The following is a 102,037-nucleotide window of genomic DNA, read 5'->3' as shown; positions in this document are numbered from 1 at the left end:
TGAGACACGTGCCGAGTCCTCGAGTGTGGAAATTTTCAAGCCGTCGCAAATGTGGCCTCGGCGAGTATCATCTATAGTGTAGCAGGTAAAATAGGCATACTCAGCCTATCCACTGAACCTCTCAGGCTGAAACATCATGAACATTTCTGGCAAATTTTTCCTGTCTTTCAGCCTCAGGAGGACCACACAAAGCTTATGTTGTGCCGCACAGTGATTTGGCATACCAAAAGTGCCTCTACCTGTACAAATTGACCCTGAGAACCTCCTCACACCTGACACTGGGGCGCAGATTCAATTCCTGCTTCGAGAGTATGACGTTGTCTTTGACCCTCACTTCAAGGGCTATAACGGTGCTGCCAGGCCCTTCAAGGCCAAGGTCAATATGGGGCCTGTTGAACTCCTGCAATGCAAAGGCGGAGTCCCTCTTTATGCAAGGGCCAAGCTTGTGGAGCTTCAATATACGTTTGACCAGCTGGAGGTTCTTGGTGTGTTTAGGAGCCCTGAAAAGGTGGACATTGTGGTAGAATACCTCAACCCTTCCTTCTTGGTAAAGAAGTCCAATGGAGGGTCACATTTAGTTACCACTTTTGCCGATGTTTGCTGTTAAAGGAAAACCCAGCCCTCATTGCTACGTAACGTTGAGTCAACATTACATCTCATCACGCAGTGGAAACACATTATTGTCACTGACCTGACTAGTGCATTCTACCAGATACCCCTGGCACATGAGTCCATGAAGTATTGTGGAGGTGTGACCCCTTCAAGGAAGTGCGGGGTTTACACAGGATCCGCTATGGGCATGCCGGGGTCTGAGACGGCCCTTGAAGAGCTCATGTGTTGTGTTAAGTCACCTGTTGCAGGAAGGCTTTGTGGCCAAGCTTGCTGATCATCTCTTTTGTGGGGGCAATACACCATATGAGTTACTACTCAACTGGAAGAAGCTCCTGCAAGCTCTTTGTAAGTGTTATCTTCACCTGTCCGCTTCAAAAACAGTCATCGACCTCTATTCTCTGGTGTGCAGGCACTATCACAGCCAGTCCCCATCGTGTCAATAACTTTGCCTCTTGCCATGCTTCAGACACCGTCTGCCATATGTGATCTTTAATTTGGGCTTACAAAGTCCTATCTCTGTTAGTCCCAAGGTGTTCGGCACACGTCGCCCCACTGGAGGAATTAATTGATGGGTGTCAGTCTCGGGAGACAATTGTGTGGACTGATGGATTGATGGAGGCATTTCAGAGCACCCAATGTGCTCTCATCTGTCCGTGTCATCATTCTACCAAGGCCAGGTGACTAGCTGTGGTTTGTGACGGATGGTACAGTCAGGAAGCCCAGTGTTAGTGCAAACCTTTCTGTGACTCAGGTTGAAAAGTTGCATCTTGCTGGCTTCTTTAGCACTAAGTTATTGGGTTCACAGACTACCTGGCTACCATGTGAGGTGAAAGCCCTTTCTAGTATTGATGCTGCCACTAAACACTTTAGCACTTTGCCAGTTGCAACGCTCCATCCACATTGTTTATTTGGCTCCTATTTACAGATCTGCATTGAAAAGGGACAAAAATAGTGAAAAGACTAGTTCTGGTGTGGTTAGAAGATGCCGTTCAAAGCCTGAAAGGTTGTTGTGAATGTACTAATTGGGATACGTTCAAGAATGTTTGTACAGCGTAGGGTCTTACAGAGACAATCTACTTGTATTACATTTTGCGACGAGATTTGTCATTCCACGGAAAATGTCTACAGCATTTTTGAATAACAAACCATGGATCACTAAATCAGTCAAAAAAGGTTTTTAACTTAAGAAATGTATATTTGAATCAGGGGGATACCATTTGGTATAGACAAGCTCAAAAACGAGAAATAAATTAAAGAAATAAAGTTAGCCAAACTATGTTAAAGTATGCTTGGAATAAAAAAAAAGTCATGAATTTTTGAATTAGGAGGGAAATCAAGCTCTGAATTAGCCAGTGATTTGAATTGACTTTACACACGATTTCATGATTTTAGTTCAGTTCTTTCTGCTTGTATGAAATGGGGATATTAGATACTAATGGCAAGTTTCAAGTCAACATCGCTGATGTATGCACATTTTTTTGTCAGGTTAAGAGCTCTGGCCCTGATCTTATTGGAGGTGGAGTGCTGAGAAACTGTGCCGAGCAGTTCTCAGACATTTTTTCATTTATTTTAAATAAATCACTCCAGCTTTATAAGGTACCACGTCTTTGGAAAGATTCTGTATTTGTCCCACTATAAGAAAGGGTCTCCACAGTCTCTTATATGATTACAGGCCGATGGCACTCACTTCACTGGTGATGTGAAAAAATTGTTTAGGAGGACATTTTTAACATTGACACAATCAGTACTTGATCCACTCCAGTTTGATTACAGGACTGGAAATGTTGGTCTTAATTTTTTCAGTCAGTTGCATAAAAACTTAGATCAGTCTAATTAAAGACCAAAATGTAAGACAGCACACCTCAGGCTAACTTTTGTTTACATTCCATTTTGCCATTGAAAATAACTGTCAGCTGAGCCAGTGGGGGCTGAAAGGGGCTTGAGTTGAGATTTGGTTGAAGACTTTGACTTCAAAAATGGTAACAAAATGTTGTGTTTTTAATTATTTGGGTTAAATCACTAAATGTGTTCATTAAAATACATTTTGAAGCATTGTAGTCCTCTAATAAGCAAATATTCTCAGCGAATAAAAAAATGTATTGAGCGTCCACTGTCGGACATTTTTTTTTAAGCTGTTCGGTGTCTTATTTTTCCCACAATGCAATGCAAATTAGACTGTCTAACTAAAGACAACTGTGAGCTTGTTTTATGCAACAGGCTTTCTATGGCGTCTTTAGCTAGTCAAACTAATTGTTAGATGCAGTCTTAAGTTAGTGGCTATGTTTAAGCAACCGGCCCCTGGAGGGATCTAAAATTCATGAAAGATTGTTTTTTATTGAATTCAGCCCCATATTTTAGCTAGATAACTTATCATTTGGATTTTAAAACTGTCTTGGATAGTTGACTTTTTAAGAAATAGATCCCAAAGGGTACGGGTCAATGGCATGCTGTCCAGCAAACTATTGTTCTCTACTGGTTCACCACGGAGTATGTGTTTTGTCTCCACTTTTATTGTCTTTACATACAAATGACTTTCAGAGTACCTGAGATACATAGTTAAATTTGCTAATAATTTAGTTATTGTATCACTCCTCAGTGATTCAGAAAGTGACCAGTCCAGTGATGTATATGTTTACTCAATGTTGTGATCATTCTTTTTTAAATATTAATGTAATCAAAACAAAAGGGATGTCCATTGATTTCCGTAGGAATTCTTTGCCCACCATGCTTGTCATCAAGGGACAATCTGTAGAGGTTGTCAAGCAAAATAAGTACTTCGGAACTGTACTTTAGAACATAATAACTTTAGAGGCCAATACTGACAAGGGAAAACTCTCCAGCGTATGTATTATGCAGATTTAACATGAATGTCTCTTTTATGAATTTCTATTCTTACATCATTGAGTCTGTTTAAACCTGATCCTTGGTTTGCTGGTATAACCTTAATTTAAGAATGAATACCTTACTGAGTAATGTTGTTAAAATGTGTTTTAATATAGTTGGCACTGATCTTAATAATATGACACATGTGTATGAGACTAGAGCAACTAGGAATGCTTGGCTAGTCCTCTCGAACTATAGTCATCCCTTGTCCACTGAGTTCTGGTTGCTTCCCTCTGGTCAGATGCAAACATCCCCAGTGGAAGACCAACAAAAAAAAAGAACTCCTTTATCCCTATAGTTATCAATTTTATAAATAACTCATTGTAATAATGATGTGTGTGTGTACGTACTGCTGCCTACATAAATTGCCTCTTGAGGACCACAATAAAGACTGAACCTTGAAGCATCACTAAAATAATTTGTACGTAAAGGGTTTGTGGTTTGTTCTAAACCCTAAGTATTACTCTTTGAATTGTGTGGCTTTTTGAGGAGAGGTGTACTACTTTTGTAAGTGGTTGGATTTTCAGCAGGCAAACAATAAAATAAATAAATAATAATAACAAAAATGTTTAACTCTGTTGACTTGTATTGAAGGACAGACCCAAGTCATATCTACAGGCCAGAATATCATATTCCTACTGTTAGAGGCTGCCTTATACAAAGGCTTTCTCACTTGTTACAATCCTGACAAGGACTTGCATTCTGATGTCTATTTGCTTTATAATTATTTTGTAATAAACAAAAAAAATTGCTCTTTCATATAGTAAACTAATTGAAATAAAATAGACTACAACAAATGGCATGACAGACTTTGCATTAACAGCACTTTATTTAAAAGAATAGCATGCAGTAACTCAAAGAGCTTGTTACAGAATCTTGCTCTGTTTTTTTGTTTCTGTTTTTCTTCAAAGAGTTGGCAAATTTAACATTGATTTTTAGGTATGTCTGACTTGCATCTTCCCTCCAAAATGCACATCTTTATTTATCCCAAGAGTTTTCATTTGTTGCATTGCACATTCACATTTCTGTAGTTCACTGAATGATCACAGAAATCCTCTTAGATGATTCATGGATGTGAAAAGGCTTCTTTGAAACATTAATTTTCCAGTGGAAAAACAAATGGCAAAACGAGTCATTGAACAAATTTGTGGCACAAGTTAACATGAAGTCAAAATTGACTATTTGCTTCCTTAATACGTTCCTGGTCCTATTGTGAATTTGCCAGTATATGTTATTCAAAATAAAATTATAGTTGTCTTCATAGTAATCTTTAATCAAAATGTAATAACTTATTCTGCTTATTCTGTGTTTGAGAAGTTCCATCCTAGCCCCCTCTTAGACATTTTGACTCTCTATACTTATGTTTAGGTGTAGATGTAGGGATGGGATTTAGGGCTAGAGACCAATGAGGTTAGGGCTGGGTTTAGTGGTGGCCTTTAGGATAAGGACCAATCAGGTAGTGGGGAGTCCGACTCTGGCAGGCAATACGATTTCGGCACAACACCGCCCATGATCCAGTCACAAAGTTGCACTTCATATGTTTTTGTACAGTATGCTCTCTGGCTGCAGAGATGGTCACAGTACCACGCTCGCTGTTCCGCAGTGGTCGGCAGGTATCCCGATGCGACGATGGCATGTGAACATCTTGCGCAACTCCGCGCGGAAACGATCATGCAGCCACGCGTACAGGAATGGGTTGCAGCAGGATGAACTCATTGCGCACAGATGACATAACAACTGAATCAAAAGAAAGTGCCGCTTGTTGATAAGGCGGATATCAATGTCACGTAGTATGTTAAAAACGTGGATGGGCAGCCAGCAGACACCAAACGCTGCCACAATCAGAGAAACCAGCCTGAATATCTTGCGTTTGCGAGTGCGCTGGGCCTCGGCTTGGTCTCGCGTGTGGTGTCCCGGGGCGACACAGTTGCGGAGTTTCACAGAGATACAAAGGTAAGAGACACAGACCGCGGATAAAGGCAGGATGTAGGTGAGTAGAAGCGTGCTGTAGGCATAGACCAGTCGCTGGGTTTCCTGACCTAACCAAAACTCTTCACATATGGTCAAACCCTCTTCTCTGAACTCTACATGATATGTGTGGGCCACAGCAGGAGCTACTAGCACGCAGGAAAGCAACCAGATTCCAGAGAGCACATAGGCGCAAGCCGCCATTGAGGTCCGCTTCTTCAAAGGGTGAACTGTGGCGTAGTACCTGTAGAAACACCCAAGGGAAGATGTTGCATTTGTTAGAGATACATGCACAAAATTATTCTCTTTGGTTGGTAAAAAGTATTCCGACAGATATAATGTGACATAGCCTGAATCATATTTATTTTTTTACAATTAAATTATCATGAAGACAATAAATACCCAATAATCACTCAGTACTATGATGTATAAATACTTAACAATTTAAACAACATATTCTCTTTTCACATTACCAGGAATGTTCATGAAAACAGTCATTAAAACCATTAGCAATTTTATGTTTGTTAATGCTAGTGGCACAGACTTCACAAGTACAATCTTCACTTTTAAGAAAAATATAATTTATATTTCTTTCTTTTGCTTAGGTCAAGAAATATGACCTGGAGGTGTTCTTGACAGATTTTGGGTTCAATATAAGTTAAGCTCAATCGACAGCTTTTGTTGCATAATGTTGATTACTACAAATATTTATTTAGACTCTTAAAAAAGAAAAAGAAGAAGCAAAATTCTGGGTTACAGTGAGGCACTTACAATGGAAGTGAATGGGGCAATCCATAAATGTTAAAATACTCACTGTTTCGAAAGTACAGTCACAAGATGTTGACAATATGCGTCAACATAGTGTATTAAAATTGCTCTACTAACTTTTAATTGTGAAGTTATATAAAATTTTACAACTTTGTTGCTATAGCAACGGCATAAACAGTAGAACCCTAGAACTACCGATAAAAAAAAAAAATGTAATGACTGTATGGCTGAAATATTACACAAGTTTTAATGGAGGAATTAATGTAAGAGCTTTTTTAAATTAATAAGCTTAACATTTCTGCTTTTAAACCCTCCAAAATTTGGCCCCATTCACTCACTGTACTCACTGCAACCTTGATTTTTATTTATTTTTTAAAAGGAGTGACGAATCAAAATAATTAGCTTTTGCCTTCAATTATTAAAGCTGTGAAAGGAAATTATTACGAAAGTGACCCTTTTCTGATTGGCATCCTCACATCCCGTGCCAGTCCTCTAATTATTGCATAGACTCCCAACATATAATAAGCACTTCTTGCACAAAACAGACTATCAAAGGCACCATTCATGTATCATACAGCGCAAGTAGGTGCTTCTGAAGGTCTTTTCATCTGCAGTGACATGACCCACTTTAAACACACTTAGCTTTGATGTCTGCTCAATTTAAAGGCATATTATCTGCTGAGCCATTAGAGAGATCATTAGGAAGGGCAGGTTAATTTACTCACCTGTCGACAGCAATTGCTGTGAGGGTGAAAACAGACACGTATACAGTGACGGGTTGGATCAGAAACACCAGGTAGCACATAAAGCGTCCAAACGTCCACCCGTGAGGGCTGAAGGCATAGGCCAGTGTGAACGGCACACAAGTCACACACATCAACATGTCTGAGAAGGCTAGGTTGCCGATGAAGAAGTTGGTAACATTGTGCATCTTTTTGGTGCGACAGATGACGTAGATCAGAAGATAGTTGCCAAAGACGCCCACCAGCACCACAAGAACATAACATGGGATGATGAGCGGTTTGAAGGTCTGCAAGAGGGCGACGTCTGCAAAAGGGTAGTTGTGAGGAGCTGTGGTGTTCTGGACCACCATCACCTCATAGGCGTGGGCACCAGGGGCCTCTTCTCCACTCAGCCAGCCTGAGGCCTCCATACCTTGTTCAAAACTCTGCTGTCTCCCCCTGCTGGAGTTTTAAAAAAAGAGAGATCATCACTGGCTCAACAACAACTGGCTGCTTTTTGGATGTTCACTACATATCAAAACTATGGGCATTAAAGGAATAGTTAACCAAAAATTGAGGGGGGGAAAAAGAAGAAAAAAATAACCATAAAAGTGGTCCATAAGACTTTTCATTACATCCCAAGTCTTATAAAGCCATATAATGCTTTGCTGAGGAACAGACAGAAATGTATTCATGACATCTGTTTTGTCTCTCTTTGCATGTTCATGAAAGAAGTAGCAATGTCCAATTTGTCATGACTCATTGGTCTTATTATTGGGTTAACTGCCCACTTTAAGAAAGATTATCAGTGAATAAATACTCGGACAAGCAATCATATGACTCCATATATAAATATAGTGCACAAGTCGTATGGAACATGATCACTCAGGGAATCAATATGTGCCTTCCAAAACTTAATGTACCCTGAAATCAACCCCATTCAGATGAATTACTGATGGGCGTCATTCTCCATCAGACATTTTTACATCAGGTTAGGTGTGAACACATTTCACTCTAGCGCTACTGTGCTATTAGAGTGTTATGAAATCAACATACAAGAAACTGTAACGATCGTTGCTGTGTGTTCATGTTTGTCACATTATGGGGCAGTGTGCCCTTTAAGAGAGATGGTTACGTCACTCATGACGTGTACTATGCGGGATGACATAGTTGGAGATGAGATGAGGACATTGTAGATGCTAGACGTGCTCTACCCTTTTTTTCTGTATATTTTATAAGTTTTGTGACGCTAAGGAAGAGTAGCTCTCATGTATGAGAGGATTGCATTGCCTGTGCACTTATCATTAAATGTGCGTGATACAGCCTTTCAGCCTTCAAGCTCTTTCTTCCCTCGATTTCTCTCGAGTTATCCGGTCCAAGCGTTACAATTGGCGCCCGAACAACTTGAAGCTGGATCCGTCATCTACGTGGAACCTGGTATTTCTACATCTCCGGTCGTTGGAACGATCCGACTGGTACGACAGAGACTGGTGAGATTAGCTCGCTAATGATGGACGACACGTGCACGGATCGCGTGCTATGCTGTGTGAGCGGAAAATTTTACACTTCAGTCTGATTGTTTTTGGTTTTTTTCCCTCGTCGAAATAACCGTGTGCTACGTTTTTTTTTTCTCTTCCTAACTGTTCCCAAACGCGGATTGACATTTTTGCTCGTAATTTTTGTGGAAATTTCAGCAGAAATATATATATATATATATATATATATATATATATATATATTTTTGCATCTTTTTGCTTTGGGTGTGGGGACATTGAATATGTTTCGTGCACAAACGGACAGTGCGGCCTGTTCGCTTTCATCTGAACTGTATTTGTGAGCAAGGAACAAACGGACAATTGTTGAACTGTTTTCTTGTTTTTCTGTTTTCTCCAAATCCATCGTGAACTGAACTTTATGATGTGAACAGGCTGATTTCTAACTTTTTGAACTCAATTGCGAGGTCGAGTGACTTTGAGAACTTTCTATTCACTCTGAGGCAGCGTGTTCTTGCCCTGAATACACTGAAGGACAATATAATAACTGAAAAAAGGTTAATCTGTATGGTTTTGGTGACATTATTTTTTTTTCTCTCTACACAGTTTGCTAAATTTTGTTTGAGATTCTATTGATGCTGTGTATTTTAATGTTAATTTACATTTTCTGGGTTACATTGTGAATGTTACGGGTTGTACTGTTGTTTATGCGAATGCACATTTACTGTGATGGCTTACTGCCCAGACTTTAAGACTGACTTAACCTACTCATTACCAGATTCTGTTCCCAGACAAAGACACAAGTCAGCTCGGCATGCTGTCGTGGGTCTGGAGACTCAAGTGGAACTTCTACAGGCTGAAGTATCTGTGTTGCAGAAATGTCTAAATGACTCTCTCGAGTTACAGCAGAGCATATTAAGACAGTGGGGACCACCAGATGTGAACACCCTTGCAGCGCCACATGATCAGCTACCTCCGATGGCTAGTTCTATGCCACATATCCGTATCACAGGCCAAGTGCCATCACAAGGTACGACTACTGCAAATGTTTCCCATAGACACTTGACATGCTCACCACAGGCAAATTGTTGCGATGTGAGTAATACCAGTAGAATCCTTGCATCTGTACAGCACCAGTCAAGGCTCGAGCCACCTGTATTCACTGGTGATGGACATGTAAGCCCAGAGGACTGGCTCCAATCAGTAAATGTTTACAGAACCTCGCTTGACTTAACTGATGCCCAGATTCTTCTAGAGCTGCCACGATTCTTGTCGAAGGAACCAAAGAAATGGTTCACTGTCCTTGACTCACATGTTGTCACATGGTCACAGTTCTCTGATTTCTTCAGGACAGTCTTTCTTCCTTCCAACAGTCAGGAGCAGATATTAAGAGGCATCTTAGATCGCATACAGAGCCCTGAAGAGCCCCTACCTACCTTTGTTGCCCACATGCTAAGTGAGTTCAAGAAGCTAAAAACACCCCCGCCAGAGCGAGAACAAATTGACCTCATTACTAAACATGCCCTTGAAAAATACAGAGTTGCACTCTATGGAACTTCTGTCTCCTCAGTCATGGACCTCCTTCTGAGAGCTCATGAGCTCCATGTAGTCATTGGACCAAATGGTTGTTCCCCAACTTCAGCGCAGAGTAAAGCTAAGCTTGTTAAAGACACTTACTGTTACAAGTGCTCACGTCCTGGCTTCACTTCACGCACATGTCCAGACTGCAACCTACTTCCAGGAAAGAGCTCACGACGACGAAGTGAGTCTCCTGATGTGCGTTCAGGACCTTTTCCTGATACAAGAGACAGAGACCGATTTGACAGCTGTGATACAGGTGAAAATACCCCTTTTGTCACGCATCAGGGAAACTACAAAGGGGGGAGGATGATTCGCGGAGGCAATCCTCCCTCCAGCAAATAAATTCGCCTCAATTGACTTACTGCAGTGTTCCTGCACAACCTGTTCTTTGTCATGTGGAGGATCCCACATCCTCTTCCTATTGGAGCAACCCATTTACTGTTAAAGTTAACCTACGTGGCCAGGTGCTGGATGCTACAATTGACACTGGCGCATCACTTTCTGCAGTGCAGGCAGAATCATGGCGGATTGAAGGGTAGAGTTCAGCCATGGACTTCTCCCTCTATACAACTGGCAGATGGTGGAGCATGCCAGCCAGTGGGGCTTACATGGTTGGCTTTTGGCTTCATGGGTCAGCGGTTTTATCATCGGTTTGCTATTGTGCCACGCCTTTCCTCTACATTGGTCCTAGGGATGGACTTCATGTTGCGTGCTTCCATTTCCATTCACGTCCCATCTAGAACTGTTGTAATGGGCGATAATCCTTTGTTCATGGAGAATTTGGATAGCGGAGCAGACCATGAGTCGGATGACAGTTTAATGTTCATGGAAGGTCCTTCGTCAGCACTTCATGATAAAATTGAGGAAGCGTGTCTGTGTACTGCTGAAAAAAAACAGTTGGCTGACCTAATTGGAAGCTTTCCAGATCTCTTCGACGGTCATCTAGGCCACACCACTCTAGCTGAGCACTCCATTGACACGGGAAATGATAAACCTGTTCACCTTCCTCCTTATCGTACTTCGCCAGCTAAAAAGCGATTGATCGAGGACCAGATAAAGAAAATGTTACATGAAGGCATTATTGAACCGGCTACGGGTCCTTGGGCTGCTCCTGTGGTGCTGGTACAAAAACCTTGTGGCGAACCACGGTTTTGTGTGGATTATCGTGGGTTAAACCAGCTCACTACTAAAGACTCTTACCCATTACCAAGAGTTGACGAGTCCCTTGACTTCCTATCAAGTGGGAAATTCTTGACGACAATTGACCTCGCTCGGGGTTACTGGCAAGTCTCCATGGCAGAAGACTCGAGACAGAAGACTACTTTTGTTTCTCACTGTGGACTGTTTCAGTTCCGAGTGCTTCCATTTGGTTTGTGCAATGCACCGGCGACCTTTCAAAGGCTTATGAACAGCGTTTTGGCGGGACTCATCTATAAGTCCTGTGCGGTTTACCTGGACGACATTGTTGTGGCGTCGCCCACTTTCAAGCAGCATCTTGTGGATCTGAGGAAGTGTTTTCGAGGCTCCAGTCAGCCGGATTGTCCATTAAACTAGCCAAATGCCAGTTCTGTCGCAGTGAACTTACCTTTTTGGGGTATCGGGTCTGTCTGAGTGGCATCTTACCGGAAGAAGGCAAAGTGAAGGCCGTAACAGATTTTAAACTACCTGTAAATGTGAAGCAAGTGAGACAGTTCCTAGGCTTGACTGGTTACTACCGCAGATTTATGCAAGACTACGCCCGCCTTGCCGAACCACTCTTCAACCTCACAAAAGCCGACGTACCTTTCATCTGGGACAGTGCTTGTCAGGATGCTATGGACACTCTAAAAGGAAAGTTAACTTCAGCACCTGTGTTAAGTTTTCCCGATTTCAATCTCCCATTTTTCATCCACGCGGATGCCTGTGATGCGGGCCTGGGAGCTGCGTTGATGCAGAAAGATGAAAATGGTAGAGATGTTGCTGTGGCCTACGTGAGTCGAGCCTTGTATAAAGCCGAGAAGCCTTATTCCACACCTGAAAAGGAGTGCCTTGCTGTTATTTGGGCCCTTGAGCACTTTAGACCTTATGTTGAGGGCCTCTACGTCACTATCTTCGCTGACCACAGTGGACTTCAGTGGTTAATGTCCCGTCCGAATCCCACTGGACGTCTCGCTCGTTGGTCTCTCCGCCTTCAGGATTTCGATTTCGACATTGTTCACAAGCCTGGTGATCGAAACAAAGTGCCTGATGGCTTGTCTAGAAACCCACTAGATGTTGAGGAGTCGCCGATGGATATACTCCCTGATTACGCTGTGATTGGTGGTCTTGATCTCCGAACGCTCTCTTCTGTGACTCTTACAGATCGTTCTCATATCAGACAGCTCCAACTGGATGATCCAGTCACAGGTGAAATCCTCCGTAAAATGGAGGCTGCGCTTGAAAAAGATGACACTGATATATGCTCCGAGTACTCCATTCAGGATGGTCTGTTATACTTCAATGATAAAAAAAATGCTTGCGGTATCCACCCTTTGAAAGAGTTGAAGTTGTACGCTCCAGAGTCGCTCAAAGGTACCTTGCTAAAGTATTATCATGATCAACCTACCGCAGGTCATCTGGGAATTACTAAAACTTTAGCCCGACTGAGAATGAGATTCTTCTGGCCCAAAATGGCATCAGAAGTAAAAAAATATGTGACATCCTGTACAGTTTGCCAACTGACGAAACCAAGCCAAAGAAAGCCTTCCGGTCTGATGGTTCCGATTCGGCCTCAGAAGCCTTGGGAGTATGTGGGTGTTGATTTTGTTGGCCCTCTACCTCGTACATCCAGAGGGAATGCTCACATCTTGGTGTTTGTTGACTACTTTTCAAAGTGGGTCGAGATAGTTGCTGTACGAGAAGCCACGGCTCAAGTAGCTGCCAGCAAACTACTGAGTGAAGTTTTCTCCCGTCACGGGGCCCCCACTTACTTGATTTCGGATAGAGGTTCCTCTTTTGTGAGTGAACTGTTTGAACAGATGCTTACTGCCTTGGGAACTGAACATCGACTGACTACTGCGTATCACCCGCAGACTAATGCAACAGAGAGGGTGAACCGTACTCTCAAAACAGCCATTAGAGCATACGTGGATGAGAAACACACCTCCTGGGACAGATATATCCCACAAATTTGCTTTGCACTAAGGACTGCACCTCATGAAAGCACGGGTGAAACTCCGGCCATGATGTTATATGGGAGAGAGTTGGACACTTCACTAGATCTGGTCACTCAACCAGCCTGGGTTGGGATGGAGGAGACTGAAATCCCATACTCTGAACGCTTGAGGTTGTCGCTGAAAGAAGTGCATGATCATGCCAAGTTGGCTCTGGACGCTGGTCACGAAAAAAGAAAGCTGCACTATGATAAGAGGCGCAGATCAGCTTCTTATAACGTTGGTGACCTTGTCAGAGTGAGAACTCACCCCAAATCAGACGCTTTAGCCAACTTTACCGCTAAACTAGCGCCCTTGTATTCTGGTCCATACCATGTCACTAAAGTTTTGTCTGACGTGAACTATAGGCTTACAAAGTTGAACACTGGTGAGGATGCTGGAGTCTTTCATGTTGTAAATATGCAGCCTTTCCACACTTGAAACTTGGGTGACAATAACGTGATGAATGTGCCTCAGTTTGCATCTGAAACGCCCTTTGATGCATCTGATGAATGTCAGCAAACAACTCACTTGAATGGGGACATATCTCAAGAGTCATACACTGCTCTACCCGATGAGAAATTTGATTGTGACGACTTCACTGACACTGTTCATGACAATGACGTTAGTGAGTCTATAGGTAGTACATACCTCCCTGACTTTAACCTTGCTCCAGAGAATCCTTGTTACAACCTCAGACCTAGGTTAGCCCCTAGAATTACTTCTGGTTGGTCAAACAGTGGATGGACTAATGACTATCATACTGACAGATTGGACTTTAAGTACTATTGAGTTTGATGGTTTGAAATGTATCTTCTGAAATGTTTTGTACAAGGAGGAAATATAAACATGTACATTTGAAGGTGGTTCCTAAGTTCATGTTATGTTCAAAAGAAAAAGGAAAATTGTATTTTGCACATATGGTATATTGTCATAGGTTTTTTTTGTTTTATATGAGCATGCTTTTGGAGGGTATACTGTGTAATGTGTTGCTCATGCTGACATGTATGTCAGTTATGTGCTTATGTTGTTCGGCTGGGGACAGCCTTTTCTTGCTGGGGGGAAACTGTAACGATCGTTGCTGTGTGTTCATGTTTGTCACATTATGGGGCAGTGTGCCCTTTAAGAGAGATGGTTATGTCACTCATGACGTGTACTATGCGGGATGACATAGTTGGAGATGAGATGAGGACATTGTAGATGCTAGACGTGCTCTACCCTTTTTTTCTGTATATTTTATAAGTTTTGTGACGCTAAGGAAGAGTAGCTCTCATGTATGAGAGGATTGCATTGCCTGTGCACTTATCATTAAATGTGCGTGATACAGCCTTTCAGCCTTCAAGCTCTTTCTTCCCTCAATTTCTCTCGAGTTATCCGGTCCAAGCGTTACAAAACGGGTTGTGTTTCTGTGGGAACCAGGAAGTGAACGGGTTCACATAAACAAAGGTGAGTGTGATTTTTACTCCACTGACAGTTAATATTGGGGTTTAGGTTAGGGAGTATGGTGAATAAAATATGCATTCCTGTTGACTATATTACATAATTTATAACAAAAATTCAACATACATTTGGCACCATTCTGTGGACATTTCAGCTGTAAACCGGTGCTCATACTAGCCAATACATTGGACAACACTTCCAGCTTAAGCCACTGGGGGCAGTGATTTTGATTTCGGTAAGCACAGACTGATTTCAGCTGCAGAACTTTCGACCTACTGTTGTCGAATTCACAGTGTGATCAAACTTTTAAGGTCTTTATGATTATTTTTTATTACTTTTTGGACCCATGAAAACAGTAATAATCTTGTTCACATAAATAATGGTAAGTGGAATTTGGAGGTTACATTTCACTCTAAAATTACCTTTTTACAACACAGATGGTTAGGTTTTAAGTTGGAGTTTAGGTTAGAGTTTATGGTTAATAAAATATGCATTCCTGTTGACTCTATTACATCATTTACAACAAAAAATTCAACTCACTTCTGTGCCACTCTGTGGACATTTCAGCCAGAAACTGGTGCTTGTGTTTGCCAATAAGTATAACAACACTTCCGGCATCGGCCACTGGGGGCAGTGATTCGAATTTCAGTAAGCACAGAACTATTAAGCAGCAGAAGTTTTGACCTACTGTTGTCAATTTCACAGTGTGAGTAGTCTGATTTTTACGGCATTTTTTTTCTTTTTAGAACTTGACAGCCCTAGTCCTAAGTCACTTTAATTATATGGATTTGGAATGACACGAAGGTGAGTAAAAATGATAAATTGCCTGCACTTATATAGCAACTTTTTTAAGCTTAGAGGTTAGCAAAGCGCTTTACACTGTGTCCCGTTCACTCACACACACACACACACACACACACACACACACACACACACACACACACACACACACACACACACACACACACACACACACACCAATGGCGGCAGAGCTGCTATGTAATGCACTAGCCTGCCATTGGGAGGAACTTGGGGCTCAGGACACTTCGGCATGTGGAATCATGTGGGCCAGGAATCGAACCGCCAACCCTGCGATTAGTGGCCGACCCGCTCTACCACCTGAGCCACAGCCGACCCTGCCAGAGTTAAAAGATGCCAGAGTGTTCCTTTTGGGGCAAACTATTCCTTGTATAAGAAGTTTGTAATTCGTTTGCTGCTAAGACAGCTTGTACTCTTCTAAAAATGCTTTCAAATAGATATAGGAACATGGCTGTAAGGATTTGCTCCCATTCAGACACAAGAGCATCAGTGAGGTCAGGCACTGATGTTAGGTGATGTGGCATGGCTTGCAGTTGACATTTCAATTCATCCAAAAGGTGTCAAATGGGGTTCCAGTCCAGGCTTTGTGTAGGCTGTCAAAGTCTTCCACACTAAAGTTACTGAAACATTTTACTGTGGCAGCCTTTGACAATTCCACATTGAAAGTCACTGAACTCTTTGGTACGCCCCATTCTACAGAAAATATTTGGACTAAGAGATTGCATGACTTTATGCTTGATTTATGCATCTGTAGTCTGTGATGTCCACATTTAGCCATGTGTATGCTCTTCCTGGAAGGTTTTTTTGTTTTGTTTGTTAATTTGTACCATCACTAAATTCAGCATCCAACAATAATACATTTCCATTAGGCTGCCTTAAGATGTGCTGAGAGTTTTTTTTTAAAGTACCGAGCATTTGTCATAGATGTTTTCTTCCGTCGTTATAACATTAATGCACTTTTACTGTCAGACAAACAGAAATGATGAATGACAAAGCTTGGAAGGTACATGCTGCTCAAGCATACATTCACTCATCTAGTTTAAAGGCTAAATAAAGAAATGTTATTTAATGTAAGGAGGATGTTCACCCAAAATACTCTGTAATAATTGGAAGTAAGCATCATTGCATGATCAAGCATGACTTTCTTCTGTGGAACAAATAAAAAAGATGTTATACTTTTAAGATGTGTTTACCTTGGGCTCCTCAATAGATCATATTGAATTATGGATACTGTAATTGCAGGGGATGAAATTAATCAATTAAAGTACTTATACAAAATGTAGGCAAAACTGATTACGAGGTTGATAAATGAGAACTTGACCTATGTGTAATTATTTCAAGTAGATGAGATCATAAATTCCCCACCTCCCAGCTGTTATAGTAAACATAACTCTAATAAAGTGTATGTTTTAAACTCTGTGCCTATTTGGAGTACATGTATTTTGTTGTTACACTAAATTAAGTAAATGCAATATTTGATGCTATAATATGCATTCATCATGTGCTGCTATAATATGTATCTGAATGTATTTTTCCTCTTTGATTAAATATGAGTTCATTGACATCATAATTGTTTCCGTCAGGGGATCATCTTACCACACATTTCCAGTTTACAGTGACATAAAATGAAAGGTCTCTTGACTACATCCACGTAAATAAAAGTTCAGCGCTATACATCTATGAGGTCTGAAACAATCTGTTCTTGATGGGATATAGTCATGTTCTTCATTGAGGAGATTCTGGCACCACAAATGAATCATTTATTCTCTACCTGTCTTTGTTAATTAACCTCTGAAGCCAACAGCAGAATGATGTGCTGATAAATGTAACTTTCTCCTGTAGTCAGTCACAACTCCTGATTGTATATCCCATGACAGTGATTGTAATAATGATTATTAGATCACTTTGTATTGATCGTCAGTCAATAACATATCTGAAAGGTTATTTCTATTTAATAGTTTAATCATATGTATGCACATATTTTACATTTTTTAGTGCACCTGGGTGACTAGGAACATGCAATTGTTCAGCTATGACTTCCTGTTTCACAGGGGTATAAATATGAGATCACACAAAGGCCATCTCCCTTCATCATCAATCACAGTAGGTTAGACTAAAGTTCTGATCTGCGACAAAAGGTTGTTGAGCTTCAAAAAATGGGAAGTGGCTAATAGAAAATAGCCAAAGCATTGAAAATGCCTATTTCCACAATCAGGGCAATAATTAACAAAGTTCCAATCAACTGGAGATCTTAAGAATTGGCCTGGAAAAGGAAATGTCTGATAGATTTTTTTTTTTCAGAACTTCTTAAAGTACTTAATTAAACTACTTAATGGTCACTCTTACCATAGAGATGGTCACTCTGACAGAGTTCTCATCAAAAAATCCTCCACATACAGCAATGGCAGATTTGCAGATTCTTGTCAGATTATCTAGATACTCAGGTGACATTTCACCCCACACTTCCTGTAGCAGTTGCCATTTATGTGGCTGTCCTGTCAGGCACTTCTCACAAACCTTACAGTTTAGCTGATCCCACAAAAGCTCTCAAGATCCTATAGCGGCATGGGCGCGGTCTAGCGTTTGTCCAGAGAGAGAGAAAGCAGTGGGTGCACACACTTGAGCGCTATAATGTCGAACACCTGTCTATTGCATCCTGTAGCAACTCAAAAATGAGCACAAAGACAATGCTAAGCTTCATTTAGCAAACCAAATAGCTTTCAACTGTAATAAAATGGCAAGTGATTCTCTAGTACCAAATTAGCAATTTAGCATGATTACTCAAGGATAAGGCTTCGGTGTGATGGCTGCTTGAAATGGGGTGTGGCAGCGGGGGCGTGGGCGAGCGCCGTCCAAAGAGAAAGCGGTAAGGGCGCTTGCCCCCTGAGCTAAATTATGTCTAACACCTGTCTCTAAATCCAGTGAGCATGGGGAAAGTGGCATATAAACGGCCACGTCACCGCCAGACGGGAGAGAACGACACAAGTGACCAGTGAATGCCGTGTCTTACTGAGTGTTTTATTTTATTGTGAAGCTGAGGACTCAGTTTATGTTGACAAAGTTTGTGAAGTTTATGTTGACAAAGTTTGTGTTACACTGATCTGATTCAACTGAGAAAAGCACAGAGAAGAGTGCAAGCAGAGTATCAAAGGCAGAGAAATAAAGAGCATTACTTGACTGCATCACTGCTCTCCGTCTCCTCCCTTCCATCTCCGAGCTTGAACTCGTTACATGGGGCCTGTCTAGATTTTATCAAATATTACATTTGATCAAATAGTGATAGTGCTGTCAGTAATGTCCTGACTATACTTTGGGATCAGTTGAATGACACTTTGGTGAATAAAAGGAACAATTTACTTCCAAAACAACAAAGTCTGTAAATTATTCCAAACTTTTGGCAGCCAGTGTGTATGTATGCGTGTGTACATACACACCAATTAGCCACAATATTAAAACCACCTGCCTGCCTAATATTGTGTAGGTCCCCCATCATGCCGCCAAAACTGCACCAACACATTCTGAGATGCTATTCTTCTCACCACAATTGTACAGAGCGGTTATCTGAGTTACAGTAGACTTTGTCAATTCGAACCAGCCTGGCCATTCTCTGTTGACCTCTCTCATCAGCAAGGCATTTCCATATGCAGAACTGCCCCTCACTGGATGTTTTCTGTTTTTTGTTTTTGGCACCATTTAGAGTGAATTCTAGAGACTGCTGTGTGTGAAAATCCCAGGAGATCAGCAGTTACAGAAATAATAAAACCAGCCCATCTGGCACCAAATATCATGCCATGCCCCAAATTACTGAGATCACATTTTTTTTGCCCAATCTGATGGTTGATGTGAACATTAACTGAATCTCCTGACCCGTATCTACAGGATTTTATGCACTACCCTGCTGCCACACGAATGGCTGATTAGATAATTGCATGGATGATAGTTGGCGCCCAAGGCTCATTGATGCGCGTGGGGAGTGAAGGCTAGCCCATCTGGTCCGATCCCACAGAAGAGCTACTGTAGCACAAACTGCTGATAAACTTAATGCTGGCCATGATAGAAAGGTGTCAGAACACACAGCAGATCGGTCAGAGTGCCCATGCTGACCCCTGTTCACTGCCGAAAGTGCCTACAATGGGCACGTTAAATTCAGAGCTGGACCATGGAGCAATCGAAGAAGGTGGCCTGGTCTGATGAATCACGTTTTCTTTTAGATCATGTGGACGGCCAGGTGCGTGTGCGTCGTTTACCTGGGGAAAAGATGGCAGCAGGATGCAGCCTGGCAGAAGCAGTGTGATGCTCTGGACAATGTTCTGCTTGGAAAACTTGGGTCCTGGCATTCATGTGGATGTTACTTTGACACATACCACCTACCTAAAGATTGTTGCAGGCCATGTACACCACTTCATGACAACTGTATTTCCTGATGGCAGTGGCCTCTTTCAGCAGGATAATAAGCCCTGCCATACTGCAAAAATTGTTCAGGAACGGTTTGAGAAACAAAGAGTTCAAGGTGTTGACTTGGCCTCCAAACTCCCCAGATCTCAATCCGATTGAGCATCTATGGGATTTGCTGGAACGTTCCATGGAGGCCCCCATGGGTGGATCTACCAGGGTGGCAAACAGTGGCCACCCTAAGAAAAGGCATTACCACCCCATCTGCCACCCCAGTATAAGTGTACAAATGTATCAAATATAAATATAAGATGTTGACTTTGTGTAGGGGTTTATTCATGTCGAACTGCCTCAACTTTCACCTGACGCACAAATGACAACACAGACTGGTCATGTGATTGATTACAGTGGCAGCCAATCAAGTGAAAGTATATCACTAATCAATTGCATGATAGGTTAAGAAGTGACCAATGGCATGATGGGTTACAGCAGCAGCCAAACGTGTACTTGCTGCTGCAGCACATGTGCAGTGTTTGGGTATTCAGGGTTTGTTTGTTTTTTTAGCTTATTTCCTCAACAACAATATGACAAAATGGACAAATACATGGGAGGAAAAAAAGAGGTAAGAGATTAATATCTGTTTTTTCCCCCAAGTCTTCACTGAACGATTATTCAATGCATTGCTGTCAGTTGAGACATGTCCTCAGCACATTCTGAAATAGCTTCTGTCAGGTATGTGTATAATCCAGATGAAACATCTCCAATCCTTGAGTGGAAGATTCTATTTCATCTGATCTGTGTTTTGATTGCTGATCCGGCGCTGGAATGTGTTATTTTGAATTCTATGATAAATGTTTGTTGTGGCTGTTATCAGTGTTGTTTAGTGTCCGCAGTTTTTTGTGCAGCTCATGCTCTTTCTCAAAGAAAATATGTCCCTGATCAGGATGGCCTTCTCGTCCGTATTGTAGTGTATGTAGAGCATGTGTTTTGTTTTTATCTCTCTCACTCTTACTCGCTCTTAGGCGTGCGGTAACTAGGTGAGCTGATTGTTAATGGGGAGCACCAACATGCAGTGTGTTTCCTTCCTATACACCTTTTTCAAAGGCAGCAAAATTACCCATTATGCTTAGTGCGTATGCCATAGGTGAGGCACACTGTAACAAGACCATATAACGGCTTAAAATCCCCCTCTAACAATTGTATCTGATCAAATTAAAAAGCCTAGAAGATCAACAAAATTTTCATGTCAATAAACGCTATTTATGAACTTTGTCATATATAATATAGCAATCATTTTGACACTTGACAATAAACACACAACAAAGCCACATCATTGACTGAAATAATGCATAGATTGATGACAACACGCATGCATTAAGGAGAATTATGTAAATTGCATATCTGACTGGATGGTTGCATAGATTTTTGTAATTGTTGCACATTGTAACGTAGTGTTACAACGTGCCCTGTCGGCGCATCTGGGATTTAAACCTGGCTGGTCACTTCTGTCTATCTGAGAGTTAAAAGACTATGTAAAATGCTAGCTAAAAGATTGGAGATTAAAATGATACCAAGTTTGCCTCCTGAGCTAAAAATTTACTTTCATGTGAACTTTACTTTTGCTACTTTAAAATGACGTTTTGGCGATATCTTCCGAAGTTTTATTATTTTTATTTTTGTATCTACACAGTGTGATATGGCAACAAGTAAACAAATGAAGTTTCGTCTTACCAGCGTTGTGTGGAAACGTTTAAATCACGTGTTACAACTAGCCCCGCGTTAGTTTGTGCCCCGCGCTCCGCTGCTCTGGAGATTTATTTATTTATTTTTATGTTGGCAAATCAGTAGCAAAATGGTTCCTATGCGGTTCCTGTGGAAATGCAGTTGTATTACAAATTCGTAGATATTTATCATTTGATAGTGACTAGTTAAATGACAGCCTAGAGATAGTTCAATATTATGATAAAGTGTTTAATTGAGTAGGCATTTTTCATTATTATTCTGTTCACACATACACTGCTACTACAAAAACATGACGATAACATATTCCAATTTTAGTGGATGATAAATTCAAGTTATGTTACTTTAAGAGATTTTGAAACCAACATGCAAAATTGCTATTTGAGAAAACAAGCATTTGCGTAAATTGACTTTTGTCTCAACTTGACATAGGCTATAGCCCTGTGAAAAAACTTCACGGGTGACAACAAGCCCCGGTCTCCCCTAAACACTATGTGCACACCATGCAGTATATTACTATTGTACATTTTAGAAATATAAAATGTATTTCGAGCAATAGCAAAAACGCCCACAAAAATTACTAATGTTTTCTTGTATAAAAATAACAGCTACATTACCTCAAATAAAGAGATAATCTTGCTTCTGAATCAAATCGCTCGAATGCACCTTTTCTCCGTCTCCAAACGGCGTGTCGGTGGCGCGCAGCGGTTTCCTCTCAAGTGTTTTATCCCCGGCAGCCGCTCGTGCACATCAGAGCCCACCTGATGAGCTACTGAGACAATGAAGTCAATGAAGACCTGTGAAATACCATTTTGTTCGCATGGAGGAATGCGGCGCCAATCAAAAAGTCCTCTTCATCTTCTTGGTATTGTATCCCGAAGTTTGTTTACACCTCCGTTTGCAGAAACGCTTTGTCTATAGTCTTATCATCTGACGATTATGGAACTGCAGTCAGATATAGGCTATACAGTCTACACATACATGAAACTCTCTTGTCAGTTTCAACACTAAATTATTAGTGAGAAATCTAGTTAGAAGACCACCACTAACCTGTCCTGCACCATTAGTAATTGCATGTTGTTCTGTACTAGATAGATAAATTAAATTCAAACATCAATTGGTGGCACTGTTTATTTTTTGGCAAGTATGTGTAGCTTCACTGTGACACAAAATTGTTGAAAAAAGTTGAAAGGTGTTTCCTATTACTTGAAAGTGTGTATGTACTTCACTGTCTGTTTTTGATAGATGTGGGTGTGAATTAATGACTTTCACGGTGATGACCTTAAAATAAATTTCTATTGGTAAGTTTTGAGCCTCAGTTTGTTGAGGTTTGACTCGTATAACCTGAAATGTCAATTTGCCCTGAGCACAGTGAGCCAACAGTCAACTATATTTCTTGCTTTTTAACTGAACAGAAAACGCTTGCGACAAAGCAACAAGAAACAATAATTTCCTCCTGTTCCTTTTTAAAGACGTAAATGACCCACTGCTGCATGCTGGGATTGAAGACATTAAACCATAAGCAAAACACTTGAAAGTGAGCTGCACATGGCTTGAGGGGAGAGCATCATATGGGCATGGCGTCACCAGCGAGTACCATTATTGCAAACTAAATGAATATGAAATTGGTCTGCACATTATCAGAATAACACAGCATGTACTTTTGCAAGAATGCCTTAAATTAATAGCACAACATTTACAAGTCCATTCACAGAGGCACAGTCTCCAATTTACATTAGGATTTGCATTATTACGTTATTAGAGATACGAATCTCTGGTACTTGGATGCGAAATTGACTATTAAAACCTCTCTTCTTTTCACATCTTATTGTCTCTCTTTTTTATATACAGCATATATGCATGTATTAATCTGTAGCATTTTCCATATGCCTCATTCTAATGCAATTACTGTGTTTAGCACTACTGAGCTCTCTGGCTTTTTAATTGTAAAAAAAAAAAAAAAAGCTAATTTGATGATAGTTTGGGTTTTATCTATATCCAAATTATTCATGAGCTTCTAACAAAGTTTTTAAATGAATTTGATTAGCATGTATTTCAACCCTGTTCCCAGAAGACAGGCAGTGGTGTTTTGGGTGGATTATGATCTATTTACTGCCATGTGAATTGCAGAGATGTATTGCACAGACTGACAAGCAGACAGTCATGCAGACAGGGATGGATGATAGATAGATAGATAGAATACAGACACTTTGTGAAAAAGCAGATTGTTAACAAATGCACTCTTGGGTCTGGGCTGGTGGATAACTCATCATGATTATTTCTACCATTTAAATTAAAAAATATGCAGTATAAATTGACATTTATCATTGCTACTGAATAAATGTGACTGTGGCCTTTAATTTAGATTTATATGATCTTGTTCCAGTGGCTTCCACATGTTCAAGCCAATTACAGTCCTGCTGTCCTATAACTGTTTGGCTGGCAACAGCAGATATGTGTTTTCTGGTTGTTAATAGCATTTGTCTTTCCTGTTAGAAGAGGAACACTTTGTATTATGCTTTATTTTCTGGCAGGTCATTCCTTTGGAGATGTTGAAGGGTGATGGATCATTCTGTATAAAGTGAAACCATATTAGAAATGGCATCTTCCCTTTGATAGATGCACTTTGATCTCTCCTCATTACAAAGCCCTATCAATTTTGCTCTTTTGTGTGACCATAGCTGCCAGGTATCCTTATCCTTTTTGTGTGTGTGTGTGTGTGTGTGTGTGTGGAAAAAGTATGTTTTATTTCTTTGTCTGTCTTCGTCTGTCTATCTCTTTAGCTCTCTGTGTATAAGATTGGATGCTTCTTACCAAAATGCATCTAAAAGATTTCTCTGGATTACTGAAATCCTTTTTTATGATATACATTAATCCTTCCTTTTGTGTATTGTTATGGCATATGATCACATTCTTGTATAAGCATAGAATGAATTTAATGTCCTTGTTGTCTGAATGCCACATGGGTTTTATTAAGCACGTATGTCATGCGCTTTATAGCCCGCAAGGAAATGACAACAAAACGGATGCATTATTTGGCAATTCTTTCCAGAGACAAAGGCTTAAGGGCTGATTTTCCGTTCTCCTCCTCCATTGAGGCTCTTTCAGCGTATGTGATATTCATCACACTGAAAAGCCTTATGTTTGTCAAGATCTGCAAGACTTGATATTTTACCCCACACAATATTGTGCATTAAAGCATGAGGTGGATGCAAGTGAGTGAGTGTACGTGCATTCATGCTCGTCTTTAAATGCTATTGACATGCCAAATGTGAAATACTCATTATTGAAAGAGCTCCAAATGTCCTATTCAAAAAGGGTTTTCGTTTGCTTTTAAAAGGCAAACTGTTCTAAAATCAGTCTATGTGAGGTTGTGACTCATGGTTGATGATCTTTTAGCCATTGTAATGTGTTCAGGACAGGGACAGGAAACATTAACAGAGGTTATGCACACTGCTGCAATGTATGATTCATTAATGATTCATGTCACTATGACATAAAAATTGACCCTTTTTACTTTCTTAATACTCATATTATTTTGAATGTTTCATGGGTGCATGTTAAAAGAAAACAATGCTTGTTTTTGGTAATCAAAATGTGAGCATTTGCTTTGCTGAAGAAAATAGGGGTTATATGGAGACCACTTTCTTTCATTAGTTTTCTCTCGTTGAATGTCCTGCGTCACTCTGACACCCTACGTCACACTATAACATGCGACTTTCTTCCACTGTCTCTCACATATAAAACAGATTCATATTATATGTTCTCATTCCCAAGATCTGATGTCTTAAGGGTAGGGATTGTAAAGGATTCACAAGTTGGAGGGTGAAATATTGATGGTATGATCCTGTACTGTAGGCCCTTTCATGAAATCGCAATCTGGCGCTGAGGGAATGATCTTTAATGCCATAGAACTCTCCCCTGCCTGAGTCATAGACGTTCACACTTCAACCTATAATCTGCTATTATTATAGGACCAGGGTGGGGTCTCAAATATCAGCAATGCATTAAAGCTCTGAATTATGGAGAGAAAAACACTACTTTCTGCACTATGGCTGCCGTTGCATCATCGGTGGTTGCTGCACACTGGTGGTGGTTGAGGAGAGTCCCTGTTCACTGTGTAAAGTGCTTTGAGTTAAGTGTAAGAAAAGTACTTCATAAATGTAACATTCAATCATACTTTCACTGTAAAGCAGCAGGTAAAACTGATGTGTGTTTATGAAGCTTTTGCAACCCATATATAGATTACACTGTTTACATTGCTTCAAAAGCCTTAGATTTCCTAAAAAAAATGGGGTCCTTGTTTTGCGATTTAGTTTGGACTTGCATACAATGAATTTATTTTATCCCGTAAAGGTTTTATTCCTTTAAGCATAAACCTCCAGAGTTTTGTTAGAATAATGTGTAACACAATAAAAAATAACTGTTTTCCAACGGAGTAAGGAAAATTTACAGATCTTACCGTTCTCAATTAAATGTATCTTGTTTTTAAAAAATTTAAATATTTGTATGATGTGTATATGTTTATATATGAAAAATAGGACAAAGATACTTGAAATAAAATAATTTATTGCATTTATTTCAAACTAAATTCTCAGTACTTTTTTTTATTAGTTTTTTAACCCTATTATTTTACTGATTGACTCTTTCCATAAGCAGCATTACTCACAGATGGACATGCAAATGAAATAGGAATGAGTAGGAATGGCACATTGCTGTATGTAAGATAACCCATACAACAGATGCTCCCTGGGTGGCAGAAAGTGAGAATCTATAGCTATCATTCTACTAATTCCGCTCCTGCTCTGTTTATTCCTTATTCCAGAGGAATCTGAATGGATGATCATAAAGTTTGTGCATTGAAGTGGCAATAAAAGCAGTCTTTTGAAATACTGTAATGGCTCTTCATTTCAACACTTATCATCTATTTCCTTTATGAACCTGCTGGTCTTGTGCTGCAGCTTTGCTTGTTATCCACTTATGTGAAAGTATGACATCTGCAGGCATGTGTTGTTTGAAGAGCGAGCACATGTATCCGTAGTACAGGGGAAATGGCCAAATGTGTGCAAAAATAGCAGATTAAATTACTTTTTTCATTTTTTTTTTTTTACACTAACTGAGGAGTTGCGGGGGGTGTTAAGTACCATAAAATTACTTTTCTGAAGCAATTCAATAGTTTAGTATGAGGAACATTTACATAGTTTATTATTATTATTCGCTGAAATTAGCCACAAAATGTAATTCATTATGTATTATTGGCATGTTCTAGCACCTTTATATTAGGTGTAAACCAGTTAATGATTGATATGCTTGTAGTTAAACTTGACATATATTTAATAAATTGCACAAATTGTTAAAATGCATTTGAATCCTTGTTATCTGGAGTGTTAACCAAACTGGACTTTGTTATTTTGATGAGACACATATGCTGTAATTCACCACAAGTGAATGCAATTGAAGAACAAATTGTTTTATATGTCTTATATACAGCATGTGGATGAACTTGCTGTAGTTGGCTTAGAACACGTGGAACTGGAGTTAACCATCAAGATAATCAGGAGACTATTATAGCCGGAAAGGGGCATTCATAAACCATGAATGTATTAAACAAAATGATTCATTTTAAATGAAGAAATATACCAGTCATCTGGGCTGCAGCCAAACTACGTTTTTGGGATTGGTTTCTCTCTATATATAATATAGTTCTGCTCTATATAATATAGTTCTGCTCTAATGTCTTTAGTACTTTCATAAGCTGACAGTAAGAGTATTATGTGCAGGTGTATGGCAGCTCTATGTGCAGTTACATCAGGGGTATGAATCAACAAAAAGACTCTGCTCTGATGAGGGAACATTGTGCCTGAATGACCGGGTTGATTTTCCATGAGCAATCAGACCTTTGGCTTATACAAGCTTTTAGGCCTGGACTATATATTTATAAAGCATATATACAGTACATTGAAAGGGGGGTGGTGGATGGGGACAATTCATAACAAATGTAAGGCAGAGAAAAGGGGAGGAAGAATTTCTTTTTCAAGAATACTCTTCAAAATTTAGAAGCTAACTGTCCATCATATGTGTGGCTGTGAAACCACTAAAACGTAGATTGTAAGGAAACGGGTGGAAAATCATTTCTGAGATTTAAACTTTCACGAGCTGTATTTATGAAGAAGCACAGCCATGTTGGAGAAGCTACAAGCTCAGAATTCAGCTTTCAAGGAGCCTTTATTTACAAGTAGCTATAAGCAAAAATAAAGAAAGAAATGGATGGATGGGTGGGTGATGGACATTTTTTTTAATTGTTATGTTCTCATTTTGATTGGCAGTATTGAAAGAAAGCTTCAAAATTGGCAGATTTTATACCTCATTCTGAAATGAACAAATCTATCCTTGGTATGCATATTTCAGACCGAGGAACACCGATGCGACAAAACAACAGCCTTTAAAAGATCAGGATTTGATGCAGTTCTGACCTTTTGTGAGATTGCAATTAATTACGTTTCTTCTGTCACTGTAATAGTTGTGGAGCTTCATCAAACTAATGGATTTTACAGTCTGGCTGTCTCTGTACGTGCACATGACAATGACATCGCATCGAGAAAAGACCAATTAAAATGACTCATCGCCTTTGTGATGCCATTTAATTTGACTTTATAAAAAGTTGCATTAACTGAATGAATGTGAAGATACAGCCTGCTCTGTTTTATGCTTGTTTAGTTACTCTGAATCAAATGTTTTGTATTGCCCTGCAATTCGACAAAGTGTTTAAATGTTTACACTTTTGTCAAAATTAATTCAACCATGGACAGTGGTTGCGCATGTTTCAAATGAGTTTTCTTAAATTAAAATTATGTAATTTTCAACTTTAATACTTAAGTAGAGGGATCATAACTGAATTACAGTAAGTAAACCCAACAATTTCTTTCTAAATCTCAGCATACAAAAAAATGAAACACTAACAAGTCTTTATATTCCCATATTACCATCTTCAAGTTCAAGATTTATTTACAAAGCACTTTAAAAACTGCAGTCTTGCACAAAGATACATAAATAACACCTACATTTAACATTTCATTTCCTTGTCGAGTCCTATGCTAATCATGTATGGAACCAGAAATCCTCCAATTTAAGTTAAACAAATGTGTTATCCCAACACAAATGGATTAAGTAAAGCTGACAAGACATTTTTTTTTGTGGTTAGTTTATACAGCTCAGTTCATTTAAGTTCCCTAGGTTAAATTATATATATATTTTTTTAGTAATATGAACGTGGGAGGATTAAGTAAAACTGACGTGTGTGTGTGTGTGTGTGTGTGTGTGTGTGACAGACTTTCACTTGTATACAATAATATATTACATGCATTTACAATAAATATATTGTTGAATACATGCATTCATTGTTTTATACATGTTTATAACAAGTATTTTTATATCAGTTTTCTGTAAAACATTTATTCATGACTGTCAGGATGAAAGAGGAGAGATAAAGCAAACTCAAAGAGAAATTTGCCACACTAGAGATACTTTAATGCATTAAAAATACATTTAAACACCAATATTTCAAACCAAACACTCAACCTAGACTTCATTGACTTGCTTGACCTCATTTGCATGTTTACAATGCAAAATAATTAAAATTGTGCTCTCTTAGCTTGTTGTTTAAGTGATAAAAGGTAACCAACGCTCTGATGTGTGGTACAAGACTGCCAGTGGAATGTCTGTTTTTGTGCATTCCACTCAAGCTGATCCACTCCAGAATGTGCATGTTTAAACTCCGGGTAGAGCTCGGAAATGTATCAAGCCAAGGTTAAACCATACATTTTATATTATTATTAAATTAGAATTAAATATATTGTTTGTATGCTGCTATGCCTTTAAGACTCCTGTGTAAACAACCTGTTTGCATGTGAAATGAGTCCGTGCTTAATCTTCAACTGCGGATTAACTGTTTGGTCCAATATACTGTTGATTTTAAATGCCCCATTATACAGTCTCTTTGCAAAAAATAAATAAAATAAAATATATATATATATATATATATATATATATATATATATATATATATATATATATATATATATATATATATATATATATATAATATTTATTTATTTGCCTTTGTTAAGATTAAATTGAAATGATCAGGGATCTTGTTAAAAAAAATTATGACGTTAAATAAAAACGAACTTAGTTTTTAATATTTAGAAGGATATACAGAGTTGCAGGTGCTACACATAGACAGAGCAGTGCAAGGTTGTTCCTCATTTCACTGGTATGGTGCGTTCATGTCATGTTGAAATGACTAATTAAGTCCTCGGGCTGAGAACTTTTCTTGAAAGTTTCTTTGCCAGAAATCATAACAATGAAATATATAAAATATTTAATAACTCCAATAATTCACCTCTATATGTTTTTACAAAATCATAAATAACAAAGAAAGTAACCAGGTAACACTATATTATAAAATGGCATATCAAACAGAAATATGCTAATATTTCTGCCATTTGGTTCTTTTTGCCATTTTGGTTCTTTTTACATGATGTCACAATGGTCAAGTCTGAGCTTTCATAGAATTCTGAGTTTACAATTTAAGATTACGAGTTCTACAAAGATATTTTTTTCCAAGTCGGAATGTCGTAACCATGGAAATTTTAATGTTACATGAATTCACCATTATCATTAATTATTTTGGTTTTAGTAATAATAACATGTCAAGTCAAGTGGTTTTTATTGTCGTTTCAACCATATACAGTTAGTACAGTACACAGCAATCTATTCTACTTCCTCCATATTATCTCACCATGACCGGGCAGCATGCAATATGGAAAAGGCATTATTAATGTGCAAATGTAGCCAGTCCTGTGTTCAAATCTCTTCATCTGTCCAAATTGTGCAGTTTAGTCCGATTAATAAAAATTTTTTATTAATGGGTAGTCAGTATTGAATTCTAAAAGTTAAATTTTTCAAAGTATAATGAACTCTTATCTCCAAATAAATTATTCTTCATGCTAGATTAAAATGCAGGAGAAGTACAGTATGTTGCAGCCAGGTCCAAACAAGAGATTGTTTTATGTTTTTGAGTGGATGGAAAGGCATTTTTGGTGTTTTTACATCTTCACACCTTGATTTTTATGGCTGTCATTTTGCCTGAAGTTCCGAACTCTGTTCCTGCATAACAATCTTTACCGTCACCGTCACCTTCAGAATGTAATGAAGTCAGGGTCCACTGGTTAATGGTAGGGTACAGTTAAGTCCTTTTGAAAACCATAGATGCTGTTTTCTGTCATTACTGGCTCTGTGGGAGGAGAATAATTATTATCTGATTAGACATTTGAACTGGGAAAGAATGTACAGTGATTATGTATACCCTAGTACAGGTCTATGTACTACAGTGCACGTCACAACGTTCGCACACAAAATGCACATCTTCAGCATTTGAGGGATTTGTGAAATAACTTTTCTCAGATGTGTTTGTATCTGCCGTGTCTCAAAATATTCTCTGCAATCAGCATCATTACTTGATGCACGCACATTAGAAAGATGTCTAATCCCCTCCGGCATATGAGGCATGTTTTTGATTAAAGCAACCACAAACTGAACCAGATTTCTGAGCCAGACCAGACCAATCAAATAATTGTGCTCTATGTGTCTTGTTTTGCTCACGTAATGTTTTCCACCCATTTACTAGTGTGATTTAATTATTTATTAGTGGTACTCTTGATAAGGCAAGTATCACTTTCTCACATATTTATGATTTTAAAAAAAAAAACATAAGCGTAGAAGTCATTGTATAACTTGTCCAGCACCATTGTGCTATATAAATGATTCCTCAAATTGTGTCGCTTGTTAGAGTTTGCTATTACTTTTCTAAGCTATCACTTACTATTGCACCTGATGGACTATAAAACAGATTGAAAACAATTACAGACTTGCATCGAAGGTAGGACTCGAGCCATATTTAGGGACCACAAATTATAGAGATCGGCTGTGGGCTATTTTGACCAATATGTAACCCTCTAAAATGCCTAAAAATCACTCAGAACCATCTAACAATGCCCTAGCAACCACATAGCTACATGCTAATGAGCTAATAACTATTAAGAACACCTTAGCAACACTGTATCGTTGTGGGAACTTGCATGCAAAAATGAATAAAGAAGAAATATGCAGTGGGCATTTTGAATACTTTGAGTGGAAAATCAAAAACTGAAAAGTGTTTTAGAAATTAACTTAAAGGTGCAATTTCTCCAAAATAAAGTGTAATTTTGAAATGTACTCAAATAAAATCATGAGCACTCACATGAGATGAAGACTTATTAACTTTATAAAAGCTGTTTAAAGCTACATGGAGAGGGTCCCCTCAAAGGGGCTGCCATGTTGAGATCACATGACCAGCCGAATATTACTAGCCTGTAATAAGACACTTTCACTCATTTATTCAGCCATGAATCATGGCTGACTGAGAATAGAACATTTCTACAATGGCATCAGTGACTGAAATCTATTGATTTTGAATGATGCTGCATCCATGCCTCTAGGTGTCAGTGTAAGTCCAAAATGACATAGACAAAAAGTTACTTTGTGCACTTTTAAAATTAAAGTATTACGTAATGTGATTACTTTTCGTAAAGTAATTAGTTAAGTAATCTGATTAAAATTTTAGAGAAGTATTCAGTAATTTGTTTTGGATTAATCACAAACCGCTGATTACTGAGCACCGTCGGCTTCAATCTTCTATTCTTTTCTTTACACACTAATGAGATAATGATCTAATTCTAACTCATTTCAGCTACTCGAGAAACATGTTGAACTGATTTATTCTGTTAATCAGTTTTGAGTCTGACATCGCTTAAGAATTTAAAAATGACTCTCCTCACTCTAGTGTTGCTCTGAGGTACTAAACGTTTTCATACAGCACACAAGAGGTTTAATTTAGCCTCTTTGCTTGTCACCTCAATCAAGAAATAAATGAAATGCAAAGTGGGGAAAATCTTGAGAAAATTGTGGTCTAATTCAATATTCATGTGGCAAGATTTCCTTCAAGGTTCTCTTCTGGAAATGAGGAGGTGAGGTTATGCCTTACTTTGTAAAATGATCACCCCTTTTACTCAGAAAATGATGTGGCATGTTGCGACCCATGCAGTTGCTCACCTCACAACAAACTGCTGATTCTGGAAACCATTGCCACAAGTCTCCACCTTCTTTTTTTTTTTTTTTTTTTTTGCTTGTTTGTTTCCTCAGCTTGAATTTTTTTTCTTTTTTTGGTTGCTCATTTTTATAAACCTGAAATAAAATTGTAACGAATGAGTCAGAACTTTTAATATTGAGGACTCTGATCTCATTTGTTGAGTCAATGACAGATGTAAGTTTTGTTTTGTGTTCATGTCATTCATTCAAGAGGAAATTGATGCTTCAGTGTTCAAAAATGAACTGCGAAACCATGTCCAGGGTGGGGAATGTGGTCAGTTAAGCGTGAGAACCTTTCTGAAGTGAACTGCTCAAAAAACCATCTCAAACATGGTTGAACGTTCAGCATTTCAAAGTATGTGAAAGTACTCTTTTTGACCTTGAGGCAATATGGACATTTTCGATGTATACACATTATGACTGCTTTGTGATACTCTTTTAGATGCCGATTATTTTTGTCACGCACGCTGTGCACATTGTGTACCAGCACTTGAAGACCAAAGTATACGTTGGCCTTAAGTATGAACAATAGTACTATGATGCTTCCTTAGAAATAAAACAGGCTTTCAAACCAAAATGGACAATTTAGTTTTTGCTCTTACCTTTAAACAGTCTCTGTAACACTGAACCTTGTCACAGTTGAGCCATTGTGAGGCAGAGTTTCTAAATACACTTCCTCTTTGAAAACTGTACATGTATTAGAACTCATGTTCCTAATCTGCACCACTGTTGGGTCTTCATGACCTAAGCAATCCATTCTCACACAACCATTGGTTTGGATGCACGAGGCAAGCATCCGTAGGTGTTTTTGCAAGGCATTGCGATTCAGTCTCTTGTGTTTTTTCAAGCCTAGAAGATTCTGGAAGGCAGTACGGTACTCTGTGCTGTGGCAGTAGATGAATGGGTTCAGGGCTGAATTAGCATAGCCAAGCCAATTCAACAGAAGGAACATATACTGTGGGGGAAACTCACGCTTGAAGACCTTGATGATATTGAAGAGGAAAAAGGGCAACCAACAAAGAATGAATATTCCCATAATAATTCCCAGCGTCTTGAGTGCCTTGTGTTCCTTGAGAACATGTCTTAATGGTCTACGGCTAGAACTCTGAACTGTTTCAGCTTCTGGATGTGGACTTTGACAAGACTGAACAATTTTTTTTTGTGCTTCAGAGTCATCTTCACTTTTACTCTGAAAACGCACTCTATCCTTATCGATGAGTCTCAGCTGTCTGGTCGCAATGGCAAATACCTTCCCATACACAAAGACCATGATAATCAAGGGCACATAGAAGGACACCATGGAGGAAAAGATGGCATAGGTTTTGCTGGTAATGAAGTCACAGCAGTGTGGGTCTAAGTAGCATGCTTTTGTCTCGTTGTCACCATTTTCGTGAGAATGATGGTTCATGATTGGCACAAAGGAAACCAGGGATGACACCATCCACACCATGCATACGATGAACCCAGCTCTACGCTTGCTCAGGAGAACCTGATGCTTGAGTGGCCTTGTCACTGCAATGTAACGTTCCACAGCAATGGCACATAGCGTTTCGATGCTGGCTGTTACACAGAGCACATCCACGGATGTCCACAGATCGCAAACAGTCTTACCCAGCAGCCATTTTCCGGTCACCACCATACTGACGCCCAAGGGCTGGACCACACAGCCCATGATTAGATCTGCACAGGCCAGAGAGGTGATGAAGACATTGGTGGTGTGGAGCTGAGGAGTGCGAGCAATAGCCAGGATTACCAGCAGGTTTCCCATTACCGTGAAAAAGATGACCAGTGCAAGAGGAAGAACGAGCAGCAGCTTTGCATTTGACATCAGGCTGGTGCTGTTGGTGCTCATCCACAGTATAGGAGCTTGAACTGAAAGACCAGCGAAAAAGAGACCTGAATCCAGGCTTGTTCAAACCAAAGCTGCAAATGGAGAATTCAGAAGTCTTTTGCATGCTGGATAAATGTCCCAGCTGGAATGATACTACCTACAATAGATAGTTCACATCAAAGAACAAAGCTCAAACATGGATCAAACCTTCAAAAAAAAATTATGTATTGATGACCTACTCATTTCCAATATTAAGTTGACATAACCTTTGCAAATATGAGACCTCATTGCTTGACAACTCACAGACTAGTCTACTTGCTCGGCAAGACTTTATTTGTCCTCATGCAGTAGGAGGAGGAGCATTTGTTAGGTAAGAGAACAAGTTTGTTGATATTCAATGAAGCCTACGAGTCAAAGTTTTGGAGACACTTGACTAAATTGTCTTTCGTGATCTTAGAAACCTTTTGATGCAGTGGCTTGTGCTTAAATGTTTGAAATTGGATTTACAGACCAAAACAATAAAAATAATAAAAATGCTTACTTATTAGTTTTAATTTACAAATTAGGTGAATTGGACTGGATAGTGAAGAAAAAGCAACCAACAAGTGTCCAGAATTCATTGGAACACCTTCAATACTGTAGAAGGAAACTTCAGATTGTGCAGAGCCGTAACCTAGGCAAATGGTGGCTACTTTGAAGTAAAAATATAAGAAAGTTCTGAAGTAACTTTTGGTCACTGCATGATGCATGTGCTATTAAATAGTTTTGATGACTTTACTATTATTATTAAATTAATAGAGAGTAGGTGTGTATAGCTATGAGAAAGTATTTCATTTAATTTTGTATCTCTTGTGACATTATTGAAGAAAAACACTCTTTGAACAAGCACTTTGCACAGCGTATTTGATACTTCATTAATTTGTACTCCTGATATTTATAGCTATTTACATTATTCTTGCTGTTATGTTGTAGGCACTACAAATATTCTATCAGGGTTGTTTCAATGTCATCATACTGTAACTCTTATGTAGTTTAACTTCACAAAAAACAATGCTGCAGCTACTTGCTCATTAATAACTCAATGAAAATGCAACAGCCTTAACCGTGCAGTTTCACGCCTTTATGATGTAATAAAACAATTTTAGCAAGCTTACCCAGAAAGATACTTCCTCTCCTTTTTCAAATATTTTTCAATAATTTGTTTGATGTTGTTTTGACATTTAGTTCCTTATCTTCCTTTATCATGCGTGAATGCTTTGAACCGTCTGTGCAACAATTTGTTGCACCTTCCCACGCTTGTAAATAGCTGTGTGAACAGAGTGTTCAAAAGGATGCAGGACAAAGCATGTGGTCTGCAGTGGCACATGTGCTTTCAGTGAACTGGCAGAACTTCTGGTTGTGGTTAACGAAGGCATGGTGAATAAGAACAGCCCTTTTCAAAACTACTGTATAAAATGAACATATGCACATAAACGTTTTGCATAATTGTTTTATTAAATAAGTAGGCCCATATATACATTGGCGCCCAAAAGTCTGAAACCATTAGTAAAAAATAGGTCCTGTTTGTTGCTTCTAATTTACATATGCAGTGTATATATACACTGACAGCTAAAAGTTTTGAATAATGTACAGATTTTGCTCTTATGGAAAGAAATTGGTACTTTTATTCACCAAAGTGGCATTCAACTGATCACAATGTATAGTCAGGACATTAATAATGTGAAAAATTACTTCTGTTGTTCTATGGCTATTCTATGTGCTACAGTCTTGAAAGAAGAAATGAAATTAGATTTAACCAGGATAGAGAGGGAAGTGGATGGCCCAGAGGCACAACAACAAGAAGACAAGCACACCAATCAGACCCCTCACATGTCCTAAACAAAAAGCTTCAATGACCAGTAAATGGACTGTAAACCCTAATGTTGTCATTACTGGAAAAATCAATTTGACTTAATTAAACATTACATGAAATGAATCAAATTTCAAATATCTAAGTACCTTGGAACGTATTTATCTTAAAAATCTATAGACATAAGATTTTAATAGTTAAGAAGTCAAATTGAGGCTATGAGGAATACCCATAATTTAATAATTGAATAAATGGTTGAGTTAATTCTATATAAACACCAAGGTAACTTAATTATACAAGTTTTGGAGATTACTCAATTCAACTGAGGAAACAAGTTTACTCAATCAGTTAAGGAAAAGTCAACTTATTAGTGCTTTCAGTGTACCAAACACCAGCTGCAACAGTGAAAAGACTCTGGGATGTTGACGTTTAAGGCAGAGTTATAAAGAAAAAAACACACCTGAAACTGAAAAATAAGAAACTTTTGAAATGTTGTACTGTATATATCCATTGCAGAACTTTATAAAACTCCTGTAATTATTGATGCATGTCAGTTTTGATTTTATTAACATTATATCTTCAGCATCTGCCAGCACAAACAGGCAGCTGAAACCATATCTCTGTTTGTCAGACTTATTACTCAACATTCTAGCCAATGTTGCTCAATTATTGCAGCTCTCTGGCCGTACGAGTAAATGCTGTGCTGGTTCACAATGTTTCGTAATGTTCAGTTTACAACTGTTACATCTCAACAGTGCGCTTTGGTGTGCCGTGAAGCTCGGAGACTCGGTGAATATGTAACCAGCCCAAACTATATTGACAGTCTTTTTAATAGGAGCAGGTTATGGGAAAATCTCACAGCATGGCTTTATCAGGCTGACATTTTCATAAATGCCTAAAGATATATTTAATTGAAAAATGACAATTCTGTTATCATTTATTTACTCATGTTGTTTCAAACCCCAATGACCTTCTTTTTCCAATTAAAATAAAAAGAGATATTAGGCCATTCACTTACATTTGCATCTTTGTCATTGCATCTTTCCTCATTTGTTGCATATTTACGTCTACGTTTCTTGTGACTCTGAAGAAAGTATTAAAGAGCACCTATTACGCAAAATTCACTTTTACATGGTGTTTGAACATAAATGTGTGTTGGCAGTGTGTGTACACAACCACCCTATAATGATAAAAATCCATCCAGTCCTTTTTTTTTAATCCCCATTAATCATAAACACACTGCTTCAGAAAATGCCATTTGCAGATTTTGTACAATGTGACGTCACATTGTACTGGCCCTGCCCACAACTGCTGACGGACACTGCCGTTTTGGCATAGTACCGCCCTGAGCGAGTTGTACACAGAGTTCGCCATTGTTTCGATGCCGGAGCAGCTGTAGACAAGAATGTCTCCTAAGCTATTGAGGTGTTTTGTTGATGGATGTAAGAAGGAAGATGTTTTGAAGGAAATGCACCATCCAATCTACCTAAATGTGTTTTATGTTTGCACGAATCATTTTACACCAGACTGCATTGTAACAGTATTTGTGTGTGTGTTGCTCATCCATCGCTGCAAAACTGCTGAAACTCTACAACAAATAAATAAATTGATCAAATAACCATTCAGAAACTTCCTTATGATGTCTAGTTATCCGAAGCAGAGATGTCAAAACTCCGCCCTATTCTGTATGTGCACCAGCTCATTTGCATTTAAAGACACAAAACAGCTAATTTTATTCCCACCCAAAAATTGCCATTTTCAACATGGTATAATAAATGATCTCTAGGGTGTTTTGAGCTGAAACTTCACAGACACATTCTGGGGACACCAAAGATTTAAATTACATCTTGTGAAAAGGGGCATAATAGGTGCCCTTTAAGAGTTTGGAATGACATGAGAGTGAGTAAATGATGACAGAATAATTTTCTTTCGTGTGTGTGAACTATCCCCATAAGGAAAACCTAAACCATTAAATCACACCGAAAACTGACTGTAGGCAGGATATGTGTTTGAAGATATGGTTTTGGAGAGTAGCATTTGCTATACATTTTTGGTTCTGTTATTTTTTTGATGGTTTGCAGACAAGCCGCACTGTAGTTTGACATTGATGGACTCTGGCCTCAGGGACCAATCACAATTTTATACACACGTAAATGCACTTTTCTCAGGATCACTTTGGCTCTCCCAGAAAAAATTGCACCAACTTGACAAGCAAGAGGAACAACAAGAAAAATGCATTAAAAAAATTGCATCGCCTGAAGTTATGGGGATGTATTTATGCTGTGGCCCCTCATTAGCCTGTTGTGTAACATTCATTCCAACGTCCTCATAATGTTGTGAGCAGCAAACAACTTCAAGACTATTACAAATTGAGTTGAGAATTTTTTTATAACCTCACTTTATTTTGGATGAACTACAGTATGCTACTATAATTTAAAGAATTGCTCTGACAATTTTGTGGATGGATAGAAAAAATGACATAAATTGCATTGCCTTCCATTGCATAACCTTTAAGCAAAATAAAAGCCCTTGATATATATAAGCCAAATTGCAAAATTGCTACCAATATCAGTCTATTTGTGGGGTACTATAAAGCCTTCCCATAAAAAATTTAACAACACAACTATGCAGGACCTGACCATTTACCATAAAACACAAATCTAACTCAATATTGAGATAAACACAGTTAGATCAAAAGACTATAATTTCCAACATACACATTTGTTGGCTAGCATTATCCATGTGTAACAGGGGCTTTCCATGAATACGGTACAAATTGGTGTCCAATTAATTATTTTAAAGCATTAAAGGCACAAATTCCATATTTTTTAGACAGAGAACTATTTGCACAAATTGCAAAACTCATATAAGATATCTATCTATCTATCTATCTATCTATCTATCTATCTATCTATCTATCTATATATATATATATAAAACTCAATGTATAAAATGGACATACAACACTTTCTGAAGGTTGAGCTCTTACTTTGACCCTTTGACTGACATTTTTAAGAGTTTAAAGGCAGATTTTGTGCCTGATGAAAAGTGACAGCAGCGCTCTGCTTCATGCAAGACAGAAAGTACAAGGAACGTAAAACTTTCTCACCACCAAATAATCCATTGACAGCTCCACTTGTATAACCCTGTGACTGATGGTCAAGGGCTCAAAAGTATGTGCACAGCACCACTTAGTGGTAAGTGTCAAAAAACTCACTTGTTGATCATTTTTTGGATAGTTCAGCCAAAACTGAAAATTCTCATCATTTACTCTCATGCCATCCCAGATATATATGACTTTCTTTCTTCTGCTGAACACAAACTGAAGATTTTTTATAAGACTATTTCTGTAGGTCCCCACAATGGAAGTGAATGGTGACCCAAAATTTTGAAGCTCCAAAATGCACAAAGGCAGAGAAACAAAGTCATTTTTACTATCAATCTCTACTTTCACTTTCACCTTCTTTTTTTTTAGGCAATTCGCATTATTTGTGCATGTCGCCACCTTCTGGGCAGGGAGGAGAATTTATAGTAAAACAGGACTTAAATATTGATCTATTTCTCACCCTCACCTAATATATCATATGGATTCATATGGATTACTTTTATGCTACATTTATGTTCTTTTTGGAGCTTCAAAGATTTGGTCACCATTCACTTGCATTGTGAGGGCCTACAGAGCTGAAATATTCTTCTAAAAATCTTTTTCTTGTGTTCAGAAGAATAAAGAAAGTCATACACATCTGGAATGGCATGAGGGGGAGTAAAAGATGAAATAATTTTCATTTTTGGGTGAAATATTCCTTGAATGCACATATCCTACGAAACCTCTAATCCAATAAAATAAAGACTACAGTATATCTGACATGCATGTGCAACCAACCATGAGCAATTACTCTTTTAACCAATTAACCAAGTAAACATTGTTGTACCATTAAACAAACCTTATTCGGAGTAATTCAAGAAATGGACTCAATGAGTTTACTGAGATTTGAAAATATCCATCAAGACAACAAAACGTCAATACGGGTCAATATGGCTTTTATTTATTTGGCAAACTCTTAAGATGTGCCCTTCTGTAAAAGACTCCCGAAAATTCTAAAACAATAATAAAAAAAGAAATTCATCACAAATCCTGTTTAAAACATTACTATTTAGTTTCACTTGCAATTACAAAGAAGGAATGTGTTTGAAATGCAGTAGGCCAATGTGCGAGATAGTGATGAACGAGACAGACGTGGCGGTCCCTCACGTCTCCGTTACTTTTCACCTCCACACAACTCCAGCAGGATCTTACGGTAATCTCCCGACGTGTCACCCTAGAAACCAAACAGAACAGGGTTTCATGAAGGGTTTACGACAACACATTTCAATGCCCTGTTATGTATAATTATGTGTGACAGGTAAAACTTTTAACTTGACTAATATGTTGCTAAAGGTTTGTTGCATTTAGTCCATGACTTTTAGTTTTGAGGTTATCTATATGCTAGTGTTCAGACTTGATAAACTTTTAGGGACCAACTTCAGGGGGCTGGGTAGCTCAGTGGTAAAGCCGCTGGCTACCACCCCTGGAGTTCCACCCCAAGCAAATTGGCCCGGTTGATGGGGAGGGTAGAGTCACATGGGGTAACCTCCTCGTGAAGCCTCCACACATGCTATGTCTCCGTGGCAACGTGCTCAACAAGATAAGATGTGTAGGTTGATGGTCAAAAAAGGACTAATGTCCTCTGATAAATCTGCTACGTCCCACCTTTATAAAGGAGTGAAGGGTTTTTCCATACATCTTTAGAAACTCAGACTTGATGTCGAGCATGTCGATCTCAGCGCGAGACACCATGATCCTGATGAGCACACTATCTGTGGTGCCTAAACCCTGCAGGGGCGAAGAGACAATACGAATGAACAAGTACATACTTAAAATCATCTTTGTACTAGTTAGATTCATTACATAGACAATAATTGGCCCAAGTGCCATTTTATTTTACCTTCATTGACTTGTAAAGCCTTTCAGCAAAAAATGCTGGTTTGTTTATCATGCATTGCACTGCAAAGTAAAAAGACATGTTTAATATATCAGTATGCAAATGAAAACTTGATTTGTAAATTGGTTGAATGATTGGAATGCTCACAACAGACCGATTGCCAGAAAAACGTCCTCCAAACAGCCAGACATCTCTCTTTTAATGCTGTCTTGAATGCTCCGACCAGCAATTTTCTGATACTCTTTAAACACTGCAAAATGAAAAGTGAGTAAAAATGGCTGGAATTGAATACTAGCACACTGCTTTTTGCATACCGCGCAGTATAAAAGGTATACTGCCTACTACCTTTTAGCCAAGTAGTATGTGAAACAATAATTTGCAGTATGCAACAGCAGCAGGCCTATGGTACATTGTTGTCACATGACCATATCATGTGCATGTTTAATTCAGCAAATGCTGTACAGATATACATTTCAGAACCAAAAAGTTTTCTGTTCAGTTTATCTCTTTGCAGTCAAATAATAATAATAATAATAATGAAATAATGAATCAAGCGCTATGTCCATAACAGCATGCTACTCGGCTGAAATAGTGTGGTAGTTTGGTATTCTGAACAAAGCTAGTCCCTTTGGAAAAACTATTTACATCTGTCACCACAAGGTGGAGATAATGAGTCTACTGTATTATTCCATGTTCATTTCTCCCCCAAGCTGCTCTCTGCTCTTACATAAGAAATCAAACATGTGCTGATGCAGCATAAGTGCCAGAGAGGACTGATGTTATAATGTTGCTGACTATTGCAGTCGGGCCATGATGTGGTCGCAGATACCTTGGATTAAGTGATTTCTGTTCCTCACACACAGCACGGTGAGGAACTTGACCTCGTCCGTTCCCCAGCGAGCCTCGCCTGCCTCATAGATGTCCTATTGGAAGAGAAAAAAATGGAGAACTTAACCTAAGCAATTCCCTTTCATACACTGTCAATTATTAATGAACAAAAACATGACTGCTGTTTATCTAAGGCTGTAACCCATAGTGTATAAAGCAGTAGTAACCTGTATACTGAACTTGACATACTAAATAATTGCAAATGGAAATACTGGATCTACTAAAATATTGCTATTACATGTACTGAACATACTATACTGTCGAATCATTGCTTTTACATATAGTGAATATGCACAAACCATCATATGGAGAACTGACAAATAATTTAACTATGGTTAAAATGTATATGAGTGTATCAAGAAAAATGTATATATTTAGATGCTGTAACTCTTATTTCATATTTGTTTACATTATTTATAATGATTGACCTATACATTTTTAATTACCTTTTTAAATACCTTTTAAAAGATAACTTAAAATAGTCCTGCAGATACAGAAAGCTTAGAAATTTAAAAAAGAACTTGCATTAATTCTTCTGTTAAAATGTGTGTATTTTCTAAGCTGTAAAGTTGTTTAAAGGGATAGTTCACCCAAACATTAAACTTCTCTCATCATTTACTCACCCTCATGCCATCCCAGATGTTTATGACTTTCTTCAGCAGAAAGTGTGATAATATCACTTTCTAACCTTCTCTGTTTAGAGTTATATCCAATTTTACAACTTCGTTGACCTAATGTTACGCTGTAAAACCTTAAAGGGATAGTTCACCCAAAAAAGAAAATTCTCTCACCATTTACTCACCCTCATGCCAACCCAGATGTGTATTACTTTTTCTTCAGCAGAACATAAAACAAAGATTTTTTTAAAAATATCTCCGCTCTGTAGGTTCATACAATACAAGTGAATGGTGATCAGGCCTTTGTAACTCAATAAATAAATAAATAAATAAAAAAATCACAAAGAAAACATACATATCTACAGAAGCAATATAATAGGTGTGGGTGAGAAACAGAACAATATTTAAGTCAATTTTTTGTACTAAATCTATACTTTCACTTTCACTTTCAGAAGTGAAACTAATCAGTTGCCACATTTGACTTTCAGATGTAAAAGTGAAAGCGGATATTTTGATCTGTTTCTCACCCACACCTATTATATCACTTCTGTAGATATGGATTTAACCACTGGAGTATTATGGATTACCTTTACGTTGTCTTTGTGATTTGTGGAGCTACAAAAGGTCTGATCACCATTCACTTGCTTTGTATGAACCTACAGAGCTGAGATATTCTTCTAAAAATCTCAGTTTTTGTTCTGCTGAAGAAAAAGTCATACACATCTGGGGTGGCATCTGGATGAGTAAATTATGAGAATTTTCATTTTTGGGTGAACTATCCCTTTAAGTGTTTACAGCATTACGTTAGGTCAATGAGGTTGTAAAACTGGCTATAACTCTACACAGAAAAGGTTAGAGAGTGATTTTATCACACTACAATCATGTTAACATGGACACCGTTTACTTCTTGTGGCTATACTTTTGAAACTGAGTATTTTAAATGTAAGTGCCTCACTGTAACCCAGATTTTTGCTTTTGATTTTTAAAGAAAAGGAAGGTCGATGTACATTTCTGTGGTAATCAATATTATGCCCCAAAGGCTGATGACTGGGCTTAATTTGTATCAAACTCTGAATATTCCTTTCACATTTAATCCATGACAATCCTCACCTTTGCATCTTGGGCAGCCAGAGCATCATCTACCTTGGTGCTCTCGTCACGCCCAGCCTATAATCAAAGCAGAAATAAATATATAGGATCTACTTTGCCAACTATGGATGACACCTGTACTGGCTGGACACTGTGGACAGCAAAGGTTTGCATAACAAAAAGGTATTAAAGGGAGATGAACAAAGGATTTTGTATTTGTGTACCGTGAGTAAAGAGACCAAGACCCTTTGGAACATTCCAGATGTGTCATCGCAGACATCGTCCTCAAGACTTTTGCTGTATTCTGCAATGATGTTATCAGAAAAAGGATACAGAACAAAAACAGTAGAGAGAGCTGAATATTCAAACAATGTTGAATTGTGCAAAAGATAATGAGACATCTTCAGTTTTTATATATAACTGATGTAAATCTTGAATTTAAGGAATAGTTCACCTAAACATTTTAATTCTTTCATTTACTCACCCTCATGCCATCCCAGATGTGTATGTCTGTCTTCTGCTGAACACAAATATTTTTGTCTTCAGAAGTGATATGATGGGTGTGGGTGAGAAACAGATCAATATTTAAGTCCTTTTTTGACTATATTTCACTTTTGTTTTTGCCACTTTTGCATAATGCATATTGATAAATATTGATCTGTTTCTCACCCACACCTTTCATATTGCATACTTTCATTCTGAAAGCATGAATTTAACACTGAAGTCATATGGATTACTTTTATGCTGGAATTGTGTGCTTTTTTAAGCTTCAAAGTTTTAGACCCTGAAATCTTCTAAAAATCATTGTGTTCTGCAGAAGATAGACTGTCATACACATCTGAAATGGCATGAGTGTAAGTAAATTATGAGAGGCTTTTCATTTTTGGTCATATGTTTTGCAGTGTAGCATGTACCTTTCTTGTAAGTAACGACAATGTCCTTAATCTCACTATTGCTTCTGGAGGCCAGAATGTCAATAAGACATGCCTCCTCTGTCCCTGCACCCTAGAGATGAAAAGTAAATGAAGAATTGCTCTGGCTTTGCCAAAATATTCAATCATAATTCATCTAAAGCCAATGGAAGACTGAAAGAGTGTTGGAAACATGGTCATTATTTTTGCAATTTCTGTATGGGGAGCTTACTTAGCATTTTATTTTTTCCGTCTGTCAGAGCGTTGCAGTTCCTCACTAACCTTGATGGCGTTTTTCAGTTCATATGCATCATACACCGGAGCTGGCATCATCAAACCAACCACAACCTTCTCAAAGTTTCCAGTAAGCTCTGACTTAAAGTTATCAACCAGCTCCTGCATGGACATTTAAAATGGTGTTATTTATCACATGGAAAAACGTCTTGGGTTATTTTCAGAATGTAATACTAGCTTACTATTTACTGAATGTATATTGCCTATTATTCTTTAAAAATAGCAAGTGGACCAGTATGAATTATTCCACAAATTTCAAACAGTATGCTACATTGTTGTCATTGCATGCAAGGGAGTTATTTTGCCTTTTGAACATTTAATTTGTGTAAAAATGATAAAGAAAGATTTTTAAAGTATGTCTGTGGCCGTAAATATGGCTGTGATTTATTCCTAGTTTATTCAGCACACTGGAATTGAAAGGCCAGGTAATACAGGTAAATATATTCGGTCATTCAGGTTCAATGCATACAGACAATTTGCATAAGGTGTACAGTATGCTTACTGCATACAGTACTACCATACATTTGACTGTTTCTACAGTACGCTATTCCAAACATAGCCACACCCAAACCCAGACATAACCTAATGTGAGAATATGTCTTCTTAGATATATTCATAAATACATCACAAATACAATTTAACAAATCAAATACGAAAGATGGAAAAAGAAACAAATGGATTTGGTCTTGGATAAGGGTTATGTTGAAACACCAGACCAAGACTGTAATTTCTGATGTAACTTTCCAGTGGGTGCGGTACTAGTCATAGTAGCGCTGTCCTTTTACAGAGAGTATCCATTCAAAGACTTTCATGTACGCTGTCCAGACCTTCCCCCATGATGACTCACTCTTTCTTACAAAACACAGCAACAGGGAACACTGCAGTGGCTAAAAATTTCCACCAATGCAAGCAAGACCTGACCATGACTTTTAATGACAGTTTTATTCAATTGGTTACTTTATGGACACTATGGTGACATGTTTACAGAGGGTTTACACATTAATAGAGAGCAACCACAAGAAAGTACCGTTACAATAAAATCAATGCTGGCTGTGAGATATAAGCCGAGACAAAGCACAGCAGTCTTCTTACTCATCCTCTGTAATGATAACAGTCATACAGCAGGAACATCTCCGAAGCGAAACATGGACTCATGTGTACATCGAGAGTATCTGTTATCAGTGATACATAATCTCCCCTGTTCGCACCTTCATACCAGTGACAGAATCATTAAGACTTGTCAACAGAGTTATCACAAACCATATGTTTCATGTAAATAAAACCTGAATGTTCCTCGTGTCGTCCCTGCAATTAGGACCTTCCACAAAAATAAGAATGCGGAGACAATCTTCCCTAGTTTCAACAGATTAGTGTTGCTTTGATAAAGGCTGAGATCCGTTAATATCAGCTGATTGTTACGAAGGAACTTTCAGAAAACCCCTTATAGCCAGTGTCATCAACTTTTAGTGAGATAGAGGGTAAAAAAAGGTATGTTACCTTTCCCACAGACTGTTTGAAAGCCTCTTTGATTCTCTGCCTTTGTGCAATAGTGCGATGAGCAAGGATCTCGATGATAGCTGCCTCATCGGTGCCTGAAAGAAATTCAGTTATTTCAGTTAAAGGACTAGTTCAGCCAAAAAGTACAATTCTGTTATTTATTCAGTAAAGAGAGCGGTGACTGACACCAACATTCTGCCTTACATTGTCTTTTGGGTTCCATAAAATCTTGAGTTTGGAAACTACATGGGTGTAAGTAAATGAAAACCATCCCTTTAATGCCCCAGGCTTTTTCACATGATTGTTTCACATCATTGAGGCATAACTGCAGAAGACTGTTTCATTCTTTGCATTGAATTTATATTTATGCCACTTTTGTAATAATGCAACTTAAATATATTGTGAAAAATCACATGGAGTTGACTTGTAATACACTTGTTTACTCCCATACAGACAGGCCTGTGTCTCACAGTATCGGTTTGTGTGCAATTCCTGTTTTCGTAATGCGTCTCACACTGAAATCACCTGAAGTTCATTACACTAGAAATGACTAAATCTCACTAGGCTGCATTCCATGATGCCAAGATTTACTCCAAATGACACTTCAATACTTCAAGGGAAAAATGCCAGAGAATCAACTTCTACTTTGCATTGGACCACAGCCCATTTTGTGCCGCAGGTGTCAATGCTTATCACAGGTTGCAGTTTAAATGGAAATGTGATTTAGTTCTCTGGTCTGAATGGTCAAATATTCAAAGGGGCTGAAATTAGTGTCAGATTTAATTTATATAAAACAAAAAAATAATAATAATAAAAAAAAAATATATATATATATACATACATACATACATACATACATATACACACACTAAAGTTAGTTCTGGTCCTCGAAACTGATTGGCCGAGAGACGTTCCATGAGCACTGATGGTCTGACAGCATCAGCACTCGGACGCTTCACTGTGTGTGTATCACTCAGTTTGTGTTCATGCCGTTCTAAACTAAAGTGTAAGAGCTGTGTATATCTGTTAAGAGCTATGATTTGTCTTTTTCTTATTTTATTTTTTTACATTACATACAGTGCATCCGGAAAGTATTCACAGCGCTTCACTTATTCCACATTTTGTTATGTTACAGCCTTATTCCAAAATGGATTAAATTCATTGTTTTCCTCAAGATTCTACAAACAATACCCCATAATGACAACGTGAAATAAGTTTGTTTGACAACAACAGACTGATTAATTATACAATGGGTGACGTTTAAAATGCTGGAGGACATTGCGGCTCTTGCGCACCGGCAACTGCGAAATAGGGACTCTTGGATGCTATTTTTCCACTGAGAAAGCTGATCTTCAGAAAGCTGACAGCATTTCTGCTTGGGTGTGGCAATAGGTGATCACACACGCTCCTTGTCTCTCACTCACTCACTCACACACGCTCACACACTCACACACACACACACACACACACACACACAACACAAGCAGTGATACTATTTCTAAAGTGACATTTTTGAATTACTAACGAAGGTTTGGATGCATCATTTGTTTTGAACCAGCAACGGCAGATTCTGATCGGTCGTGTAAGAAAGTTCCATGCACAAGTGCGTTTTTATGACCGTACTCAGTTTTTCCTATTTTTTTTACATTTACTTGTTCATTGAACTGTTGTACACTCACCTAAAGGATTATTAGGAACACCTGTTCAATTTCTCATGAATGCAATTATCTAATCAACCAATCACATGGCAGTTGCTTCAATGCATTTAGGGGTGTGGTCCTGGTCAAGACAATCTCCTGAACTCCAAACTGAATGTTAGAATGGGAAAGAAAGGTGATTTTAAGCAATTTTGAGCGTGGCATGGTTGTTGGTGCCAGACGGGCCGGTCTGAGTATTTCACAATCTGCTCAGTTACTGAGATTTTCACGCACAACCATTTCTAGGGTTTACAAAGAATGGTGTGAAAAGGGAAAAACATCCAGTATGCGGCAGTCCTGTGGGCGAAAATGCCTTGTTGATGCTAGAGGTCAGAGGAGAATGGGCCAACTGATTCAAGCTGATAGAAGAGCAACTTTGCCTGAAATAACCACTCGTTACAACCAAGGTATGCAGCAAAGCATTTGTGAAGCCACAACAAGCACAACCTTGAGGCGGATGGGCTACAACAGCAGAAGACCCCACCGGGTACCACTCATCTCCACTACAAAGAGGAAAAAGAGGCTACAATTTGCAAGAGCTCACCAAAATTGGACAGTTGAAGACTGGAAAAATTTTGCCTGGTCTGATGAGTCTCGATTTCTGTTGAGACATTCAGATGGTAGAGTCAGAATTTGGCGTAAACAGAATGAGAACATGGATCCATCATGCCTTGTTACCACTGTGCAGGCTGGTGGTGGTGGTGTAATGGTGTGGGGGATGTTTTCTTGGCACACTTTAGGCCCCTTAGTGCTAATTGGGCATCGTTTAAATGCCACGGCCTACCTGAGCATTGTTTCTGACCATGTCCATCCCTTTATGGCCACCATGTACCCATCCTCTGATGGCTACTTCCAGCAGGATAATGCACCATGTCACAAAGCTTGAATCATTTCAAATTGGTTTCTTGAACATGACAATGAGTTCACTGTACTAAAATGGCCTCCACAGTCACCAGATCTCAACCCAATAGAGCATCTATGGGATGTGGTGGAACGGGTGCTTCGTGCCCTGGCTGTGCATCCCACAAATCTCCATCAACTGCAAGATGCTATCCTATCAATATGGGCCAACATTTCTAAAGAATGCTTTCAGCACCTTGTTGAATCAATGCCACGTAGAATTAAGGCAGTTCTGAAGGCGAAAGGGGGTCAAACACAGTATTAGTATGTTGTTCCTAATAATCCTTTAGGTGAGTGTATATAAGCAATATCACACCTGCAATCATGCAATATGGCCCAAAATCAGTACTGCTGTGATTACCTGGTGCCGAATCACAGCAGTGCTGATGTAGGGCCATATCGCACTCTAGATCTTCTGTAATATTGCATATATATATATATATATATATATATATATATATATTTTAAAATATTAGATATGTATTTTTAAATAGTATTCTTTTTTATTTTACAGGCATTAACATTTGCCCACTGTAATACATTTTCGAGGCATTTATTAACCTTTATGAGGGCACATTTTTTCTAACCATATAAAAACAAAAGCCATGCCTTACATTTATTTCTTTAAATGAAGCATTTAATCTAAATACATTTTTAAATTAACAAAAATATGGCTGTTACCTATATTCAGCTGGTTCTCACCTGGTTTTGCTTCAGTACCCAGATTTTTGCATTGGCATTAAATGGTGACCTAATATAATACAAATATAACATAAACCTGTATTTAATGTAGTCTGGGTCACATTTTCTTTATTTTGGCACCTCCTCCTGATTGCTGTTTTTATTGTCGGAATTACTTTTGAAGATGTTTAACTTCCTCCATAGCGCTTCAAAATATTTGAACTAAAATTCAAATGGATCACATCAGTTTTTTTGGTCTGCGTTACGACATCGAGGGAAGTCCAGTTGACGCGCGTGCTCCCCAGTGATACAGTAGGTTAGAGCAGAGCAGATTGGAAGCATATTTAGAACGTATAAACCAACAAATGCGAGATTATCATAACATTTGCCTTTTAATGGTCGGAGAACCATGGCATTGTTCTTTCCCTGCCGTCCGTGACTCTATCCGAACAGACCTGCGACCCACCAGTTGAGAAACGCTGCTATATTCAACATCAAACACAAAAAGTATAATGCACAAGATATCATAAAGCACTTGCTAGGATACATTACTGGCAAGTCAAAATTTAAAATTATACAGCTCTTTACTGCTGACCATTTGTCATTGGGAGCATTTTCTTGTTGTTCAGAGTTTTCTGAAAAGACATTATATTCCCTATATAACAGATTATATTTATAAATATACAGATATGTAACAGTTCTTGGCCACTACACATTTCTAGAAAGGACTAGAATAATATATAAAATGTTAGATCATGAATAAAATAAAGGTTAAATATCTGGGGCATTTTTCTCACTTTAAGCTGTATTTTTGACCTTAGCACTTAAGGGTTGAACTTTATGGGTTAGGATACTAATGCAGTGCCATTAGGTGTAAGAAAGAAAAATATGACAAAATAAAGGACAAAGTTTCCTCTCAAAGTCATTTTTATGTGTCTGATCATTTACCTGCTCCTTTCATAGCGCCATAGATTTTCTGGGCATCTTCCTCTGGGTTGAAGCCTGATGCCTCAGTCACAGTTCCACGGTCACCCAACTACAGCAAAACAAAGAAACAAACAACTGCACTATCCACACTGCAAACCCTCAGTGTAACCCTACACCTATAAATTTAGAGCTGTTGTCACAGTGTTATTTGTAAATTTGCATATTTGTAAGTGTGATTTGTCCTAAAATGTAAACGCAACATATAAATTTTGCTTAAGTACTCGTATGCATTTCTTCACGAGAAAGCAAAAGAGAAATTAACCTTCATTTGATTTAAGATGTTTGTGATATTAATACAATACAATAAAGTGCCTTTGAATTTGCAAATATTTTGCATATGTACTCATATTCAGTTTCAGATGAACTCATGCAAATAGTATATATTATAATGAGGATAATGATTTCCACATGTGACCACACTTTATGTAATATATTACAATTAGTACAATTAGATAATAAAAAAAATCTCTCTTTAGATTAATAATAGTTCTCTTACCGCTGCCATTGTAAAAGAGAGATGATCTCTGGAGAAATCTGGAGAGGTAAAAAAGCTATACACAAAAAAAGAAGAAAAAAAAAAGGGGTTTAATAATAATACTACTAATAATAATGTATACATATGTTAAGCCCTAGGGCAGCCATGCATGTACAACACAAATGCATTTTCAAACTGTCAGAGGAAATAATTTTTTCATCAGTTTATATGATCTAAACTTGCACTAACAAGATCAGCAACGTGACAGAAAGACAAGACTATAGTCATTATCTTTTCCTGTTATCTCTGATAGAAAAACAAAACAAAAATGTCTGTAATTGTAATGGTAAAAGACTGTGAAAATGCTACAGAAAAAAACGTTAATTGATTAATGAATATTAACTGTAAAATATACAGACAATTTTTTTATATATATTTTAAAAGACAATACAGTAGTTTTTACACTAAATTGTTGTAAAAATTACAGTTAAAAACAATAATCGGGCATTCCCACAATTCCCTGCATGACCCATCATATTTCATTATATTTTATGGGAAGTTATGTTTCTTCTTATTTTTAATATCAGTTTACATGTGTTACCCTGATGGTGTTTAGTGTTTGTTTGTGTGACACTGAGCACTGTCTCTACATGTTTATTGGTCATTGCTCCTGGAAGAGCCACTACTGGTGAACTTCATGTCATCATGTGCTCTTCTGTCATTTTTAAAGTGATTAGAATAACCTTATGAAGTAAAAAGCAGATGTTTACAGTTTCAGAAGGATAATATGAAGTTTGATTTTTTTATTTTTTTTTACAGTGCCATCGTGGTCATGTAAATTCAGTTTTAAACATTCAAATGTACAGTTTGTTCTGTAATGTTGTTTACATTTTTTACTGTATTTTTTACACAATTATTCTGGCAACCACAGCTGCCAGGTGTTTTTTTTTTTTTTTTTTTTTTTGTATAAACTACAGGATTTTTGTTTTGTTTTTAGTGTAGCGAAATATAGTAAGGAGGGAGCCTTTACCCTAACAGGTGAAACTGTTAAATAAATAACGCCTCTGATTGCCACTAGCAAACTGGATACTTCACTATTCAACTCATTAAGCAGAAGAGACCGGTAATTAACAACCTTCTGCTCAGTATCAGCTTTCCTTTTCAAACAATCTGCTTAAAACCTCTTTCTACCCCTCAAAAATAGACACCATTTAAAATGCAGAGACATCTGACAGTCTCTTAATTTTCACTTCATTGTATTCTACACTATCAGGGGACCAATGAATACACAGAGCATCATTTAACGGTCTCTTAGTGATGTATGTGCAAGCAACATCTGTTTTTAATTTAAAAAGCCACGTTGACACTATATTTGACTCTACTATAGTACATACTGTGGAAAATACAGATTGTGAAACATACCTAGACATTCACTCAACACATTTTAATCATGTTTCATATTTAGCTCTTCTTTGTGCAGTTTCAATATCTACTCAGTAGGCTACCCACCAATGTAACCCGCCAATTGTGAGTACACGGAAGAAAGTATTGGTTTCTCTTTCACAAAGAGACTAAATTGAGTTCTCAGTTATGATGCATAAACTTAGTATAAACTTATAACTTTTCCTTAGCAGACATAAAACAGAGACAGTCTATAGCAAGAGTACATAATAGTAATAGCTATACAATTAATGTGGATGGCATAGCTCAATTCATTTGCTCTTGGGAGAACTTGATTTGAAATGTTTGATCTCATATTGAAATCAATGACTTTTGAGTTTCAGTTTGTGGTGTTGAGATCTCTTCTGAAACTCTAGAGGAGATACCTGTGTGGTAACAAGTGCTTTCCAGTGAAGTAACACATCTGAGAAGCAGGAGACTTGGCTTTGCTCTTAATTTAATTTCTCTCTAGGAGAAAAAAATAAGATAATAATGAGATCTCATTTGGGATTTTCCTTTGCAATTTGATATTCTTCCACTAGACAATTTTATATTGGGCTAAATGCTGGGGTGCTGGTCAGTGCTGTTCCATTTTGAACCCTCCTGTCCAACATATTGCAAATGCGATGAGTCAACGTCATATGAGGCATATTTGCAAAACAGTGTGGTTTCAATTAATTTGCTATGCAAAGCAATATGACCCATCATTGTTTTATTATCAAAGCAGAATATAAGAGGGATCATGCTGAGAATCGTCACGTGACGGAATATGGGCGTTCATTATTTCGCAAAACGCTTATGCTAAAATAATTGTTACATTTTTCCAACAAGTAGTTACAATCCACGCTCGCTTTTACTTTGCATGACGTCATGTTAAGGCTTCTCGTCTGTTTAATTATGGGTTCATTTTTTTTAATTAAATAAGTTTAAGGAGCGGATGGAGGAGCGAAGAGAAAGCGATTGAAAAGTTTTTGTCTTATAATAATAAACGCGGTCTTAGTTTAATATCTTACCTGCTGAACCGCTGAATTCGGAGAGAAAGGCAACACCCGTTGAGTTGAATGGACGGACGCGTATGTCTGCGGGAACGTGTCGGACTTTTGCTGCCAACTTTCGTGGGCGTTGTTCTGAGTGCACTGAAATACAGTTCCTCATTTTCGGCTCCTCCTCTATTTTACTCACATAGATGAGTGATTGAACGGTTCATATAACCTTCAGGGCCAGTGTAGTATAACTAGTCAAGTGTTGACAGACGGATTTTTCCTCAGATATGACCGTTTAAATGCACATTTGGGACTCAGTTCTATTGAAGAAGTCTGTTTTCTAAGCTGTATGTATTATACATTTGAAAAAAATTCCTCCTTTACCTTTTAACTTTGTGCAACGTCGTACAAGTGTATAGAGGATTTTTACATTTATGCATTTGGCAGATGCTTTTATCCAAAGCGACTTACAGTGCACTTATTACAGAGACAATTCCCCCGGAGCAACCTGGAGTTAAGTGCCTTGCTCAAGGGCCCAACAGTGGCATCTTGGTGGTGCTGGGGCTTGAACTTGAACCCCTGACCTTCTGGTCAGTAACCCTGAGCCTCAACCACTGAGCCACCACTGAGCCCCACTGCCCCATAGGGGCACCACTGCCCCTTTTTAAAGTAAAGTTTACTTTTGTATGCCTAATAGCAGGTTGCAGAAATGTATAGGATCAGAATAAAGGTATAGTTCACCCAAAAGTGAAAATGATCTTATCATTTACACCAATTGTGGGGTAAAAACCTCAACACTTGGTCAGTGTGTGATTTGTCCTAAAATGTAAACGTAACATTTAAATTTTACTTAAGTACTCGTATGCATCTCTGAAGAACCACGAGAAAGCAAAGAGGGGTACAAAAAAGAGAAATGAACCTTCATTTGATTTAAGAAGTCTGTGATATTAATACAATACAATAAGTGTCTTTGAATTTGCAAAAATGTTGCATAACATATAATTGTTTCAAATAAACTCATGCAAATATATTATAATGAGGATAATGATTTCCATATGTGACCACACTTTATGTAAATTATTACAATTAGATAAAAAAAAAAAAAGAATCTCTCTTTAGATTCAAAATAATTATCTTGCCACTGCCATTGTAAAAGAGAGAAGATCTTTGGAGAAATCTGGAGATGAAGAGGTAAAAATGATAGAGGCAAAAAAAGTTGAATTTGACTTGGACCAAATAATAAAGAAAAGTAGCAAATAAGTGGGCAACATAGATGGGAACTCCTTCAATACTGTTTAAAAAGCATCTCAGGATGATACCTCAAGAAGTTGTTTGAGAAAATGTCAAGAGTACATTTCTGCAAAATCTAGGCAAAGGGTGTCTACTTTGAAGATGCTAATTAAAACAGTTTTGATTTATTTTGGATTTTGTTTAGTCACAACATAATTCCTATAGTTCCATTTATGTTATTCTATAGTTTTCATGACTTTACTATTATTCTAAAATGTAAAAAAACAAAAAAAACAATAATAGTAATAATAATATAATAAAGAATGAGTAAGTGTTTCAAAACTTTTGACCGGTAGTATCATATATATATATATATATATATTTAAATAATTATAATTATTATTATTATTAACCTTCTGTTATAATTTTTTTTTTCATGCAAATTATGTTGCTCCATCAATACTGAATAAAATTAAATCTATCTGTCTAAATATTTCTAGTTCACCAAATAGACAATACAGAAAATAAAGAAGGTTAAATACTCAAAGAAAAAAAGAATACATAAAATTAAGATAAGTGTAAAAAGGACATGTAAATAAAATAAAATAAATAATAATAAAATATAGCTGCAAGCAGCGATGATGGGCCCAACCATGGGTCCATTTCCACCCTGTGTCTTCTGGAAAACAATGCAAGGTGGACACACACATTTGGCATTATATATAAAGTATGAAAGTTGTTCCGCTTGATCAGAAAAATATGCACCAAGGTGACTCTAGGTGACAATGGGGGTGCTACAGAGACCCCGTTACATGCACATTTTCAAGGGAGCGCTAGAGCCCCTCCACCCCTGCAACTTTGTCCAGCCCTAAAACTCTGACGTGTGTGCAAAATTTAAAGAGTTTTCACGCACGTTCAGTGCTTGGGCCCAACTAAAATAAAATATTTTAATTTATTAATGTCGATAAAAAAGACTTTTATTGTAGTTCTTACAGCTCTGGTTTCTGTGTTCACTCTTCCGGCGTGTTTTCCGGTTAGCTGGCGCATCTGCAGCATCTGAAGCCGCAGACGGGACTCGCCATGATTAACACGCTCATTTCTGCCTGAATTTGATTCTCTCCGCTTAAGTCAAACCGCATCCGCTCACCGTTCACCGGCAGGACTCTGACGCGCGGATGAAACGTTTCACGAGCCTGTGTGGTTTTAGCAGGAATGCTAGCGTTAGCGCCTAGCTGTCCGAGCGTTGATTATAAATTATGATATTTTCAACAAAAAAAGAGACTAATTTATGCGAATATGGGTGTTTAGCCCATAAAACAGATGCTTTTTTCTGATTAATATCCGCATGTCATCTATTTTTCTGTGAAAAGTGGGTGATTTTTATTAACTTTATGAAGGAGGTTTAAATGAACTGCACAGCTGGCTTATGATGGATGCTTTGACTTTCGTCCATCACAACAATAATATCTGTTTACTTGACGTTTGAAGACTAAATATATAGCTGTACCTGAATGTTTACATTGATCTGAGCTGGAATTTGATGTCAGTATAGTGAAAAAGACCTAACACTAACCGAATAAATCATATCGGTCCATCTGAGTAACAGTTTTTAAGCTGTTTATGTAGATATAGTGAAATACATATGCTTTAATTTACTGATTTCCGTTTATTGTTACAGTTATCTGAAAATACGGTTCATTTGAGCCGTTTTCAGTACAGTCATTGAGCTGTGTGTCCATGTTTGACAGCCACAGCTGATCTAAACCTCTGGCACCAGAAAAACCCACTACAGCTTTTTGTTAAATTGTTTGATCAGAGACAGAAAAACAGTAAGTGAGATCTGTGATACACCATGAAGAAGTTCTTTGACTCCCGGAGGGAGCTAGTGGGCTCTGGACCCGGTTCTGGAGGGGGAGGTGGAGGTTCTGGATCCAGTTGTGGTGTCGGTGGGAATTTCATTGGACGGGCGTTCACTGTTGGAAGACACCAGGTCACTGTAGAAGAAACACTGGCTGAAGGTGGGTGGAACTAATTGATTTATTTGTCTTTTGCTGATGCTTTTACTCAAAGAGTAACAATGTAAGCTCATTGATCACCCCTTGCGGGGCTTGAACCTACAACTAGGCTGCCCCATGATCAACAACATAAAACTCTTTCATAGGTGAGATTATTTCAGATTGATTGGGCTCCAAACATGATCCAAGTTTGGAACAATGAAATTATTCACATAACTGTCCTCCAGCAGAAAGGTATGAGATGGTGAACTGTGGTTAGGATTCTGACAGCTCTTTACCACAGGCAGCTTTAGTTAATGGCCTAAATGCTCTGGCTTGAAATCCATGCTCATCTGTAGCTCTTATTAAATATCCAACTTTGACAGATAGCTTTGAATAGCTTTAATTTGAGCATGGGAGATGAGCTCATCGTTTTAAAGGCAGTTGCCAAGGCCAGCATTACTATCACTGTTAGTATTGCTCATATTGGGTTTTAATAAAACTACACAGGCCGAAAAAAAATATTGTCCTATCTGACTCGAATCTGTTTAGATTTTTGTAGTCTGAACAGTACAAAAAAACAAATAAAATCTGAGTTTTACAAGTCTGATCCAAACTACATTCATAGGTGGTTTAGAATCTGATTAAAATCTGATTTTTGTTAATGTGGCTTAGTCTGAATGGTCAGTCGTAATTCGTTGTGCGCGACGGGTTGTTTTGTCAGGTTTTGCGACAAGAAGACATATACTGTGTTCCAAACAGCATCATTTATTCTTTCACAGGCCACTTTGAAGGGAAAACAATAATGATGGCCACACTTTAGAATCTTTACAATAGAATTTTCAATAACAAAATGACTTAAAAAGTGTGTGCAGAATGACTGTGTAGACCAGGTCAAGTCTATGAGGGCAATAGGGTGTAGGGATGATCGTGCTGTCTGACCCTGTTATGCCTCAATACGGGACACATCGCCCACGACAGGATGATTTCGGCCCAAATACGAGACTTCTCTGCTAAAACAGTTGTTAAAGGGATAGTTCAACCAAAAATTTATCTCAGCAGTTACTCACCCTCATGCCATCCCAGATGTGTATAACTTACTTTCTTCTGCAGAACACATACAAAGGTTTTTAGAAGAATATTTCAGCTCTGTTGGGTCATCCAATGTAAGTGAGTGGTGACCAGAACTTTGAAGATCCGAAAAGGACAGCATAAAATGTATCCATATGACTCCAGTTGTTAAATACAAGTCTTCAGAAGCCATATGTTAGGTGATGGTGAGAAACAGATCAACATTTAAGTCTTTTTTACTATAAATCTCCATCTTTGACCAGCCCTAACCAGTAGGAGGCTGAATGTGAAAGTGAAAGTCACGTCCTTACCAGAATGTGGAAGTGAAATTAAAACTGTATATTTATAGTAAAAAAGGACTTAAATATTGTTCTTTTTCCCACCCACACCTATCATATCGCTTCTGAAGACATGGATTTAACCACTGGAGTCTTATGGATGACTTTTCTGCTGCCTTTATGTCCTTTTCGGACCTTCAAAGTTCTGATCACCATTCACTTGTATTGTGAGGACCAACAGAGCTGAGATATACTTCCAAAATCTTATTTTATGTTCTGCAGAAGAAAGAAAGTCATACACATTTGGGATGGCATGAGGGTGAGTAAATGATCAAAGCATTGTCATTTTTGGGTGAGCTATCCCTTTAACCCCAGCAGCAACAAACATTGCATATGCCACCTCTCCCATTTTTATGCCGTTGTCTGTGATTTGTGTGTTAATATTTGGATACTGAAAAAAAATATAACCTACAGTTTAAACAGTCAGTATTAAAATCAGATTTTTCCAACAATGTGAACAAAGCTTTAGGATTAAAATCTGATGCATATCTTGTCCACATCATATTTGCTGTGGACATAAATGATACCTCAAATGCGTCCTCATTTATGGTCTTTCATGGACTACATGAATATGTGTCATTTGTGTATTCTAGCATATCAACACAAGTGATCAGCAACTGATAACACCGTTTGTCATGAAACAAGTTTGTTTTCATATTCACGGCATTGTAAAGGAAACAGCTCTGTTTACTTGTTTGATTTGATTTGTTCTCAAATAAAAAATTAAACTATGCAAAAACACATCATCTTTCAGGCCTGTTTTTACCCAAGACTCCTTTTGCAACTCAAAATCCTCTGTTCTGTTTATATACCTTCGCTGTATATGCACCGATGCTTATGATGCATATACAAAATATTAATGTCTGCATTCCAGAGATAATGTATAATCTAACCGAGGGGTCCCCAGGTTATTCATTGACTATTTCAGGGCTTTGCTAAATACAAAATGTGCATTTATTTTGGCCTAGATTTAGAGTATCTGACTTTAGCAGGGAGCTAAAGTCAGATCCTTGAAGAAATAGGCCTATCTGTGGCCTACTTCCCCCCACCATTTTCCCCCTGTGCCTGCTTTGAGGAATAACACCCTTTTCTACATAATGCCGACACAGCATATTCAAGGCAGTGCAAACACACAGGTTTTGACGAATGGCTAGACACATCACTAGGACTGCACAGTTATGACAAAAATCATTAAAAAAAACTACTTTAACCACAGGACTAGTCACAGTGGGTGACAAACTTTCAAAGAAAACTCATTAGGGTCCTGATCATTAAGCTTTCTTAGTGAATCATCTTTATCAAGGGTATTTTTGAAGTCCAGCCTAGCTATAACGATTCTCAGATCACTGAAGGTCGACATATACCGGTAACCAAAATCGGTGTCAGCCAGTATATGTTTTTTCTTTAACTTTCTTTTTCTTTTCTTTTTTATATAAAAAAAGTTTACTTTAAAACTTTATTCAAGGGATAGTTAATTCTCTCATCATTTGCTCTCCCTTATGTTGCCCTAAACTCATATGACTTTATTTCTTCTCTGGAACACAAAGAAAGATATTTTAATGGAGATATGATGTCTGTTGGTCCATACAATGCAAGTGAATGGTGACCAAAATTTCAAGCTCCAAAAAGCACTAATCCATCCAGCAGTAATCCATATGACTCCAATGGTTTAATCCCTGTTGTCTGAAGTGATCCAAATGGTTTTGGGTGATAACAGTCTAAAATATAACTCCTTTTTCACTATAAATCTTGACATCAGCAGTATCCTTGGCGATCATGATTTCAAGCACAATAACACTCCTACAGTGCCATGGCACTCGCACATGGTGGTGGTGGTGTAGTGGTCTAAACCACATAACTGTTAAACTGTAATCAGAAGGTCGCTGGTTCGATCCCCACAGCCACCACCATTGTGTCCTTGAGCAAGGCACTTAACTCCAGGTTGCTCCAGGGGGGTTGTCCCTGTAATAAAGACTCTGTAAAATGCATAAATGTAAATGTACACATGCATCAAGTACCAGGAAGTGTAATCAAGCATGAAATCATAATTGTGCCCAAAGACTGCAATGGCAAAATGTACAGTGAAAACAATTTGCATTTTGGTTTGTTCTTACCCAAAAGTGAATGGAATGCTCCAGATGATATGGATTAAACCACTGGAGTCTAAGGGATTACCTTATGCTGTCTTTATGTGCTTTTTGAAGCATCCATGTTTTGGTCACCATTCACTTGCATTGTATGAAGCTACAGACATTATGTAACCATTAAAATATCTTGGTTTGTGTTCTGCACATGAAAGAAAGTCATACGAGTTTGAAACAACATAAGGGTGAGTAAGTGATGTGAGAGAGTTATAATTTTTGGGTGAACTATTCCTTTAAATTTGTATGCATGGTGTCACTTGCAGAATGTAAGCTTGAGGCTTTAGGCAACGTCAACACAAATTTTTGTTCTAAAACAAAAAAAATTCTGCATTTATGCCTTTCATTAATGCTGGAACAGCATTTACCTCCAAAATGGAGATTTTCGGAAAACACTCTTTAGTACTGCATACTTTGGAAAATGATGATGTTAGTAAAGTCAAAACAGAGTAGTGTCATCAGGTCAGTAAAAATAAAAAAGCACCCAAAGTCCTAGCAGCCAAAGTTTCTGCAGTATTTTACGGCATTCACCACTCTTTTAAAAAAAACATTTACTTGATAGCTCTTGGATTTGTGGGATTCATAAACTGTCATGTTTTACTGTGAAAATAACAGATATGAATTATTTAATATGTAAACTGTTGGAGAGGATAACCAAAGAACCCATTTACACCTGGTATTAAGATGTGTTTTTGGTGATCCGATCAAATGTGATCAGTGCTAAATACAGGTCTAAACGGGGACTAAAATGTTTTGTGGTCGGATCACAAAAAACACATACGAATATGGTCAAAAGTACATGTAACCACGTCACATTTGAGGTGTAAACGCTAATCCATCCTGTATGTGTCCCAGCAAAGTGCCACCCCTCACCTGTCAATCAAACGCTGCACTAAAACAAGAGTTTAAACTCTGCTGGTTACAAGCTGCTTTAAAAGGACTTAACCATCCGACCTGAACATTTTAAAAAGCGGATATATACACAAGCATGAGAATTTCAGTGTGTCTGAAATCAACATGCAGGGGGGACTTATGAGAAGCACGAACATCTGCAGCTTAACCCTTGTGCATCCTTGTGGACATTTTTGGCTTTTTCAGTTTTGTTTTTTGATAACTTTGTCTGTGTTAATGCTAACTGCATAAAATTTTCCACAGGTGTGAATTTTTATTGGAATTTTAATATTTCACCCTATTTGCTTTAAAAAAATATTTTTTGCACTAGTTACACAAAATACTCCCTCTTAGCGTCGTTTTGGACAAAAATGGCACATTGAAACCCATTAAAACTGCGATTTTTTTTAATCCCAGTGCCATTTAACTATAAAATTATGCAATCTTGTTTAACATGCTTTCATTATGTTGGCAAGGCTTCAAAATTTACATTTTATATATTTTTTACCAGATCGTGCCATTTTTTCAGGTTTGGCATATCATCACTTTTGTTGTTGTTTTCTGCTGTTTTTGGCGTATGCATATTATAGAGCCAATTAGATACATTATGAATATATAATTGTGTGAGTGTGTTGGTATGGATTTCAGAGTGTGGTTTGTATGTGTCTGAGGCTCTAATAATAAAAATAAAAAAATTCTGTTTAGCATTTATTAAATTGAAAATAATTATAATTATTATATTTTTTATAAAAAACAACAGTGGCATTATGTAAACAAACCGGCGTTTAAAGTGTTAAAATTCTGAAAATAAATGAATGTTTGGTAATTATGATTAGAAATGATGCTGGTTAAAATATAAGTCAGTGAAAGTAGAAAAAAATATTATTCTATAATATGTTTATGACACTTTTTTAACATGGCCATTTTTGTCCATTATGGACCTTAGTGGTAGGTTTTTTTTAAATCTGATACTGCATAAAAAATATGAAAGCATCAAAATGAATGTTGTTGTTAATCATTGACATATCGAGGCTCTAATAATCAAAGAAAACAAATTCTGCTTAGCATCTATTAAATTGAAAATAATTACTATTTTTCATTTTTTCCAAAAAAAACAACAGTGGCATTATGTAAACAAACCAGCGTTTAAAGGGTTAAAATTCTAAAAATGAATGAATGTTTGGTCATTATGATTAGAGCTGATGCTGGTTAAAAAAATTATGTCAGTGAAAGTGGAAAAAAATATAAATCTATAATATTTTTATGACAGTTTTTGGACATGGCCATTTTTGTCCATAATGAACCCATGTGTAACTTTTTTAATTGATGCACAAGGGTTAAGTTAATACAGCTAATCCACTAAAATAACGGACAATTCTGCATCAGAGGCATATGGGAGAAATAGTACGCTGTTTTTTTTTTGTACTTTCTTTGTCTTTTCTGATTTTGTTGCACTTTAATGTCATACAGTAACACTGACATTGTGATTGATCTGTGTCATCATGAAACAGATTCCCTTCCCCCCAAATCCGATCACAAGTCCTCACAGGACCTGACCACATGTGATCAGATCACCCGAGACACACTTAATACCATGTGTAAACGGGGTCAATGAGAGATAAAAATGAATTAAATGACAAATAAAGAACAATATAAAATGTTAATCGTTTTTTTACAGTTCACGCCACAAATATATTAATGTCATTATTTAGTCACCCTCACATTGTTCCAAAGCCACATGACTTTCTCCTGTAGAATTCAAAAGGAGATGTGTAGCAGAATGTTAGTCTCAGTCACCATTCGTTTTCATTGTATCTTTTTCCATACAATAAAAGTGAATGGTGACTGAGACTAACATTCCGCTAATCATTTATTTTGTGTTCCATGGGACAAAGAAAGTCGTATGGGTTTGGAATGACATGAAGTTGAGTAAATTATGACTGAATTTTCATTTTTGGGTGAATAATCCCTTCAACTTTGAACTGAACTTGATTTTCTATTTCCGTTTAGGGACAGTTTTGTGATGTAAGATTATCATGCTCTCAGAGCCCTTGAGATTATCAACAATAACATCGAAGCGTTATGTGTTTGTTTGCCTCCACAGGTGGTTTTGCAATCGTATTTCTGGTGCGGACTAATCAGGGGGTGCGCTGTGCCCTTAAGAGGATGTACGTCAACAACGAATTCGACCTGCAGGTCTGCAAGCTTGAGATCCAGATCATGGTGAGCAAACGCTCTCGGTCCGGAGCCAGCGGCAAGCCAGCTCTGCACTGATGAATGCTGGGATGGCTTATGTGCAAATGCAATTAATCATGGTTACTTTGATATAAATTAGAAGCATAACTCACCCAAAAATAAAAATCTCTAGGATAATCAGAAAAAATTGGTACGTCGATTATTGAACTGCACATAATTTTCTCAATACATTTGTATGGGTTCAAATTTAAATTAGAAGCCAAATTTGTATATACATACACAATTTATATAGGTATCAAAATTAAATGTATTCATATTCAAGTGAAATCTGAAGGTGAAACCGAAAACTGCAATTTGCTTTTTGTTACACTTCAGAAAGGTTTCTACAGGGACTCTATAATATCAGCCTGTTTTAGCTCTTTAACTATGATTCAGTCACTCATACACTTTCTTTTCTCGCTCATTTGTGGATTCTACAGCGGGATCTCTCTGGTCACAAGAACATTGTTGCTTTCCTGGACTCCAGCATCACAGCTGTAGGGGGTGGAGACGTATGGGAGGTGTTTATTCTCATGGATTTTTGCAGAGGTAATGACACCTTTCAGCTCTATTATGCCCTTGTGCATCAGCCCATTGTTGTTTGGGTATTCTAGTGTGGTTTATCACCTGGATGGCCGAAATTTCAGATGTAGCAAAATATGTCCAGTCGTCGTTTAATCATGAATAGGGTTGAAGAAAAATCAAACGTATATTAAAATCAAGGGGTTCATTTGATGTTGCCTATTTGAGATTCTGTGATGTAGTTCATTATTCCATAAAAGGAAAGGGTTGCGTATCAGCCCATAGCATGCATTTTGTTTCACTGATCTCCAGTTGTCCAATGTTGTGCTTATGGAAATCATCCACATGGAGGCACTCTACAGACAGATTTCAGGCCTTCTTTCCAGCAGGACCTTGTTTGATCTTTGAAAGCATCTCTCCTTCGACTATTTAAAGCAGGAATGTAAAATTATAATGCCATCTATACAAAAGACTGATTCTTCTTACAGATTATATGCAATTTAAAACATCAGTTTTCCCCTCCATCTTCATATCTAAATTCCACAAAGTCATTTACATTATTATAGATCTAGGTTTTATATCTTATTGATGTTAATGTTTTGGCATGTTTTATTCTTAGCGTTTTGTAGAGTCCATACAGATGATTTATACTGTGAATTTAGTCCTACAAAAAATCCTTATTCTTTCAAGTCTCACAAAGGCTTGGCCAATCAGATGCATTGGCTCAGCAGTTCTCACAGTGAACAACCATCTCGTGTGGTCTCACAGTGAGTGTTACAGGTATGTACAGATATTGATGGAGCAAAGAGCTACTGGCATTGATCGTGCTTTGTAGGGAGTCAGATGAAGTCAGATTGGCCTAATTGCTGACTAATTGACTTCTGTTGAGCGTACTGTAAGAATAATTAAAGATGCATTAATGATGCACACATGTGTGTTTGGGTATGTGTTAACATACCCAAGGGTTAGATGTGTATTAGGTAAGTGGTTTTTAACCGGTAAGTCATGACCCACAAATGGTTTGCAGGTCGTTTCTGATCACAGACAGTAGGGAAAACAATGCTGAATGGAAAAATGCTGAAAATAATCATGCATTAGTTAGTTTGGATAATAAAATAAATAAACATATACATTTTTAAAATTGATGTGAAAACAATTCCCACATCTTTGTATTGTGGTGCAAATTCATTTGTCGCTTGGTAATACTTATGCAATATTTGGCCCAGTGTTTGGTCACTGTTTTAGACTGGTAAATCACACATCTGCGATTGATTATGCATTTACAAAATTGGTAATTTTCCAACTCTTGTCATGTTAATAATTTTGCATACAGTATTGTTGGGACTCATTGTTGTCAGTTCATGGCAACATAAATAAATGTAAGTTTTGATTTAAAGAACAGTTTTGTTACTTTTATACATCTAAAAATTAAGCTGCTGTGTTGGGTATCCCTTGATGTCTAATATAAAGTCTGGGTCCATATTCAAGTTCCAAACAGGAGCCATATTCTTTTGTTTCTTCTGTGAAAGTGTGTTTATATATGTATATATATGTGTGTATACACTGATCAGCCATGACATTAAAACCACTGACAGGTAACATGAATAACATTTACTATCTTGTTACAATGGCACCTGTCAATGGGTGGGATATTTTAGGCAGCAATTGAACAGTCAGTTTTTGGAAGCAGAAAAAAACGGGCAAGTGGGATCTGAGCGATTTTGATAAGGGCCAAATTGTGCTGGCTAGACTACTTGTTTAGAGCATCTCCAAAACTGCAGTTCTTGTGTGGTGTTCCTGGTATACAGTAGTTAGTACCTAACAAAAGTTGTCCAAGGAAGGACAACTGGTTAACCGGCGACAGGGTCACGGGCGCCCAAGACTCATTGATGCGCGTGTGGAGCGAAGGCTAGCCCGTCTGGTCCGATCCCACAGAAGAGCTACTGTAGCACAAATGACTGAAAAACGTAATGCTGGCCATGATCGAAAGGTATCAGAACACATAGGACATCACAGCTTGCTGCGTATGGGTCTGCGTAGCAGCAGACCGGTCAGAGTGTGCATGCTGACCCCTGTCAACCGCCGAAAGCACCTAAAATGGGAACGTGAACGTCAGAACTGAACAATGAAATGTGGCGGCGTGGTCTGATGAATCACGTTTTCTTTTAGATCTTGTGGACGGCCTGGTGCGTGTACGTCGTTTACCTGGAGAAGAGATGGCAGCAGGATGCACTATGAGAAGAAGCGTGATGCTCTGGGCAATGTTCTACTGGGAAAACTTGGGTCCTGGCATTCATGTGGATGTTACTTTGACATGTACCACCTACCTAAAGATTGTTGCAGACCACATACACCGCTTCATGGCAATGGTATTCCCTGATGGCAGTGGCCTCTTTCAGTAAGATTATACGTCCTGACACACTGCAAAAATTGGAATGGTTTGAGGAACATGAGAAAGAGTTTAAGGTGTTGACATGGCCTCCAAAATCCGCAGATCTCAATCCGATTGAGCAACTATGGGATGTGCTGGACCAATAAATCTGATCCATGGAGGCCTCACCTCGCAACTTAGAGGACTTAAAGGATCTGCTGCTAATGTCTTGGTGCCAGATACCACAGGACATCTTCAGAGGTCTTGTGGAGTCCATTCCTTGATGGGTCAGAGCTGCTTTCGCAGCACGATATTAGGCAGGTGGTTTTAATGTTGTGGCTGATCGGTGTTTTTATATATATATATAGATATCATGAAAAAAATACTAGCGTAGTAGAGTTTGCTTTGATCATGTGAGTATGCGTCTGTATACGCAGGTGGTCAAGTGGTGAACCTGATGAATCAGCGTTTACAGACTGGCTTCAGCGAACAGGAAGCACTTCAGATCTTCTGTGACACGTGCGAGGCAGTGGCACGTCTGCACCAGTACAAAACTCCCATAATCCACCGAGACCTCAAGGTTATTTTTCTTTATACTTCTCTCCCTCTCTCTTTCCTCTTTCTCTTTTGATCAGCACTTGTCGAAGAAAACTGTAGTACAAGAGAACCTTGATTGAATGAGTCACAGTTTACAGCCACAAACCCTCTATAGATTATTTCATCTGACTTTCATTATTATAGAAGTTGTGTTACACTGATGTGTATCGTGTGTAAATTGGTTCATTTGGAGGATATTTAAGTATGGATGAGTCTTTGTTCGCTCTTCACAGGTGGAGAACATCCTCTTACATGATCGAGGACACTATGTTTTGTGTGATTTCGGCAGCGCCACTATGAAGTTCCAAAACCCGCAGACTGAAGGAGTCACTGTGGTTGAGGATGAAATTAAAAAGTAACTCTCCACTCAGCCTGTTTCTGTTAAATGTAGTTTGTTTTTTTAAGACCATCTCTATTGCCCATGTCACACTTCTTTTAAAATAACATTAGTGCTTTATTGACCTTCAACTAGCAGTGCACCGATATAGAGATTGTGGCTGATACCAAAATAAACATTTTATATTATTGTCAAAAACTGATATATTGATCTTATAGATGTGTACTGTTTTGTCTTAAAGGTGTAGCTCACCCAAAAAAAAAAATTGTCACTATTTGTTTAGTTTCAAACCCATATGACTTTCTTCTGAGGAACACAAATGGGGAATTTCTATACAATGGCAGTTAATAGTGACCAAAAGAACCCAAATGTGGCTTAAAAGTAGTCCATGCAACTTGTGCATCATATTCCAAGTGTTATGAAGACTTATGATGGGTTTGGTGAGAAACAACACAAAATTAAGCAAATTTTTCTGTGTTACCGTAATTTCCGGTCTATAAGCTGCAACTTTTTTCCCACGCTTTGAACCTCGCGGCTTATACAATGACGCGGCTAATATATGGATTTTTCCCGCTTTCAAATTTTATAAAAAAAATAAAAAAAAACATTCTGTGACATGCTCAGTTTTTGGCGGCGTGAAGCTTTCATTAGACCAATGAAATTGCCGAACGGGTTAAGGTCAAAACAACTTTTTTTGTTTACTGTTTAGATTAAATCGAACGCGCTCAAACTTCCCATCATTCTGATTACGGTAGTAATTTTGTCACCCTCACCATGGCAAAGACATGGAGAAACGCATATGATGCTGCTTTCAAGTTGAAGGCGATTGATCTGGCTGCTGCACGGGAGCTTGGTATTAATGAGTCGATGATAAGACGTTGGAAACAGCAGCGTGAGGAATTGACTCAGTGCAAAAAGACAACTAAATCTGAGGCTATTCAACTCCGACACCGAAGGAGATGACTTCAGTGGTTTCAGTGCACAGGACGAGGAATATATTGACCAATGACTTTATTGGTAGGCTACTGTTTACTGCAAATGTTTTATTACAAGCCGTGTGTGGCAGCGGGGGCGTGGTCAAGCTCCCGTCCGGGAGAGAAAAGCTGTAAGGGCGCTTACACCTGCGCTAAATTATGTCTAACACCGGTGTCTAATTTCAAGTGCCCTGCTTCACGTGTCCTTCTTGGGAAAACTGTCACACGGGCACCAGTGTGACAGTTTTCAACAGGGCACTTGACGTTCCAGGTTCCAGGTAAGGCTTTTAATGGCCACAGCAATGTTTACAATCAATTTTATAAAGTTTCTCAATTCTTCTATGCGCCAACACTAGACTGACGTGTGTCACTCTCTCAGCTCTGTGGCTGCTGCCTTTTTATGCCGCTCTCCCCATGCTTACTGAAATTAGACACCGGTGTTGGACATAATTTAGGTCAGGTGTAAGCGCCCTTACCGCTTTTCTCTCCCGGACGCCCCCGCTGCCACACCGTGTTTCGTTAAAGCCTGAGTAAAGTTAACTTGTTTCAATGTACCGGTAGGCACCTGCGGCTTATAGACAGGTGCGGCTTATTTATGTTCAAAATAATATTTTATTTAAATATCAGTGGGTGTGGCTTATATTCAGGTGCGCTCAATAGTCCGGAAATTACGGTAAATCTTTATTTTCCCATGCCTTCAGAAGACTTGTAGAGTTATACAAGTGAAACCTTCTAATTCTGATATAGACAACTGGAATAAATTTTACCTTTCTTATCTTCTTCCAATATAAGCTATTTTGGGCCATTGTAGACATTTCAATATATATATATATACATACACACATACATACTGTAGATATTGTTACAGAAATATCATGCATCCCTTTAGTAGAACAAAGCATGATAATAAAATTATGTTATTATAATGCTGTTTTGTTTAGGTATACCACCCTGTCCTATCGCGCTCCAGAAATGGTGAACCTATACAATGGCAAAATCATCACTACCAAAGCTGATGTCTGGGTAAGATACTAAGGATAAGAGGTCATTTACATAAAGAAGTCTTAAAGTTACAGTAGCAAAAACATCCTGTTTAATTATATAAGTCTGGAATAGGGTGGGCAATTCACCTAATAATGAAAATTCTGTCATTTGCTCCCCTTCATGTTGTTCCACACCATATGACTTTTGTTCTTCCGTGGAACATAAAAGAAGTTGAATGAAGAACATCCATTAACTTTTTTTGTATGAAAAAGGAAATTAAAGTGAATGGTGAAATGCAGATACAATGAACGTGACTGAGGCTAACATTCTACCTAACATCACCTTTTGTATTGAAGAGAGCCTATTCCATGAAATCTGAATCACGACTGTTGGGCTAAAATTATAAATATATGATTCCTTGGAAAAACTATTTGTAGAGTTTTAAAGTCTTCTTGAGTTGCCTTTGAATCTGTTATTTTTTTTCCAGAACTAGAGTCTTTTCAGAACTAAATGGATATAAAGAGAGATAATCTATATCCAGTTAACCTAGGCAAAGGTTGTTATATTGTTTTAAGAGATGAAAATTCTCTCATTATTTACTCACCCTCATGTTATCCCAGATGTGTGTCATCGATACGACTCCAGAGGTTAAATTAATGTCTTCCAACGTGATGTATTCATGTTACCATGGATACAGATGTAATCTCATGTTCTCCACTTGTTTGAGACATTCAGGATGAGCACACAAACACACCAGTGTGAGTAAATAAACAGTTAAATACAGATCTAAACCAAGATACTGTTCAGCATTTCTCCTTGTCACTAGTAAACATTGCTGCTCTTCCAGCTGTGACACATGCGTCACTTCTCGTGTGTTTAGAATGCCAATGCGATTACATCACGCGCGTACCGCTGCTCACAGATAAGCGATTTTAGCGTTCTGAAGATTTCACATGAATGAGCAGTTTAATTAGCCAAGTCCCCTTATTCAAAAACCCAGTCCTCCAAAGATAATTTTGGAACCAAAACTAAGCAAAATAGAAGCATTGTTTGTTTCTGTGGCTGTCAAATTCAACACTGGCACAATAGCGCCCTCAACTGACAAACATTATGAATTATAGCCTCAATGATCCACTTCAAATACAACACTATGAGAACGAGCAAAATTATTGACATGTGAAAAGCGTCAATGTCTGCAGTCCATGAACACATATTTGTTTGCTATTTACAAAGTCTCAGAGTCTGTTGAGATTTCTCAGGATAGTTATTTTATCAATATCTTGAAGGGAGTTTTTTTGCATGACAAAAATAGCTTCCAGTACCTTTAACATGTATTGAACCCAGAACATTCCATTAATAGCCCAGGTGGATCATCATATGCTTGGATTTTTTTCTCTCTTTCAGGCCATGGGCTGTCTGCTCTATAAACTCTGTTTCTTCACATTGCCCTTCGGTGAGAGTCAGGTTGCCATCTGTGACGGCAACTTCACCATTCCAGACAATTCTCGCTACTCCCAGGATATGCACCGTCTCATCCGTAAGCATCAGTTGCTCTCTGCCTGGCTCTCGCATGAGGTGTCTGTCTTCCCCGCACCTCATGTGTCACTACTGCTCAGTATGGCTGTGGGTCTAACTTTAAAGGGAATGTTCACACAAAAAAGATTGTCATCATTTACTCACCCTCATGTTGTTCCAAATCGATATGTCTTCTGTGGAACACAAAATGTGCATTTTTTAAGAATATATAGACCGCTATTTTCCAAATGAGGAAAGTGCATAAGGACTGGGTCTGTTAAATTCTAAATGACAGAAAAACACTCCTAGTTCATGGATTCCAAGTCTTTGGAAACCATATGATAGCTGAAATGTAAGTCGTGATTCACAGAAAATATTCTGGTTTACTGTAACTCTCAAATCAATTACTACCATCAACAGCAGTTTTTGGTAGTCCATACATACAAGCTTTATTGTCCATGTCAGAGTTTCGGCAGAGGGGAAGATGATTATTGATTAGTGACTTAAATTACTGTCTGTTCCTCATGCAAAGCTATGGTAAGATTTCAGAACACCTGGAATGTAGCATCCAAGTCATATGGACTACTTTTTGTTATTTTGGAACTTGACATACCCAGTCTCCATTACCTATCATTATATGTAAATAAACAGTCAGAATGTTGCTCAAAAATGTCTCTATTTGTGTTTCATAAGAAACACAATGTCAAATTTGGAACAGCATTTGGGTGAATAAATGATGACAGCGTTTTCCATTTTTGGGTGAACTGGTTGCTGATGCAGTTTCTCTGCTTTCTCTTTTTTTTTTCCTCTGTCACATGGTGATGCACTCAATCTTTCTTTCTTCCCGTCTCTCTCTGTGATATGATTTGTCAGGGTTCATGCTGGAACCAGACCCTGATAAGAGGCCTGACATTTATCAGGTGTCCTACTTTGCTTTCAAACTGGCCCGGCGGGACTGCCCTGTGCAAAATATCAAGGTTAGTCTCTTTCACTATTCTCTTCCGAGGTTGCTCTGTCTGTTTTTAGGCAAATGCTTCTACCTCTGGGATCAAGGGCTTTATTGTTGGACTGGGTGTTTCTGTGAATCAGCCCTCTAGAATGCCTTACATCATAAAAACAAGATGCATTTAAATTATTCTCCCCAGAATTCTCCCATTCCTGCTAATCTCCCTGAGCCAATCCGAGCGAGCGAAGCAGCCGCAAAGAAGAGCCAAACGCAGACCAAAGCGAGGTACGTGTACGGAGACATTAAACTTCTCTCATTTACTCTGTAACTGTGTCTCATCATGCCTTTGAATGGATCAGTTGATTGAATCCCTCAAAATCATTTTGTCCTGCTAATTTTTCACCAAAAAAACAAATAAAATAAAAAATGATCAAAACACAAGGATTATATGTTGCATTAGGGAAAATAAATGGTCAGGACCATATAAGATTTGTTGCATTGTGAATGGAATGCAAAAACATATTTTCATTCTCATTCAAAATCTTCAAATAATTTATTTTATAATTATTATTTTTTTAATCTTAAAATCTGTATAAATTAAATTACAATTTAAATAATATATATTTTTTGCATTACAGTATGGAGACATTACAGTTTGGAATTTGGTTGAAAATATTATTAGAAATATTTTTAAAGAAATTAATAGAAGATATTTATTTTTTTCTTTTGATTTTGGGATGCATAATGTAAAGGACATTTCTTGACAGTTCAGGTCTTTCCACAGTAAATCGATCTGTTTGTAAGATTTGTGTGACTCTTTATGTCCTGTAGACTCACTGACCCCATTCCTACAACTGAAACCTCCATCACTCCTCGGCAGCGGCCCAAAGCAGCACAATCCCAGCCTCAGGCACTAGGGGGCATCCTGCCCATCCAGCCTGCTGCCCTCACCCCACGCAAGAGAGCCAACCTACCAGCAGGGGCCACCCAGCCTATAGGTAAAATAACCTGATGCTTCACAAGAGCTGCTCTTCACTGTTTAGATTAAAGAGAACATAAAAGGTGATCACAACTTATTTAGGTTCTGTCATTTTAAGTATTTTGAAGAAAAACAGAATATTCTGCAGTAAATAATATAGGACAGAATATTATTTTATCCATTAGAATTTGAGTAGCTCACAAAAAGTTGTGTAAAGGCTGCGATATTGTGCATTGCCTTGATATGTCAGCAAAAAAGATGTTTCAGTGATTTCAGTGAAAATTACATTTTGATGACATGATGTAAAAAAAAAAATCTTTAGAACAATGTGCACTGATGAATGATTTCTTGGTCACATGGTCTTTAAAAGAATAGGTCACCTAAAAATTCTCTAATTTACTCACCATCCTGCCATCCCAGATGTAGAACACAAAGATATATGTAGAACACATAAGAATATCTTAGCTCTGTTGGTTCATGCAGCGCAAGTGAATGGTGACTAAAACTTTGAAGCTCCAAAAGCATTTAAAGGCAGCATACAAGTAATCCATATGACTTCAGTAGTTTAATCCATGTCTTCTGAAGTGATCCAATTGGTTTTGGGTGAGAACAGCCCAAAATATATATTTTTCATAGTAAATTTTGACATCAGTCTCTTTGGCGATCATGATTTCAAGCCCGATTACACTTCCTAGCCCCATTTAGCACACGTGTCAAGCACTAGAAAGTGTATTTGAGTTTGAAATCATGATCATGCCTAGAGACTGCAATGCCAAGATGTACAATGAAAAAAGCATTTTGGTGTGTTCTCAAGCTAAATAGATTAGATTGCTTCAGAAGTCATGGATTAAACTTCTGGAGTCTAATGGATTACTTTATTACTGCCTTAAATGTGCTGGAAGTGATTTTTTTTTCATGGAGAAGTATGCAAAAAATGTTCCTACTCCCTTAAAGATATTAATAAAATAAATGTCCTGAGATATCTCACCGATCTCTGTGACAGCTATAGACTTGGTAAACTGCAAACAAAAATATGTTTGTAGACCTCGAACATTGACGCTTTTCACCTGTCAATCATTTTGCTTGTTCTCATAGTGTTGTATTTGAAGTGGATCATTGAGGCTATAATTCATCATGTTTGTCAGTTGAGGGCGCTATTGTGCCACTGTTGAATTTGACAGCCACAGAAACAAACAATGCTGCTCTTTTCCGCTGTTTTTGTCTCAAAATTATATTTGGAGACCAGGGTTTTGGAATGAGGGGATGTGGCTTATTCAGCAGCTCCGTTACGTGAAAGCTTCAGAATGCTAAAATCGCTTGCAGCACCTTTAATGTGCTTTTAGAACTTTAAAGTTTTGATCACCATTCTCTTGCATTGTATGGACCTACAGAGATATTCTTCAAATTTTCTTAGTGTTCTGCTGAAGAAAGAAAGTCATACACATCTGGGATGGCATGAGGGTGAATAAATGATGAGAGAGTTTTCATTTTTGGGTGAACTACATCTTTAGAACAATGTTACATTATAAATCGTAAATATAAGTATTTTTTAAAAGCTTTTCAAAAGCGTAAAGACATTTTGTATATATTAACATTATATATAATTGCGTAAATATATGATGATTTATGTTAATATAATTTAACCTGTATTTACTTGATATTAAGTATATTTGAATTTTCTTTATTGATTATATTGCATATTTATTAATATTATAACTTTTGCCATAATTTAACACTTTACATAAGAAATCTCTGCTTTTTATTACTATGTTAACATTATATACTTGGTGGGACATTTAAGGAGTTCATATGTATTAACCACACACCTCTGTCTCTCACCCAGCTGTCAGTTTGAACTTGGCTCAGCCGACTGCAACTCTTCAGTCTCAGAAAGCTCATGCGTCTCCAGCACCTCAGCAGAAAACAGTATGTCTGTCAGCTCTGTCTGTCTCTGTCTCATTGCCATTCATTTGAAAACTGGATTTTCAGTTTCCTAACATCAGCATTTTCTGAAGTATGCAGTTATGGAGAAGGTTTTTGAAAGTCTCAGTTTTTAGTAAAGTAAAACACTGTTTCCGGTATGTTTGAGAAGCGTAACTGGAGCAAAATGTTTGCATTTTGAAACAAAAATGTATTAGTTTGGATGTGGCCTAAGTGATGCAGTTTTGTTTTAAACTTTTTAATTCCATTTAATTTCTTTTTTTATTACTAATTAAGAAAACAGAAATGACAAGGTTGTTTCATGTGTGTTTTTGTTATCTGTATTTTGTTTAAGATTTAACAAAACTTATAAATGTGTAAGTTCTGAATTGAAGTCTCTGGATAGAATGAATAGTAGGGCAATTTTATGTAACAGTTTGACTTAATGTGTTTTAATTTAGATGGATAGTTCACCCAAAAATAAAAATGATCTCATTGTTTACTCACCCTCATGCCATCCTGGAAATGGATGACTTTTTTTCTTCAGCAGAACACAAACAAAGATTTGTAGAAGAATATCTCAGCTCTGTAGGTCCACACAATGCAAGTGAATGGTGATCAGACCTTTTAAGCTCCAAAAAGCACATAAAGGAATCATAAAAGTAATCCATATGACCCCAATGGTTAAATACATATCTTCAGAAGCGATATTATAGATCTGTCTGAGTAACAGAACAGTATTTAAGTAATTTTGTGATATGATGTGAAAGTGAAAGTGGAGTGGTAGTGGCTAGAGCACAGGGCTGTGAATCAGAGGGTTCAAATCCCACAGCCACCACCATTGTGCCCTTGAGCAAGGCACTTAACTCCAGGTTGTTCCGGGGGGATTGTCCCTGTAATAATTGCACTGTAAGTCGCTTTGGATAAAAGCGTCTGCCAAATGCATAAATGTAAATGTAACTAAACAGGCACCACATGTGACTTTCTGATGTAAAAGTGAAAATGAAAGTGGAGATTTAGAGTGAAAAAAGGTTTCTCACCCACACCAATTATTTCACTTCTGAAGATATGGATTTAACCACTGGAGTCTTATGGATTACTTTTATGATTCCTTTATGTGCTTTTTGGAGATACATAGGTCTGATTACCATTCACTTGCATTGTTTGAACCAACAGAGCTGAGATATTCTTCTAAAATCTTTGGATGTGTTCTGCTGACGAAAGAAAGTCATACATATCTGTGATGGCATGAGGGTGAGTAAATGATGAGAGAGTGTTCATTTTTGGTGAACTATCCCTTTAACCAATTTTGATTCCATTTCAATAACTATTGAATAACTATCTGTAGGACGAATGTTAGAAACATACTTCAAGAACCTTAAAGCTGAAGTGTTAAATTTTTTATGTTGAAATACTTCCTGATATCCATGTTTAATATGTTTAGTAAGCCAGTCGTAAGTTGATTAGCGCTATCAAAACATTGCTCTATTTGTTTGACAATCCCAACCAGCCTGACAGAGCAACATTGGCTCAACCAATGCTATGTGTTTGGGGCAGGACTATCTGTTTGTCCAACTAATGGAAGATTTTTGCTGTTTCAAATAGTGGCTCAGAAATTACACACTTCAACTTTAAAGAATCTTAAGTGATTATATAGGGTTTGAAGGTCATGTTTGCAGTTTTATAGTATAGTTGTCTGGTGCCTGTCTGTGTGACAGCCCGTGCAGCCAATCCCAGTCACTGCTGCGGCTGCAGGAGGAGGAGCTGTTCCAGCTCCAGCCACTAGCCCAGGCTCTCAAAAAGCTGTAGCGACCCTGCCCCCATCCAGTCCTGCTCCACCCACTGCACCCGCAAGGAGCGCTCGTCGTAAGCAGGCATCAGTGGCTCCCATGTCTGGCCAGCCAGTTGGTTCCCTGCCTCCAGCACAGGCGGAGCCTGCAGCAGTGCCTCCCACTGTCCAGCAGCCCACCCATCAGTCCCAGCTCAGCCAAGAGAAGGCAGAGGAGAGGGTAATCACCTCCACCCTTTGCATGCTGCTTTATCCCTTTTGCTTTAAAGAACTGACAGTCTCACACTCTCACTCAAGATGCATCTCATACAGGGGCTGCGGCACTCATCATCCATTGTGTTTCTGTAATTTTGCATCCACCCGTGGTTTATTTCTGTTTACTTTGGATTAGTGTTAGGTTGGCATCTACCAGTAGAAATAAGTTCTATATATGTTACATTAAGCTTTGGTAAACATTTGCACCTTTTGTTTATTTGCTCTGAAAATTGTCTGAAGGCTGTGACAGGCAATGTTTCTGTTTAAATAATGATAGGTTTATGCTTTTGATTTTTGTTTTGCGGAAATGTATTAAAGGGTTTTAAAGCTTTGTTCACACTGCACTCATTTTGTTTTTCAAAGTCAATCTTTAGGATCTTTCATTTTTGTAATTTTTCAAGTGAAGTCTGATGCGTTTGTTCAGACAATGTAGTCAATATTTGCTATGTCTACATCAGGTGCTGTAGGAATGATTTAAGTGTCAGCACAATGAAAAGAGACCAAAGTAGCTGTCATTGTTCAAAGAGAGGATGAAAGTCTGAAAAACTTGCCTGTGCTTATGTCTGTTATGACATCTCATTGTGATGCTCAACTCATGAGGCATTAATGCATATGGTGCATTCAAAATTCTGACTCACTATTCACTACATAGAAAATTCCACATGTGAGGGCGAACAAGTGAATTCAGACACTGCTCTAGACTGCATATTGCTTTGTGTATGACAACACATAGAACACGTTGCATCCCGAATGACGGAAAAACAACTTTCCATCCTAAGTATAGTATTTGGACAAATTTCTAAAACATCTGAATTGAATCTGATTTCAAACACAAATGTGAATTCTGACTTGTTTTGACCGTGCACCTGCCCTTATTCTTCTGGATGTGAGAACACTAGGGCTGGGTAAAAAAACTGATTTTTCGATAAATAGTTTTGTTAAATTTGGTCGATTTGATATCGATTTTCAAAAGCCATGTATCGATCTTCTACTCTATGCGCAACCCTCCACTTCAATGAGAGAAATCACTTGCATTTGCAACCAAATGTTATATATTTAGCAACTGGCTGGGAAATGTTTAGATTCCACTCAGTTGTAGTTGTGTAGTTTAGTGGTGGAATATTCAGAAGCGAGATCATTTTGATAGTAAAAGTTGTTCCCTGTATGTCCAAAGACGAGATCCACGCAACCCATTTTTCATTGAATAATTTCTCTTTTAATACTCTTTCTGTTCTTTTACAGTCAGTTGTTGATCAAAGAATTAATTAAATAAACATTTAATTGTAATCGGGCATAGCACAGATGAGATAATGCCATTCGAGACTCTCTTGTTTACATACATTAATTTAAAGAAACTAGCTGGGTTTCCATCCAACTATTTTTATTCGCATTTTGAAGTTGAGCATAAGAAATCCTGAATGGAAATGCTTGATATGCGAATAAATGTTCTACATTTGCATAAAATGTGCATTAAGGTGATGGAAACAGTTTATTCGCAAAACGATGACGTGTCATTTAAAAAACATTTTTTTGCCTCCTTTCCTCCCAATTTTGAATGCACAATTCCCACTATTTGGTAGGTCCTCGTGGTGGGGCGGTTACTCCCATCAATCCGGGTGGCGGAACACAAGTCTCAGTTGCCTCTGCTTCTGAGACCATCAATCTGCGCATCTTATCACGTGGCTTGCTGTGCATGACATCGCGGAGACTCGCAGCATGTGGAGGCTCATTCTACTCTCCCCGATCCATGCACAACTTACCACATGCCCCATTGAGAGCGAGAACCCCTAATCGCAACCACGAGGAGGTTGCCCCATGTCACTCTACCCTCCCTAGCAACCGGGTCAATTTGGTTGCTTAGGAGACCTGGCAGGAGTCACTCAGCACGCCCTGGATTCGAACTTGTGACTCCAGGGGTGGTAGTCAGTATCAATACTTGCTGAACTACCCAGGCCCCACTATGACGTGTCTTGACCATTTGTGCATCTGTCATGAGCTTGCGATAGGTTGATTTGACTGGCCCACCAAAAGGTCCGACCTTGGAACACAATGTTTTGAACATAGCCCTTATCATTCGGCTGCTCGTCAAAGTGGGTCCTCACAATCCTCCCAGAATAGTTTTGAGAGTGGCCGCTCCCAGGTATGTGGAGACTGGTGGTGTATGGGCATTGCAGCTATTTTAGCCCCATTATATCAAATATTGCGCTTATTCTGTGGTGTCTGATGGGTGGATTTAATAAAATGAGTTGGGCCTTCTTCTCCAATCTTGGAAATAAAACTCGCCCCGAATCAAATCTAATTGAGCTTATGAACTGAAATCAAATAGAATCTGGAAATCTGTATCGATACCCAGCCCTCAAGAACTCTGCTTCAGATTGCCCAAATAATCAGATTTTACTTTTGGTTGAAGTTGCTATAGAAAAAGAAAATCATGTTGGTGTTCATTAATACATTTTTTAATTTAATGAATCATTAATTACCTTTTTTTCATGGCATTTCACTGCATTTATATGTCATTTGCATTTTATTCTCTGTCCGTTCCTCTGAATTTTATGAGCTCTTTTACATTACTTTTTTTTTGTCTTCTCCAACTTCACAGCCTGCAGCATCTGGCCTGTCCCAGACTCCTCCCTCTTCCCCAAGGACGGCCCAGAAGGTGGGGCACAGACGCATCCAGAGTGATGTCACCCACAGCGCTATGTTTGGAGTGCCTGTCAGCCAGTCCACTCAGCAGCTGCAGGCGGCCACAGCAGAGGCCAGCCTTAACAAGTCCAAGTGAGACATCTATTATATAAACATAGAATTCTGTGAACTCTCAATATGACACCTGCTATTGTACAGGCTGCATTACCAAGAAAAATCTCCACTGACTTTTAGCCTACTTTTAACTAATTTACTTCGATACTCATTGTTCATTTAAAAAATAGGTCAGCTAGCACCACCCCATCGAACTCTCCCCAGTCCTCTCAACAGAGTGTGTACCAGGCTGCACAGCAGGGTGGTGTCTCTGCCCCCCAGGCTTCTGCTTCAGCCGCTGGCCTGACCAGCCCACCAGATCAACCCTCTTGGAATCCTTTCGACGATGATAATTTCTCCAAACTTACGGCTGAGGACCTACTCAACAAAGACTTCACCAAGCTAGCTGACGGTAACCTCACTGTTTGTGAGGGCACTGTCTGCTTGCTCACAGACATACACACATGCATGTTGTGTTTTTGAGATGAAGTGAATAAAGTAATAAAGTGTTTTTACTGTCTGGTAGAGCCTGTAGAACCTCTGATTGACACCACCGAGAGTCTTATTCCTGGGCTCGAGGCTGCAGAACCTGCTCCTGCATCTGCTGGTAGGTGTATCTCCATCCTTTTCTCTGAGGTTCAACCTTTCCATATACAGTATTTAGTGAGTGAATTGAGTGCTGATAGGATAAGCTACATCACATATTAATAGTTTGTTTGAAGGAATAGTTAGAATAGTTTTTAATTTACTACTCATTTGATACCAAACCTGTATGACTTTCTCTTTTATGTGGAACACAAAAGGTGATGTTTTAATAATGAAAGCACTCTGTCTTTTCAGCAGAACTGGTACAAATATTCGAGAATTTTTGTTGAATCTCCTTTGTTTGTCATGGACTAGTTATGCATAACATTGCCACATGTTAAAGAATGCTCGTTACAGTCAGAGGTTGTGTTTCAAATAATCATTATCCGACACTCCAATAGATTTGAGTTGTAAAAATTCCATTGTGGTTATATTTATCCATCATTAGTTTCTTTTAAATGCAGAAATAATGCAAAAGTTGCTCTCACGATCATGCCCGCACACAAACACATACACACAGTAAGAGTGTAGCCACATTTTATCTGCCAAAACATGCTGATTCTATCCTACTTGTGTCTGTATTGTTTCTATCCAAAAGAGAGAAGCGATCGTACTAAAATTATCTAAGGAATTAGTAAGCAACTCCCATTTTAATCATGTAACTATATCTAATATAGTCGCCAAAGGGCTATATCCGCATCTTGCTGATGAATTACAATGACGAGCTAACCTACAGATTTCTTCTCCACAGATTCATCAGATATGTTCATGGTTTTTACACCGTGTGCCCAATTATTAGGCAAATTGTATTCCTCAGGATTCATTTTATTGTTGAACAAACACAATGCTCTCATTCAATCCAAAATGTTACTGAACCTCAAACTTGAATGTTTAGCAAAGAAAAAGTGAGTTTTGTTATATCAGGGGAATATATAAGCATGCAGAATTATTAGGCAACTATTAGTGTGCACAATTATTTAGCAACTAAATGACAAAAATAATTTCTCCCAACTAAATTTTTATTCTCAATTTTTAGAGTAGGTGCATCAAACAAGTAACACAAAATGACAATTAAATAACATTTTTGGCATTTCAAAAATATTCAGTGACAAATATAGCCACCCTTCTTTTCAGTAACTGCCATGAGCCTTCCATCCATGGAGTCTGTCAGTTTCTTGATCTGTTCACGATCAACTTTCGCTGAAGCAGCGACCACAGCCTCCCAAATGCTGTTAAAAGAGGTGTACTGTCTTCCCTCACTGTAAATCTCACGTTTGAGAGGGGCCCACAAGATCTCAGTAGGATTTAAGTCAGGTGAGGAAGGGGGCCAGGTCGTTATTTGGGCATCTATGAGGCCCTTGCCTGCTAGCCAAGTTATGGAGTACTTGGATGCATGTGATGGAGCATTGTCCTGCATAAAGATCATGGCCTTCTTGAATGCTGAGGACTTCTTCCTGTACAAATGCTTGAATAAAGTACTTTCCAGAAACTGGCAGTAGGTTTGAGAGTTGAGTTTCAGTCCATCTTCAACTCGAAAAGGTCCAACGACCTCATCCATAATGATAGCAGCCTATACCAGTACCCCTCCTCCCCCTTGCTGGAACCTGACTCGAAGTGGTGCCCTGTGTCCAATAGTGATCCAGCCACGGGCCCATCCATCTGGTCCATCAAGAGTCACTCATTTCATCTGTCCATAAAACCTTTTCTTGACGGCCATTGAAAGTTTTTGAAGGCTTTGAGCCAAGATCATTCACTGTGGCTCACGTGATTTCCCAAGAACTTGCATTGTTTAGCACGTTTACTTATTATTAGTTTAGTAACAACTTAATTGTAACTAGTCACTGTAACTACCCTTTTTTAAAAGACCTGTGGCATAGAATCTTTGGGTTTTGGTTAGAATAAGCTGAAATATGGACTAGGGCTGAAAAATATATCTTGATGTTTGCCATCTTTATAGTCTCAACACAAATTTTCAAAGCTTTTGTGACTTTTAGGACTTGTTCCTGCTTTGTTGAAGTCTTTAAATATACTCTTGGAAACTATAGTTGGTGTAATCTGGCTTTAAACCTTCCCTCACTATTGTGTGATCTTTGCTGAATAAGATTTTCGGTAAGCGTTACAAACTGGTCATATTAAGATCATTACAGTCATCTGCTTTATTTTGTATCATCAACAAAATTGTTGATTATGTTGTAAATATTCAATGTTTGCCCAGACTAGTTTAATTAAAATGCATACTCTTTAAATGCTTTCGTATCTGAAGCTCCACTGCCTTTATTGGTCACCCCCAGATATATCATCTTGGTTACCTATTTTGTCAATAATTAGCTACAAGCCATTTTCTGTGTATGTATGCCTGTCTGCCTCGGGTTTTATTTCTGTTGTTCCTGTCTTAACTAGCTTTATGTTGGTGCATGCTTAGTACCTCTGAGATAATATAGTTGTCACCATACTCAGGAGGCTCATATTAAAATCAGTACACTCCAGTACAATCACCATTATCCTTCAATTACCTCAGCATCCCTGCTGAGCTGCCTTTTCTATCAGTGTGTGCCTGTTTGGCCTAATTACACTCAGGCCAAACATTAACATCTCACATTTATTTCCAGCACTTCTTGACTACTTTATAATTTCCATGTTCTGAGGCTTTCTTGTTTCTCTGCTCATGTACAGCTGGACGACCTGCAGACATTCTGGGCCTGGAATCGGGTGCTGGTTTGCTAGCTGTACCAGGTAATGCAGAGGTCCATGGCCATGTTCAACATGGCTGACATCACACACCTGCAAAACTTCATGCTTTCAATGCTATGTTACCCCCTATTCCAACAAAATGGTGCCGATTCTCGACCGAGGGAGATCCGGCTTGAAAGACAAGTGATGACGTAAAGGACCATTTTAGAATAAATCCTGCCTTCAAACTCAGTATTTGTTTACAATTGTTATTCCTAGTTTTGAGAAGATTCAATGTCTTTATTCCATTCTGAGCTGCTTTTGATGCAGCTGTCAGAAGTTTTTATGAAAATATTAATAGCAATCACAATAGCAAGATATAATTGTTTTATTTTAGACCGACTAGGAAAATAAAGTGGCTGCATATAGCTGCTTTGCAACACAACATAATTTACATAAAATTTACAAAGATTTTCCGATTTGATCAATTCCGAGTTTCAAGCTCTCATTTGGGTATACTTCAGTTAAAATGTCAATATTGCTTACAGAAAGAAATACTCTCTCAAATAATGCTGTAAACTATACAGCGAATCATCTAACAAAATAATCATTTTAAACATTAAAGCTGAATTATGTAACTTTTTCAGTGTTAAAATGCTTCCTTCTATCCCAGCTTAATATCCAGAGACAACTACAAGCAAGCCATTCAGAAGTTAATTTCTTGAAATCTGTAAATGCTTTGACTCTGTGGTACTATACAATTACTGTTTGTTTAGAGTGACTCACTTAGAGCCGACCCAACAATGTTACTCAACCAATTACGTGAGGTTGCGACTTTCTGACCCCTTTAGCGAGTAAAAGAGCTGTCTAGGGAATGGCAACAATTTTAGTGACTTGTAGTCTGCTTTAGCGACATTCTTCCCTTTCTGGCGACACTTCAGAACATCTGCTCTATCGTGAATGATGACTCATTTTTCTCTGTGTTCTAGCACCACCTGCGTTGCAAGTAATATGACTGATCCGCATGCCATCAGGAGATTTATATGCATACTGATGTTCTATAAATTGAATGACTGACAAGCTTACGTGTTGTTGGTATTTGTTGTGATAATCTCAACCTCAATTCAGGTGCATGCTCGCCTTTTAGAAAAGAAAAATCAGCCTATGGCGATAGAAGAGCATTGAGAAATTATCTAGCAGAGTAAGAGAGAAAGGGATGGATATGAATTCCTGATCTATAATAAAAGTGTGGAGATAAGTGAAATGAACAGATGAGGTGTCACTGTCAAAAAGTCATTGTGACACAGTAACACTGGCACAAGTAATACCCACTGATGGTTCAGCATCACACAACAGATATGTAAAAAAAAACAAAAAAAAAACAGCTCCATGTGAGGCATTATAAGGCATATAGATCCATTTTTAAAAATAAATTATTAAAAAACATACCCAACACTACACTGCTGCCTACCCCTGGTTGCTATTGGTAGGATAATTTTGGACTTTTTGTTTAATAATGCAGTTTAATTACAGAAGAAATACATACATAAATAGAAATCCCCCCACTGTCTGAATGTTTGACATGTTCAATCAGTGATAGCTAAATGATTAGTAGTTAAATACTAATTGTTAAATCTTTAGTTCAATAAAAAAACAAATGACACCTTCAAGGAATTGCTGTAGCTCTTTGCGGCAATTAATTTGCATATGTAAATTTGACGTCTTATGTACCATATATGACATCATCACGTGATTTAGCTACTTTTAGCGACATTACAGCGAGCCTTTGGTGACTTCCCCATGAGAAATAGTTGCCAAAACTGGAAATGACATACTTCCGCTTTAACAGCCTTGCCCAAACTATACAGTTCGATTGCAATATATTTAACAGATATATTAATAAACACAACAAAAACTGAAGTAAACCTAAAGGTAAAGATTGATCAGGGAACTTTAGTCGATATCAGGATTATTCAAAAGATTGTGATTAATTGGAAAATCTATATTTCCAACTGAAGAATCCAACTGAACGCACGTTGCATTGCATCTGCCATTTCTAGTGTTAGCAACTTTGTTGTTGATTATTAGAGCGGTCTAGTTTTGTGCAAGAAACTTTACATGAGGCAAACAATCACATTATCCCGGCCTCGAAGACCAACAGTGGGACCAGTGTGGAGCCGATTTTTTTCCCTCTTCGAACAGCCTTATCAACAGTGGAAACATGCGGAACAGTTCCAAATTTGGCACCAGCACCTTGTTGTTGGAAAAATGGCTTTTGGTCTCTCTAGGCACTCTATCATGGGCCCAGTCAATAAAAGACTAATCATCAATCATACTGAATCATCCTTTCACTCAATGCATGTGTTATTTCATGATGTTGTGTGCTATATCTGCGTTGTTTGCATTGATCTGTTTAAATCCCTTGCCTGCTTTGTAGTGCAATGTATAATTCAAAGACTCGTTGATTATTCTGACTTTCTGTCTGTGCTACTAGCCCTATCATCATTTTCCACCAACATTGCTTTTAAACTCTCCATTTTCTTACATCCATTTTATGCATCTCCATATTTTTTTTTGGCTAACTCTGGCTGTTTTGCTGACTAACTTACAGAGAAACTAATAGAGGGTCTAAAGTCTCCAGACACCTCTCTCATGCTGCCAGATCTGCTGTCCATGGCCGACCCCTTCGGCAGCTCCATTGACGACAACAGATATGGTAATTGCTCTCACTGGCTGTCTCACTGTGTGCTTGCTCTTTTTAAAGAGCTATTCTCTCATAAAGACACATGACACACAATTATGAAAACATATGGAAACTAACAAGGAATGGAAACTAACACAAAATCTAAGAGGTTGTGGATAAGTCATGGACATGTTTGTAGTGTATATACATTATTTCTTGTTAAGCTCTAAAATATTGAATCACCTAAATATTCCTCTAAGAAATTGAGTTGAGTAGAACTTCCTCGCAAGCCATAGTGATGTCTGATGATCAAATCCATCAAGTTCTTTAAAGTTAATTGGTCGAAGTGGTTCACAAATCAGTCTATTTCAGTTAGGTTTCCAGAAATCACAAACGACTTTCTGCCCAAAATGGGTGCGAACCCTGATTACAAGGTGTCATAATTCTTTCCGCTCTCTTTGTTCTCCCAGCTAAAACTGAAGTGTGTTTGGACTATCTGATACCTGGCTTGGAGCCCCCGCAGTCTCAGCTGCACCCTGTGGATACAGAGCCAACATCGACACTGCTGGCAGGTAAAACATTAGACTTCATTAGCATCAGATTCAGACAGCAGAGCCTCTGACCAGCATTATAAACAACACTGTCACAGCGATGACTGAATTTAATTTGTGTGCTTGAGGTCATTGGTGACTTTAGTTTTACATAAGTTTTTAATTGCAAAGGTGCTCTAGAATTCCGAACGATTGCTTGCATCTTTATGTGATTGCTTGCCTGTACCGTCTGTGCTACAGACCCTCTGATTGGAGAAGACTCTCTGCTGGGTGGTTCTCTCACCTCTGGCTCCGCCTCCTGTCTTGATGACTTTACACCTGTATCAGAAGGCACCTCCCAGAGCTTCCCAGGTACAATTTAACATTCTCTTGCACACAAGATTGGATTTAGAGAATGTTTAATCCTCTTGATGGCATTAACGATGGCTTGAAGGCATTATGGCACACTGCATGAAGTTAATGTCAGCCAAAAATATTTAGTTGTTGGTATTCTGTTGATATTTATCCTCCTGAGATCAGAACGTGGCTGCTGTGTGCATTTGCAGGACTAAGTTATTATGTTTCCAGTAGTGTTGTCACGGTTCCAAAATTTCAGTATTCGGTACCGATACCAGTGAAAATCCACGGTTCTCGGTACCAATTTCGGTACCAAACCAAAGTTTAATTTAGACTAAATTTACAAGAAAAAATCCATGGTTCTCGGTACCAAAGCAAAACACAAAAACAAGCTAATTGAACAACACACTATTTTTATTAATAAAGGTAAACAATGCCATTCTTTATACTTATTTAAAATTGTGTTTCAAGTTTTTCCACAACTAATAAATGAAAATAAATTACACACCTAAAAAACACATAACGTAACGTTATGCTAATGATTTACTACACGGCTAACATTGTGTTTATTTAAATCCGACATTCAAATTAAAATATGGTATATAACTCAAAACAGAACCTCTAAATTTGAAATTAATTTGAAACTTACCTGCTTGAACTCTTTCATTAGATCCGGGTGTCGGTCTTTAAGGTGTTTTATCAAGTTTGATGTGTTTCCTGCTTTTGAGAGAAAACTTCGATGACATCGTTTGCAAATTGGTTTTTGATGATCTATGATGTTCCCTTCGTCATCAGCCGCAAATCCGAAATATTTCCACACATGGCTCTTTCCTCCTTTCTTATCAACAAGAGCAGTCACCACAGCAGCGCCGGCGGTCGCCATGTCTCAGCGCTTTCATGAGGAGGACGCAACTTCACGCGCTTCGTGCGTGCATGCGCGAACTTTGACCGGGTACTCGGTACCACTGGTACTTTGTACCGAGACGTTTTTTTTTTTTTTTAGTACCGACTTGGTACCGAAGTACCGAATATTTTGACAACACTAGTTTCCAGAAGTATAATGGTTATTCATGTTTTTGACACGTTACTGACATTACAGCTGATTTTCTGTAAAGCTGAATAAATCATTATTATTTAAAGGAATGGCAAGCATCATACAATCTCTGACAACTATGTTAAAATAAAATTAATCATTATACATTTTGAATCTAAAGACTGATTACCATTGTCCCATGTTTGCCAAACATGTTGAGTGGTCCAGATATCACCTGCAGCCTAAAACTGAACTTTTGGTTGGATTTTAGGAGTGAATGCACTTCACCGAATAGAAAGCTATAGGATGTCCCCTTGCTTCCTATTTAACGAATGACTTAACCTCAAGTGTGCTGTCTGTCTTCACTGGTCTCAGAACAGTTCAAATGTGGACATGTTTTTCAGTGCACACACGTGTGGTCGCACAAGGATAAAGCTGATTATGACCTAGTCAGACATAAATAATGTTTTGCCAGCCAGAAATGTCAATATGAATGTATTAGTGTTGACGTCATAATGCATTATTTCAATGGTGCTTTATTTCTTTCTTCCATCTGTGTATGTTCCCACCACCCACTCTCTTTAATCTTCTACTCCAAACCTCATTTGCACCAATTATCACCAATCAGCTACAGACTCCTGTTTGAACTCAGGCTTTGAGGCTCCGAGGACCGAGGCAGCCAATGAAGATGAATTTGACCCTATACCAGTACTGGTCCCCAAAAACTCCCAAGGTAAGCTTTGCTGAACCAAATCCTTTTTCTGAGAACAAGTGTGCAATTTGCTTCTCTTCTCATCCTCGCTATTATGACAGCAAACTCCTAGTCCTTATGTGCAAAAAGCACATTTCAAGTGTATTGTTTTATTTTTGTCAGTTGCAAAGATTTATACGGGGGTAGATGAGTCATCTTGCACACTTATGAAAAGAGAAGGAAATCATAAACAATTAATCAAGTCTGGTTCCTATTCCACAAAACAATTATAGTTTCTTTGCTATTCCATTAGCTATTCTTGTAGTATTTTTGAGAAAGCAGTTGGGCCCAATTAAATACAAAAAATTATATTCAAATCAATGCTTTTTAATATATTTTACATTTTTTCTAAGTGCCATTTATTACAACAACACTCTGAATATGTATCTTAACTACACATTGTTAAATTACTATTTGAGTAGTACTTTTCACAATACATATTGCTTTGAATCTTGAGTCTTTTGGACCATTTCAATATAAAGAACTGGCTCATTAGAGTCATTCTTTTTGCGAATCAGACCACATTGGTTGCACTGTATGCATGTTGTTATGTGTAACCAGTGAGGTCATTGCAATAGGAAGATGTGTTGTTCAGTTATTGTCTTTTTATTTTTTCACGCCACCATATCTTTCTCTCTGAACACATTCAGTGCAGACTGCAATCTCACAACTAAGATAAAACATAATTTGTTTAGCTATGGTGCTTGGAGATTCAGAAAGTTAAACAACAGTGCAGGAAACTCTTGCTGTGTCCGAAACCAGGAAAATGCTGCCTCTCGAGGCTGTATACGGAGGTAGGAAGGGACCAAGGCACATCTGAATGTTTGTCACATCATGTCTACTTGAGATACATTCATCTGATTGATTTTTGAAGGCAGAATAGATGTATCGTTTGCTGCCTATGAAATCACTCAATCCTATGCGCGCTGTTCCACAGCGGTTGAGCTGAAGAGGAAAAATGGCAACAGAAGAGGCAGTTGATAGCCAATTTTTGTATAAATGTTTTTATTCCCTTTTTCCAACTTTTCCATTTCTAGCGAGAAAATAGTATTGTAGTTATAAAATACACTTGGTTATCGCCAAAACACTCTTGATTTTGTTCTAGATTATTAGACCATACTTTATTAAATGCGTTACATTTAGAGGACACCAGATGGCATTAATTAGTTGCTGGTTCCTAGCAACTATGTGACGTTATGCTGCCAATGTCAAGAGTTGTATTATTTTTATTTGTTTTTGCATTTAGGCCATGTCCACACTAGTACATTTTCAGATGACAGCACATTGATTTTGCCTCTCATCCACACCTGAACGGCCTTTTCCTCCATCAAAAATGGAGACTTCAGGGGGGGAAAAAAAACTCTCGGTACTGCATCCTTTAGAAATGATTACATACGTTTTCAACCGAAATCATAGGTAGTGCTGATGTGCCCTTGGAATGCAGATGTTCAAGAACCATTAACAGAACCAAATGTCATAAATCTTTAAGTCAATGTTTTTTTTAATTAACACGGTTCTTGATTTGCAACCTTTGCAACTACTTAAAATCTCTCGTGATTATGGAAGTGGTGTCTACAGTTTTCTTGAAGCTGAACTTACCCTTGTGTCTGTCTCTCCCTCCCTCTCTTTCTCTCTCTCGCTCTCTCTCTCTCTCTCTCTCTCTCTCTCTCTCTCTCTATCTCCTCTTCTGCTTCACCTTCATTGACTTTTCCTAACCTCAACATGGTTCTCCTCCCCTTTCCTCTGCTCCTAACCTCCCTATTCATCTGGCCTCTTTCAGGAGGTCACTCTCGCAGTAACAGTGGCAGCTCTGAGTCCAGCCTGCCCAACCTGGCCCGCTCCCTGCTGCTGGTGGATCAGCTCATCGATCTCTAGACCTTACCGATATTTCTTCTCTGCTGAAGATGACGACAACTGCTGTAGTCTTCTACCTTTAACCACAAATCCCTCCTGCTGTCCTTTGTCCCGTCCATCAAACTTTTCCATGGTCCATTTCGATTTCTTTATTAATTTATGAAGTCTTCCCTCCTCTTTGATGTCATCATTCTTTTTCATCCCATCACTTGAGTTTCCTCAATCACATCATACGTTTTTTGTTCTTTTCTTGCCATTAGTGTACATCTGTTCTTGTCTTCATCATCATCGCTCATTTGATTTGACGTATTCAGCATTCCTCCCTATGCCATTTTCTTTTCTGATGAATTTTCGTTTCACTTTTTCGTTTGAGTCTGGGGTGTTGATTCTACAGGCTCTAATCCAGTTTTCTGGCATCCGTGCATTTCATATCTGTACTTCCTGTGGACAGGCATACATGAGTGTCACATATTTCATCTGCCTCACAGTCAAGAGTGCAGTTGTTGGCTGCTTAGTCCAACGTGCGCTTCAAAGGGCAGATGTTTTTCAGATCTTCTTTGTTCTCTTCAGTCCAGCTTGGCTTTGCGTACAATCTTAGCTGTGTCTTCTGTGGCACAATGGAAGCTCATCTCCATATAACACACACATGGGTTTTTTTAGACTCATGCAGTTGGTTTCTTGCAATTAAAGTACAAAGTGAACCAAATGTTTACAGAGAAGAATATTTTGGCTGGATATTTGCAGACTGGCTGGTAGGCAAGCACATCTCGCAAGAATTTACCTTAATCCTGGACTGACTGCAGGGTACAAACAGATTTGAGGGCAAATCTCACTTAATCTGTCAAGAACATGTCTGGAAACATTTCACACCAAAATCAAATGAAAGGATTAAGAAAATATGTAATGCATATATAAAATGAGCCCATTTTTAAGACCATAATGATGGTTTGCATTGTGACGATCAACAATCGAGTGATGGAAATAGTGTCACATAATGCCCAAATAATCACCATAATGGTAATTTACAGACATACTTGAGAGAAAAGCATCTGGAATAATGAAAAAAAAAACAAAAGGTATTTTATGCAAAGGAAATTAGTTCCTATTGATTTTCTTTAGATTTTGGGATAGAATGTGACCTGGATATGTTTAGATGAGATTAACTCATTAATATATGAATATATATTATCCAAAAAATCCAAAAGTTTTTCCCCATACACTTTAAACTCCATACAAAGATAGAGTAGAACAACTAGAATTTCCTTATTTCCATTCAACAACACTTGTTACTCTTACCACAACTTCCTTACCATCATTTTCTGTTATTTCTTTGTAAATAGCGCTATTGATGTTGTACGTGGGCTCTAAGCGATGTAAATTGTTGTATATCTGCAGTATCAGACTCTCTGCAGTATCAGAAGTTATTTGTTCCTCCCGTGTACAAAGCATCTGTTCAAAATGTCCAGCAATTCCCTCTGAAATCCCTGTTCCTACACCATAGTATACATTATGAGAATAATTTAAAATAAATATTTCATATACAGTTAAGATTCTATGTGAATATGAATAGTGTGTTTGAGAATGAATGTATGAAACAAGTATCCATATATAAATGCAGATATGTGTATATGAGTCATACAAAACCTATTTAAGAGGAAACTTTATCTCTTTGTTCTGTGTGTTGAGCTGTGTTTGCAAATGTACATTTTCGGTTTCATCTTCTAATCGCCAGATCTTCAGCGACGAACAGACTTGAATAAGAAAAGAGGACAATCTTTAAACCACCATGTGAAGTGCATTTGCACGACCCAGTTTTAAGTCATTTGTGCTGATTGCAAAAAATTGGCTGGATTTGTTTTTGCTTTTTATTGGTTGCCTTCCGCAGACATTTACCATCAACTGGTTGTAGTCTAGAGGGAACGCTGTACGTATTCCATTCATTCTCCCGACTATGCCAACGCTCTTCAAGGGATCAACCAAGCCATGCTTTCTCATACAGTTCTCGTGTATCAGACGCATATCAAAGCATGACATTGTTTATGAATATGAAGTTAAAACATGTCTGTGGCCAATCTTCATATCAGTACTGTACATACGTGTGTGTATGTGTGGACATAAGGTAAATAAATAGCTATTCTTTGTTGTCTAAAATGGTGAGGTCGTTTTGTCTTTAACATGGTTTATCAGCTACGTTCGGACAGCTTGACCCGCAGCAGGCACCTCTGTTTCAAGCACAGGTTCTCTCTCATTCACTGAGAGTCATGAGGCATTGAATTATCTGAATGAGAGCATGGAAAACGCTTTCATTTAATACTGTACCATATTAGCATCCCAACAGCGAGCCAACGGCCAATATTGAATTGAAAGTTCTGTAATCAGATACAAAAAAAGCAGCTTTTATGCTTAATGGAACATACTTGGGGGATGAATCTTTAAAACTCTGAAATGAGATGGAGATAGAAGCTTTATGTTCACTTTAGAAAGATGTATAAGAACAACCGCAGTAGGGCTGGGTGGTATTAAAGATTACATTTGCAATAGATTTTAATTCCTGTATACCTGTGGCTGGGTAAGTAAGCAGCTTTCTGCGCAGCAACATACTTTCCCCACCATGCTGGTGTAAATAAAGAACATGGTGTCTGAGGACGTCGTCGCTATTGTTTGTTCTCCGTTGGTCACTTTATTTGAAGAAGTCCCACTGTCGCTGCTGTGTTTGTTTCCTTGACTTAACATTGCAACCTGTTGCGTCATTGCGCTGCAACAGTAACAATTTTTCCTCTTACGTCATACTCTGGGATTTCCCCGGTGCACATGAGCGTATATGCACATGTGCTCTCTTCAAAAACATAAAAGAATGGCTCATGCATTTACATGGCATTACACAAAGCAAAGTTTATTTAGTTTGTTTGCAGAGAAACCTTGCAACTTGATCCATTAATAGAGAATTTTGTTGATTCGCCATCAGGTGTAGACTATTTTACAATTTGTAATTGAACCGCTTCAAATTTGGCTTGTTTTGCTTAATCATTCATTTGTCATAAGTACCTGTAATCTTTTATTCACATCAATGTCCCAGAAAATGAGATTAATTAATTTGTAAAGTATTTAATTAACTGGAATATTGATAAACTTTTTTTTGGTGCAAATTTTACTTTATTTTTACAGCAAACATAACTTTATTGTGATGTATGCCTTTAAAGTGATATAAAATGTCTCATAGTGTGACATGTTTTTTGTTTTGTTTTTCATACCACCCACCCTTACACTGCGGTAATAAAAAAAAAAAAAGAAGAAGAAGAAGAAACAAAAAAAAGAAAAAAGAAATAAATATATTCTGTATAAATTAAAAGAAAATCAGAACTTTGAGCTCAGAACTTGCACTGCATGACAGCAATCCTCAAATGGAGGAAAACAGATGCTGCTGGGGTATGTTTTTTGTCAGCAGTGATAAATATGAGATCATTCTATATCCTTGCCTTTGTACAGCCACACGCAGACTCTCATGTTAACCTATGCAATCCTAATGCTTCATCTTGTAGCTTTCAGTAGAGGTCTTTGCACTGCGGGTATTGTTTGACTTGTGTTGTTGTGCAAAATCAAAGATTCCTTTTTATGTGCAGTTTTTTGTTCAGAGAAGAAGAATATTTATGACCATGTTTATGCCCAGAGTTGGAACCTCATTGGCCTCTGTAGCAAACACCCCTCAGCCAGTTTTACAAGAGTGATGGGTTCATGTGCACCTTCTTATTTTTGTGAAAACCAATTAACAAAGAAAGGCGTGTTAAATAAAAATGTAAATGTGAATATAAATTGTTTCAGTGGTAATTATTTTTCTATTCAAAGTCTTAACACTCTTAACAGTCTAGTTAATCTTGAGGTGGTAAATCTCATGAAGCCTGTCAAGAACATGTGTGGTTTGTATATTTCAAAGAAAGAAATAAGATTTAGCATGAAGAAATTTTGCGCGAGTAATTTCTTGTAACTGGAATGTGTGAAAAATCACACTAATAAAAGTAATAAAATATTTACTATAAAATATGATTATCATTTTTTTTTGTGATTTTGAGGTAACATTACCCAGACATGTTACTCTGAGCAGATTTTATCTGTACAAGCAAATCTCTTAAATGTGAACCACAGTATATGTGATCACAGGAATGAAATGTGTGTCATCTTACCTCTTGTCGACAAAGAAGCCTCAGTGTTATATGAGATACTATTTGAATGGACTAAGAAACATCTTTACTTTTATTAAAAATAGAAATGTTAAATTATTACAAATTGATCTTTGAAAACACATCCTGCACAGTGACATTTTTTGCCAGAGAGCTAAGAGTAATTGTCAGCTTCACTATTTTATTTACAGCAATGTCCATGCCTCAATTATGATGGGCATAAATGTCAAGTTGTGGGCATAAAGGGCTAATTACATATTGAAAGTTTTAGGTTTTAACACTTTTCTCTTGTTCCATTCACATTAAATAAATTAGCTGGAGGTCTGGCTGATACAACTCCTCCAATAAAATCGTCTATGGAGGGGTCATTGTGCTATTTTCCTGTAATTACTTCCTTTTTCACTGGTACAATGGCAGTTTTTATTTTGATTTTTTTATCTAGTTTGGAAAATGGAAAGGCCAGGGAAATGGCACATAATTTAAAACACAATCTTTTTAACCTCAACCTTTTAAAACACTTTATCTTTTGAATCTGGAACATTAAAATCAAGATAGATTTGAAAGCTTAAAGCATTTAGAAGACATGAAGTGGATTCTGGGATGATACAGAATGCCATATGGCTCATGTTAATAATAACTGCCTCAAGTCTCCATTTAAGCAATGGTGGCATTATGCTATGAGCATGTGAAATTACTTTGAATCTGGCTGCAACACCGAAAGCCATGTAGTTTTGGAATTTGTGTTCTGTTATAATTCAGCTAAAAGGTCAATTTATGAAGTTTAGATCCTCTATAGAGTGCAACAGTCTGGTTTCAGAAGTAAACAGCCCATTTATGTTCTCCACTGGCGAATTTTCATCTATAACTTATAAGCGGGTTAAATTGTGCCTGAACGGTTTGGAACGGCATTACGGCACTTTCGATAAAAAAAAATCTATTTGACACATTCTGTCTCCATTTAGCGAGTGTACTTGTTCAAAAATATTTCGCTCTAGTCAGTTGCAGACGTTGGAAGAGGCAGCATATTCGAGAGCCACGTGAGAATGTTTCGCTTCTTTATTACAGCGTGGTCAGATCTCTGTTTCAAAGAAATTGTAAACCCTTTTGTTAAATGTTAGTCTCAAGTATGTACCCTTTATTAAGCTTTTTTTCTTTTCATCCACATTAGCTCTTAAACTGCCATTCCCTTTCAAATATATCCTTTAAATGCTTCACACGCCAGTGCAACCAAAATTGCCAAGAAGTCTGTAAGTATTTCAACTCCGGTTGCATACTTGATTTTATGGTGTTTCACTCTATAAAATGATTATGATTTTAAAGGAGCTCCTACAGAAACTGAATAAATGAATGACCTGAAGCTTTAAAGCACACAGCAACCTAATTTGGTGTTCTGTAGTCTGAAGATCACCTACTGGCATTTTTTAAAGGGACGTTGCTCTGCACTATTGTACAATAACCAGGCTGAATTGCTGCTATAAGGGTAAGACTTCTCTATGTGAATAAGCTCCATGTCACTCCATGGTCTTGATAAGTCAAGGGACGGGACTTTGTATTGAGATTCATTGTAGCAAATATTCATATTTACATCAAACTCTTTCATTTCAAAAGAGTGAAAACATTCTCAGTTTTCTTGTTCTTTTTTGCAGATGATATGCCTAGTGTGAATGGCTATGATTGTGCCCCAGAAACCAACAGTATCAAAATATTGGAAGCCTCTGCTGAAAGCTGGAAAAGCTTTGTTGAGGATGTGGAGGATGAAGCTCTGCATGCATGCAGTGGCTCAAAGCTGCTTCTGTTGGATTCCGAACTTCTCAACACTACTCCTCTCAAACTCTCGCCAGCAGCAGGCCAAGAGCACGTATCCTCTTCCCCAGATATCTTCTCAAATGCACCATTTCCTGGATGTCGGCGAGATGGCAGGGACATCTTCACAAGTGCCCCCTTTCCTCAATTTCACCAAGCCCATCCACAGCCTGACATCTTCCTTCAGGCACCCTTCTGCAAGAGGAAAGAGTTTTTTGGCCCACCACAACTTCACCATCAACAGCCTTCTACGCAAGTTCCCCACCATTCAAATGTGTGCTCCAATGGCAAAGATCCCATCCTGCCCCATCCACCGGTACACAGTCAAGTTCGCTATCCGCATTGCGCTGAGTCTCCAATGCCCCAACAGCCTATCGCCGCCCACCGTGTGGTCTCCAGCATAGGCCAGCAAGCCGCTGTTAGCTCCGTCCCTGTAGGACCTCTTCACTCTTGGACAGTAGGTGTTCAAGCTGTGATGGACCCTTTCTTGACGGCCCCATTCCAACCACGGGGCCCCTTGGGAAAGCCTTAATATTTGAGAACTTTTGGCTTCTCAACATATGTGCCTCCCAATGGACAAGAGTATGTTAAAGCTTTCAATCAAGAGCTTCTGCTACCCCTAGTGCTTGTCGTTTCTGTGTTGGAAGCAAAACTGGCGTAGTCAGCGAGACTCTTCTCTCCATGACTACCTTAAGACTCCCCATCTGGACTTGGCAACTCTGCAGCACTTTAGCTCTGCTTCACCACAATATTTTGCCTCAATGTGCATCAAGCCACCATACGTGTAGAGTGCTATTTAATCAATTGATTATGATATAGGTCTATAATCCACATGTATCCACTAATACTTTTTTTGACACTATTGATATGGTTTATACAAGTTTTTATATCATATGTAGGAAATTATTCCATACACTGATGCTCATGGCACTGTTTGGGGTTGGAGATCTTCCAGACAACCTTTCAGTTCTCTGAGAAGCTCTTATTCCTGCAAGAACTTTTTAGGGCTCTCAACAGTTTCCTCAGTAACACCATCAAAAGGGAAAGGCTTCGAGACTCCTGAATTATATCTTGAAGTTCCTTGAGTACATAAATTGGATATTTGAGGCTCCTTTAAAGGGTGTTTAGAGCAATTAAATCCAGACTCTGGCCAAGTGATTGTGTAGACATACATACGTGGAGCGGGAAAAAGCACATTCGCCGCTAGAGAACACCAAATGATAAAAATACTTTTAAATTTTTACCGTGTATATTGAGTCCAATATTACAAGGACATGAAGCATAAAATGTGAAAATGAAGGAAGCAAACATGTATTTATTTCTGTTTGTTACAGTCTGTTTATGTATTTACAACCTAGTGGTTTGGTCTAAGGGAACAACTAATGCAGAAGATTTGAAGCTTATGAAAAGGCTTTTTGAAGTACTATGTTCATATCAGAACCTTTGTGACTGAAGTTTTGGATTATTATGAAAGCATGTGTAAAAAAAAAAAAGTTTTTTGCTTCTTGAACCCAAGGTACTGTAGATGTTCTGAAACAGGACTTGAAAAATGAAAGTCTAACTAACGGTCACATCAACAACATAAGTTGAATAAATTGGAGAATTTTTGCAATGGATTATATTACTGTTCTAATATAATCCATATAATCTACTGTATATTCATTTTACTTCGTCATAAAAGCACCTGTGGGGTTTTACTGTTTGGATTACACAACAAAATTCGGTTATCAAATTACATTTTAAAAACTGGCACATTTAGTTACATAAAATCCACAATAAATAAGATCCCGAGTTGTCTTGTTGCTGTGCACAGTCCTTTGACATGAAAGCCATGCATATGCTATTATTGTGAAAAATAACCTTTAAACATATAAAAACATATTCACACCAATTAAGTATTAAATGTACTGTCACAAGTGTAACGCTACTTGAAAAAGTTCTTGCGTGATTAAAACATTTTCTTAGGTGACAAGTTGTTAAGCACTTATGAAGTGCAATAGAAATATCTGTTGAAGTTCTTTAAAGGGGATTCTAGGACAGAACTGCAGCATGAGCTGCCCACAGATTGGTTTTATATAGTGGTCGACCGATATATCGCAGAGGCCAATAAATCTTCCCGATTGGCTGATTTGTTTCTTGAGGGCATGAAAATCGACTGCTTGCATGTAAATGACCAATCACGGTTAATTTTATTGTTATGTGCCATCGTGTTACTATAATAATAGACCAGTGTGCAACGGTCTCATTTAATGACGGTCTCGTTTCATTCTTCCTCTCTCTCTTCAACAGTTCCCTGTAACTATTAATTGCCTTGTCTAATAATAAAAAGGCAAATATCAATAAAACTAATATCATATGCCATCTGCAAAAATTTGCAGTCTCGTTTAAACATGTAATAAACATCACAAAACTTGAGCAAATCCAGCATCCTTTACAGTTGTAGTCAGATGTTTACATACACTTAGGTTGTCATTAAAACAAATTTTTTAACCACTCCACATATGTAATATTAGCCAACTATACTTTTGGCAAGTCTTTTAGGACATCTACTTTGTGCATGACACAAGTAATTTTTCCAAAAATCTTGTCTACAGACAGATTGTTTTTCACTTTTAATTGAATATATCACAATTCCAGTGGGTCAGATGTTTACATACACTAAGTTAACTGTGCCTTTAAGCAGCTTGGAAAATTCCAGATAATGATGTCAAGCTTTTAGACAATTAGCCAATTAGTTTCTGATAGGTGTACTGAATTGGTGGTGTACCTCTGGATGTATTTTAAGGCCTACCTTCAAACTCAGTGCCTCTTTGCTTGACATCATGGGAAAATCAAAAGAAATCAGCCAAGACCAAAGAAAAATAATTGTGGACCTCCACAAGTCTGGTTCAACCTTGGGAGCAATTTCCAAACACCTGAAGGTACCACGTTCATCTGTACAAACAATAGTACACAAGTATAAACACCATGGGACCACGCAGCCATCATACCACTCAGAAAGGAGATTCATTGTCTCCTAGAGATGAATGTTGTTTGGTGCGAAAAGTGCAAATCAATCACAGAACAACAGCAAAGGACCTTGTGAAGATGCTTGAGGAAACAGGTAGACAAGTATCTATATCCACAGTAAATCGAGTCCTATATCGACATAACCTGAAAGGCTGCTCAGCAAGGAAGAAGCCACTGCACCAAAACTGCCATAACAAAGCCAGACTACAGTTTGCAAGTGCACATGGTGACAAAGATCTTACTTTTTGGAGAAATGTCCTCTGGTCTAATGAAACAAAAATGTTACTCTTTGGCCATAATGACTATCGTTATGTTTAGAGGAAAAAGTGTGAGGCCTGGAAGCTGAAGAACACCATCCCAACTGTGAAGCATGGGGGTGGCAGAATCATGATGTGGGGGTGCTTTGCTGAAGGAGGGACTGGTGCACTTCACAAAATAGATGACATCATGAGGAAAGAAAATGATGTGGATATATTGAAGCAACATCTCAAGACATCAGCCAGGAAGTTAAAGTTTGGTCAAAAATGGGTCTTACAAATGGACAATGACAACAAGCATACCTGCAAAGTAGTGGCAAAATGGCTTAAGGACCACAAAGTCAAGGTATTGGAGTGGCCATCACAAATCCCTGACCTCAGTCTGATAGAAAATTTGTGGGCAGTACTGAAAAAGAGTGTGAGCAAGGAGGCCTACAAACCTGACTCAGTTACACCAGTTCTGTCTGGAGGAATGGGCAAAAATGTCAGCAACTTATTGTAAGAAGCTTGTGGAAGGCTACCTAAAACGGCAATGCTACCAAATACTAACAAAGTATATGTGAACTTCTGACCCACTGAGAATGTGATTATAGAAATGCGAGTGGTGGTGGCATAGTGGGCTAAAGTACATAACTGGTAATCAGGAGGTTGCTGGTTCGATCCCCACAGCACCACCATTGTGTCCTTGAGCAAGGCACTTAACTCCAGGTTGCTCCGGGGGGATTGTCCCTGTAAGAAGTGCACTGAAAGTCGCTTTGGATAAAAGCATCTACCAAATGCATAAATGTAAATAAATGAAAGGAATAAAAGCCAAAAGAAATAATTCTCTCTACTATTATTCTGATATATCACATTCTTAAAATAGTGATCCTAACTGACCTAAGGCAGGAAATGTTGTCTATGATTAAATGTCAGGAATTGTGAAAAACTGAGTTAAATGTATTTGGCAAAGGTGTATGTAAACTTCTGACTTCAACTGTATTTACTTCTAAAGCACATATTCTATTAGCCTCTCCTGAACAGTTCCCTGTCACTTTTAACTTCCTTTTCTAATGATACAAGTAAAATATCATTAAAACTTCTATTATATACCATCTGCAAAAATACAGATATCTTGTTTAAACAGATGCAATTCATGAACCTCACGAAAATTAATTGTTTTCTTCCCGTCGAGCACTTGTCTGCTATCCTCCTTTGAAGCGTGTATTCTATCATCCAGAATCAAAACTTCAGGATTAGAATCAAAAGTTCCTCTGAGTCACAAATCATGATGGTCAGTCTGTGACAATCCAAGCAGGCAATCTGGGCTGTGTAAACTGACAGAGAGTGTGTGAGAGCAGCTTCAAAGTAAAAGCACTTAACGTGTGCGTTAAGTAAATGTCTTATTCACTATGCACTGTATGTGCAGTTGGTTTGATTCAGAATTTTTTGAGAAAATGCGATCGCTAACGTGGACATGCCATCCATGGTTGCTGGACTATGTGTATACTGTTATTTCCTTCTTCCTAATATATTAACAATTTCTTCATGTGAAAATAATTTACTAAAATTTGATGACTAAACATAAATCATAAGAAACGGCTATCTACCATTTTAAAGGGTAACTAAACGCTAAACCAACTTTTTTTAGTTAATGATCTGTAAGCATGGGGCTTTATTAGTACTGGTCATTGATTCAAGTAATTTTTTTGACATTTGTGTATAAAGTGTTTCAATTCTACAATATAAGGTGTAAAAACGTCTGAGTGCTGCCCTCTTCAGGTTGAACGGTGGCTACTGCAGTTGAATTTTCCTATTGGCTGTTGCGGTACTTCGTGACGTAAGCGGTGACAGCTGACGTAAGCAGGTTCCAGCTCACCACGCCAGATTCATGTACATGTCGTCTTGCGACCGTGTGAGGAATAACAATAACATGGAGTCTGACAGCAGCTGTCAATTAATCCGTCACTACGAGTCTCAGGTGCCCCCCCCGCTCAGCCCCGCACTCGGTTCGTTCCCTCTATCCCCGCCGGGGTCTGCCCACTTTTCCAGCATTTTCAAATATTTCTAGTGGGTGGAGTCAGACTCTGAGCAGGTGTTTAGTTACCCTTTAAAATGCAAAATAATTTTGTTAGGTTATTAACCAAGGTCAAGTTTTGTGTGAAATTGAGTAAACATGTTGCTAAATAAGAGTTTATACTATTTTAGCAATTTTATGTTTATGTTATGCTAGATAGATTTTGGACACCTACTTACTGTAAAATAACTTCCAGAGTAGAATTACCATGTATTCTTTAACTCAGATTTGATGGTAATTTATCAGTCTCTTCTCCAGTATCTTTTGACCCATATACCCATAGGCCTTACACAGGCTCATTTGTAAATACATTGGTACCAGTCTTTGAATGTAAAACAAGGACATCAGTAATAAATCCCTCTGCTTGAGTCTCTGCTATAGGTTCAGTTATTTCTGACCTTGATTTAAATATTTGAGCTTTATGTGTATATACTGCTTTAATATGTACAGGACTTGTAACAAAAAAAAATCTAAACCCTTTCTTTCTTATCTCTTATGTGGCACATAGTCGTTTTTAAATAGTTTTTCCAGTTACTTGCGACCAATAGTCCTT

The 102,037-nt window shown here is 38.1% G+C and overlaps 4 protein-coding genes across 9 annotated transcripts; 1 reads left to right on the top strand and 3 right to left on the bottom strand.

Moving 5' to 3' along the window:
• Positions 1-4,325: 4,325 nt before the first annotated feature.
• LOC127636101 (prolactin-releasing peptide receptor-like) lies at positions 4,326-22,287 on the bottom strand. 2 transcript variants are annotated; one of them, XM_052116494.1, is made up of 3 exons: positions 22,206-22,287; positions 6,957-7,415; positions 4,326-5,707 (listed from the first exon to the last, which is right to left on the bottom strand). In XM_052116494.1, exons 2-3 carry the CDS (start codon positions 7,382-7,384, stop codon positions 5,071-5,073), a joined length of 1,065 nt encoding a protein of 354 aa, XP_051972454.1. In that variant the 5' UTR covers positions 7,385-7,415; positions 22,206-22,287; the 3' UTR covers positions 4,326-5,070. The 2 variants fall into 2 exon arrangements, with proteins under 2 accessions (XP_051972454.1, XP_051972455.1); XM_052116495.1 differs by lacking the exon at positions 22,206-22,287 and adding an exon at positions 21,580-21,621.
• Positions 22,288-30,058: 7,771 nt separating this feature from the next.
• Positions 30,059-35,897, bottom strand: LOC127635999 (beta-4C adrenergic receptor-like). 2 transcript variants are annotated; one of them, XM_052116343.1, is made up of 3 exons: positions 35,761-35,897; positions 33,378-34,763; positions 30,059-30,883 (listed from the first exon to the last, which is right to left on the bottom strand). In XM_052116343.1, the coding sequence occupies exon 2, from the start codon at positions 34,625-34,627 to the stop codon at positions 33,380-33,382; it is 1,248 nt and encodes a 415-aa protein (XP_051972303.1). In that variant the 5' UTR covers positions 34,628-34,763; positions 35,761-35,897; the 3' UTR covers positions 30,059-30,883; positions 33,378-33,379. The 2 variants fall into 2 exon arrangements, with proteins under 2 accessions (XP_051972303.1, XP_051972304.1); XM_052116344.1 differs by lacking the exon at positions 35,761-35,897 and having other exon boundaries at positions 33,378-34,894.
• Positions 35,898-40,479: 4,582 nt separating this feature from the next.
• On the bottom strand, positions 40,480-54,044 carry LOC127635882 (annexin A4-like). The gene is made up of 13 exons (XM_052116152.1): positions 53,927-54,044; positions 51,495-51,549; positions 50,960-51,047; positions 46,734-46,828; positions 45,225-45,338; positions 44,946-45,036; positions 44,256-44,335; positions 44,053-44,109; positions 42,267-42,360; positions 41,592-41,687; positions 41,441-41,499; positions 41,206-41,328; positions 40,480-40,774 (listed from the first exon to the last, which is right to left on the bottom strand). Exons 2-13 carry the CDS (start codon positions 51,501-51,503, stop codon positions 40,715-40,717), a joined length of 966 nt encoding a protein of 321 aa, XP_051972112.1. The 5' UTR covers positions 51,504-51,549; positions 53,927-54,044; the 3' UTR covers positions 40,480-40,714.
• Positions 54,045-56,170: 2,126 nt separating this feature from the next.
• On the top strand, positions 56,171-101,837 carry LOC127635858 (AP2-associated protein kinase 1-like). 4 transcript variants are annotated; one of them, XM_052116104.1, is made up of 21 exons: positions 56,171-57,144; positions 63,666-63,784; positions 64,237-64,345; positions 67,127-67,269; positions 67,520-67,641; positions 69,539-69,620; positions 70,986-71,118; positions 71,970-72,073; positions 72,242-72,327; positions 72,874-73,040; positions 74,865-74,947; positions 76,660-76,950; positions 79,585-79,760; positions 79,913-80,133; positions 80,248-80,328; positions 82,980-83,039; positions 85,588-85,692; positions 86,130-86,231; positions 86,451-86,561; positions 88,208-88,312; positions 96,006-101,837. In XM_052116104.1, the coding sequence occupies exons 1-21, from the start codon at positions 56,979-56,981 to the stop codon at positions 96,692-96,694; spliced, it is 3,255 nt and encodes a 1,084-aa protein (XP_051972064.1). In that variant the 5' UTR covers positions 56,171-56,978; the 3' UTR covers positions 96,695-101,837. The 4 variants fall into 4 exon arrangements, with proteins under 4 accessions (XP_051972064.1, XP_051972067.1, XP_051972066.1 ...); XM_052116107.1 differs by lacking the exon at positions 96,006-101,837 and adding an exon at positions 90,111-94,002; XM_052116106.1 differs by lacking the exon at positions 76,660-76,950.
• Positions 101,838-102,037: the final 200 nt, after the last annotated feature.

Source organism: Xyrauchen texanus, chromosome 43, assembly GCF_025860055.1.
Source record: "Xyrauchen texanus isolate HMW12.3.18 chromosome 43, RBS_HiC_50CHRs, whole genome shotgun sequence".
Classification (NCBI taxonomy): Eukaryota; Metazoa; Chordata; class Actinopteri; order Cypriniformes; family Catostomidae; genus Xyrauchen; species Xyrauchen texanus.
Note: the sequence above shows the minus strand (reverse complement) of the source record. Positions and strands in the feature narration are given on the sequence as shown.

Excerpts from the sequence above, each read along its gene's own strand:
- LOC127635999 (XM_052116343.1), bottom strand. The coding sequence starts at position 34,627 with ATGAGCACCAACAGCACCAGCCTGATGTCAAATGCAAAGCTGCTGCTC.
- LOC127635882 (XM_052116152.1), bottom strand. Across the intron at positions 44,110-44,255 it reads TCTTGGTCTCTTTACTCACG|GCTGGGCGTGACGAGAGCAC; the intron begins GTACACAAATAC and ends CTTTGATTATAG. Across the intron at positions 40,775-41,205 it reads CCCTTCACTCCTTTATAAAG|GGTGACACGTCGGGAGATTA; the intron begins GTGGGACGTAGC and ends TTTGGTTTCTAG.
- LOC127635858 (XM_052116104.1), top strand. The coding sequence starts at position 56,979 with ATGAAGAAGTTCTTTGACTCCCGGAGGGAGCTAGTGGGCTCTGGACCC. Across the intron at positions 74,948-76,659 it reads CAGCACCTCAGCAGAAAACA|CCCGTGCAGCCAATCCCAGT; the intron begins GTATGTCTGTCA and ends TCTGTGTGACAG. Across the intron at positions 86,232-86,450 it reads AACATCGACACTGCTGGCAG|ACCCTCTGATTGGAGAAGAC; the intron begins GTAAAACATTAG and ends TCTGTGCTACAG.
- LOC127636101 (XM_052116494.1), bottom strand. The coding sequence starts at position 7,384 with ATGGAGGCCTCAGGCTGGCTGAGTGGAGAAGAGGCCCCTGGTGCCCAC. Across the intron at positions 5,708-6,956 it reads ACAGCAATTGCTGTCGACAG|GTACTACGCCACAGTTCACC; the intron begins GTGAGTAAATTA and ends GTGTTTCTACAG.